The sequence below is a fragment of the Amblyomma mixtum genome, chromosome 3 (assembly GCF_055824585.1).
Source record: "Amblyomma mixtum isolate Tamu chromosome 3, ASM5582458v1, whole genome shotgun sequence".
NCBI classification, from domain to species: domain Eukaryota; kingdom Metazoa; phylum Arthropoda; class Arachnida; order Ixodida; family Ixodidae; genus Amblyomma; species Amblyomma mixtum.
The window spans coordinates 257,022,384-257,166,562 of NC_143014.1; the positions used below are offsets into that span (position 1 = coordinate 257,022,384).

General features: G+C 45.0%; 2 protein-coding genes across 2 annotated transcripts; both read right to left on the reverse strand.

The window, feature by feature from the left end:
- Positions 1-2,613: 2,613 nt before the first annotated feature.
- On the reverse strand, positions 2,614-62,760 carry LOC149354488 (histone-lysine N-methyltransferase SMYD3-like). The gene is made up of 12 exons (XM_089583342.1): positions 62,263-62,760; positions 62,102-62,165; positions 58,751-58,861; positions 58,070-58,139; positions 52,443-52,570; positions 50,527-50,594; positions 49,348-49,456; positions 35,029-35,133; positions 23,324-23,402; positions 19,583-19,769; positions 14,805-14,913; positions 2,614-2,807 (listed from the first exon to the last, which is right to left on the reverse strand). Exons 1-12 carry the CDS (start codon positions 62,364-62,366, stop codon positions 2,673-2,675), a joined length of 1,269 nt encoding a protein of 422 aa, XP_089439468.1. The 5' UTR covers positions 62,367-62,760; the 3' UTR covers positions 2,614-2,672.
- A 25,548-nt stretch (positions 62,761-88,308) lies between these two features.
- Positions 88,309-137,845, reverse strand: LOC149354489 (uncharacterized). Its single transcript, XM_089583341.1, has 12 exons — positions 137,787-137,845; positions 131,206-131,332; positions 126,865-127,146; positions 124,332-124,394; positions 115,117-115,293; positions 106,938-107,084; positions 106,803-106,864; positions 105,381-105,536; positions 100,097-100,241; positions 98,592-98,697; positions 91,239-91,372; positions 88,309-88,501 (listed from the first exon to the last, which is right to left on the reverse strand). The coding sequence occupies exons 2-12, from the start codon at positions 131,319-131,321 to the stop codon at positions 88,411-88,413; spliced, it is 1,479 nt and encodes a 492-aa protein (XP_089439467.1). The 5' UTR covers positions 131,322-131,332; positions 137,787-137,845; the 3' UTR covers positions 88,309-88,410.
- Between the last annotated feature and the right edge of the window lie 6,334 nt (positions 137,846-144,179).

Genomic DNA, 144,179 nt, shown 5'->3' on the forward strand with positions numbered 1-144,179 from the left:
TGCCCCTTTATAACGATAGCTGTATGATGGATTTTCTCCATGGTAGGTGGTGTAAAATCCTGAAGCAACCGTGACCTCAGAGGAAAATACCCACAAGTGCACTTTACAGTTTTTCAGCTCATGAAAGTGCTGTCAAGCAGTATTTTTGTAAGCTGTGATTCCTGCACTGAAAAAAGAGATGAATCTGAACTGCCAGCATCTTGTGACGGAGCACTCATATTATGCGCTGTGAAAAGGTCACATCTTCCAAAGCAATTCTGGCCCCTTGAGGTTCTGTGGGCGAAAGCAATTTTCTTCGACAAACCCGAACTTTTTGCTGTGCTTTTACATTGCAGTCACTTGTTTGTTGTACAGCACAGTATCCTACACACCCGAATTCGACATACTGGCCTTTGACAACCCATGTACCGTATATTGCCGCGTATAAGATGACTTTTTTTTTTTAATTGTCTTTCCAAAGTTGGGGTGTCGACGTATAATCAGAGTCAACACATATGCGGAGTCTTAAAGTCGGCCTATATGCGGGGTCAAAAGTAATTTCGACCAAGTTGCAGATAATATCACGCCCCGTGCGCTCGTAATACCATAATAGTTGTCAGACATGGTGCAAAAGTAGATCTGCTTAAAAAAACTTGAATTTAAATGAGATAAGCACCAAAGGTTTGTTTTAATAAGATAGAAAATAAAAAATAAGATAGAAAGCCGGTCAGGCTGTCAATGTTTGATACAAATAGGACAGCTACAAATCCAATCCAATCCAAAACTAGACCACACGTGACCAGTCACATGAGCCGAGAAGCATTTTCGCGTGTTGTTGTGCGCCTTTCGCCATTTCTGCACATCGCACCGCCTACGTGACAGCTAAAAGCGGTCTATGTGGTTTGTGTCACTCCCGGACGGACGCTTTGCAAGATGCCACGGCAACCTCAGCAATAGTACAGCGCGGCTTTCAAGCGGCAAGTCATCCTCTATGCCGAGCCGAAACACAACGTCGCAGCGGGGCGGAAGTTCGACGTCTCAGATAAGTGCATGAGAGGCTGGAGAAAACAAAGAAGTAAGCTTTTTGAGTGCGCTGCTATACGCCATTCCTTTCGTGGGCCGAAGTCCAGACAGTACCCTGCCGTTGAGGAGGTGCTTCGAGATTGGGTTCACGACCAGAGAAGCAAGAGGCTGAGTGTTTGCTACAATGACATTGAAACAAAGACACGTGCTGTCGCGGAGGTGATGTGCATCCCACATACAGAGTTTAAAGTGTCTAAGAAGTGGGTGACGAATTTCATGAAGAGGAACGGCCTAAGCCTAAGATTATGAATGACTATGCTAACGGTTGCCCGAAGCCTACGAAGAAAAACGGAGTGCTTTCTGCACTACGTGAATGATCTGAGGGCAACACATTCATTCCTGCTTGGTCAAATAGGCAACGGTGACCAGACTCCAGTCTGGTTTGATATGCCTAGCAACAGGACCGTGTCTGCAAAAGGGGAGTGCCAGGTCCGCCTGCTGATAACGGGCAACACGCACAACCGTTTCACGGTCGTGTTATGCTGTACGGCAGATGGGCACAAGTTACCGCCATTCCTTCTGTTCAAGAGGAAAACGATCCCAACGAAGGAAAAGTTCCTGCTAAAAGTCATCGTGAGGATGAATGAGAAGGGATTTTTTAATGATGAAATGGTCCTTGAATGGTTTCGTCTCATGTGGTACAGGCATCCGGGGGTACTGCTGAAGCCCCGCAGCATGCTCATCCTCAACTCTTTCCTCGGCCACATAACCTCCCATGTGAAAAAAGTGGTAACGGACGCGACCTGGTCATCATTCCGGGCGGTGGGGAAGCCATTCAAATACCGCATCGGTGCATTCTACGAGTGGCTCCAGCAAGAAAACCCAGACACCAAGAGGGTGGATGAAGCAAGCTTCTTTGGGCGAAGTGGCGCAATGGGTCAACGATGCCTGGTATGGACTACCAACAGACATGGTCTCTGCGGCGTTTTCCACGTGCGGCATCTCGGCACTGCTTCCGATGACCAGAGGCAGCAGTGGCTTATAAGATAATGATCGCGACTGTGTCCTCACAAGCGACGACGAGTGAGAGATGTGTGTTGAATGAATAAATGTTTGTTTATGACTTGGCCTTCTGAAAAACTTTTTGGGTGAGCTGGGACTGCAGGGTGCTGCAGCATCGACCTAAATTCGGAGTCTCAACTTTTTTTGGCCAAAGTGGGTCGCGAGTTGGGGGGTCGACTTATAATCAGCAATATATGGTAACTAGATTCCCTACTTCCCCCACGAATGCCCGGCAGTGGCCGGAAGTGCTACGCATGGAATTTCCATGCCAATTATCTCATGCTGTACTATGTTCTCATTTAGCTCATCTCTTTCTGGGTTCACACTGTGGCTACACAGAAAGTTAATAAGAGAGGTTGTCTGGCACTCTCACTTCCACTGGCACTTGTGAGCGTGGCAGGCTGTGGGTAGGCCATATACAAGAGTTCGACCAACAGCTTCACAGCCACATACTCAACTGCTGAATGAGTTTACTTGCCATGCCCAAGGAATAGTTTGAGAATTGATCAAATAATGGCACTCAACAGCACACTTGCATATTTGTTTTTTTTTATTTAACTTCTTAGGCAAATTATGTATTAAAGCTCTTCTGGAATTCAGAGTGCTTGTCACTGCGCTTTAACAGTGACACCTTCGCCTCTTCCCGGATTTTCCATTCCAGACTTGCACTGATCATATGCTTCTGTCAAGTGCATGTAGAGTCGATGGGAATGTCCGTGGCTGATGGCCAGTACATGTTCAGCCTGCAAACAAACCAAAATCACACTCAGCAATAGTAATGCCCCCGAAAATCTAATGCAGCAGAAGCCATATTTTTTTCTTTTACTTTAACCCAGACTAAGAAGTATATTCATGTTCATAAATACACTTCCAGGAAAACTCGCATGCAAGATAGCATATTTGCCACTGCAGTGATTTGGTGATGACAAAGGAAAAGGTAGCACAGTCTTCTCGAGTGGCATCTTTCTGTCAACAAAAAGGCCACTCCTACCACGAGTTTCAGCATGTCACCGCTGCCGCAGAGAATTTCGATAATAGTAGTTCGTAGCAGATGCCAAACGGCAAGTATGGTTGGAAACGCAGATCTCGAAGTAGCGATTTGTAGGACGCCCCACAATGGTATATTCGTAATTATCAAGCCTAAGTACTGTCGACTAGCATATAGCGCCGTCTACTCAATATTATCACCAGCTTAAGGCAGTTGCTTGGCTGAGTATGTTTTTCCATGCACATAAGGACACTTCGTACAACTCTCGTAACTGTATTAAGAAACCGCAAACACAAAACTATGTAATAAAGGCAAAACACTGTCATGTGGGTAGCACTGCTTCTTTGGAGGGCTATTTGTTACAGCAGAGGCCACAGCTGGAAGTGGCTCAGTCCAGTACAGTTCTCAAAAGAAAACATTCGACAGAAGTCTGTCTGGTTGGGAAATTTAATGTTAGGAGAAGGTAAGTGACGCCAACCAAGTAAAATACAGGAAAAACACGACGTTTCGGGACCGGCTCGGCCCCTTCTTCACGGTGTGACTACGGGCGAGCGCAGCTTGGCTTTTTGCCATTCCGTTCTCCGCAAAAAGGAGCTGGACCGGTTCTTCGCGCGCCGCCAACTAGAACACAGGATGCCTGAGCTCTTCCCGCGGGTGGACGCCTTTGCCATGGAAGCGGCCTCCACTGCAGCCAACAAACATCGTGAGTGTCAAAACAAGAAGTTGTTTGCCCTACAGCAGCGGCAGAAGAAACAGCCTGACCCCCATAACTCTGGCTTTGTAAAGAACCTCTCCTCCCGTCGCTTAACACCGCCCGAATCCTCTGTTCTCGCAAAAGGACATGGATTCAACATATCATCTGGTCCCGCCCTCCCAAAACTAGTCGCGGCTGTTGAAGATGCGATCCAGCACCTGGAGCCGCACGTCAGGGAAGAGGTCCGCCTGAAAGCGATTGGTGTCATCGCCAAGGTACCCCCCAAATTTCCGAGCAATCTGTCTCAACTGGAACGAAAAGCCCTACGCGGTCTCAGGGACGACACCGACATCGTCATACTCCCGGCAGACAAGGGCAACTCTACAGTGGTGATGGACCGACGCGACTACGAGGAGAAGGCGTCAGCCCTTTTGAGCAGTGGGGCGTATGAGAAGGTTCGCAAGGATCCGACTTCAAACACTCAGGCAACACTCAACAAAACCCTGGCAGAGATGTTCAAGCGGCATCCTGATTTCAAATGGCTTTACCTCCGCCTCATCTCCAGAAACGGCTCAGCTCCAGGTTTTTACGGGCTACCTAAAACTCACAAACCTGGCGTCCCCCTTCGGCCAATTGTAGACTTCACCCTGTCTCCTCTGCGACGTCTCTCTGACTACCTGCACAAGGTACTGGCGCCGCTCGCCGGCAGAACACCCACGCATGTACAGAATTCGCGGCATTTCGTCCAACTTGTCTCGAACCTTACCGTGGAGGAAGACGAAAGCCTAGTCTCATTTGACGTGGTGTCGCTATTTACCTGCGTACCGGTTCCCCTTGCTGTGTCCGTCGCTCGCCGCGCACTCGAAAACGACCAAACGCTGCACGAGAGAACTCCACTCAACGTCGATGAGGTATGTCGCCTTCTCGACCTCTGTCTGCGCAGTACCTTTTTCACCTACAACGGAGAATTTTTCAAGCAAACAACCGGAACTGCTATGGGGGCATCAATTTCAGTCACAGTGGCTAACCTAACCATGGAGGACGTCGAAAGCCGGGCCCTCTCCTCCTTTAATCCCAAGCCAAAGTTATTCCTCCGTTATGTAGACGACTGCTTTTGTGTGGTGAAAACCTCAGAGATAGAAAACCTCCAGAGTCATCTAAATTCAGTTGAACCGGCCATACAATTTACTGTTGAACATGAACAGCAGGGCAGCCTGCCTTTTCTGGATGTCCTACTTACAAGGCACGACAAAGGCCTGCAGTCCTCGGTGCACAGGAAGCCAACCCACACAGGACGGTACCTACATTTCGATTCGAACCATCCCATCCCGCACAAAGCATCTGTCGTGACGTCATTACTGAAGAGAGCCGACTCCATATGTTCCTCAAGTGAAGATAAAAGGAAGGAGAAGAACCGAGTCATTTCTGACCTCCAAAAGAACGGCTACCCAAGCTCATTCATCCGGCGCATTATCAGGAAGCAAGAAAGGCAAAACAAAATCCGGTCTATTATTTCCTCAGACGCATGCCAGAAGCGGAAACGTGTTTGCATCCCCTACGTGAGAGGCGTGAGCGAGACGCTCGGTCGCATTCTCGGAAAAGAAGGGGTGCTGACAACGCACAAACCGACCAGCACTATCGGTCGCCTTCTCCCCCGCCCAAAAAACCGGCAGCCCAGAGAAAAGGCCCAGGGCGTCGTGTACAAAATTCCGTGTTCCGTCTGCCCGGCGTCGTACATAGGGGAAACGAAGAACTTCGCGGAAAGGATGAACCAACACAAAGCGGACGTCCGTCACATGAATCGTCAACGCAGCGCCGTGGCCGAACACTGTGAAGGGTGTGACCACCCAATTGACTTCGACAGCACCATTGTATTGGAAACGGAAGCTAACCCACGCAGGAGGCTTCTACTCGAGTCGTGGCACATACAGCAAACACGAGAGAATGTTAATCGTTCCCTGGGGACTCTCCCCTCATCCTACGTCCATGGGCTGCGGCCATTGACCCGCAGGTCCTCCACACAGGGGCTTAAAAAGCCAAGCTGCGCTCGCCCGTAGTCACACCGTGAAGAAGGGGCCGAGCCGGTCCCGAAACGTCGTGTTTTTCCTGTATTTTACTTGGTTGGCGTCACTTACCTTCTCCTAACAGTACAGTTCTCTCCACAAGGCCAGTAGTGTTCGGATGTTATGCTGCACTCACGATATAATGACCACCAAAGCCTTTGACGAAGCTCTTAAGTTCTTCAAAACAAACTGTGATCCGTTGTCGGTCACGATGGTCCCCGGTATGTCAAAACGGGAGAACAGGTGTGAGCCGCCGTGGTCTTCTACACAACGCAGACTTCCGGCATTTTTGAATGTGCATGAACAGCAACGAGTAACACTTTGTTTTTCAAGAGTCCAGCGAAGTCGAAGTGAACTCTCTGCAAGGACAAAGTAGGCCATGACCAGGAATGAAGTGGAGCTCGCGCTGGTTTGTTGCACTGCTGCTGACACTCCTGACATCTCTTTACGCTTTGCTCTACATCTGGATCAATTGCCTGCCACCAGACGTAGCTCCTCATGAGTTCTTTGATTCTCAAGATACCAGGGTGACCCTGATGCAGTTCCTTAAGCAAGAAGTCCTGGTGTTTCGGAGGCATGACTACTCTCATGCCATACATCAAACACCCTTGATGGACTGCGAGCTCCAAATGCTTGTTGAAGAAAGGTCTCAAATCCTTCCCAGCAACAGCCAGATGTGCGAAGGCCAGCCAGCACTTGTGAATTCCAGTACCTTGCTCAGTAAAAGGTCATGCCTTGTTTCATAAGCTCTTGGCCTGTGATGGGAGGCGTTTCAAAATGAAGAAAATGGAAAGTCTCCCTTCTTCTACCAATTCCTGTTCACTGCTGTTGAGCAGCGACCGCAGTTGACAATCTGCTTCTGTGTTGTCACCAGATTCCTTTAACTCAAGGGTGTAATCTTAGGCTGACAACGCAACCGCCCACCACTGCATAAGTGCAGCTGCCAGCATAGGAATGCCCATTTTTGGGCTGAAAATCGCTTACAGTGGTTTATGGTCAATAACGAGAGAAGAATGTTCCCGTAGACGTAGAAATTAAACTTCTTTTTACGCCGAATACGAGGGCAAGGGCTTTTTTCTTGATATGAAAGTAATTCTCCTCGGCACTTGATAATGTGCACAGCTGGTCGAACTGATCATTTATTCTGTTCAGAATAACCATGCCTATGCGGTATTGGGGTGTGTTGCAGGCAAGTTCAAGGGGTTGCTTCAGATTGTAAAGGGCGAGAACTGAAGGGGAGGACAAGCCACAGTTGCTTTTATCTCCTTGAAAGCAAGCTGGCAGGACTCATCCCACGTCCACTCTGTTGTTTGCTTTAGCAGCTTGTAGAATGGGTGTGCCAAAGTCGACAGATGCTGAACAAGCTTGCTGTAATAGCTGACCATTCCAAGGAAAGACTGCACTTGCTGCTTGTGTTTTGGAGCAGGTGCACTCATCTATGCCGATACCTTTACAGTGAAAGCTCGTTAATTTGACACTGACGGGACCGCGAAAAATTGTCGAATTACCTGAATGTCGAATTATCGAATGAACAACAAAATACAATGTTTGCCGCAACAGGATGTACCTTTATTTGGCAAAGAAATCTGTTATCATCGTCTGCTTTTTCGAGCGAATTTGAGCGACTACGATAGCTCTAACAGCTACCACGTGCTCCACGACACACGCATCATCAGAGATTTGTTCACAGAAGTCCTCCCGCACGGACAAGGCTTCTGCGGCTTCTTTCACTGTGCACTTAGGCATTTGGGGCAACTGCTCACAATCGTCACCTTCCAACGAATCGTCGTTGGCAGCGCCTGTCACTTCTTCATTATTTTCATCCTCGATGAGCTGCCAGGACACAAAGGCGAGGCGTGCAGGCACTGCGCGCTACCCAGTTGAAAGCAGCGCAGTAAACATGCTGGCAAAGCGCGCAATTGCTAAATAAGACTCCGCCTTACGGTTAAATAACCGCGATCGTGGCAGCAAGAACACGTGGAAACGACGACACACGCCAAAATGAGACTTGCTGTCAATAGGGTTAAGTGGACGACACCAACACGATGGCTGCAACACAACAAAGCACAAAGACACCAGCCACTTCGGCCGCCGCTAACCTCACTTCCCTCGCCCTCTCTCACGCTGCTGATGACGATGACCATACGGATGGTCTATCAGCCGTACAGTAGCACTGCTTGTGGCAGTGTTTTTTCTTTTTGCTCTCAGCGCACCGGCTTGGCGGGCTGTGGAGTGAAGTCGAATTAACCGGCGCACGGCAAAATTTGTTCGAATTAACGAGAATTTCGCCCCATAGACTCTTATGTATAATTGTAGGGACCTCGCGTGCGCGTCGAATTATCAGATTTTCTGAATTAACGGGGGTCGAATTAACGAGCTTTTACTGTACAGGGGACGTGCAAACCCCATTGCTGTTGATGACATGGCCCAGATAACGGAGCTCTCGTTTAAAAAATGAGCACTTTTCACACCGGATGCGCACACCTCGTTCTAGCAACCTTGATAAGACAGCTTCCAAATTGAGTAAGTGTTCTTCCTTGGTCTTGCCTGTGACCAGAATGTCATCAAGATAGCAACCAGCTCTTTCCAACCCTTTCCAAGTATTGTCCATGATTCTTTAAAATATGCTCGGGGCAGATGAAATGCCAGAAGGCAGATGGTTCATGCTGTACAAGCCCTTGTGTGTGTTTAACGTCAGTAGCTTCCAGGAGCATAATGACCTGCTGGTAGGCCCTATTAAGGTCAATTGGGAAAATCCCTCGCCCCCCCCACAAGCACTACTAGAAGGTTACCTATCCAAGGTAGTAGGTGGCGGTCTACTTCCAGACAGGGATTGCTGGTGGTTTTATAATTGCCATACAGCCAGAGGCTTCCACCCCTCTTTACCACTGGTACTAAGGGCGTCGAGTAGTCACTTGTACCAACAGGTGTTATGATGCCAAGCTTCCAGCCAAATATATTGCAATCATTCTCTGCCGAAAAGTGCTCGTTCTAAGTGTCCCCGGCATACAGGAGAAGCTCCGTGGTCTGATCATTCTGGTTCACAACAACTCTCACCAGACCGTTAGATTTCACCAGCGCTCCAGTATACGTGTGCAATTTTAATGAAGTTGCCTGTAGTTGCTTACATTCTTAAATTCGGGCCACGAGATGACAGAGCTGCGCTAGTGTCAAGCTCCATTGTCAGCAGGATGCCGTTGATGTTCAGAGCCGCTGTAACTGGGGCTATGTTGACTGCTTGAAGTGGGACAGACTACTTGTTTTGTTTTGGATGGATGCCAGCCTCTTCACTCGTCTCCAAGGTTTTACCTCCCTAGCTTTCTTTCCTTTGCGGAACACACGCTGAATGTGCCCTTTGTGGTTACAATTGTAGCATGTATCGCCAGTATGAGGGCACACTTCACTAGAACGATTGGGTGAGCCGCATCAGAAGCAGACTGTTTTTCGACTCAAACCTTGTTCACATCTGGCGCCGCGGGTGCGCTGTTATGCATGAATGCCACACTTTTCACTGCAGTTTCCATGGCTAGAGCTCTATCTACGGCCTCCTGGAAGGTTAGCCTTTAGTTCTCCATGAACAATAGACGCTGACTGTCTTCTCAGAGCAGGCTGCGGACAAAACATTCCTGACGTACTTCATCCAGGAAGCTTCCAAATTTGCAACTCTGCATCAGGCTTTGAGGTTCAATGACAAATTCGGCACTGCAAAATTTCATCACGCTCTTCAATGACGGACGGCTGCAGCGTCAGGCAATCACCCAGGAGTTTCAGAAGACAGCCAAACTCTAGCAAGGACAGTGCATCCAGTGCTGCCAACAACCTGATGGCATGTAGGTATTTGCACTGATGAGACTAAGAAAAGCAAGAACCTTCTTTTCAGTGGGAACATCGTTCACCAAAACGTAAGCCTTCAGTCTTTCCTCATACGAGCACCAGTTGCTCGTGGTCTTGTTGAAAGCTTCAAACTGACCAATACAACTCATGACTCACTTCAAGTTTCTGCTGCCATAATGCTGATTTCAGGAATTCCACCGCTGGGTAATCTTCAAGGCAGGAATCTCTCTACAATGAAGCCAGTTTCCTCATGCTGAAAATTCTATACGATGCTCCCACACTCGTCACCAATATGTCATGTTTGGCATCCAGGAATTGGGCAGAGTAGATGAAACATCGAACAATGTTTATTCTTGCTATTTGGCAGGCTGCAAATAGGTTACACTACTGAGCACGATGGGTCCATACAAGTGGTCTTTTAAAGCCAGCACAGGCTATCAGATGAGCAACAGCCAAACGATGCGCATGTGCGTACAGTATGCGATAAACGTGTACGTTGTTTCAGGTGCACACAACACCTCTTCATGACAATTTTTTTTTGCCTGCCCCATAAACTTAGCAGTGGCCAGGTTCACCTACATCAACTAATCATCTCTCCTAGCTTCACAAATGTGCTAGAGTTTCAAGAAGGCACTGAGAGTTCACACACTGCAGACTATCCTGGACATGAGATATGGTTGAAAGTCTTAGTGCGAGCAACGTGACTTTTTTTCTTTTATATTACCAACAAAAATTGGTGTCTTAAAGGGATCGTGAAATGTTTTCTGAAAATTTTGAACGACGTGTGTATTTGCAATTCTGACCCTTCATTCTATAGTATACTTTGGTTCGTTTAATCATCTGGGTTGCCTGAATAGCGAAAAAAACTAAATTTCGGTTTCCCAGCGCGCGTCCCCCTCAACTCACAGCAAACATCATCTTAAGAAGCCAATAAGAGGCTTCTGTCGTCAACACAACACGGCGGCTTAGTGAGGCCTGTTGAGCCATAGTTGACCGAGGTCAGAGCACTATATTGACTCAAATGTGGTGTCAAAATGATCGTCGCCTGCTCAGAATGGAATCTCCTAGCTGTTAAGTTGACACATGTGCAAAAACTTGGCCAGCACCCCGCACCAGTCGTCACTTGTGAACTGCCGCCTACTGCAAGCAGGGACACACGGAGCAGCAAGAATCTTCGCGCCACTAGACTCAAGCCCAGCCTACAGCCGGTGTAACACTTTGCCACAAGAGAGGGGGGATGAGGGGCTCGTTATAAATATGAGAGAAGCCAACAGCGACGCGAGAGAAGCCAACACGAGAGATTTTTTTTACAATTTATTTATTTTGTGCTGTTGTTCGATTAAGAATATTACTGAATATGTTACCGCTTAAAGCTAATTGATTAGAAAAGCAGAAGAAAAAACAATCACATGCCGCCGGTGGGATCCAAACCCACGACCTCCGAATTACGCGTTCGGTGCTCTACCACTGAGCTACGGCGACGGCTGTCAATTCTTCTGCTTTCGGGGGTATTTATGTTTACAAATAACCTAACCTTTAGAGTGTTCGCCAGCGCCACCCACGCTCTTAAGCGGCGGACGTAGCACGTCCTGAGATACCGCTGATGTGACGTAGAACGTCATCGAACGGCGATGTGGAAGCTCTGTGAGAACCCTCTTATGCTTCCTATGGCGTCAAGGCTGCCAGAACCGAGGCCCTCTCTAAGCAATTAAGCAAACAAGAGAGGGGGATGAGGGGCTCGTTATAAATATGAGAGAAGCCAACAGCCACAGAGACCAAGGGACACGAGGGATTTTTTTTAAATTTATTTATTTTGTGCTGTTGTTCGATTAAGAATATTACTGAATATGTTACCACTTAAAGCTAATTGATTAGAAAAGCAGAAGAAAAAACAACCACATGCCGCCGGTGGGATCTGAACCCACGACCCACGACCTCCGGTAGTGGAGCTAGCAGCGCGTGAGCCAGACCGCGACGGCCGGGCAGCAGCAGCTGAGCAGCGGTTGTGGCAAGAAATTTGATCGTATTACAGTTGCTACTTCTACCAGCAACATCGGTATTGTTCAACGATCCTCAAAAATGGTCTATTTTCTATACTTCTTGCTCCCAGAGTTTGTTATTCACGTGAAGAACAATCTTTAGCTCATTTTTATCACGCCAGCGGACGGGATCCAGGCTGGACAGCCAGCCTGTACACTTGATGTATTTCATATTCACACCAGAAAAGAGAAACAAGCCGTGCTATCAGAAAGGCTGCCTGCTATATTCGAGCAATGACAGCATGCCCGGGCGATGAACTACGAGGCCCTGGTCATCGCTAAGCCTACCTGGTTTCGCATCGATACCGCAGCTGAGGGAGCTCTGGAACCGGTCAGTGCTGTAAAAGGTACTACTCTCATCACCCCTTTAACTGTGAACCTGTCCCATAATAAAATAAAATTAAAATATTCTCGATTTCCGCAACGTCTTCAGCAGCAGAGCTAGCAGACGCCAGGCGAGCCGCGACCAGGCAGCAAATAAAGGGGCTATGGGATGAAATTTGCTTGTATCGCAGTATTCAATACTTCCAGCAACTCGGCATTGGCCAACGATCCTCAAATAGGATTCATTTTTGGCATTAACCTATCCCAGGGCTTGTTATGAACGTGAACAAATAATACTAGCGTTTTTCTGACGCTGGCGGCCGGCATGCTGACAGGCCGGCCGCACCCCTATGTCATTATGACGCTGGGCACTCAGCACACTCGTATTCTGCCCCTTGTCAGTGTGACGCGCCGCATGTGGCCTGTCATTGACATCGGTTGGGCACAGACGGCGAGCTGCAGTCGGTCATTGTTACGCCATTCGCAACGGCACGTCGCGCACCCGGCAAGTAGCAGTCATGTCGAAAGCCCGCGACAGCTTTGCCTGCGGAAGCCCCAACCGTGAACCTCCCGAACCCGGTCGTGGACTCGAGTCTTCATCTCCATCGCAAGGGGTGGCTTGACTTGCAGCCCCCTACGCAAATTATGCCTAATCCTCTTTCACGCTTGGGGAAGGCATTTTTTCTGCAGCGAAGAACAGAAGCGCGGAGCCGATGCACCACAATAGCTGCCTCGTTCGTATCGAGTTCATGTAAACAAAGTCGTCGAGATGGGCTGACCTTGCTCAGCTCGATTCTCTGACTCAAACCGTCGTTGTCAAGAAACACCACCTAAACAAGTTCACGTAAGCAAGGCTACATTGAGCCGCTGATACTGGAGCCACAGAGGATAGAGAAGCAGAACAGTAACCGAAACCGGTCCCTTGTCAGTGATCAATCTAAGACCACATGCTGGAGCTTAACGTAGTACGATTACGTGTGCAAATAATTGGAAAACTTTGTTTTACTTTCTGATTCTTTTATAAAGCTATTAATTTAGGGTAAATAAAAGTTAAAGATATCTCTACATTTCTAAAGATCTTAAAATGACGTAGTTGAGTAGTGCGTGTGCTGGCGGACGGCACCTCATGGTCGTTTCATGAGCGCAAAAAGGCAGCGATTTAGAAATGGCTTTACTAAATGCAGACTCAATATTGAGCCGAAATATCTCGGAATCCGCATGTCTAATGTTTGTGGAAGCAGTAAAAATTAAAACTGGGCAGCTTCATTTTCTTTTCACAACCCCTTTAATGCTCTGCGTATATGTGTTCCCATCCATTTATTTGTTTTATGAGTTTGTCATCTCTGCTGTTTTACAATTATAAATGATGGCGAAAGAGGCGGTAGTGGAAGAGATGCAAGAGATGCACTGGTGGATAAGATGCAAGAGCAGTACATTGGATTCCTTTCTTTAGAAATAAAGCATACCTACAACATGAGGGCTAGCTTTGCTTATCAGCCTTAAGCCTTGGTTGGGTAGGACACTGATGATATTTTATACCACATAACAAGAGGGAAAAGAAACGACAGGAAGTGGACACACAAGTGCTTGTATGGCAATTTTCTGTTTATTCTCTGTCCTCGTTTTTTGCATTGCAGTGTATTTGTATTGTAACCCTGCATCAATCAGCAGTTTCCTACTATGATGCCTTAGGATTTCATTTGGACTGTCAACAGATGTTAAATTTGTAGGCTTCTGCATTTTATGAGTTTATTTAGAAGCAAAATCAATTTTCTTCATTGAGTGCATCTCTCCATAGCAAGAAAAAAGAAAGGAACTTTTCAAAGCTTTTATCTATATTACTCAGGAATTCTGGGTTTTCTGGGTCTGTATATTCACTGAGTTTTTGGCTTCCAGCATGCCTCATTTGAACATAAATAAGGATACAGAGTAGAAATGGGAATATATTTATCAGACAGTCAATATCTACTGCAGAGTTCACAACTATATAGATTAGTACTTCAACAATGTAGCCATCGTGGTGGCTCAGCGGTTATGGTGCATGGCTGCTGTTCGGAAAGACACGGGTTCAATTCTGGCCGCAGCGGTCTCATTTTTATGGAGGTGAAATGCTAGTGGTCCATGTACTATGCAATGACAGTGCACATTATAGCGCCTCAGGTGGTCTAAATTATCCGAAGCCCTCCGCTACGGCATCCCTCATAGCCCAAGTCACTTTGGGACATTAAACCCCATAAACCAAACAATTTTCATAATTTATGCCGATTCTTCAGTGTTATGGCTAGTTATTGTAGCAGTCGCCACAAATGACACAGCGAAACATTGGAACGAGTCCCTCACTGTTTGAACTAGATATGTGAGTGCAGAGTACATTCAGCATGCAATGTGAAAGGAACAGCTAGCTTTCTATCCTAGCTAAAGAAAAAAGCTAATCACGTTTATGCACACTGAAATCCTAAAACTGGGAGTATTCCCATCTCTACCAATAAGAGGTTTTCAAATTTTATTGAATGTACCATACTATATTAAAAAATTTGAGGTGCGCATTCGTTGCACAAAGTAATATATTTAAAATGGCTTTTTCCAACCAACATAGATGGCATGCTCATTATGAGAGTGTGTCTGCTACGCAAGTAAATACAGTATCGAAAAATGTAGAACCATATCAATTTATCACTAGAACACACTCGGCTGAACATGTGCCAAAAGTGAAATCAAGCTCAAACAACATGCAGGCAACATTTCCCACAATGAAAAGCTGCAGGATTTATTCTATGTGGAGCCTTTGGGCAGCTCACCTTCGTAAAGTACTCCATGGCCTTCTCAAGCTGGGCTGTGGCATGATACAGCTGGCCAATGCTATACAACAGCCCACCATAGAGAGGATTGTACTGTCCATAACACTCCCTGCAAAACAAAATACAGTGGTATAAGCTGTTTGGAGGCACTACTAAAAGATATTATTATCTGCACTCTTCTCAGAATTCACACCCATTACACAAACTTTCAAAAATTCCTATGAATTAACCATACCAGCCGGCCAAGTGGCTTCACTGGAATCACATCATTCTCAGCAGCAGAGATTACTAAAGTGCCTCAATGAATTGATTAGTAACCAGCAAACTGAGAGGCCCTTCAGTTCCTACTGGTGTGCTCAAGTCAAGATACTGACCTGTAGCACGCCAGTAGGAATGCAATGAATGTTGGATAAGGCCTTCTGCCGCATTTTCTCAACTCTGCAGCTTTTTCGCATGGTTCAGAGGAAGAAAATAAGAAAACAATTTTTTAGAGATATAACAGCGACATTTTGAGAGAGTGGTAAACATTTTTTTTTAATTTTTGCCCACCCCTAAGTAATACCTCTAACGGGGTCTTTAAGGTAATAAAATGAAATAAAATGAAATTGCTAATATGCTCAAGACATTTCATGTAAATACACCAAGAAATAGAAAAATTTTCACTGAAAGCCACGTCTCTTCTTAAGATGGTTGAGCACCAACAGCACCAGCTGTTGCCTGTTCATGCGAAATGCACTCTCTTTACACACAGTTCAAGTTTTGAGTTCCAACTCACCTAAAACTGAATAAATCACACCAACCAGAGAAATCACATTTTTGAAAATCTAATTACGATTTTATCCAGCACGCTTATGAATTTAAATAACGAGCCTTAGTTTATTAGCCGACGAGTTAGTGTGACAGTGGAATAACAACTTCCTCTATTGTGATTAAAGTAAGCGTAATGAAGCTGCTCATGTACCCGTTAGGGTTTACTTGAAAGCATTATAACGTATGACTTCATATTCCTTCCACAAAGCCTATCATCACTGCCACATACTACTATCATAAACTTTTTTTCACTACTCAAATGCAATGTCTTGTTACTATTCCTTAATACTGTACATCCTGATCAGTTGAAACAGCCACTTTCTTGCATGTGCAACACTGTGTGGTCAACTCCACGTTATCGAGCACTTCGTAAATCACGCACGTCACAAAGCTGGGACCCGCACTGAGGACCCATAAAATAAGGAAAAAAATACAATAATAATAATAGTAATATATGGCCATTCCACACCAAACATCCAAGACGTTGCGCTCGACCATCTCCGATTTGTTAAAAAAAAATTCATGGGAACTTAGCACAACGTGCATAATATAAGCTTAAAATATTTTTGCGAAAAAATTTATTTGCGAGTTGAGCTTGGTTTAAATGTTTCGAAAAGGCGTGAAACCAGGCACTGCTCAATAACTGATAAAAGACCAGAATATTTAGAAAACACTCCACAACAGAACTCTCCCAGCCAACATCATTAGCGTACATGTTCCTGGTCTGACGGGCAAAACATGCGCCATACCGAGGGGGCTCTCACCGGGACAAGAAAGGCTGCGGGGCGTCTCGAATGGGGGAGCCAGGGCAGCGGGGGAGCACTCGACACCAGCAAAAGTAATTCAGAACTGAAAATGGGCGATTTTGCTCATCGGGCCACACCTTTTTGACATCACACTGTTTACACCAGGGAGAGGTGTATTCTTTTAATGACATTTGAACAGATTCTATCTTTTGATATAATTAATATTATGTATTTCGGACAGTTTCAATATTTATTTTAAAATTTTAATAAAACACAAAAATGCTATTTTGACATCTTTTTAAATATCAACTTCCTCTCAGAAATTAAGAAATGGCCATCTTGCTTCCCAGCTGTCTTTACCTATAAACAGTGTTACAGCCGATGGATCTGTATGCGTAGAAGCAAAATAAAATACTGAGGTTGCAGAAAAGTGCGTTTTGAACTATAAACACCAATTTATTTCACTCTGCAGTGGTCCAAGTAAAGATACAAAAGCTGGCAAGTTTAGTAGAACAGTTTATTGCCTTTCATTTCTGAAGGTTCAATTCAGCTGATTTTTGTTTAAGGCGAGAAAAAATTTTGAACACCGTAATTATTTTATTACGCCGTAAGTTGTGCCATCTCTTTGCACACTTTTCTGCAGCTTCAGTATTTTATTTTACTTCTATATATTCAGTTTCATCAGCTTTAACATTTTTTTATAGGTAATAGACACGCAGGAAAGCAAGGTGGGCATTTCTTAATTTCCAAGAGGAAGTTATTTTTTTTTAATGTAAAAATAGTATAATTTTTACTTTTGATTTAAATTTTGAAATATTTATACTGTCCAGAAATACATTATCTGAACCATATTGCAAGAAAGGTCTGTGTAAATGTTATTAAAAAATTTGTGGAGTGTTCTCTACAAACTTAGATTTTTCATCGATTACTGAGCGATGCCTTGTTTCACACCTTTTCGAAAAGAAACTGAGCTCACCTGAGGAAAAAATTCTTTTCGGCCTATATTACGCACGTTGCGATAAGTTTCCATCAACTTTTGAACAAATCGTAGGCGTTTGAGTGCAATGTCTAGGATGTTTGGCATGGAATGACCCAATAATAATAATACCGTATTTACTCGCATAATAGGCGCATAATAGGCGTCTGCTAGCAATCGTGTGAATACAGTATTGATCACAGTGCGATTTTGGTGTGCGCCTATTATGCACGGAAATAAAAAAACTTTTTTTCGCGACCAAACTGGGGGTGTGCGTATTATGCGAATGCGTTTATTATGCGAGTAAATACGGTAACAATAATAATAATAATAATTTATTCACAGCTCTCTATACAAGTGCAGTAACAAAAACCAGGTTTACCTATGCCACCAGAGAGAATAATAATAATAATAATGCAGTAGAGCCCCTGGATAGTAAAGCATCTCGGACCAGCAAAAAATCTTGTTGGTTATGGCATGGCTCTGAGGACGCTCTCTGGTAATTAAGTGGCTGCTTACTAAACACAGTGCTGGTTTACAAAAAAAAAGAACACTCACAAATACCTTCCGTCCTACTCTTATTGTCCCTTTATGTGATAATTATTTCTTTTCAGTTGTCACATCTCATGTTACGTTTTCGATTTCCTTTACTTCTGGTCGAAGTACTGCATTGGCACACATAACCAAGGCTATAAATATAACACACGAGTTTGATTTCATGTGAAAACCAAAGTTTTGCATGAACACAGCATCATTTTTCCGTAGCCTCAGCATCGTTTAAGAGGCAATCGTTAAGAAACATATACGACACAGTCGAAGCGTGGCAGTACCATTTGCATAGTGCTGCCGCGACTCCATTTGTTTGCGCTGCCATGCTGCCCTGCGCTTCACGCTGCTGAGCTGCGAATGTTCACCCCATTTCTACCCTTCCGTACTGTACTTTTACTGTCTTTCCTTTCTCAGTGAATCGCACTGCTTTCTTTCTGTGTTCATAGCTAGCTTTACTTTTCTTTCCATGCGCGTCACGCACTTCACCTCACGGCCCCAAGGACTTCCAGAAGTTGACTTCTCCTCACAACTTCCGAGCTTGGTCTATATCGCACAGCATGGCTTTATCGTCTTTGGTATCCATTTGCCTCCGAATGTTGGCCTTGTGAGTGCCATGTTGTCATAATTGCACAGGAAGTACGTCACCACGGCTAGACGCTCTTTACTATAGCCGTTTCTTCGAAAAAAAATCTTTACTATAACTGAAAAAAAAAATGTACAGTCTTCTACAGAAGGCGAAATGGGACCACAGTTTCTCTTTCAGAGTTTTTGTCACATCTGAATTTACTATAGCAGGTTTCTACTGTAATATTCAACACTACACAAAACAACCACCAATTGAAATCTGGCTACTCATATCGTCTCTACCATTCAGCAACACTATGAATCAAGCACACACAATGAGACAGTTGCTCAAGGTGCTGTCACCAACGCACTTTGATATAAAATTCTAATACCAGTGCCACACGAATGAATTTAATGGCATTAAGTGCTTACTGCTTTAGGTTTTAATACCGTTCGTGCAATGCCACACACTCAAATTTAATGGCACTAGCCTTACTGAGTTCGCCCCAACTCAATTGCCTGAGCATTACTTACTCTCGACCCTATTCTACACACAGAAAGGCATGCAACTTTTTCAGTAACTTCCTATCCAGTAGCAAATGGTTTATTCATAACTTTCAGTCACATAAGGCTTTAATAGGCAATTATGTAGATCCCATCAATAGAATCAACAAAAAAAATTACATTCTGGGGGATTATAGGGTGCATAGGTCTGGAAACACGTGGCTTTTTGAATTCGGTGAACTCTTCAGCATGATTATGAAACATGGTTATATTTCACTTAGTGCAAGTGTAGAAAAAATGAAGTAGCCAATAACAAATCTCTGCAGGCTTTACACTTAAAATAGCTTTAGGCCCCAAACTTCATAGAGTGACAGAATAATGAAGAAGCCAAATTGTTGTGCGCCCTGACCTAGCAGCCCAGAATTGAACAGTTCAATATGCACTCGTATGTGCCGCTCACACACTGCATTGTCCATTCCAAGATGGTTGTGTGAGACATGTGACCTTTCTTTCCTTGATTCAGCGCCCCATGAACTTGTGGCATTGATAGTACATGCTGCACGCTAAATGCATCATCCAACAAGTTACACAGAGTTATAAAAGTGCCACATGGCCTTTTGTGCACATGCCTCCAAATGGGCTCTCGTTCAAGGTAAGGGGTCAGTGCAGCCTTGTAGTCCTCGAGGCCAACACAGCACTTGGAGAGTAGCTCCATGGCACTGATACGTGCGTAGTCTCTCTCTGGCAACTTCTCCTTGGCCAGGAAGTCTTCTGTCCACTGGCGCAGCTGCTGGAGGGTTTCCTTTCGCTGCAACACTGCAACAGGGCAGACGCACAGCAACACTGACCCCCTGTCTCAATTTAGTTTTGTGCCTCTTGAAAAGCAATGAAATCAGTGATTTTACTCACTATTACACTACCAATAGTTTTTCAGTTATTAAAAGCACAATCACATAGACGGCACCCATTACAGACCTAAACTCTTTTTCCTCTTTTACTTTATTTCCATTGCAGTGGCCATAATCATTGTGTGTTACTGGCTAGCACATAGTGGCTTCAATGCAGTTCTTCACAGATATCTGTGTGTTGTTGGCTTGGCTGAGCAGCATGCATCAAAACAAAAAACGGTGGCGGGAGGGGGGAATATAGAAAACCCAACATGAAACCATGAGTACATAATAAATTGGCAGAACTGCCTATTCTTGGTCTCCTTGATTTGCTGCACTTTCTGCACTAGTTCACAAAAATGAGCCAGTTCTTGTGTCGTGAGTGTAGCCTGACACTAGTGTTGTCGATGCAGTGGCCAAATTGAGTACAAAAGTGAAGAAACATTAGTCTCCTACGGTTGGTTGTTTGTGTTTGTCACATGGTTTGACATACAGGCAGGGTTGTGCTAGTTGTAGTATTCATCGCTGCATATTTGTCAAAAGTGGCACATCTCGTGGAGCGGCCATGAAATTTATTAATTCCAAAAGGGATGAAGGCTTTGACACTGCCATTTCAGTTGTGTTGTGCAAAGTGGGGTGGATTGACCGTCACGGAGTCAACGATTACTTTGAGGAGGCAACAAATGAAATACTTGGACTTTGAATTCAAGAGGTTATCAATTCAGACTCTCACTCAAAACGACCTTTGACAGTTTATATGAGTGTTTCAGGTCGTCGCCGTTCTTTCTGAAAAGAGTTGCCTGATAACTTGGGCTTGTTTGAACTCCAACTCGCGTTCACTGTTGGCAGACGGTGTCGATGAAGTTGACCATCACAGACTGGCTGGCAGGCTAAGATGTGGGCTAACAGGCGACGTCAAAACCAGTCGCTACTGTAAGCGGAGTTAAGCCCATTGTGCTCTAAGCGGTGCAGACTGGGCACTATTACTTTTCATTCCTTTTTTTACTCGCCCACCCTAATTTTTGTAAGTGGAGGTGCGGATGCCGCAGCGAGTCATCACAAACATTGTGATCACCCACATAATTAAAAACATCTCACCTTCCACCTTTTATACAAATGCTCCATCATGCAGCAAGTAATAAAAATTACTGCCTCTCCCGTTATCGGGAGTTGGTGTAAGCATGAAATGGTTATGGGTATAGCACATCATACCGCCACCTTCAACCGCATTTCTTCTTCCAACAGGGCAGTGCGATCAGCGTCTCTCGCAGGTTTTTCTTCTTGTTGCGTTGAAGCGATCGCCTGCAACTGTGTGGCAGTCCAGGTCCATGGCCGCCTTGTCACTTTCGTGAACAGCCGCATAATCATGGCACTGTCGGCCGGGGCGAGCAGTCTTCTGCTGTGGTGTATAACTCGCAAAGCAATCACTTTACGCAATACGCTTCCTGCCTCTCCTTTAATCAGGCTCCATTGCTCGGCTTAAGTAGCTGTGACAGCGACGACACTGAAATGCAGAACAATGCAGAAGCGTACGCGGCCAGAACGCGACGCAGGCCTGACAAGAATGTAGGAGAAGCAGTGCTCCCTAAGCATGTATATACCTCCGCCTGCCAAAGGGGAAAATGCCATGAGCTGACGCTGCAGCACAGTGACAGACTTGATTTCGAATGCCCGAACGTCCTTCGAACTACTGCTGCCTTGACTGCCGGCATCGGGCAGTCTTCGTGCGTGAGTGTGCGGGACCTTGGCGCCATCCTTAGGGACAGCGCGGAAGCCGTTGTTCTAGAGTTTGTACGCTGGTCCTGTACAAGGGCTTAGAGAGCGGAGAACTCGTCTCATTGATCTCGTTTGGTGTCTGGATGATGCCGTTTTGGATACTGGATGACGGGAAATGAGTGACCGGATGACTGGACATTGGTGCCCAGATGTTCTCTGTGTTTCGGCTCGACGTCACCTCAAGGTCGCCGACAACGGAAGGTAAAAGCATTTCATGCTTAATATTTGCACAAAAAGAGAAATGATGTAAAGCAATGTGCAAGACTGAACAGAAACATCAGAACCCATATGTAATATGCCTGCCAGCCAGTTGCTTATATGCATGTACAGACACATGCACACACACACGTGCAATGTCATTTCAGCTGTTTGCTGAAGGCACGGAGCAGAAACCGCATCTAGCACGGGTATGCTGGTGTCTCAGTGCCGGTCACTAAAGCAAGCATGGATGCAGAGCTATCTGCTATGGAGCATGCCAAGCACCTTGCACTACTTGCATGAGAAGATAACCCACCAGGAGGCTAATGCAGAACTGCAGAACTGATGAATCTAGTGCCGAAGTACAGGTGGCACTAGCTGCACTAACAAATCAAGGGCAAGAGTGCTGCAAAGCCTGAACTGGTGCAGAGAGTGCAGCCAAATGGAGGAGACCTTCTGCATGCACAGCTACTGAGCTCCATCCATGATCTCACACTCATCATTTCACTCCTTTCTGTTGTGCCCAATGTGGCATAATATGTTCCAGAAGCCATCTTTCAGCTCAGGCACTGCAAGTGCCACACTAAAAGGAGAAAATTTAGGAAAACCAACGTTTTCTTAGGCAGAAGTTCAATCATTCGCATCATTATGCAAAAAACACAACACAGTGATAATTTTGGCAGCACAATAGCACAATGTTTAGGCTCCAAGTTACCTAACACCAGCCTTCCCATACTGGTGCCTGCACTATAATGTCATGCAGTGAAGATGACAGACAGTTAGGCTGGTAGAAAAGGTAGATTGTTGGCACCAGAATTACCAGGACTGTCAGCCATGCTCTATTTAAAAATGACTTGAAATTTTCTAGCTAGTCCACTTGCAGTGCCGTGAAGAAACCCAAACACTGCAGAATCATTAAGTGTGACCGCTATCTTTTGGAAACAATCCAGTCACATCCGTAGAATACATGCAATACAGCTCGTCCTGAATGGCAAACAAAAGATTTTGAACCACGTGTGGGTGGGTGATATTACGCTCTTTCATATGTAAATGTAATAAGACACTGTTCCACCATTGCTATTTGTGCTAATGGTCAGAGGTAATGAATGATAACAAAGAATCCAAGAGAACCATAGGTTTATTCTTCTGATGGTTACTGCAACCCTTTAGATGTGCCACATTTACTAACCACCTGCACTGCACACAAACACAGCTGTGCTAATGTTGTTCAGTGATTTAGCTGAATTTGGAAAAAAAAGGGAGGGGGGATGGGGGGGGGGGCACTTAACAGAGTTTGCTATATGTAAATGTAGAGACCTGAGCACTCAAGTTCGAACACTTAACAAGCTACTACTGCAGTGCATGCACAAAACCACTAAAAACCTGTCTTCGGATTTCCGTTTTTCTTTTCTTTTTTGTTGAGAAATGTACTGCAATGTCATGAGGATAAACCTGGTAGCATTACATAATAAATGAAAGAAGTCAAAAGGTATAATAGTCAGCCCTCACCATTTCTTTCGAGCTCCTTCATCTTTTCCTTCACAGTGGCGGTAAGTCTAGAAGACATCTCCGTTACACACTCAGGTACCTGGGTAGTGATCAGACATTTCACAACTTAAGGCCCACAGTACATCTTAAATTTTGGTGCCATGTGCACATACAGTGCAATGATTGCTTTTAGTCAAACATGGTACAGAAAAACGAGAGAATACAGACTGCCGTCATGCAGAGGATAATCCTATCCTGTGGACACGGCCTGGAGTTTTTTGGGTTCCAGGCTTCCAGGATTGCATGAAACTTGTTCATGCAATGAGCCTGTCATAACATGTGGGATTCAATCATTGCATCAAAGCTGTGCTAATGACCACCACATAGACATTGCATTGGAAATAAAATAGAACCTCACTGCTTGTCCCCAGTTCATATGTTCAAAATCATAAGAAATAAAAACTAGAGGGGATGTTTAAGCTCCGCCTTAAGAGTATGATGCGGTAGTGTTAATGGGTTAATGCCCATGTATGGGGAATTGGCCAATCTGTACATTACATTCACAGATTGCTGGGAGTCCTCATACCACTCCTGGTGCAGTGGTGCAGCGTTTAAGCGATGCGGCACTGCCCCCGCAGGTGGCTGTTTCAAACAAAGTCATCAGTGGGGCTTGTCAGACCCCAGATGAGCAACACCTCTTGACCAATCATTAATGTAAACTGTCCACCTGCCCCGGTGGACAGTTTACTCACAACCTGGTGGGCAGGTTGTGATGAGATCACAAGGTCACATGGCCTAGGTTGCTTGTCCGAGGATTTTTCTCTCATGCTGTCGCCGCTGCCAATGACACCGCCCTAAAATGTCAAGTAGGGTTACTGTTTTTCTTCTAGTTGTAATGCAGAACAGCGCCTCAAGAAACAGCATTTTCTGGTGTGCTGTTCTTTATAATGGACAATTAATTAACCCAAACTTTAGTATTAATGGTTCTTTTGGTTAATACATTCCCATATAACATATCCCGAAAAGTATGTTGCCAAATGCTGACTGTGTGATACCTTTAGCGACCAACAATAGCTGTGTTAACATATAAGCAGGCCAAGCCTGGGTGCATGTGACATGAACAGAAACGCAACGGCTGTAGGCTGCCACGGCGGCTGCTTTGTAGTGCATCAGTGCACTGGGCAATGCCAGTGCAATGGGGTGATGCAACCTCAAATAGTGACGGTGCACTAATGTACAAACGGGCCAAGCCTAAGGACACGCAAGATGAAAAGAAGCCCTGCGGCAGTCAGCTGCCAGGGCGGCTTCTCTGTGGTACATAAGGGCAATGGGTCAAAGCATCCGAAAATGAAGATGAGACTGAAGATGTTCAGGCTACTTTTGGCCTCGCCATCATTGGATTGGTTATTTATGAAGTTTCTTTCAGTGTGGATAGAAGTACACAAGCATCAAAAAAGCTCTTCAGATCTTGTGCCAACAAGCACTAACCAGCCTTTATAGGAGGTGAAAGTGGCAATAAGTGCCTTTGTACTGAATTCTTGAGTCTACTGAAAATCTTGGATCACAAGTTTCCCAAGGTAATACAAGAGAACCTCGATTAAATGACTTTGAGGAGACCGCGTGAAACTATCGTATAATCCAGGTGTTGTATAGCCTAAAACCTCGCACAACTGACGCATTTGTGTAATAAATGCGTCCGCTACTGTGACTAAAGTTCTTTTTCCGCACGTTATAAAAGCGCTTGTTTTCATTCTGCGAGAATTAGCTCTGAGACCACACACAGCCGCCGGCTTTCTTCTAGAACCGCTGTCACTCCGCAGCAGCAGGCAGCTATGTCTGTACTAGAAATTTGCTTCACAAAAGAAAAAATTGGTGTGGTTTAGCTCTGGTTAAACCTGGTTGGTTGCAAAAGCAATACAATGTTATGCTTGGTCACATCCGCTTGGCTTCATTCCGTTTAGCTTGCCTAATCTCAGCTTCTGAACTCGATACAGCTCGTTTAGCTGCTTCGGCTTCTCGTCGTTTCCGCAGTCATTCTTCTCGTTGTTCTCCCATCTCTTGGGCACGTTGTAATCTTTCTTGCATTCTTCCTAGCTCTCTTGGCTGTCGCCTTAGAGTTAAACTGTTCAGAAGCAGTAGAGCAACTAGATTCAGAGATACCCTCTTCGTCGGTGCCTTCCATGGCGAGACTCCTCGAAGAGCGCGGCACGACCGGCTGCTCCTGGCTGAGGTGGAGAGAGCAAGCTGACATCACGCGTCGCCATGGCAATGGAGAGGCTGACGTCACACCATCTGTTAGGCGCGGCGGCGGCTCCTCGAGGAGCAGGGGGGGGGGTCCACGGACCATGTGATGAGCGGTTAGATCTGGCGTAGTATTGCTTACGCAACAAAAAAATTAGTTGTGGTTCAACTACTGCTTAACCTGGTTAAAAAGCGAAAGCTATGGCGTATCCGGCAGCTATAAGCGGCTTGGCGTCTGTAACGCCAAGTGTGTTCCGGACACTGCAGAGGCAGCGCACCCACCCTGTCACCCTGGCAGTTAATGGTTGATCGCGAGAGTTTGCTCACCCAATGAACGATGCAGCCTATTGCAGCAGTACTGAGTGTCTACCACAATGTTGTCAGTGCTAATGCATGCAGCCCACGTCTCTCTCTCACCACCCCACGTACCTATAAGCGATTCAGGCATCCACCGACCAAGAGAACCAGTTATGCGCACTTCCTTTCCTAAAAATCAACGGAGTGTAAAATGCTGTAAACGCCGACGGCCTATGGCTTCAGCGCCGCGTTTCTGGCACAACGTTGTCCATGCCAACACATGCAGCGCACATCTGTCACTACTGCCACGTAGCTTAAAGCACAACTGAGGTGCCCACTGCATCAAGAGGGCAGTTATGCACCCTTCCTTTGCTTTCCAAGCTCCCGCTCCATTGGTTTCGTAGCTTAAACTGTGACTAAGGTGTCCACTGTCCCAGGGGCCAGTTATGCGCCTTTCTTTGGCTTTCGAAGCTCGACGTCATTTGAAGGTAAAAACTAGGCAGCCAGCAATCAAAGCACGAGGTCCTGTAGTGAAGCTTTCACTTCAATAAAACACGATTATCGCCTGCAACGTGAATGTGCCGCTCGCTCGGCGTCGCTAGGCCTAACGTGCCCGCACTGAAAGCGCTTTGAAACTAGATGCCAATGGTCGCAGAAATGTCTACATGTGTTACCACCTGTGCAATAAGTTCATGCTGGTATGAACGCACAATTCATTTCCCTAACGCTTTCGTCAGCGAAGCACTCGGAAAAACTGGCCAGGTGAGCAGTCTCGCACCGACGACCGCGGGTCACCCACACGGAGTTCGAGTCCAAGCCGTCAGCAGGACCGGGATTACAGACCGTCGCGCGCTCGCTCGCATCGTTGCGCATACGTTTCTGTCTCGATTCCGATCTGGAACCAACTTTGCTGACGTCACGTCTGCCAATAAATTGCTCCGCCAGAGTATCTCAATCTGGACTGTTCCCACCAGCCGTCGTACAAAGCGGGGCGTGCATATTTTTTCGTTATATAATCAGGTTTTTAATACATTATCCCTACTAGAGTTTTGCCGGGCCCACGCCAATTCGTTGAAAAATGTGGGTCGTTGCATGAATTGGGGACGCATAATTGTGTTTCTACTTTCCTCAGCATATCTTGGAAAACCTAACAAAAAAATTCTACTGTATTCTTAACTTCTTCAAATGGACAAATGTTCAAGAACTTTCAGCAAGTCATGCATGTAGCAAAGTAATTCATGCTAGTAAACTTGAGAGTTAGTTTGGGTTCCAAGGTCAGACGTGTAGTGTAAAGAGGCACGTCTTTTTTCAGTTTCCTTCATATGATGACCAGACTGTGCCAATACTAAACACAGTTCTGAACTACTTTCTGTTTTTGCGTACCCGATACCGAAGGGTACAACAGCAGCAAGTAAATTCCAGTGAATGATTTAGGGGGGCTCCTCAGGCCTTCCGACAACTCAAATGCACCTACAAAGAAGTTCAGAATATAAAAGGAATATAAGGACAAAGAACAAAGTTAGCAACAGAAGTACATTGCCGCTTTTGCAACAAGAGATTTTTGAAGAAAAAAGGGTCGTAGTAAGTCAGACAGAAATGTAAACATGAAAGGTAGTTCCCACTTCCTCTGACTTTACATCGAATGTTCACACAGGTCTAGTGCACTCTCAAATATTGGGTCAACCAGTGAAGTATTTCCTATCCAATTTGATCTGAATATTTGGTACTCGAAATATTGAGATATTCATATCAAGACAATCATGGCTCTGTGATGCTAGCTTCGTGTGGATTAGATTCAACCTCTGGACACTTCCTAGATGTGCGTGCCCTCGTCTATGCCAGAGCCAGTCTGCACGTGCACACAACAGCAGACGCGAGCAGACGCAAGAACAGCGCCCAGAACTGTACCTGGCAGGTGGCAGCCCCTGCACTACCCGTGACGCACACGGGCCAGAACTGGCACAGCAGCTCATGTGACTTCTAGGGGACAAGTCTGAGCTGAGTGCAGCTGTCGCAGCCGCTCTTCTCTGCGCGAAATTCGCTAATCAAGCGCGATGGCATGAGCATGAAACGAAGCCAGCACGAGACACATGGTGATGGGTGCCTCTTTCCGAAGTCTGACGCGGGGTGGCACTGGGCGCACGACACATATGCCACACAGGTGCCCACGAATCACCATTAAAAGCAACCGCCGCGCAACAAGGCAACTGCCAAGACCAACAGTCACAGATCTCACAAATAGGTCCACACCTCACAATTAGGTTGGCGCCACATGTAGGTCTCATCCCCCTAATTTCCTATGCATATTTTTACAACAGGTCGACATATCGTCAATGAGTGCAGCAAAGCTTCAATGCAGTCCGTCTTTCTTTCATGTAATGGCCTTGTGTGTTAGAAAAATACATGACTTTGAAAATGCCTACTGTGTGCCGTTCAGACTTTTTTGAGTGCTAGAAGTACTCAAAATATTCAGTTCAAAATTATTCAAAAAAAATATTATTCGCTTCGAATTCACTTCTAACGAAAAGCCACTATTTGCACAAGCCTACTCTACACACTAATCTCGGCACAGCATGCACACGAAAGCAGAGTAGCTGAAGCTAGTAAATTTGAAATACCAAAACAAAGCGCGCTAAGCTTGCCGATGTAACTTATACTTCATGAATTCTATAAGAGATATTTAACAGAGCAAAGAATAACAAAATCAGTTGGCAGACTGCTTCACGATACTACCAATGTGACAGCATCAGAAGCTGCAAGTATGGTTCAGGCCTAGGTATTGAAATCTTGAAACTAGACCGTTAAACAAACAGCCCTATGGTGCATACTTCTGCAAAGACACCTATGAATACAAAAGGAGGCAGAAAACTGGGGTATCTGTTCTAGGTTTCCTTAGCAGCTGAGAAATGTGACCATGATACAGCAGCAGCTCTAATGCTAGTGCCTGACCCCAACCCAGTCGAAGACTGAGCACTACCAAAGAGGATGTCAGCAGGGCCAATTCAAGATGTGACAAGAAGTAGAGAACTGGAAGCTCCATAGACCCCTGCACCACGTCTCGTTTACCAGTGCAAAAGCCCCTTGCATGCAAATGTCCAAGTGTTGCTTTCTCCAAGTACTGACTGAAGCTAGCATCTAACTCTGGGAGGCTGCACGCAGTGTACATGTACATGACCAGTAACAATGAATGAGCTCATGCATAATGGCTAACGCAGTAAGTGCCAGAGTAGTAAGTGCTAGCATAAACATCAGTAATAAACCTATGCACAGAACTGCTTGCTACATAATCGAAAACAACCTCTTTGTTAACACTTTCAGGTGCTAGTACTTGCCATTTCTCCAGAATTTTTTTTTTTCATCTAAATAGTTCATGCAGACCTCAAGGTCTGAAATCCAAAATGTCAATGCTTATTTTTTTAAAGGCATGTACAACATTTCATCCAAAGTGTTACAATAGCTGGAAATAGAAACACCAAGTATCAGGGTCTGATTTGTCAAATGAGTACTTGAGGGGATCATATTTTTTTCAAAAGGTGCACATGACACTAGAAACACAGAAATAAATTAGTATATTATGAGTGACAAAACCTGTCTACATAAGTATGTCGATGGACATGCTACCAAGCTCACTGTGTTCAGAAATATTATGCACTGCTCCCCCTGGCAAACATGAAAAAGCACACCAGTTGCAATAAGAAGAGCACTAAATTCATATCAAACAAAGAAATCACTGTTAGCTGTATCACACTCCCAGAAAAACTTGCAAATTCGCAGTGTAAGCAGTCGTTTGCGTAGCACCTGAAAGGGTTAAAGGCTGCAAGCTTCCTTCAGTCTGTGACCTCAAAAATGCAATTCACAGCCCCCAGCCTATGTCTGAGCATGTATTTTCTTGCTTCTATGTCAGCAGTGAGGAGAAGCAGATGTACTTAGAATCTAGAAGGTTATGCAAAACAATGGTAGAAGGGTTTTTGTTTTGTTTTTTCAAGAACAATTACTGTTACGCTAAATATATTTACGATTCCCGGCCACGTCAGTCGAATTTCAATGGAGGCGAAATTCCAGAGGCCCGTGTACTGGGCGATGCCCGTGCACTTTAAAGAACCCCAGGTGGGCGAAATTTCCGGAGCCCTTCACCATGGTGTTCCTGATAGCCTGAGTTGCTTTGGGACATTAAACCCCCATAAACCATAACCCATCTAAATATATTTAGAACTCCCCTATGTACTAGGCTTCTTTTAGTCACAAGTTAACAATGAAAACACTGCCCAATACTGTTACCTTTTAAAAACCATACATAAACAGCACTCTGAGACCACTCCTCTGAACAGCACCTTAAAAACAAATTCCCACTCCAGTTCCAATTCATTTAGATCACAAGCAAAAGAAGAAAAAAATGATAAAAAAGCAATCAGACACAGAAAGTGTTTGTTTCACTTACTTCTTCCTGGAACAAGGCATTATTCAATTGTGAATAGGAAATGAATGAAAGAAAAAAAAAAATGTTATACTGTGGCAAACATGAAGTCTTGGTTTGAATAATTGACACAGATAGCTACAGACAGTAGCAGACAGATCTAAAGAACATAAAACTACAGGGAAGGAAAACGGGTTGTGCTAATCAGCTCAATAACCTAAACCTAATAAGCTGCAACCCTGCTGCTTGCGGAGATGACCATGAACACGCACAAGATACCAGAGAGGCATGTATTTCCCGCCACACTACCCGACCAGCAAAAGCTCGTTAATTCGACACTGACGGGACCGCGAAAAATGGTCGAATTATCCTAATGTCGAATTATCGAATGAACAACAAAATACAATGTTTGCCGCAACAGGACGTACCTTTATTTGGCAAAGAAATCTGTTATCACCGTCTGCTTTTTCGAGCGAATTTGAGCGACTACGATAGCTCTAACAGCTGCCAGGTGCTCCGCGGCACACGCACCGTCAGGGATTTGTTCACAGAAGTCCTCCCGCATGGACAAGGCTTCTGCGGCTTCTTTCACCGTGCACTTCGGCATTTGGGACAACTGCTCACAATCGTCACCTTCCGACGAATCGTCGTTGTCAGCGCCTGTCGCTTCAATAGACCTCTCCTCGAGTGTGACATCAAAAAGGTGTGCCCCGATGGGCAAAATCATCGACTTTCGGTTCTGAACCGGTTTTTCTGGTGCTGAGCGCTCCCCCACCACCTTTGTTACCCGATTCGAAACGCCTCGCAGCCTTTCTTCTCCTGGTGTGAGCCTCCTCGGTACGGTACGGCGCATGTTTTGCCCATCGGACCAGAAACACATGCTCTGATGATGTAGGCAGGGAGAGGTCTATTACTTCATCCTCAGTCAGCTGACAGGACACAAAGGCGAGGCACGCAGGCACTGCGCGGTACCCACTCAAAAGCAGCGCGGGGAGAAGGTGAAGCGAGCGCGGCTTCCGCCGCTTATCTGTTTTTGCAGCCAGCATCCCCTTTGGTGGACTGGACGCGTGGTTGTTGCTGGGACCGGGTCTTATCTTTTCTCTTTATCTTTTCTCTTTATCTTTTCTCTTTATCTTTTCTCTTTATCTTTTCTCTTTATCTTTTCTCTTTATCTTTTCTCTTTATCTTTTCTCTCAGTGGTGGAACTGGCAACTGGCTTCTTGTAGCAGCTTTTGTAGCAGAAGAAATCGCAGTTTGTAGCAGCAATTTTAAGTTTTGTAGCAGGAAAAATGGCATTTTGTAGCAGAATTCGAGCTTTTGTAGCACAAAAAAAAAAAGCTTCGTACCAAAATTTCATGCCAAAAAACGTTATTTTAAATAAAGAAGCTTTGTTGTATTTCTGGAACAGGCATTTGCTCAGACGTTTTTAGCAACCACAGCCATGCAAGAGCAAGCTTCAATCCCAAATGCAGCTTAAAGTGCTTGGTTCCTTAAATATAGCCGAAAATAAACAAAACAGGAGGTTCTCCTAAAAACACTGCCGTTTTTATTCAGAAGAGCGACATAACGAGATGCTCAACAGAACTATAAAAAATGATACCGTTCATAAAACAAACTTTCAGGTACTATTTCTTCCCTTTTCTTGATCACTCCAGCTTAGACAGTGCCGCTGCGAGCTTTTCCTGTCCATTCTTCAGAAGGGCTTGTCCACTCTCAACGACTGCAAAATGTTTAGACTTGACACCTTTTGTGAAAAGCAGCTCAGCATTGGTGATCATATTCCTGGCCAGTCTGATCTCTCCTTGTACCTTCTCTTCATTCTGACCTCTCTTCTGGGTGTCTTTGTCCTGTACATCACAGTCTTGTTTCGCTTGTTTTGCACGGGTCTCTTCTCCTGCATCCGCCTCCAACCGTTGCAGCTGACGCTTCCGCGACCCTTTCACCGCTCTGATTAATCCTTGTGTCACAGGAATGGCAGCTGGATTTTCTGCCCGATATAAGTTAGTCATAAGTTTTGTTGCCTTTCAGCTTTGACAAAGACATCGAAGACGTGAAGTGTCCATTCACACAGGCAGTGCGCTGACAGTGGTCCCTTTGTTCACCTTCGGTTGTGTTCCATAGAGTTTCTTACTATTACCTAGAGGGAAAGCTGGCAAGCCGTCTATGGGAGTTTGCATGGAGACCCCACGTGACCACCTCAGCCACCATGGGCGCTCAAAGCATCATGGGGCGGTGAGCTACTTGTTGCGGAACTGTAACTTTTGGCCAAAAAATAAAAAAATAAAGCTGTTTGATAGCTACAAACGTCCTAACATTCAATATCTTGTCTAATGATTGCAACAAACGAGCAGAAAAGCATTTAAGTGCAAAGTTTGCCCAAAATATGAGATGACTAGCTTTCCTATTGGCCAAGTGATGAACACTAAAAAAACTAATATTTCATAATTAACAGGCGCACTTTTAAAAGTAAATATGTTTTCAAAAAAAATGTTGTTGTTTAGATACTTTAAGAGGTTTTTTAATGGCATTTCGGAAGAGTAAAACCTTTTATTGGCGTCGTGTGTCGTCGCGTCTTCACTACTATGGCTTTTGCACACTGCGTTCGCGCGAAAGTCGTCTGCGCACACACGAACTACGTTTTGGGAATGAAATGCCTTAGTACTGCCACTCTGTGTTCCCGAAAAACTACGACTGTGCCGCAACAAGTAGCTCACCGCCCCATGATGCTTTGAGCGTCCATGTTGGCTGAAGTGCAGCGCCGCCAGCTTTCCCTCTAGGTAGTAGTAAGAAACTCTATGGTTGTGTTCGGTTGCAAAGCAGCGATGGCGATGTGGCTGCCGGCAGATGCGTTGCCGGAAGTGTTGCCGGCAGACATCAGTTTTGGTTTCACGGAAATGAGTTTCGGTTTCGTTCTCGGCAGAGTTATTGGAGTTATTCAGAGATATTTCGGCGCAGGCGTGGCGCAAAAGTAGGCAAAAAACCGATTTTGTAGCAGCATGTAGCAGGATTTCCCATTTGGCGCAGTTTGGCGCAATTGGCACAGCAGTTCCACCACTGTTTCTCTTTATCTTTTCTCTTCATCTTTTCTCTTCATCTTTTCTCTTCATCTTTTCTCTTCATCTTTTCTCTTCATCTTTTCTCTTCATCTTTTCTCTTCATCTTTTCTCTTCATCTTTTCTCTTCATCTTTTCTCTTCATCTTTTCTCTTCATCTTTTCTCTTCATCTTTTCTCTTCATCTTTTCTCTTCATCTTTTCTCTTTATCTTTTAACTCTCCTCTGTCTGCGCGCGGCAGCGGTGGTGGCTCGGCTGAGCCAGTAGGCAGGACGGTGCAATTTCCTTTCACCCTTCTCTCAGTCGCAACAAAACAGCAACAACAAGCAGCGCAGTAAACAAGCTGACAAAGCGCGCATTTACCAAAAAAGGCGCCGCCTTATGGTTAAATAACCGCGATCGTAGCAGCAAGAACACGTGGAAACGACGACACACGCCAAAACGAGACTTGCTGTCGATACTCGATAGGGTTGAGCGGACGACACCAACACGACTGCTGAGACACAACAAAGCACCAAAAAAAGACGCCAGTCGCTTCGGCCGCCGCTAACCTCGCTTCCCTCGCCCTCGCTGCTGACGACGATGACCATACGGATGGCCTATCAACCGTACAGTAGCGCCGCTCGTGGCAGTGTTTTTTCTTTTTGCTCTCGGCACACCAGCTTGGCAGCCTGCGGAATGAAGTCGAATTAACCGACGCACGGCAAAATTCGTTCGAATTAACGAGGGTTCCGCCCCATAGACTCCTATGTATAATTGTAGGGACCTCGCGTGCGCGTCGAATTATCCGATTTTCCGAATTAACGGGGGTCGAATTAACGAGCTTTCACTACCAGTACTGTCAAATGATGGAGTCATGTGCTTGACAAAGTGCATACATTCCTGGGTAGTCAAAAAAAAATCATGCATGTTTTCAAGGTCAATGTATTGTCTGCTTAAGCTTCATTTATGATTCAAACATTTCAGTGGTGGAAACAATTATTTCGCACAAGAATCACTTTCCACTTGTCAATAAAGCAGCCTTGCACATAGCTTTGTATAATTTCTTGGGAGTGATCTCTTTACACATATTTTGACTGCATCATGCTTATTAGTGACAATGAATGTACTGCACCTTTTTGCAATCACCACCTACTTCCTCACATGAAATGTCGACTACATAGTATTTGTGAAGCAGAAAGTTACATTTAGTGACCAGCTCGCCTGTCAGATCACAACAAACCATCTCTTTCATACATTGGCCAAAGTGGGCATCTAAAACATGGCCCAACAGCTTCCTTCAGGTCAGATTTACAGAATGGTATATGGTAGTACTACCACATTTCAGAGTAGTAAGAAACAAGTGCTCTTGATAAGAAAGCAAAAAGACAAACGCACGCTGCTGCACTGGCTGCATGCTTCACACATAGCAGGACTGGCCGCAGTCGCTGAGGCCTTTCTAATGAACCATGTTAGTGCACCACTCCATGTAGTAGCTACTAGCAACGAAGCAGGCACACAAACAGTCAAAAGAAAGTGATTTCTCAGGAACAGAAAGCACAGAGGAGGAGCTGGAGGGCCAAAGGCTACCCATGGACTTGCACTCAGAGCATAAGAGGACAAGCAAGAGAGAAAGGAGGAGCTTCAATTCCATGTGGCACATCATGATTACTTTGAGAATTAAGGGCACATGAGCTAAAATACTGACCTTGAGAACGCAATGCAGTGAGTAGAGAACATACCTTGTCGCAGCACCTCTCACAAGAGCAGCGAAAGTAGTACCGGCTTGATAACTCCTGCATCCTCACTTCCTTTGGAGCCAGCACATCAATGTAGCTTATTCTGACCTGCAATAAAAATAACTGGTATTAAAATCATTATTACAATCGCACTGCAAATGGCTGGAGAGAGCAAACGTGTTTCAATTCATTAAACCAAATGAAAAAGAAAGAAAGGCGAAGATATTTAGTAAATACACTGCAAACCCTCATACCAAATATTTTAATAATAACACACACAAAATACAAAATATTAGTGAGTGAACATGCATCATACAAAATTAAAAGTCCTTCAAAAGTGAGCACACATAAAACACAAAAAAAAATTATGGATGATTTAGCGTGGTTCAACAAATGCGAATTAGGCATGCTAGCACTTCAGTTTTCACTTCTGTTTCAGTTTTGGTGCAAGTACTGGTTTGCAAAGTTCTCTATTTTACATTCATAGATTACTGGGAGTCCTCACAACACTCCTGGTGCAGTGATGCAGTGGTTAAACGAAGCGCCATTGCCATGCAGTGGTTGCCACCGTTGGTGCTTGCAAGGTTTTGTCTTCCCGAATAACCTCTCGCAACCAATCATAAATTAATTGCGGCCTGCCACGGTAGGCAGTTTGCTCACAATCTGGTGGGCAGGTTGTGCTGACATCACAGGGTCATGTGAGCTAAGTAGCCCACCTTGCACCTAGGGGGCAACCTAGGTTGCTCAAGGTCAAGCAGGCTGCAGACAAACACCACCGAAATCATTGAGTGCAGACTTAAGCGCTAATCCACTTTCCACAGCTGGCCATAAAGCCTGCCTGCAGGCTGCCCACAACCTGATGGGCAGGTTGCCACCTGCCACAGGCTTCAGACCAAGGAGGTTATAATAAAAACAACTTCTGGAGTGGAGGCCCCCTATGCATGCATGCAGAAACAGGTGAAGCCAGCCATACCGACTGGCGGCCATCTTGCCAGGGGCAGAAAGAGGCCGTGGTGAAATGGGCGCCAGCAGAGAACGACTAATTTTGCGAATTTTTTTTCGCTTCATCCGCAAGATTAAGTGGGAAACATCTTATGGTAGGAATGTTGCTTCTAAGGGCACTAAATTCACTTGTATAATCTCCCCGATTTCCGCGCAAATTTGCCTGAAAGGCTCTGGTAGCCAATTTCTTCAGACAGTGTTGCTGCCTTGGAAAGCTGATAATTTTCTCAATAAATCGCGTAAAGCGTGCCGTTTCAGCTAATCATGCAATTAAACATTAGCAGTGATAGGAAGAAAAATTTACTGACAAATGTACTCTTTACGGGAAGGACGATAAAATTAGCGTTTACAGTTTTGTAATGAATGGTAGGGTTCTCGAATATAAAAACATGCGGAAAGAAACGAGAGACGCTGCAATGGTCCAGCAGACTGTCATTGCCGCCTGAATTAAGATCTGCCGCACATAGCCCAGATCACCAGTAATAATGGCACCATATGGCCTTACAGTTTAATTTATGAATACCACTAGAACTGCTTCATGGTGCCATAAAGCTGTGTATGCAGTATGTGTTTCAATTTAAGTGCAAAGGTTGTTTAAACATGAACAAGAAAACCGTGCTTTACTTTCATTTAATCAGGGTTTATTCATTTTATTAAAGGGTTCCACGGCAAATTAAGATAGAAAGGCAAACATGAAAACAGCACTTACGGAAACAAAAAGTGACACCTAAAGAGCACTCTCAAGGACAGCAATGCTGGCCATCTAAATCTGGCGTATGTATACTGCATTGAGTAACGCATATATACACCAAAGTCCTGATTCTTAAAGACAAAGTCTGTACAAGAGAGTGCGCACCTTTTCTTTGCAGTTTCCTCGGTTCATCTCCTTAGCAATGCGATGAATTCGGATCTTCAAATGGAGTTGTGCAATTTTCTTGGATAAGTTGTAAATATGGTTGTCTAATGGGTCGCAGTCCAACAGGTGAGGTTAAAGTTGTGCAAATGAAGCCCTCTCAATAATTGTTCTCAGAATCTCCACTACAAGGTGTTCGCATTGTGCATGCAGCAGCCTCAAGTCTTTGTACTGAACTTGCAGCACTCCGAGTCCCTTTTCAGCAGCCTCGTAGATCTGCAAGACATCTTAAGGAAGGTAATAGCAGTTCAAAAAAAAAAAACGGGGACACAAGAGAGACACAACCAACAGGACTGGCGTTGAACTAACGACTGAAATCTTATTGAAAACGGCAGAGCTTTAAATACAAACAGGCCATCACGATTCCAAGTTGCACATGCCTTCTCGTGATTATCGGGTGTGTGATATCCATTGGAGTGGTTTTGATGCTGGCATTATGTAATCTTATGGCGAGTCATTATTTTCTTGTAATTGTGATGGCCTGTTTGTATTTAAAGCTCTGCCGTTTTCAATAAGATTTCAGTCGTTAGTTCAACGCCAGTCCTGTTGGTTGTGTCTCTCTTGTGTCCGCGTTTTTTTTTTTTGCGCTGCTATTACCTTCCTTAAGATGAACCACCGACTAGCCCATACAAAAATTTTGATCGACTCCAAGACATCCTTGGATGTTGCTATAAGCCCACCACGGCTCTTTGCACGAATGAGGCTGGTCAGCTCACTAGAATGCAGTGCTGCCACACAATCTTCACATTGTGTTCTAGTAGCAACTTTTGCAGCTACAATTCCTGCAATATGGGGAACAACAGAGATAAAGTGCACTAGCACAACCGCAACAAAACACCACGGTGCCACTAAGCTACACGGCGGACGCTACACGTTCTTGCTGTTTTCTGCCCCTGGCAACATGGCGCAACGTCAGTGAGTGCCGGCTTCACTTTTCGAGTGCCCCCTCCACTCCAGAAGTTTTAGTATAACCTCCTTGCTTCAGACAGACAACAGCGAAATCAACAAGTGCGGGCTTAAGTGTGCGGGCTTAAGTGTGCGGGCTTAAGTGTGCGGGCTTAAGTGTTCGGGCTTAAGTGTTCGGGCTTAAGTGTTCGGGCTTAAGTGTTCGGGCTTAAGTGTTCGGGCTTAAGTGTTCGGGCTTAAGTGTTCGGGCTTAAGTGTTCGGGCTTAAAGGGGTCGTGAAATGTTTTCCGAAAATTTTGAACGACGTGTGTATTTGGAATTCTGACCCTTCATTCTATAGTATACCTTGGTTCATTTCATCGTCTGGGTTGATTGAATAGCGAAAAAAAACTAAATTTCGGTTTCCCAGCGCACGCCCCCCTCAACTCACCGCAAACGTCATTTTAAGAAGCCAATCAGAGGCTTCTGTCGTCAACACAACATGGCAGCTTAGCGAGGCCTGTTTAGCCATAGTTGACCGAGGTTACAACACGCATATTGACTCGAATGTGGCACCGTCATCTGCTCAGAATGGTGTCTGCTAGCTGTCAAGCTGACACATGTGCGAAAACTTGGCCGGCGCGCCACACCAGTCGCCACTTGCGAACTGCCGCCTATAGCAAGCAGGGACACGGAGCGGCAAGCATCTTTGCGCCGCTAGACTCATGCCCGGCCCACATCCGGTGTAACACTTTGCCACCGCACACCAGCGCCTGCACGCTGCTTGGCTACTGAAGTTCGCACCAGAAAAGAGAAAATAGCGATGTTATCAGAAAGACTGCGGGCTGTACTTGGGCGGCGACAAAGCATGCCTGCCCACGTAGCGCGCTTTCGGCAACGGCGCTGGACGCGGGTGCGCCGGGCGACGAACTGCACTGCTCTCTGGCTGCCCTGGTCGTCGCTAGGCCTGTTTCACACATCGAAGCCACGGTGGACAGCGCTTCGGAAGTAGCCTGGGTTATAATAAAATGCCTGCTTTTGGCATCGCTTTACTGTCAACAGCATCGTCTCACAACAAAAATATGGTCATTATTGCGGTGTGCTCGGCAGCGGAGCTATATAGCGGATGCCAGGCACGCAAGCCGGACCGCAACGGCCGGGCAGCGGCAGCTGAGCGGCGGCTGTGGCAAGAAATTTGCTCGTATTACAGTTGCTGCTTCTACCAGCAACTCAGCATTATTCAACGATCCTCAAAAATGATCTATTTTCAACACTTCTTGCTCCCACAGTTTATTATTTACGTGAATAAAAATCTTTTGCTCATTTTTATGATGACAGCGGACGGGATCCAAGCTTGCCGGCCGGCCTGCAGAATCACTGTATTTCACATTCGCACCAGAAAAGACAAAACAGCCATGCTATCAGAAAGGCTGCCTGTTATATTCGAGCAGTGGCAGCATGCCAACCTTTCGGCAACGACGCTGCCTGCAGACGCGCCGGGCGATGAACTGCGAGGCCTGCCGGCGGCCCTGGTCGTCGCTAAGCCTACCTGGTTTTGCATCGATACTATCGATACCGCAGCTGAGGGAGCTTCGGAACTGGTCAGTGCTGTAAAAGGTCACCCCTTTAACTGTGAACCTGTCCCATAATAAAATAAAGACATGCTCGATTTCCGCGACGCCAGCGGAGCTAGGAAATGCCAGCTATGCGAGCGGCGACCAGGCAGTGAATAAAGCGGTCATGGGATGAAATTTGCTTGTATCACCGAATTAAATACTGCCAGCAACTCGGCATCAGCCAACGATCCTCAAAAATGATTCATTTTTGGCATTCATCTATTCCAGTGCTTGTTATGAGCGTGAACAAAAATACTAGCGTGTTTTTCTGACGCCGGCGGCCGGCATCCAGGCTGGCCCCGAGAAACGCGCCCCCACGTCATTATGACGCTGGCGCTCTGCGCACTCGCATTCTGCCCCTTGTCAGTGCGACGCAACCGCGTGCGGCCTGTCATTGACATCGGTTGGGCGCAGGCGGCGAGCTGCTGTCAGTCGTTTATGCCGCTCGCAATGGCACGTCGCGCGCCCGGCAAGTAGCAGTCATGCCGAGAGCCCGCGACACCTCTGCCTGCGGGAGCCCCGACCGTGAACCTCCGAACCCGGTCGTGGACTCGAGTCTTCAACTCTATCGCAAGGGGTGGGTTGACTCGCAGCCCCATCTGCAAATTATGCCTAACACGCTTCTGGAATATATTTTTCTGCAGCAAAGAACAGAAGCGCGGAGCCGATGCGCGCCGCAATTGCTGACTCGTTCGTATCGAGTTCATGTAAACAGAGTTGTCGAGATGGGCTGACTTTGCTCAGCTCGATTCTCTGAGTCAAACCACCGCTGTCAAGGAACACCACCTAGATAGGTTCACGTAAGCAAGGCTATGTCAAGCCGCTGATACTGAAGCCAAGGAGGATGGAGAAGCAGAACCGAAACCGAAACTGGTCCCAGGTCAGTGATTGATGTATGACCACGCGCTGCAGTTTAACAGAGTGCAATTACGCGTGCAAATAATTGAAAAACTTTGTTTCACTTTCTGAATTTCTCATAAAGCTATTATTTTAGGGCAAACGAAAGTTGAAGATATCTCCACGTTTCTGAAAATCTTAAAATGACGTAGTCGAGTAGTGCATGTGCCAGCCGACGGCGGAGCATGGTCGTTTCATGAGCATAAAAAGGCAGCGATTTCGAACGGGCTTTATTAAATGCAGAATCAATATTGAGTCGAAATATTTTGGAATCAGCATGTCTAATGTTTATGGAAGCAGCAAAAATTAAAAACCAGGCAGCTTCATTTTCTTTCCACAACCCCTTAAAGTGTGCGGGCTTAAGTGTGCGAGCTTAAGTGTGCGGGCTTTAGTGTGCGGGCTTAAAGGGGCTGCAAAACATTGCTTGAAGGGATGCTGGCTATACTTCAGGTGGATTCTTTGTCACACAGATGCTGACTCAAAAACAATTGCAGGAATCGATGCATAGAACGGGAGCTATTCAATGAAGAAATTTCAAAATACAAGCAAACAAAATGCTGCCGTCAACTCGATTTCGGCGGAGCTTCCCATTCCCATTTCACTTTCCCAATGACGACATCGGGAGGGGACCAATCGCAACAGCCTATCTGAGCACGTTGCGGAGGTTTGCACATCATGGTTGCCAGTTCGCTGTAACTCATTCTTGCCAAGGCTGGCAGATTCATTTCTATGGTTACAACCATGTGGTCGCCCAGCTGGCACAGCGATGCTTCATTGTCACGTCGATGGCGCAGAAGGGAACATTGATCAATGGCCTTCCCTGACTTATCGAAACTCGAGTGCGAGATACTTTCAGCATAGCACGTGCCGCTACTGCCATCGCGTACCATGCCCTGCCACTGCACGCTGATGACTGGAACGTGGTGCCATCTAGTGGCCACGCCCAGGGATACTCCTCAAGCTGCCGATGCGCACTGGTAAATGTGAAATGAATGTCTTTTTTTCTTTCTGTGCTTCCTTGGAACCGATACGAACGCTTGTAGAATACAATGCCTCGATCAGGTCAATTTTGCCAAGCCATTCTCAGATGCCTAGAGAGTAGCCTTAAATGCTGTTTCCTATTTTATAGATGTGTACAGAGAGATGCAAAGTCCTGTGTTGCAGAACAATAGCCAGAGCCTCTGGTGGCATTTTTTTTTGCTCCTTTTGAAGTGCTTTAAATTAAGGCAAACGAGCTGGTTTTGTTGATCTAATACAAAACCCAAAAACATGGCAGAACGATATTCATTTAACACAGTTTGCAGTATATTTACCGTTTGTCCAATCATCAAGCTAATGCCCGATGATGTCACATCCACTGCTGAAAGCCGCCACTGTGTGGTGATACCATCAGTGCTATGAATTTGTTTTTGCGAGCTAATTAAAATATTAAAAACCGGATTTTACGCAGTATGACCAATGCTAATAGCATTGCTGTAACTCATCTATACAATCAACAGGAAAAACAATGCATTGAGATATTGTTTCGCGGCCCCTTTAAGTGTGTGGGCTTAAGTGCTAACGCACTTAAAACCTTGGGGGCCTTTTTAATCGCATTCTTAAAGCACAAAATGCGATGGCATTTAGGTTGCCAGCTCGTGTTCCTTATTTATCTGTCTGGGTTGTAAAAAATTCTCCTGCGCAAACTACTAGCCTCTTTGGGTTTGAGCACAGGCCATAGGGTAGCTTATGATAGCCTACGTTTTTGAATAAATAATTTAAACATCGGAACTTGCCTGAATTGTCTCGAATCAGCGAAAAACTGCAGTTGTCTGCGCGGAGAATTTTCGTCTTGGTGAGCGAAGCAGCATATTTGACAGTCTGCACGATCTGGGGTATTGCGAGACCTACCCCAGCTCCGAGCAGGGATACTGAATGCCTCGCAGTTCACCAGATGGCGCAGCCTCTCAAATCGGCTATCCCACTCGCCTTGATGAAACTTCTGTGCGCAGACTTCAGTTTTTCACTGATTCCAGGCAGTCCAGGCAAGTTCCGATGTTAAATTATTTATCAAAAAACGCAGACTATCATAAGCTGCCCTGTGGCCTGTGCTCAAGCCCAAAGAGGCTAGTAGTTTGCACAGAAGAATTTTTTACAACCGGGACAGACGGAACACCCTGTACAATGAAAGTCTAATGTTCGAGAGTTTCCCACCAAAACTCCAGTTGAAATGGTTCCACTTCCCTTACGTAGCATGCATAAGTCATCACCTAGAATGTTCCAGTACCTTTCATTAGATTACCACATGAGATTTGCTAATCTGACCCACTAATCAACCTTTATCCACCCACTAATCTGTTAGTCAACCTTAATCCATTTTTTTGGGGTGGGCCCACTTCCAAAATTTGAGGTCCTTTGGAATATTTGGGGTGGGCCAACATCCAAATTTTGGGGGTCCTCTGATTTTCAAATCTGGCGGTGCCTTACAACTGGTCCACAAGTGGTCACACAGTGTCGATGATGTAACAACCCTCTCAATCACATTCATAGATCGTGAGCAGTCCTTGCACCACTACTGGCTCAGTGGTGCAGTGGTTAAGCGCTACGCCACTGCCCCGGAGGGAGGCTGTTTCAAACATAGCCACCAATGGGGCTTGTGAGAACCAGGTTACTCTTCCTGAGGTCACGTAAGGTTCATGTGCAGCGCCACGGTGGGCAGGTGGCAACAGCATTGAATTTGGCAGCGATGAGCAGCTTGCTCACTATCCGATGGGCAGGCTGCCACCTGCCACGGTGGGCAGGCTGTGATGATGTCACAAGGTCACGTAACCAAGGTGGCCAGTGGGCCACCTGCTTTTCTCGACACGCCGACGACACCAAAGTTGCCGCTGAACGAGACCCTTAAAGCTATCGCGTTAAAATCTGTGCACATATCAGCACTGCAGTGAATGTCGTCACAAGGTGGACATTCACATGCACCTTACAGTGCCAGCAACAGCTCGGAGCCTTCAGTGCATAAGGAAGGGCAAGATGAGAAGGAAAGCTTTGAATGTGCTGAGCAGCAATTTTTTTTGTGCTATCAAACTTTGATATAATAAACCCAGATATTACGAACTATTGGCCATATCAAACTCTTCCTAAATATTTTTTAACAAACACAACCAATTTTTACTTTATATATTGAATGCGGCTGGCTATAAAACGGATAAGCGATGCCTGCTGAGATGGCAGGCGGAAGGCTTCGCCGCACTACACAGGTGACTGATGGTGGTACGGCAAGTATTCGTGGCACTTTTATCACGTACCGATGTTCCTTTATCGCAGTCGCCAACAGCGCCACGGAAGATAGAGCGGCATGGAGGGTGCATAGTCACGCTATCAGTTCGCATTTACGCCTCTCTTGCCCATCGAAAGTCCCTCGAAAGCAGCGGCATCGAGGTTGTAGGGCTGTAGCCTTGCAGTAACCATCATGCACTCGTGCCTGCTGACACAAGGGTGGTGAAAACAGCGATAGCTTTCGTTGTCGCATACCGTTTTGTATGTGACACGGCCATATGCACGGAAGCCACACTAGCTGGCGCTTGGCCTGCCATTGCTGGCAGTGTGCTGCACGGGGAAGCCAACCTGGGGCTAGGTTTTTAACAAAAGTCATCCCGTTTCTTTAGTAAAGATCGCCTTAATTAGCAAAGTGGACAAGTTCCAAATCCGAATTGGGGCCATGGATTGCAGAATTAGCAATGAGGGGAATTGGGCCTGAGTTGCCGCTCATTCACTGGCTAAACTGCACTGTTCCTGCTTGCGTTTTTTTGCAAAATCTTTAATGCAATAGAGCTATGGGCCCTGTGTCGCAGAAAAGCTGGCGTCGTCGTCAGCTGTGGCCAAAAAATCTCCAAAGCGGCAAACTAGGGGGGACAAGGGGGGGAGACCTTGTGACTTCATCATAACTTGTCCTCCGAACTGTGTGAAAACTGCCAATCGTGGCAGGTGGCAATTAAATTAATGACTGGTCACGAGAGGTTACTCGGGAAGAGCAACCTGGGTCTCACAAGCCTAACTAGTAAGGACACCTTCCATCAACGGGCAGTGGCACATCGCTTAACCACTGCACCATTGTGCCAGGAGCACTATGAAGACTCCCAGGCATCTATGAATGACCAGAGAATGACCATTTCCGTATATATGGGCATCATCCATTAACACCTTAAGTGCCCCCCACTAGTTTTTAGATTAAGCATTTTGACTATATCGAACTACATTACGATTTTTTACCTTAACGAGGTTCAAATGTAAATCCAAACATAACAGACCAGAGCAACTCCGTGACTGCAGTGAGTATGAAAAACAGTGCTACTGCAGAAAAAAACTGTATGCAAAAAATATCAAATGATAAATGGCACAGAGTCAAAAATCATGCATGGGCATCTTTTAGTCAGGAAAGTTTCATGCCAATGTGTGCCTCATACATGACAAATGAGCAAAGGTGCATCTGCATTGAGTGGTCTGAAGAACTTATGAAGTTCAACACACGCCACTCTGGACATGTTTCTGAGATTGTCACAGGTGATGACACCTGAATTTAGCACTCTGACCCGGAAAATATCATTCAGTCAACATTGTGAATTTTTCACTATGAAAATTCGCCAAAGAGTGCAGCAGTCCCCACAGTATTCGCAAGAAAATGGTAGTGACTTTCGTTGGCAAAAGAGAACACGCCAAAACTGCAACTGTGGTGGAATAAAAGACTATTTCTGCTCAGTGGTGCACAACAATTTGCTGACCAATAGCTATCAAAATGCTGCAAGAACTGCAGACAAGAGCACGAAGATGGGGGTATCACCTTGCACCCTGACCACGTGTCTGCGAACAATGCCAGCATCATTTATAAAGGCTAAATTTCTAGCTTATCCACTTTGTACACCTTATCTGGCCGAGTTATTATTTCCTGTTTCCTAGATTCAACTGCAAGTTAAATATGAGGCTCCCAAGCTCTGAAAAAAATAACTGGAAAGAGTGCAAAAGAGTGTTTCCAAAAATATTTTGCAAGAATGCAAAAGTGCACAGAATGTCATTGCAAGTACCGTGAAGATGTGATGATTGAAAAGAGTGTATGCTCCTTAACCCTTTCACTGCCCCTTGCGAGATAACTCGGGCAACTACACCTGCGCACCCCCTGCTAATCCCGAGTAAGCTCTTTTTGGCTTTTTAACTCACTCCCTGCCGCTCCCGATAATATTCATGTAAAAAAAAACTATGCGAGATTTCAGCTTGAAGATTTCATTCAGTACAACTAATATCTATAAGATTATCCCGAATAAAAATGGCCTGCAGGGCATCCAAGTGCATTACTAGCATAAAATTTCCAGGAAACTAACATGAAAAAAAAACCAGCAGGGAGTGTGCAGTGGCGAGTAAAAAAAAACCCGGCAGTGAAAGGGTTGATTTTTGTGTCCATCAAAACTTTCATAGTACAGTCAAGCCCACTTGAAACAATATTCAACTGTCCCGGAAATACCATTGTTATAACCAATAATTGTTATAACAGGGTTGTGCTAAAAAAAAGAATAGATGACAAACTTCATAGCATTTATCGACAGTAAATAACCGGAGGGGTTTGATTGTTCTAATGCCTGTAAAAGCTCGTTAATTCGAACTTCAGGGGACCGGAAAAACGTTTACCATTCACCGATGACCAAAGCACTGCCATCACTGCACCGGCAGGAGCTTCGTGCACCTCCACGTCCCAGGAATCAAGCGGGCCTTCCAGAAGTGATTCTTATGGGAAAGTCAAGAAGCATGCAGAACCAAGGGTGCGGTGACAGCTGACAAGAGAAAAACTGCGCTGACTGCACGCACGCGCACTGCACCGACTGATTGGGAGTACGCATGGCGCGCGTAGCCAATGCAGCAATGCAGCAGCTCGCCTGACGTGATGGCTCCTGCCCCAGGTACGCGTGAAATTTGTGAAGCTGGGAGTGTGGGGAAGTTAGCGAAGAACAGCGGAAGATGGGACAACGTACGCGCTGCCGGTGTCAGCCGTAGCTCAGAGGGTGAAAACAAAGAAACGCGTCTGTGCATTTTTTTCTGTGAGCGGCGCACCCCTCAGAAATATAAATAATCGACAGCTCCGCCAAGGCTCCCTACCATGCTCCCTACTTTCTTCTCTGCATGGGTCTTTTGCTCAAAGGAATGCATCCGTCATTTCTCCTGCCTGTGTGTTTGCAACCCGCATGCATCCTCGGCACGCCCGGTGGCACTGTTTCTGAGTGCGTGGTCACGGGTTCTTCTGCTTTCGTGGCATCGCTGCGACATCTCAGTCCGTTGGTCGGCCCCACACGCAAGCATGGCCCCACACGTTGTAAGCATGGTTTTGCTGGTTTGGTTGTAGCATTTCCTTGTTTTTTTTTATAATGGTTGACACTCAATTACCAGATTTAATTGTTATAGCCAATAACGTGCTCTGACAGCATTGTTATAAGCAGTTTATTTTACCATAGAACACATAGTAAAGCTGATGCTGCCACGACTGACCATTGTTATATCCAATATATTGTTATAACCAGTATTGTTATAAGTGGGCCCGACTGTACCTCTTACCTAAAGACTGAGTAAGAACCACAGTACAAAAGCCAGCATTAAAGAAATTAAAATGTGTTTTTAAATTTTTAACAGTGGAGGTCAAACAATAAAAGCCTTGTCAAAAACTGGAAGTGACGCACATCAGCCAACATAACATAACATCTGCTCTGATGCTTTGACACCTTCTGGTAAACTGCTTCGAAATGTTTCTGCAAATTTTTCCTAAACCTCATTGATATAATATCTCATCCATTAAGGTAATATCAATGGCATTAAACACTTCTGTTGTGTCCAAAAATTCATGTAATACAGTTATTGTCACAGGCTGCATACGTCATTCCCAAACTTAAACTTCATTTTTGATATGAAAGATTATAATCACAAAAGCTAACAATAGCATCTACAAAATAATTTTGTGCCACTAGTCTAAAAACCAGCAGCTAAAACCAGCAGCTACTTCTGATGAAGTGAATTCTTCGCTGGTCGTTAATGGCTCACTGGTTTCGCATGCAACACTATTTTGACCGGAAGTACCCCAAAATAAGAAAAGAGTGTGACAAGTTTTGCTGATATATATGAGAACGCAAAACATCACTCGTTTTGCATGTTGCTGTCATGTGCAGCAAGCGCAAGCCAGGCACACAAAACTGTCAGGGTCATTCGTGCTCTTTTCAAATAGACCACCATTAGCATGAAGGATGATAATAAAGTGGTCTTTCTGACAAGTAGCACAGTGACACCGTCCACTGATAAATAATTGTAACAAAGGTCCGTGTGTTTGACAGGAAAAGTGGATATGTTTTGTTTGTCTTTCCAACTAGCTGAGAGATTCATCATATTCACTGGAAGGATGGTGTCATTACAGCGCCACTACTGCCATTTCAAGGGCGTCAATGGCGAAGAAAATCAGGGATTTCATTCGCGATTTTCTTATCAATGCAGACACCCTTTTGTGTAGATACGCTGGTACAGCTCCTGAACGGTGACCTGTAAGCCTAGAGTAGCTTCTTTTTCCTGCTTGATTTTCCTTGTACTGACCCTTTAATGCTTCTAGAGATGACAGACAACAATGCTACTGCAGATTACAGTGAAGAATGACACACATATACTCAAGCATGCTCACCGGGTACAACTAGAGCCCTTAATTGGGTTTTTATCCGATTCTTGCACCCCAAACACATTTCTTAAAAATTTGGTGAAACCCGATTTCTCCCCAAAAATGCCCCTTCTAAAAAACACACAAGGACAAGGCAATGAGTTGCTTATTACGATATATGTATCATAGAGAATGTATGCTTTTCTGAACAAAGCTGAAGACACTGTATGATTGGTTAGTTGGTTTATGGGGTTTAACGTCCCAAAGCGACTAAGGCTATGAGAGACGGCGTAGTGGAGGGCTCCGGAAATTTCGACCACCTGGGGTTCTTTAACGTGCACTGACATTGCACAGTACACGGGCCTCTAGAATTTCTCCTCCAAAGAAATTCAACCGCCACGGCCGGGATCGAACCCGCGTCTTTTGGGTCAGCAGCCAAGCACCATAACCATTGAGCCACCGCGGCGGCTAAGAAGACACTGTATGAAAAGCAGCAGATATCCCACGCTTACTTCAGAGGAATGTTTGTTAAACTGATGATCTCAAACCTCAATTAAAGCTTGTTATTCATGACATTATTTCAGCTTAAATTGAGGGTATGTTCGAAAAGTAACTTTTAGGAATGAGAGGCCAAAACACGGGTACTGACCAGGCATCATGTATCACACAGCAGGGCAGTGTACGAACTTGTATCATCCTGAAATTCGTTCCAACAGAGATCGCACCTTTGAGATTCTACTGTAGTGCAATTCGTAAGGCTTTGTACACAGGCAGTTGGTGCCGATAACTAGCTGCGCTAGTTAGCTGCCTCAGAATATGGATAAAAGCTGCATTTAAAGCAGCCAGTTCAGTAGCAGCAGCACGTTTCTTGTGGCTGAGCTTCACCAATTTTGTGGTCGGCATGGAAGGAATCCATAGGTCTGTGTGGAAGGATGCACTAGATGTGATACAGCGATTAGTGTAAACTTGGTAGCAGGTACTGTAGTGTCTTGAAATATGTTTAAGGGGCAAAACAAATTGCATGTGGCCCAAAGCCCTGACTTTTCTAAATAGCCAGCATTTGCACGATCACCCAGCACTTTCCTAGTATAATTTGTCTTCTTGTTTGCTATACCCTTAATACAAATGCCCAGCAAAAGAAATTGCATCTGAGTGGGGAACCAAATTACAGAACTACTGGGGCCAGGTGCAATACCTTTCAATTACTGTTGGAACAGGAGCTGAAAGGACGCGTGCGCTGCTGCTCCATGGTTGCAGCATTTCAGACCATGTTCTCTTGCACAGTGCATGCTTGATACTGAGGTCTCACATGTGCCCTTACCTCTACCTAAGTAAAAAAAAAAGCAGATGCAACTTACACCATCAACACTGTCACAGCTAATATCTTCTGCAGCTCTCAAAAGCAGTTTTTGGCCTCCATAAACTGCATGTGCATTTGGGACACAGGAGTGGTCAAAGATTGACGCACTGCAAAAAAGAGAAAATAAGTAAAACAAAAAGAAGGCTTCAGGAGTCAGCAGTTTCCTGACACAAGCCTTAAAAAAAAAGCCATAAAATGGGTAGTTACAGAGATACAGTAATTAGTTATGATGACAAACCACATTACACAGAAAATTTCTGCTGCCAGTTCACTCAACAATTCAGCTTCCTAACTGTCACTGAGCTAAAAAGCAATCAGCTGTGTTTACATGGCACTTTTCACAAAACGTAGTTCCACTTTTTGATCATGCCACATGCAGCCTATCTATGAATAAAAAAATATGCTTGTTTTACGGTATCTTAAAAATCATTCTTTTCCCTTTTATTTTGTTTAACTGTAATCTCTGAAAGCTTTGTACTCTACACATGCCAACAACAGCCAAGACAATACAGTGGAGGCGTGCTTGGCTTCACCATTTGGTTGTAGTTTTCCTGGTGTTGCTTCACATGTTTGCATGTTTATGTGCATTTGATTAGAGAGTTATAAATTAGAGCCTCTACTAGCCAAGACATATTTTATGCAATTTTAGAATATATGGCAGCTAGAGCTGTCACTGACTCGACCAATTCGGCAAGTCTGTCGAGTGCCAGCTTGTCAGTTAACCCATTCAACTAGTATTCCAGTCGCAGTTACATTCGACTGCCACTTAGTTCAACTACTGGTCAACTGAACTGCATAGAAGAATGCCTGTGTAACAGGCATTTTCAAACTGCGTGTAGCTCTAGTGCATGACAGCTAGAATGCAAGCATTTTTGAACACATGAGCACAGTTTAACCAATCCATGTCACTATGATTGCTTTCTGAATTTTTACTCTCAATTCCAAACCCCTGAAGTCATTAGTCAATAGCAGCTGCTGTGCTTTAATTTTATCAGAATATGTACTTACATCCACAGGAATTACTTTGGCTAAGCCTAGGAACCTTGGTAAGTGAGAAACTTAGCTTGTTTCATGAATCACAGCCATGCTATCATTTGTGTTTGCTTATAAATTAAATCCCCAGAAAACTAAAGGAAAGCATATACTGTTGCAACATTATATGCAAAGGAAAACTTACCCAAGATACAGTCCAGTTGCAATAACATTATGCTTCTCATTACAGATGGCATGGCTATTGATAGCCATCTGAAATGAATAATTTAAACAAGAATCATAACTTTTTAGTCACATTACGAGACTTAAAAATGGCTGATAAAGGACGCTCCTCAAGACTCGATTGCAGCTATCAGCCTTCCCTGCAGTGAATTTTATTTTTATATCTACTCTCGATGACGAGATAGTCTGTGAATTTTTCTAGAGCTCCTAGACTTCTTTCAGTATCTGTGTTGCCATTAGGCACAGAAGAGGCTTCACAACATAATCCAGCCCGATGATGACAAAGAGAAAAGTAACTGGGACCCCTTCATTGTCACTATTGTTTTCAGATGCTTCGTGCCACCACATTTATGCACTGAGCAGAAGATACTGTGGAAGCTTATTGCCACTGCTCTTCTACTCTTCATGTTGTGTGCCCCCACGCTCGGCCTGCCTGCATGTTCATGCACTTCCTTTTAAAATTTTTGATGCTTCACCCCATTGTAAATGTGCACTGCGAAGAAGCTGCCCTTGTGACTGACTGCCACTGCATTTGCCAGCTCATATATTAGTGCACCTCACCTTCTGTTGGTCGCTGAAAGTACCGTGTGATCAGAAATTGACAAAACTGTAAATGCACTTGCTGGAAAAATGTATAATCTGGGAATGTATTAACCAGAGAGAGAAACCGTGCTTCTCTGTGTAACACCTTATTGCTCAGTTTTGAGCATAACCACCAGGAAATTGTTAAAACTGGGAACATACAACAAGGTTCTACTGTAATTGCTTAATAGCTGGCTATGTCTATCACTAAAATCTGGTATCAGTACCAATGAAGATGCCCTCATATGCATATAAACTTCTGTCGCTGCAAAAAAAAAGTTTCATCTGAGGCACAACATTAATTGTTTTCGCCCTTCATACATGCATAAAAAGAAACTAAATAAGGCAGCCATGCTAGACCTGTCCTGCGAACCTGTGAAAGAAACTGTGAAAAAAGTTAACATAAAAATCAGAGCCTATAAGCAACAAAAAACCCCCCCAAAAATTGTAATCACTAGATACGCATGCCAATCGTGGTAGAAGCACTACTCTCGGCTGATGGAGTAGCTGAGACACACAGATTACACATTATAAGTGCTTCCAAAATGTTTTTCCAATAATCAGCCAAGAGGGCTTCTTTATGGAACTCTTCACTGCAGTCATATTTTATAATTAAGAACAGGGCTGGTTACTAAACTCTTGTGGGCTTTCTGATTGTAGTATGATCAGTACTTACGAGAATGACAAGTATTCCACACTAGTGGTATAAACAATGTGGCAGCTCATGTATCAATGTTGTTATCTTTATTTACTAGTGAAGTAAATGTCTTGGTTTTTTGGCATGCAATATTACATGCAACTGTGCCAACTACACTATGCTACACCATGCTTTACAACAGAGGACTAATGGTAAGGAAAACTGCTGCACTTACAACTAGTACTAATATGAAACAGCACAGCATTCTTATCGCCATCTCAAGCCCATCTTATCGTCACCCCAGTGCTACCAAGGATAGCATGGGGATAATTTTCACGTAAAATGGCCACAGTTCAAGACAGCATTACTACTTAATCAAAACTGTAGTAATATAAGCAGTAATATATGCAGTGTCAGTTCAAGACAGCATTACCACTTAATCAAAACTTTAGAAATATATGCAGTCAGCAAACATCCTCTCCACAGGACATACAGACAAACAGATCCCAGAAACCTTTGCCCCAGAAATGCACATAGGCTGTCAACAATCAAGAGGTCCCATTCTCATTGACATTAATTTAGGTACCATTAACCAATAGCATGTTCTCTCATTATGTGCCTCATTCATATGCTAACTGCCTTTGCGCCTGAATTTTCACCTTGCCATAAATCTCGAAGCCCACTTCAAGCTCTGGTATGTCCTTCTCATCCAGGAGCGCCTTTGCTGCCTTCCACAGTGCCTGAAATTCCTTCAAGCGACGCTGGTCCGTCTTGATGAAGTCCACATCTAACAGAAAGGAAAAGAACAGCTACACTGTTTAGCACAAACCATGTTACAAAAGATTCACACATCCAGCCCTGCCAGATCTTGACAAGCACCAGGACAGCACTTGCAGTAATCAGTGCAAAAGCCGATAGTCAGCATTTTAGGTAGCCATCATCTCACTTGGTGCCTTATCATTAATAGATGCAGTAACCAACGGCCACCTAAAAGGTGCACTAAAGAGGATTTTGAGTTTGTCTCTTTATTCCAGGAACTCAATCTGCACGCTGTGAGTGTTCCTAGAAGTTTCAATTATTATCCTGTGTGGCTGATTTCCCTAATAAATTGAATTAAAAGTCCCGGCTCCCGCCTTTCTTTAAAAACTCACCACGGTGAGTAGGAGGAGTCAACCAACATGGTTGCCATGATGAAAAGCACACGTGATGTGCCTTTCAGCCAATCGTGTGGTGGCTTGCCACTATGCTGTTGGAAGAGTAATACGCGGAGTGATCTTTGAAAATGTGCGGGTTGCTAGTTGGACTATGTTCAGCCGAAGCAGATGGTCAGGTGCATCACCCCTGCGGCAACAGACGGGGGGAAAACATAGTTTGCTTGCTTCAGGCTTGCTATTTCGATAATATGTTCGATGAACCACAAATATGTAGCAGTTTTATCAAGCCATTATTTACATCGTGTCCAAAAAGAGTAATAAAAATTACTTTCGTTGTCTTCACAGACTATAGTATTTTCACTGACTATCGCAGAGTGACGAGGTCAAATCTCACGAAAGCACAGTCTACCCATATTTTTATTTCCATGGGGTTAATTTGCAGCTATGTTGTCTGCGACTGAAACTATTTATTGACAGAAACCCAAGAAACAAAATAAAATTGATAACGAAGTTTTACAGAACGCTCTTCAGTGCACCTTTAAGGAGGGTTGCAAGGCTGAGGAGTCAACTCTTGAACTGCTGTATCAATGCTCATAAAAATTTCGGGGATGGTTTAGCTTCTTATCATTAGAATACATCCTAAATTTCATTACCTTAGCACAAACAAGCAAAAAAAATGCATAGCTGTCATATAGAGCAATTATTGTGTCATCTTAGGAAGACTGTCATTTCAAAAATAATGGAGATATAATTGTTTGTGATCAGATATTTTCTAGGTGGTTCATAGTGCATGATAAGGCCTGCCACATGTTCTTTATATCATGTCTGTAAAACTCTCATCACTTTAAAAAAGAAGGTAATTTTTTCTTGTGCCATATGTTAGACGTCTAACAATTTTTTGTGCTAAAAAAACTTACAGACCTAAAAAACGCATCATCTTGTTTCTCACAAAAATTTTAGTCGAGAAGGCTTTTGGCAATGCAGTTCAGAAATGAGTTTTCCTCATGGTTTTGTTTTCCCAAAAAGTGCTAACTGAAAAACATAAGTTGAAAAATTTCAGAACATACATACTACCTTATATACTCGCGTAATGAACCCACTTGCATAATGAGCCCCCCCCCCCCCCCCTACTTTTCACCTCGAAAGATGAGATTTTTTTTTGCGTAAAAGCTGCGTGCCGATCTTCAGGGCCATATGGAGCATCTTCGCGTTATCTCGGCACGATTGGCCGGCACTGCTGATGATAACAAAGTCGACAGATCGCGACGGGCCGCCGCGGTGGCACAGTGGTTATGGTGCTCGGCTGCTGACCCGAAAGACGCGGGTTCGATCCCAGCCGCGGCAGTTGAATTTCTTTGGAGGAGAAATTCTAGAGGCCCGCGTACTGTGCGATGTCAGTGCACGTTAAAGAACCCCAGGTGGTCGAAATTTCCGGAGCCCTCCACTACGGCGTCTCTCATAGCCTTAGTCACTTTGGGACGTTAAACCAACCAACCAGATCGCAACGTGATGCAGCCAGCTTCTTTTAATGCGAGATACGCCGGCGAGGAGGCTCAGTGAGCCCTTCACTACGGCTCTTCTACCCTTCGCTCACAGCGCAGCTCGGGTGACCTCTCAGTGAGAGTGGCAATTGCCGCATCTTTTCTTTCCCATAACCGCATGATTATTATTGTCTAATGCGAGAAAAACGCCGGAGACACGAGCACAGGAGACACGGAAACGAAACTTGGCGACCACGCGCTTCTGCCGAGGATTTGGTTGTTAGCGCCATCTATCAAACACAAAACAAAACCTTGCTCATAGCGCCGTTTGTGCGCAGCGGCAGCAAAACGAAGTAAAGACAACACATATGGACGTCAGCCACCCGCCATATTGCTGGAGATGTGTATGAGTGGTCTGTTTGCTTTGACATGTGCATTGTGGTGATGGGTCGTTACGCCAGCTACACGGCGGGTTTCAAGATAAAAGTCGTGGAGCATGCCTTGGAGTACGGCAACCGCGTTGCCGGGCGACTCTTTAATGTCAACCCGGTGCGTGTTTGCTACTGGCGTAAACAAGAGAACGAACTGAGGGCTACCGGAAAAGATCGGCGTGCATTTCGAGGGCCCAAACAAGGCAAGTTCCCTCACGTGGAGGAAGAAGTGCTGAACTACGTGAAGAGGCTGCGCAATGAAGGATGTGCTGTATCTCACGAGCTCATTCAGAACCACGCACGGGCCACTGCAAGGAGTCACGGCATTCCTATTCTCAAATTTAAAGCCAGCAGTGGTTGGAAAACTCGTTTTATGCGTCAGAACGGGCTATGTCTGAGAAAGTGTACGACGCTATGTCAGCGGCTGCCGGTGGGCTATGAGAACAAAGTGTGCGAGTTTCATCGCTTTGTGATTTGTATCCGGGAGGAGAAGTAGTTCCTGCTTTCTCAGTTTGGGAATGCCGACCAAACAGCGATAAACTTTGGTATGGCGCGGAACTGCACTGTGGGCCTGAAAGGTGCAAGAAGCGTGCACGTGAGGACAATGGGCGCCAAGAAACAGCGTTGCACCGTAATGCTCGCTGTAATGGCGGATGGCAGGAAACTGCTGCCGTTCGTTATTTTTAAGAGGAAAACTCTTCCTAAAGACACCTTTCTGGCTGGGATTCACATTCGTGCCCAAGAGAAAGGGTGGATGTCGGCACAACTGATGGTCAACTGACTCAAGACAGTCTGGAGACGGCGACCAGCAGCCCTTCTTCTGCCGTTGCTCCTTGTCTTAGATTGTTTTCGAGGCCATATAGACAATGACGTCCGGCACCAAATGAGCGAGCTGCGAACAGACATCACCGTAATTCCGGGTGGCCTAACCTCAGTGCTGCAGCCACTTGACGTCTCTGTCTACAAACCATTTAAGGACAACGTGCGGCGGCTGTATGATGAGTAGATGGCAGCGGGCAACCACGACCTGACACTGACTGGTAAGATATGAAGGCCAACCATCGACATGCTTTGCCGATGGATTTTGGAAGCGTGGAATTTAATTTTCCCCGAGGTGATCGTCCGCTTCTTCAAGAAAACTGGGATCTCGAACTGCTTGGACAGCACAGAAGATGACATGTTGTGGGACAATGACGATGACGACGACAAAGTTGCGAGCGACGCAAGTGAAAGCCTCGATTCGGAGAGCGAGGCCAAGTGCCAATGCAAGACCAAGCCAAGCAGTGTGTGAAATAAATTTTTTGTTCACATCGCATCCATGGTTTTTCTATAAGGTAAGGCTGCGATTGCATTTTTTATCCATGTTGTGATATGAAATTCAATCGCCTGAAAATTTTCGGAAAAAAATTTTCCCGCATAATGAACCTCCCCCCCGAACTTGAAGTCAATTTTTCGGGAAAAAAAAGTGGGTTCATTACGCGAGTATATGCGGTATTTAATTTTATGGCCAAAAATAATTTAGCAAAGTACCCTGTTGCATAGGTTTGGCCCTTCTCTTCGAACATGATGCTTCTCTATGGCAAATGCCCCACCACGGTGGCTCAGTGGTTACGGCGCTCGGCTGGTGTCCCGAAAGACGCGGGTTCGATCCCAGCCGCGGCAGCCGAACTTTGATGCATGTGAAATTCTAGAGGCTCGTGCACTGTGCGATGTCAGTGCACGTTAAAGATCCCCAGGTGGTCGAAATCTCCAGAGCCCTTCACTACGGCATCCTTCATAGCCTGGGTTGCTTTGGGACGTTAAACCCCCATAAACCACAAACCATCTCTGTGGCAAATGCTTCAAGTTTTCTGTTTTTTTTTTCAGTTTTAGAGCTGTCCAGCACTCTTGTTTGTGCTCATGAAATGCTTTCCTTGGTTGCTTGGGTGGTTGGAAAGATAAAACAACCACTGTTCAACACAGCCAAAACGAGGTCTTTCTTAGTGAGACTCCAAGTGGCACGAAAACAGTGTTGGATGGTCATGTGCTGTGTTTGTCAATCCAAGCTTCTGTTTCGGTTCACCAGCCAATCCCTGGTTGTCATGGCCAAAAATATGCCTTTCATTTTTTAGTTTTTCTTTAGTGGTCTGGTGTACTATATCAATAAGTCTCCCATGACTACAAAGCACGCAAAAAAAAAAACTTTATAATGTAGGCATTCACTCCATGTTCGCTTTATGACCAGTTCGGTCTGTGTGTTGAAAAAAAGCGTTCATAGAAGCTTTCGATGACGAACATGCACCACTGTTCTCGTGAAAAGAATATATTTTCTTTTTTCCTACAATTCTGATAACAACCAACCTTGAAGAGAAGTTTCGTTATTAAATCAGGAATCGATAACAACACAAAGCCAAAAACACGTTTTTTTTGCGTGCAAATAGTGACTCTAGCCTCGCACCCCTACACTGAGAATCACCAGACATTTTGACTAATTACTGCAAAATTTACACTAAGCCTTGGTGTACAGAAGTGAGCCTCCCCAATCATCTCTGGTAGCCCACAATGACACCCACTACTGTCACTTATAATGGTTTCAGTCCCAAAGAGGTAAATCAGAACAAAGAGTGCAGCGTAGCCAGAAGCTCAGATAAGGCTACCATGCCCTTAAGTCAGCGTGACAACATAGTTCAGTCTTTACCCTCCATTGCGTTTATAGACAATCACACAAACACGATGCTACATTCTTTGTTAAGACAAAGTGTCCCACTCACAGGGCTTGTTACATGTACCAAAGCACTAAAGTCACTCTTCTCATTTCTCATTTATTTTACCCTCAGGGCTTTCGCATTAGAGGGGGTGGGACAGTGAAGAAAACAATACAACCCTTGAGGCATCAGAGCTCTGCAGGGGTGAGGGCGACAAGGGAGGTGAGGTGGAGGTCTCCCTACAGAAGCTTGCATCTTCAGGGCTACCATAAGTCCTTTGCTAGAAGGCTCAACAACAAACCTTATTTAATGGACACTTTTGACAAGCGTGATAGCAGTGCTATGTGAAGTAGGGATCTGCATGGGCTGACAAAAATCGGAAACTAAGCCTTAAGTTTACATGGAGTGCAAATGATTAGACCACTGCCACAGAACCATCACTTTTTCTGTATACTGTCCATCATTTTTTTTATCTTTAAAAAAAATAAGAACAGGTAACGTGCACCCCACAAAGTAAGAATTGTATTCCTACTCACGTGACTTAAGGTCCGCAAAACATCTTTTCCTTCCAAACACCGTTTCGGCCTTGAACCATGCATCTTTGTTCTGAAATTAAGAACTTAAAATGGTTTAAAGCTATCTTAGCATAGCTTGAACCATGATGCATACTAGGGTAAAGGTAAGGGCTAGTTGGTGATCCAAGACAAAGAATTGCAGTGCAACACCAGAAAAAAGACAACAAACATACAGATCACCAAAAGTTAGCTTGACAATGCAAAAAAGATCACCTGTTTAAAGTCATTGGAAAATGAGCTTCCTGACAAGCACTGAACTGCAATCATCACTCCTAATCAGCAACAACTGAATTACTCAATGCATGCATATGACTTTCTCCATTTGCATTGCATAAAAGTACTGTAAGTAACCATGCACATTCTTCTGAGCTGCCTACGCTTAGCACAAGATGAAAATTACACCTTGTATGCATTTTGCGAGATGTCTCTTCAGAACGTAGTCAATGAAAATCACGTCAACATAGTAGTTTGCCTATGCTACAAACAAGAGCTGCTTTTTACACAGTTCTGTGCTATGCACTGAGGTGGATCTTTTGTACACAAACATCTGGACAGATTACCACAGGCTAACACTATGAACTATCCTTCACCAACCTAACATTTCACAGAAATTTTCAATGTAAAGAATGAGTCATTACTAACCCTGAGCTTCACCAGCAGCTTGCAGAAATAGCGTACTAATGTTTCTGGAACATTCGGGGCTACTTTTTGCAATACGGCACACTCCAACTTGTGATCTAGCCAGTCTTGTACCTGAGTCAATAGACACAAAAAAAGCTAAATGAATGTGGAGTGCATGCATACATGCAGAATGCCTGAAGCACACATTAAAATTCTGCGGAGTCTTAGCAAACACAAGGAGCACTATTTTTGATACAAAAAAAAGGACACAAGTTCTGCTGTCACTACTAGAATAAATATACTGGAAAAAAAGGAATGAATGAGAGAAAAAAGAAATGCATGCTGGACAAATAAGAATCCCGCATCAATGATGCATGCTGTGCAGCACATCAGTCTATTGGCACTGCATAAGCACGCACAGAACTAGGAAGAAAAAAGAAAAAGAAAACACAGAGAGTGACTAAAACATGCTAGCTTGTATGTGGTTATGTCCCACATACAAAATAACACCATGTAACATACAGAGTAAAGCAGTGTCCATATTATTTGTTAGCTAAAAAGTAAAAAGAAAAAGTGATAATGGCTTACAGAAAAAAACAAGCATACTGAACTAAATTCCTGCCCCTATGAACTGCAATGGTAACGTTTCTGATGCGACTGATACAGGTCATGGACATCTGACTGACTCACTGTAAATTAGGAAGCATTAGTGCACAACCAATTGCAAGAAAACTTCATCACATTGATGCCACTGACGACTAGATGACTGTATCAGTTACAAATAGACGTGCAAATGGAAAAAAGTTATAGTTGAATTCAATATGAATATTCAGAAAAAGCTTTTTTGAATGCTGAATGATCCTTTCAAAGACTAAAGGACAAATGGCAGACAGCAGTAGAAGAGAGAAAAACTCCATTTGTATCCTACAAAAGATATGATGTTTATAGGTAAAACTATTAACAGGAACAAAAGTGACAAGAAATCATGAGCAGCAACTACATAGCTATGTTATCAGCTAACGGTTCGAGATCACACATGTGGGGGTGAGAGCTGGACTCGCTTGCTCTCATGTGTGGGCATGAAAACAGGCAACTGATGGCACACATCCAACCTACGTGCCTTGACTGCCTTTCACGTGTCCTGTAGACATTCATCTCTGATAGCAAATGAAAGCACACTCAGCTGGGTAGTATTTACATGAGCAACACGTTGAAGGTTACCACAAGACAACAATAACGCAATGAAAGGGCTACAGACTGCTGGACACACAAAAAATTTAAACAATCAGACATCAATCTAACAGGAGAAAAAACTATTATCATCACTGAAAAGGGGGACCAGAAGTAATGCTACAAAACTACACATCATAGTGACACAAACATGGCGAGCACAAGAAAGAAATAACTATAGTGAAGTAATGGCAGATAAACTACCATGGTGCAACCATATGCAATTAGTAATTAAACTCTTGCTATGTGTAGCACGTTGTTGTATTCAACATTACTATTATTATCACACGCTATCTTTAAATCTGCTATGTATACTCTTCACCACTCTTGGTTTTCAGTTTTGATCTTAATTCTTTTCACTTCCCGAAAATTTCATGTTTCTATGCATGCTCACTACAGGACGAATACAATGATATCCTAAATTTTAAACTATTATTATGTGCTGATGTCTGTACTTTCATGCAAGCTGTACATAGGCGCCACAATTGCTTTGTCTCATTTGGCTGCTCTATTATTAGCAAGCCAGCATCAAGACCAACAGGTTGTTCCTGGGTACCAACAACACTGATTAATTGACCAATTGCTTGGTCGATTGAGTGATTGATTCCACTTTGTTATTATTATTGAAAATGATGAAAACATTATCATGGTTAGTTTTAAGCGACTGAAGCAACCATATCATCACTAGCACTATACAAATCATGCTGTTTTCTTTTTCCTCATTTTCCTTTCAAAACTGCCAAAAGTGCAAAATACTTTTTAGGGCAATATTTTTCTTTGTTTCCTGAGATTAGATAAAAGAATTTCTGACTCTATATGTACTATCATAAACAAATAAAATGTGCTATTCAGGGAGTGTATCAGCTAGTATAAGGTGATTTCTGATGACATGCTGTTTTTTCACTCAACAATGGTTTCAGCAGAAGGTGTAACAGTGTGGGACACTCGCGAGTTTTTTTTAATGTCTCCCAAAGCATGTATGCTCCACCACAAGCAGATTTATCAAAGGCCATGCACTATCACGATCATGTTTCATTACTCACAATGCACACTGCATGTATTGCCCTACAAGTACAGTAGTTTTAAAAATAAGGGGCTTAAAAAGCACAGCTCTGGCAAAAAAAGATTGAAATCAAAGCCTTTTCAAATTCTTTCAATTCTGCATAACATGAATGGTGGAAATAAATCACAAAGCTCACTTGTAAGAAGAAATACATGTCACACCAAAGTAACTTCTTTTTCTTGTTTCCACAGGTTTTCCAGAAGCTTTCTTTTTATTATGAGAGCATCATAACATTAAAAAAAACATCAATTTATTTGATCCAATCACTTAATATTCTACATGTGTACGCTGTCACTTTCAATGGCTTCAGTCAGCACATCTGTTCCCAGTCAATTGTATCTGATACCAGTGCACATTTCACAGATAAGGCTGCCCCAACAAGCCTTTTCAGTGATGTACACCATTCAGCTTAGTAACCCAAATCAGCACAGTGGATGCCAGCAGCAAGAGCATTTACTCCAAAGCCATGAGCGAGTTACAGCAAAACAGAGCTCTAACAGGGTGCAATACTACACATTTTTTCTTTTTAATAGCACTAGGAACAGAAATTCAAAATATTTTTTTTTCGTATGGCACCACTAAAGCCGTGTATTCTGAGAAGAATTTACCAGCTTTAAAATTTCCAGAAGCACTTACACCCGCGACTATTTTCAAACGGGGGTGAACGTAATGCCACTTTATGCAAGCCATCAGCGTTTGCACGAGGTATGAGGTACGATAACTGAGCATTCCTGCCAGAAAAGGCGGCGACTGACGCTGAAATCATCACAACTAGACGAAAATTAAGTCTCTACTTATGCACGTGACTTATCACCCTTGATATTGAGGTGATAATGATCGGGTTTACTGTTACTTGACGATTTCGTCTTCCCTAAAACGCGCTCGCGACGCTGCGGCCAAAGGCTAGAGCGAGAGCAGTGTGTGCCTTGCTCTGAGCGGAAAGGATGATTACTGAAGCGCTCTTGTTCCCGCTTCGCGCCCGTTCATCCGCGCTTCTGGATTCGCTGATCAATCAAGCAAGAAAAACCAAGCCTGTGAGTGCAGCCAACTTCGCCGCGATCGGATCCGTGTGTTCTCACCTGACACTGCTTGTTGCAATAGTAGACGCCCATGCACGCTGTGCATCGCTTTAGGTTGCCGCATCTTGAAAAAAAAAGGGGGGGGGGGAAGAGAGAAGGGGGTACAACACAATGCAATGTGACAAATGTGCGCACTGTCAAAAAATTAGCTGGCGCCTTACTCTGCAAGGCAGTAGTCGCAAATCCGGCCGTGGGCTTCTTTTTCGACGCTATATACAAACGGTTGCGAATCCAGAATCTGGTCGCCTGCTTTAAACACTAGCATTTTCTGCTGCTGAAGGTACTCCTTTTTCAGTTTGTGAACAATGAGACAATGACACGCACGTCACGCCTTGAACAATGACGCGCATGAAGAGAATAGACCCCTCCTTTGCCGAATCTTCACCACCAACACGCGAGATGGCGCCACCGGTGCGATCGCTGACAGAGCGGCTTAATTTCCTTCGTCGTCGCCGCAGACGATGTGAATATCCGACTTATTCTGTTCGAATCAGGTAAGTACCCCAAGCAAACGTGGTATAAAACAATTCTACCGACCAAATGCCACTTCTCTGCGAAATTTCAGCTCGAACAATGCGCCCGTTTAGCTGGGAGAAGCATTCTACCGCGCGCGTTTATTTGCGCAACACGCGATAGATAGGTCTGTCGTCGCTGGTAGTCACTGGAAAAAATTTCCCAGCGGGAAGAAGCGCTAATGATAGGGCAAGTATGTCTACAAAGTGCTGCAAGGCGAAAGCTTTTCCTGGCGCACTGTTTGTTTTCTATGTATTCTTTTTTAATTTTCATATTTTTTTTTTCATTTTATATTTTTGTCACTTTTCTTATTTTTAGTTTTTTATTCATATTTTCATTGCATTTTTGTTTTGTTTCTTTTCTTATTTTTATCGTTTTTATTTTTTTTCCTATCCTTTTCTCATTTTATTTTTATTTTAGTTTCTTGTCTTATCTTTACTGTTTTTCATTTCTCATATTTCGTTTGTTTTTATTTTTGTTTCTGTTATATTTATTGTTTTCATTTCTTAGTTTTTCATATTTTATTTTTTATTTTGTTCCTTTCCTTATTTTGCTTTTATTTTTTATTTCTCATTTTGTTTTTATTTTTTATTCTTGTTCCTTTTCTTATTTTTATTGTTTTCATTTTCTTTTTATTTTTATTCCTTTTATTTTATTTATGAAACCCATGCATTCACTAGATGCGCCTTTAGTCACGCTCAAACCTTAAGCTTTCATGGTGGAGTGGTAGCGTCTCCGCTTCAAATGCCAAAGGCCCAGGTTCGATTCCCATCCTCGACGGGCAAATCTGTCGACACGGCTGCTAACAACAGTATGAGGCACTAAAGACAACAAGCTGACCGTGATGTAAGCGGTGTCAAAACACGCCCTTACCGAGCCATCTGCCTCGGCCAAGCGGCGGCAATACCGAAACTGCCGAAAATGCTCAGAAATGTTTGCTAATGTCTTTAAAATTAGCATAAGTTTATACGCTTATTAATTTAATGGTGCTGTTGTGTCATGATTAATTTACAGTATTTTTCTCCTCGGCAGTCATTGCCTTCTCGCCGTGATTGACTGTGGCACTGGAAAGCGTCTTGCTGGAAAGTACCGCAGGAGCTAGCCGGAGCCAGCTGAGCTCGCTGCGAAACAAACACCAGTGTTCCCATGTACTGCTGCTCTAGCACCTGCATCCTTCTCGGCTCTCATCGGGGCTGCTTTACAGCCCTTGGTTCACGCGCATCTATAAGGATGTGCAGTTATTGGTGCCAGGAAATGCGATAAGTGTGCAAGCGACATTTTTGCTAGCAACGCTCAATAGACCTTTCCACAAATTCCGCCGCGCCACCAAGCGGCCGCGCAAAGCACTCTGGGAAAACGGAGCGCCGCGGCGCCCGCGGCGCCGCGCTCGCGTTTTTTCGTTCGTCTCTCCGACTGCGCCTGATCACCGGAAAGCCTTCCTCTGCCATCTCGTCGCCATCGCTGTTTCTAATACCTGTGCTACATGGGAACGTTCGAATGACATCTGAGTCGAATGGCAGTCGAGACTTGGAATGGCATTCGGAATCGACGGACGCGCGCGGTGCTACACGACACTTTCCAAGCGCATTCGAAACCCTCAGCTCGTTTTCAGTGTACAACGATGACGACGGTCACACTAGTCCGACAACGACACTATCACGGTCAACAGCAGCATGTGATTATAGTGAAATATCTAGTTTACTATAATATAATTGCAGTGGGACACGTTTTTCGGGCCAACGACACCGACGAATCCGATCGGCGGACGGTCAGCTTTGTCGGCGGCTGAGCGAAAGCACGGTGATGAGGCGGCGGTGCAAATATGTTCGCGCTTCTAAATGAGCGAAACGAACGGCCATATTTCACATGTGCACACCTGAACAGTCACCAGCGATAAGCGCTGGTCGACGACGACTCCCTTCCCTTCCGCGACGACTAGGCCTAGCGAGTTCGTAGGATATGATCTGTGATTGAGGCGGTTGTGATGAGCGAATCACTAGCTTTAGCGAATGAAAATGGTCACCGAGTGTAGTTTTGGCAATAGTGACCTGAAATTAATTATTGCTTACATCGCTGGGCACGCATATGATGAACGTGAAACGCCGGTGTGACCCAGACTGCCGAGCCGTGCTTTACGGCCAGCAGCAGTCGTTGCCGTCGCTAGCTTGTGGATAACAAGTTAGGCCGTTTCAATTAAAGCGAACGGTCGCCAAACATACTTCTGGATAAAGTAGTTTAAAATAAAGTACTGGTCACGTCGGAGGAAGCCGGGACAAAAAACGAGAAGCGCCGTCCTGCGCGATGTCAACAGCCCGCGGTTAAGTGTTTCTTAGGCGTGCGATCGCATCATCGCTTCCCACACATTATCGCACTGCGTAAAAAAAGCACGGCTACAGCCGGTAGAAAAGAAAACAGGCTGATTAATAGAACTAAAGCGCCGATTGCGTTTTTTGTCATGAAAACGAGTACTAACTATTCGTACGCAGCGATGTAAACAACAGTATGTGTGCAGTTGTACTCATCGGCGCACTCCTGGGGAAATTTCATGCTAACGCGGGAAATGTTCACTGCTGTAATATATAATCTTCAAGCACTCCCTTAGACAGAACACGAGCTATTTGCTAAACATGACACACTTGCTTGACACAGTAAGCGTGACACAGTCGGATGTTGCGTTCCGTGGCCACGGATAACCAGCCGAGCACCAGCAGACGCAAAGACCGGCGTTCTCCCAATACATGTATACACAGAGCCCTCGCCGCTTATGTGCCCATGGTGGTGGTGAATAACTTTATTCATTAAAGCCCCCCCAAAAAAACGAAAATTATGCAGCGGCATTGTGGGCGGCCTTCAGGCTGCCGGTTGTGGCGTTCTGGCCGTACCTAGTCGCGACGCCCTCTGCCCCGGTCACCAGCCGAAGTTGGAGGTTCGCATGTGCCCATTGCTCTGCGTAATCACAGCAGGCGTCCGTTCCGCATACACTCGGTGTGGAAAGATCGTGGAGAGACGATCCATGTATCCCTTGCGCCCGCTAATGTTGAAATGCGTACCATATATTTTGTGGTGTTTCGAAGGCTTCCACAGGGTAAATCGCCCTTGCGAACGTTGCCGATTTATCCTGCGCACCCATTCTAGCTTCAGCTTCTTGTCCTTGGGGAATACGTGGTATGAAATGTTGATGTCCTTTCTCGTGTTGTTACTACAGCCGGGCACGCAGCACCTTTGACCGACACCGCGATTCTAATCTGCAGACATGTTGAATCTCTAAAAAAATCCCCACATAATTGCAGAAAGACTAAGAGATAACCACCACAGCAGTGCGCTGCAACATTTACAGCGCGCACGAGAAGACGCACAACGCCTGAGCACGGCGGCACAACACAGCAACACGCTTGACAGCAGACGACGCGGGCGGCGACCGCTCCTTTCTCCCATCATGCTTTGCGCGGATCCGCTAGGGGATGGCGCGGCGCTGCAATTTGTGGAAAGGTCTATTATGTCCACTTTCCTTAGTCACTTCGAAGACTTCTACATCAGCGGCCCATATTGGGAATACTGGGAATTCATAGTGCATTCTTCATTCACTGCACTCATGTCTCACATGTTTGAGCATCACTTGGTAAGCGCATTTTATGCGATGAGCCAAGGGATGACGACACTGCTACTACGTGTTCGCTATCCTTTGCGCTAACACCTTGTGCCTGTCATGTCCCGGTGTTTCGACTCAAACCCGGTTTCATCTCCTTTCACTGTAGGTGACAATATGCACCGCTGTCCTTTTGTCCGTTGCTGTCGCACTAGGAATAATTCTTTTTTATAGAAAGATAAAGAGCAAAGGTGCGCACCTCTAAGTAATACTCAGTGCACTGCTCTCAGTGGTGCTTTAGTATGTCACTTCTGAACTTTGTTTGTGTGTTTTCTTTTTTTTTACCGTACAGTGGACGTTGTGCATGCACAAATGCTTGGCTCTTCAAGACCTCGCTTTCGCAAAAGGTACAAGGTGCTATTTTACGGGCGTAAAATGTTGAGAAAGGTAATCTTGAAATTTTGCCTAAACACTTTTCCTTGCTGAAATTTGAGGCATATCTGTGAAGATGGGGAGCTTAGTGTGTGTTTTTGTGCTTCTCACATGAACTCCTGACAACTCAAGCCACCAGTGGCAGGACACGGCTTAAGTGGTGCTTCAGTTTGCTAAGAGGTAAAAAAATGGCATAGTCTGAATTGCATGCTTAATGTAGACGTTACAGTTGGTCTCAAGTGTGTTCCATATTTCAAAATGTAGTATGTGAACAGAGGAAACATGTGAAAACTAAAGTACTGCTCTTATTTGTTGTCCTTTATCATGAGATTTTATGTTCATGAAAAATCAAAGCCAGCAGTATAGTGTGGAAAGCAATATTCACTTGATTCTTGTTATCCTCCTGTCGCAATTCCAAATTTTTCAAGACCTTTGAATGTTTGTCCTGGTGTCTGACACATGTTCAAGAATTTGCTTGGGATTTGAAGCAGCTCAGAAATAAGAGGGAAACTTGTATTAGGCATATTTCTGCACTTGCCACAGTATAGGTCTGTGCACAAGATTTCTCTTCGTTTCCTTCCACGTAATTACAGGCATTTGCATAACTCTGGATACTATGAGAGAGAGTGCTGTCTAGCAGCTAAGTGCCTGCTATTGAGACCTGGGCTGAGTGCATTCACACCCTTTTGAGGTCACAGTTTGGCTGTTTTGCTATCTTGCACACTTCTGAACAGATACTGCAGGTGTGCTTTTGTATTCCAAGATTTCATGGCAGGCTCATGGTGGGTGTTCAGAGGCTGCAAATTATGGGCAAAGCACAACAGGAGCTACATGTAGGAAATGTCTACAATTTATAGTTTTGACTGACATTGAACCGGGCATGACACCTCTGCAAAGGCAGTTCTGACCCACATTGGAAAAATGTGTACTCTGTCATCCGTCGTGGTCTTGCCAAAAGCGTGGTGTATTGGTTGCTAAGGCATCATCTGCAGCTACTTTATCCTAAAGCACTCTGGGTTGAAGTGAGTGAACTGGCTTTCTTGCGAGCACATACCTCACTTATCTCAATAGCAACTGCTGCACCTTTAGCTTGTGCAGCTTGGCATTTTGGAACACTTTTTCATAGTTTTGTAATTTACGCATTTAACTGCATATTCCTGAATGAATTCATATTAGTTTTACACTGGCTGAAGTAAATTTACATATTATGGCAAATGCCTTATGTTTATTTTCGTGAAAATGTACTTAAGGACTGCGTTGTTGTTTTCTTTGTTTAGATGAGCTATGGTCCAAGACGTGACAGGCAAGAGTAGCTAGAAGTCTTTCAGGCCTCCTTTCCAAATCAAGAAAACGGTGTTGGTGCAGTTCAGCTGGGTTTGGTTATAGCCAGGATGGCCAATGGCAGATCTCTTCAGACTTTACGTATGGCAACTGCTAATATCGAATTTGTCCTTTTTGCAAATGTTGCCACATAATTCTGGCTTTCTGCACAAGTGTCAAGCCCATATTTTTTTTTGTAATATTGGGCACTGTGTCACTATGACAGACATATATAATCATCATTTTTGCAGCCAAAGCCACTGGTTTGTTAATGCTCATATTTTACAGAAGTGGTGGTTTAGAGTGACACCTATCTAGTGTCATTTTCTGCTGTGGTTTTGTGTTTTCAAGCTGAAGTAGAAGTGTGCCGGTGTCAGCTGTGAGGGCCTGCTAAACTGCATTGTAGTCGTCACTCAAGTGGTGGTAGAGCACTGTCATTATCTCTCAAGAGAGAGAAATTTCTCTCTCCCCTTTCGTATGCCAGTTTGTGCATGTGTTCTGTCAACTGGTTGCAGTTGTACAAATCTCAGGCAGTTTTTGTGTCTGCCTATGCCTTGCTGCAAACAGTGGCATGCTTAAAACTCTAGAAAAATCAAGCAAAGGCTAATAAACTGTATTGCTCTCTGCACTGTAAAAGCTTTCTGTGAGAATGTTTGGTGCATATGAGAATCTGCTGGCCAGTTTTGAAATGTATTTGCACCTGTCTTCATCAGTGGCCGGTACGGGCACCTTTTCATCTTGTTAAAAGTCCACAATGTGGTCATTGGTTTTCACAACCTAGCATAGCTGACATGGTATCAGTGACATTCAGGTCTCCCCACTTATTTTGGTAACGACTGCTTGCAGGCTGCTGCACTTAAAAAGAGATCAGCCAACCACATTGCAGGTTAAGGAACCATCTCAGGCATTCCTTGAAGATTATACAGAACAAATGGAGAAGTGCCTGCCTCCAGATGTTATCTATATCTTGCGAAGCATACGGTGAGTGCCAAAATTTCTCATATAATTATGGTCAGCTGGTCTATTATGGTCTATTTTACCTATAAATAATTAAGGAAAGCTTGTAAATACTTGTGCAAAAACCTATAGCTCCTAGTCCTTTTGCATAAAGGAATTCTTCCTTGCAGCTATGTTTCAAGTCTTGTTCAGTAGCTAAAAGAGAGTTTTCATATAAAATGAATAATTCGGGAAAGAGCCAAGTACTCTGCTGTGTATGAAGTCGTCAAATGCTACCATGACACTTTTTGAGTCAGCTGTATAATGCACGTGTTACTGCAATAGAGGTACCACTTACGTGAGCACATTTATTGCACTTTGACAAGGAAGTTGTATATATGGATAAATGAAAGTAGCTGCAGTATACCTTTTCTGAAATTTTAGTTTTACATAGCTCAGGACACTCGTTTTTTACTTTCACTTTGTAGCTTATTGCGTTCTTGCTGTTTTTTTATTATTATTTTATGTTGCCATTTCCTCTGCCCATACCTTGCGGTTCCTAAGTTTTGAAGAACAAAATTCCCTATATAATGCATTGCAGCTTTTTAAGTACAGTGCTGGTTTGTCAAAAATATTTTAGGGCCCTCTTAAATTACCATTATTTTAGTCACACCCAAATAAAAGGCAGTTTGTCTGAAAAAAATTGCACACAAGTTGCACCAGTGTATAAGACACCTGTTCATTCGCTTATCATTATAAAAATGTACTGAGAATCCCTTCATGTAAGAGTGCGTCGAAAATATACTCTCATGGGAGTTGTCGTGTGCAGATGATTCTTGAGTTCTGGCCAGTATGCAGTCTTCCCATGGTCTGCCTTTTCTGTTGTCTTCATCGATCGGATTGCTGTTGCGGCTTTGCGCCAGTCCCAGATAATTTTTTCATCTCAAACCGTCTCCCTGCTGCCTGATCCCCGTCCTCCAGTGCATATACTCAACGGCGCACGATTTGAATTTTGCATTGTAGCCCCTTCACCTCGCATGCACCATCATGCTGAGCAAGAATGACATGTGCGAAGACAAACCGAAATCGAAAGTTTCGAGAACGCAGCTGGACCGACTGGATTGGATGCGGTCATGGCGTGTGCTTTGTGTCGCTGCCGCATCCAGTTTGGCTTTGGCAAGATTATGTGGTTTTCCCCACGAGATAACATTTTAAAGTAAAATCAATTCTTTTCTCTTTTACACAGGGATTTTATTTTTAAAGATAGTTATCGAAGACTGTAAAAATGACGTGGTGGCGCGTCATTTTTCACCGGATATAAGTTGCATCGTTATATAAGATGAATCAACGAAAATATTTTTTAAAATGCGACTTATACACTGGAAAATATGGTAACTGTATGTAATTGGGCAAACAGAAACACAGATAGTAATCTGTGTAGGGTAGAGTGAGTGTGTGCACAACAGCAACAGTCTGTCTTGCTTTGCTTCTGGACATTCCGGATGTTCTAAGAGCAGGTGCCAGGGGAAGAGTTGAAGGGGAAATACTGTATTTACTCGTGTAATGAACTCATTTGCTTATTGAACCCAACCCCCAGTTTTGTTGTTGAGAATTCACTTTTTTTTCTTTTTAACGCATTTGCTTCTCTTAACACATTTCTAAATTTTACGCTGTCCTCAGCACAGACCTCAGCAGAGCGCTGATACATTCACGGCATGTTTATCGTTTGAGGAGACCTCCTGGGGGGGTGGCACGCTTGGCCAACTTGGTAGAGCACCAAGACGCTATGTGCCCTTCACAGTAGCACCGGCAACAGTTACACACTAAGTGCACTACTGTGTGCCAGTGTATGCCTAGGAAGCTGACAAATGCTCAAGCATTGGCAAGGAGTGTAACAGTTGAAACCACAACACTGTAAAACATCTACAGTGAAATGCTACGGAGGAAGCAGGACCTTCATACGACCCCCCAGTGGTCTGGTGAGCTCGAAATAAGGAGCGAAAATACCTAACCCCCTCTCGCACCGCAGCTGGTGCTTAAACATTCGCATTACGCACTCGTAACCGTTCTGCGAGTTTTTTGGCCTCACATAAAAACGTGCACCTTACCTTCAAGGCCAGTGTTCAGCGTGTTCGCTTCATTTCACCGCTATTGGCTGGCACTGTTAACTATCACAAAATCATCAAATTGTGACATGATGCAGCAAACACGGTTCAGAGCGAAAACACGAACGCAGATGACTGTGTGATTTTGTGGATAATGAATGGACTCTCAAAGATATTGCTTGAAACATTTTTCCCTGTGTAATGAACCCTGCTCCCAAATTGATACCAACTTTTCTGAAAAAAAAGTGTGTTCATTACGTGAGCAAATATGGTATACTATGTGATGCCCTTCTCCCTGCAGGATTCATGCAGCCTCAATCGCTTGCACCTTAACATATAAAGAGCAGACCAGTTGTGTGGTGCTAGCAAGAGTTTTTATCACACGTAATTTCCTCTGTGCTGTGTTATCGATATGAAAGCAGCTAGGACTGCTCTCAGCTGCTTTTGGCACAGTAAACCTGCTGCTGCTCACCAAGTGGATAATGGTGCTCCCCACTTCTGCTTGAGCACTTGTACACTCTTACAAGAACAGTTCAAGCATGAATCCTGGTGCTTCTGATCAGCCATTGGAGGTTGCATGAATAGGCTGCCAAAACACATGCTGGTAAAAGAATCATAGGTTTGTTACATGCAATTCGGCATGCGTTTCTACCAGTGGTTGAAGTTACTTGGCTCATTTGGGTGTTGCTATCTTCACTCTTCACAGGGTGTTTGGCTCCTTTGAGAAGCCCCTGTTTATGGAGTTGTGGAAGCACATTGAAACACTGTTTGTGCCACGGGGAACTGTGCTATTTTCACTGGGCGACAGCGATGACAGCATCTATGCGGTGAAGTCAGGCCGTATCCACGTTCACATTGTTGAGCCCGTGAACTGTTCTGTTTATCATATTCAAGCAGCAACAGTCACAGCACACTGCTACATTTCTTAGGTCACGAGCCTGGCTCTCATCCTTCAGCTGATTCCTGCTTAATGCTCCGAGTTTGGTTTGGTTGAGTAAATTATTTTGTCACATTTTTATCATGCATGAAGCAAGCTCTGTCAACTCTTAGGCTGTAGGCAAAATGGCACAAACCTTTAGAGGCCTAATTTCTGTGAGACACATGTACTGTAATTTTCACTTTGCCTCATGTATCGTCATTAGGTTTAATGTGCCATTGTTGCATGTGAATCCTGTGATGTCAGATGTGTGTGCATGTGTGTGTGTTCAATACCGAGTTTTATGTGTGAGAAAGCAAGGTAATTGCTGACAGTCTTATTCAACTAAATGGTGAAACGGAACTGAAAAAAGGAAAGAAATAGAAAAACATTGAGTGTTAAATTTTTTTTTACAGTCTAAGCAGGTCAATTATGTACTAAATATATTCTTGACTGTTCTTTGTTTCTAGTGCAGTCTAAAGGCAGGCCTTTTAATGCTTATGGGGGTGCTTTTTTCCGCCTAGGATGTAGTACTAGTAGTTTTGAAAGCAGATCTGTTTCTTCACTTTTGGCAGTCAACAAAATTTAACAAATGCAATCATGCTTGAATTGTATTAAGCTGAAAAAGATTGTGGATTAGTCGCATATACAGGGTGTTCCATGCAACTGAGCGAGGGCTTGAAAAAAAGTGTTACACTGCAGATAGATGAAACAAAATGTTGTTTGCCTTTGTGTGGCTTAACTTAGAGTATTTTTTTTATTCTTCCTGATCAGTTAACTTTGCCGCCGCGGTGGCTCAGTGGTTATGACGCTCTGCTGCTGACCCGGAAGACGTGGGTTCAATCCTGGCCGTAGCGCTCGAATTTCAATGAAGGCAAAATTCTAGAGGCCCGTGTACTGTGCGATGTTAGTGCACGTTAAAGAGCCCCAGGTGGCCGAAATTTCCAGAGCCCTTCACTATGGTGTCCCTCATAGCCTGAGTCACTTCGGGACGTTAAACCCATAAACCATAATCCAACCAGACAGATATTTGATAGCTCTTCATGAATGACTTAATGAATCAATGACTTCCTGAAAGCAGTTTAGACAATAGCCAAAGAAACTGCGGATCATCACACACATTTTTCTTTATTTGCATAAACTCCCTAGCCAAGAGCTGTGCGACCCAGCGAGCACAATTTTTTCTGTACCACAATCATTTGAATAGTGTTAGTTCGGATACCTGTGTGTTCCATGATCTGTCTCATGGTGATGCATTTGTCATTTTGAATGAGTTCATCAATAACTGATGCATTTCTGTCTGCTGTGATGTTTTATGGTCTACCTGAATGTGGCAGGAGCTGGATACTGCAGTCACTACGCCGAAACATCTCAAGCCATGAAAACACATTAAAAAATTTTACACAGGCAATCCAAACTGAACCCCATTTTTTAGACAAAAAAGGCTCTTAAATACATCGCCCAAATGGGATTCTCCCCCCAAACCACCTGCTCCAAGAATGACCCATAAGCCTGCCCCTGCTTGGCCCATGCCCATATTCATAACTAATGCCAATTAGTTGGGGTGTATAGCTCCCTTCGTGCCAGATGTGATTTTTATTTTAGGAAGGGGCGGGAAACCAAATTTAGAAATCAGCATTTTATTTTTGTCACATCATATGATTATTTTTTACATAGCGATTACAAAATGGTATTGTGAACTTGGACATTTCCCTTTTACAGACATCAACACTTTTTTAGCATCAAAATTTGCCCCGTGTTTAGAGACTAGTACGTTGTTTATGTTTCCCTTACGGTACTGAGTTTGCGTAGATTTGGGCTCAGCCCGACAAAAAAAAGAGATCACTTCTGCAGCCAAATTGTTCTTGCTTTAAATTTGCCAGCACGGTGTATTGGGCAAGTTGGGCCTAGTCCATCTTGAAGGCCAGCCCGAAACAAAGGACCAATGAAAGAGAAGCTGACACGGCGCTGCCTAACAAAGTGAAGGTTTAATGGAAAACTCAGGAAATAAATAAGGTGAAAACGCGCGAAACCTAAACCGAAACAAAAAACAGAAAAACATCAAGGATTACACTGCAGAGGACAGACACTTATCAAGGACCACTGTCTTCTCTGCAAAGCAGCAGACAGTTTTGCCACATGCGTGTCGGAGTTCTTAGCGATGCAATATGCTTTGAAAATTTCTGCCTATCTGGTTACTACTCTTCCATGCTACTGACGTATTATGCAAGTCTGGCAGGCAAAGATGATCTTCATGTTCTTTGCATTCATAGCAGTGCAGTGCGAGGTTAGAAGAAGGGCAATTTTTTCTTGTGAAGAGAATTTTTGTGCCCTTTCATTCTGACATTTCTGCACCTAGCCATTCGACCATAGTATATCTTTCCGCATGACAAAGGAACCCTACACACCCCCCCTTTTCTGCAACTAATGAACTTGTCTGCATGCGACACAGTGCACCTTTGAACGTCCTCTCTGGAAGAGGCCAGTCCCAGCTTCTTATTCACTGCAGCACACTCTCTCCCAACTTTATGATTGGCGGAGAACTCCACCTGCACACTGTATCACGCTGCAATCTATTTTAGATGATGAGAGACACTGTGCAGATACCCAGATGGACGTGACCTTCTGTGTCTCTTCCTGGTGCCCCTGAGGAGAATGTGCAGCCTTTTCAAGAGCAGATGCTGTCTAAGCCACAGGCTGTGTGGCTGTGTTCACAGCAATGAGGTCAGGGATAAAGGAGAGAGTGAAAGAGGAAACTGAAAATTGTTTTTTTTGAGAAAAGGAATAGAGTATCTATCTCACATCTGGGTGCACACCTGAACTCCCCCATAAGAGAAGGGATAAAGGAGGGAGGGAAGGAATAAATGAAGAAAGAAAAATTGGAAAATTGGCTTTTGAGGAAAGGATCGTAAGGGAAGGGAGGAAGGTGGGAGTGAAAGAAGAAAGAGGTGCCATCTGGTGCCAGCAGGGGTGGCTGTATTGTGTTATGCAGATGACAGCTGTTGTATTAATTGTGACACAGGGGGGGAGTCAGGTGTCTGTCTGTGGGTGGTACAGAAATAAACACAACACTTGTAGGTACTGATGACCGAGTGGTCATTGATTTGGGGGGGGGGGTAGTATTATAGACAACATAGATATAAATGATAAGTATAATCATGGTTAACTTAGTGGAACCAAACTCAAACAGCATTGCTGTGTCATGTCTTACAGAGGGAGTAATCTGCCTTAGTTTCTTCTTCAGCTTTCCCAAGAGTCTTTCCGCCTACTGAGCAACGTTCTTCTCTTAAATTTGGCGCTACAGGTGTACTGAAGGGACTATAAGAACTGCAAAATATCATATGAGCACAGAATTTTTGGCTCTGGGACTCAGCTGAAGTGCCTTAGAACACAGATGTTTCAGGAGCTTTCTTTGGTCTGCTCTATCCTTTCGAAGGACAACAAGGATGAGGGAATTAAGTGTTCCCATGCAGTTTTGTGCTCTACCACTGGTCACCCACCATACACAACCCTTAAACATGAATATGTGTAAATGCGTCCCTACTCTCCGATGAGGGGATTGTACTTTAACTTCATCAGACACAAGACTAACTTGAGCTCCCTAGAAATTGGAAAAAAAATTAAATTGTAAACTATGTGACTTAAGGCGGGGGTACCACGGCGGCCATCTTGGACAAGACGTTAGTTCAACCACCAGGGCGGCTCCACTTGTCCGTGGAAGCGAAAAAGCGCTCCTCCGAGACGGTCTGGTCCTCCTCTCTGCGCTACCTTGACCTCCTCTCCCTCGCGTTGTGGCAGAAGAAGGCGGTTAGTCACGGAGGGGGGATAAACGCCACAACAATGACGACCGCGCTCGAACGTGTTTGGCACACCCGTACTGCTTCTTTCGCCCCTACGCACCCCTTGGCGGCCCTGCCATGGTGCCTGGCAATTCTTTTTTAGGAGGCACTATTTCGAATGTGGAAAGTCTCCATATCTTTGACATTTACAGAAATTATATTTTGTTTCCCTTTTTTCCAGAGATGTACACATTGTTTGATAGTTATTCTTTTCTCACGACCCTGAACAATAATTTGATGACTAGCAGCGGCAGCCACGGCAAGCAATATTACAAAATAAAGCTTCGTAGGTTCCACTGGAATCCATAACAAAGGGCCACAAGACATCTATGGGCTATGGCCTTCGTAAAACAATATGGATGATGTCGAAATGGATGCAGCAGAATAGTAGATGACCTCTTGGCTTCAAAGGGCGGTTTCCATGTGTGTTGTCACAGCCTTTTCTGCTGTCAAAGGCGCGTGGTGCGTAGCTTGTGTGCTATTGATTACCGTTCGCCATGCAGACGTTTATTTCGCAATTCCAGGAAAAACACCTGCAGTGAAACATCAACCCGAGATTTCGATGCATGGCGAGTGTTTTGTTTACTCACACACTGCCAGTGCTATGTAGAATTCTAAGAGAAAGCTGATATGGTAACAGTAAATAAGAGAAAATGGGCAGAATAAGGCATATCAGAATGGTACAAACATATTGCGTTCAAGTACTAATGTCGGGTCAGTAGCTGCGGAGAGGAAAAGAAAGCAATATCACAGTGTGTTAGCCCCCTTCATCTCCCACCCGTTCCCGATAATAGCTTGGGAGAGGTAGTCTGTGACGTTGAGATACGTTGCAAGTAATGCTGATTTTCTTTTTTTCCGTCCGCGCATCCATGCATGATAACAGAAATCCCGAAAGCGCTTACGGCCGCAGCCGGCAACATTCTTTTCGTTCACTTTTTATTGTCAAATAAACTGCTACCACCACCAAGGTTCGAAAAACGAAAAGGAAACACTGGCTGTGAAACTTCGACTGGAGACTGCGGGACATAGCTGGAAAGATCTAATAAGTACTCATTACAATCGCGTCGAGTTTCTCCCTACTGTGGCCTTAGCATAGCATTTCCATCCATTCATTGGAACTGCATTTTGTAGCCACACGAGGCAACGTTCCTGCTTTTGTGATATCGTTAGTGATCAGCACGAAATTGTGATATTCCAACAGTTCCAATTCCCTGCTGTCTTGTGAACACGGATGTGAGGGTGCGGCAGCATCTGTCTAGAAAATAAGCGATCGAATGTGGATATTGCACTACCCCCCCCCCCTCCCATCTTCTTGTACTGGCACTGTTTGTGCAGTAAATTTGTATAGTAAAAGGCTCATTTTTTCTCCATTCCGGGGAATGCGGGAAGTCAAAACTATACGCACCGTGGTAGTCCTCTAGCTGATGTCCGCAAAATCAGTGGACTTTTGCTTTCACGTCACTTTTCAACTGAAATCGCTTCTGCTGCTCTGTTTCGTTTGCTCTGTTTCGTGTTTGCTCTAGCATAAGAAAACATTTTGTGCTCACCCTGAGGTCTGGGGCGAATCGATCCTTGCACAATTAGTGAATTTCGGCGATAGGTAGCGGAAATTTGCAGATCTGGCCTCCCAGTGGTCTGCATTGTCCAGGAGCCGATGCGAAATATATGGCGGCGTTTCAAGACAGTGCTTCTCAACCGATGAGCCATAGCGCGAGGCAGGGGTGCAAGATCGTGTCTTCGCCCTAGGATAATCATCTCTGGCCGCCTCCTGTCTCGCTACTCACAGCGTTCCCTGTGCTCCTTCTAACACGGAGCGCCCGGTAGCTCTCTCGCTGAAAAAAAAAAAAAATCTTTTAGAATAGCTGTGGAAACTGCGCAACGGCACCGGTTGTCAGAGCGTCAGCCAACACAGGGCATTCGTCCCGTGGATACATAAGCCCGACAGAAGTCGAGTTCAGTCCGCATTTTGAGGGAATGCGAAAAAAAAATCGAGGAAGAGAGTAGAGGAGTCTCGGTTTTCCTTCTCAAAAGTTGCTCTTTCGAATACTGAGCTCGACCTGCACCCTGACCGCATTTCTTTTGATCGTGATAGTACGTTCAAAAAAGCGCTTGAGTAAGAGGCCTCAAGGGTCCAACTGCAAATTTTGCAGTAACACTTATTTCGTCGGTCGTGTTCAAAAAACTGCGCGAAAAAATACCCAGGAAGCGAGAAATAAATACGCCAACTGGCAGTACGGTTTTCTTTTTTTACTTTTTCGCGAAGTGTTGCAGTCACCTGATGCGCTAACCCCTGCACCTTGGCAGCGACACGCGGTACGCCGGAGTCTCTAATGTCAAGTGCCCGGCACAATCTTGGCCCGGCACAACAGCATACTCGATATCCGTAGCAACAACTATTTTTCTGAAGAAACATGTCTGTTCCAAAAGAAACAACAGTGGAACGAAGGCATAAGTCTAAACAGATCATATCAACATTTTGAAAAAATATCATCTACCAACCACGCGCACGGATGTCGAACCTGCTTCTTCAGCCACACCTGACTGTATAGTTGTTATAAAGGTTATTCACGTGACAAAAGCGTGATAAGCCACTTGCCCAGAAAATTTGATAATGGCATCCACTCCAGAGGCACACGAGGGGCATAGTTTGTCAGTACCCTCCAGATAATGCGTTCTGAAGAAATGCACTGTTAGGGCACCCCTGTTGGCACCCTCATTTTTTGTACGATGTGCACGATACAGCATGATTGATTCGAGTGGAGAACACCCGTTTCCAAAGCTCTGCCTTGTTAGCCCTGCGTGACAAACGCCCTTGCAGTGTATGTCCCGTACTACATAAACCTCGTGTGTCAAAAACCCCGGGTCAGAAAGCTTGCGACAAAAGCCTCGTACCAAAACGCATTTGCCCAGCAGTGAGTTTGGCGAACACACTACCACGGCCGCTCAATGGAGGCTTCCATTGAGCGGCCGTGACACTACACTTGGTCCGGCAAGGCGAGTGTGTAGTCTCAATAGCCGTGCTCCACTGTACCGTGCTCCGCGTCAACCCCCCGCAGTTGTTGACGAAGCAAGCGTCGTTCCTTGAAAGAAACGCGCAACACAACGCTTCACCACGACGGTGAGAGCAAGGGTTGGGTGCTGCGCTAAAGATTTTTATTACAAACCCCACTGCGCCCAGGGCGGGTGCGCCCTGACAACTTGTACCCACTCCCCTCAGCAGAGGCACACAGGTCTGTCTCCTCTTTCTAGCCTGGCCTTGGCTGCAGAAGAACCTTGGATTGGAACGGCCGCATGTCAATCGCCTTTGCAAAACATCAGCTTCGCAGAACTGTGAAACCCCCTCCCTATTGTAAGCAGCGTGACGTCAAAAAGTTGTGGCCCGGTTGGCAGAACTGACAACTTTTGGTTCTGAGCAGGTGTTGTTGGTCCCGAGGGCTCCTTCGCCGCCTTTCTACCCCGATTCGAGACGCCTCGCCTGCCCTCACAGGATAGAAGAGGGGAAACGCTTGCGCTGAATGACTTAGGGCGGGTTGCAGGAGCGCGCTCCAGGCGCCAGTGAATCCGGCCGGTGCCTCATAATAGACCTCTCCCTGATGTAAACAGTGTGACGTCAAAAAGGTGTGTCCCGATGGGCAAAATCGTCGACTTTCGGTTCTGAATCGGTTTTTCAGGTGCCGAGCATTCCCCCACCAGCTTTGTTCCCTGATTCGAAACGCCTGGCAGCCTTTCTTCTCCCAGTGTGAGCCTTCTCGGTACGGCGCATGTTTTGCCCATCGGACCAGAAACACGTGTGTTGATGACGTGTGTCTTGAAGGAAGTCAGTTTTCTTTGCACGTGTTGGCCTGCCTGCAAATCTGTATGCGCAGTCGCGTTTTTTTTTCTTTTTCAGGTGAGAAAAATGCAGAGCCTAAGATGTGTATCCCAGAAAATAGTGAAAACATTTTTTTTTTTGCCAACTTGAAGGAGCGAAAATTGCTAATTGATCACGTGCACTCAGTGGAGCAGATTGTCAATGAAACGCTGTTACCTCAATGGGGAAGTGTGTGTCCTAAGTGAATCAACTTGAAATTCGAGGCCAATACAATGGGGTTTTGTTACGTTTTGCGCTAATAATAATAAACACAATCTTTATGCGAGCATAAAATAAAGTGCCTCTAAACAGATATGCGAAGCTGAAGAGATTACCACGCATGCGGAAACACTTTATTTGCAGAGCCATAGCTATATGTGCTCATTCATGTGCAAGCAAACATTTTGACTTAGAAGTTACATTCAGCCAGAGCAATGCCTACTCCCGTAATATCTTAGAATTTCATGAAATATTGAGGAAAATAGATGTGTGTAAATGATGGCAGATTTTTTTCACGTTTCATGACCATGCACACAAAAGCAACCGCTGTGGCAAATGCTATTTCAAGGCCGGAATGCGAAGACAATGCAAGCATGCTGCTGCTGTATGCTGCAAACAATGGCAAGAGATGCTGGCATTGTTTTTTGCTGCATTGTGCGCATGCATATCACCAGCTACGCTCCCATATACCTTTCAAGAATGTTATCCGTGCATTCTTTTTTCTTGCACTGTGTGATTGACATATAATTTTGGGGGCATGCTTTGCATTCACTACAATGCTAGTGAAATCTCACTGTCCACACATGCACTTCGCCAGTGGTAGAGGCAAAAGCAGAAGGCTTCATTCACTTCCATTGATGTGCATTTTCAAAAGACAAACGCATGTTCCTTATAAAAACAGGACCATTTTATTGCAACATCTGCTAAGCACATTCAGATGCCTTGCACAACTCCCCCACACATCATGGTGGCTGCCTGCAAGCAAACAAGTCCATACCAATGTCATATGTGAGTCTATTTCCAGGAAGTGACAGGAAACGTCAGTGCTCAAAAGTGGGTATTAGCTTGTTCTTTACTGCTCAACCATTGCAGTTACTTTCCATTGACTTAGTGTTTCAGTAACACACAAAGACATATGCTTACCTCCTGTCATACAAAAATGCGAGGGCAGTAATGCAAAAGGAAAGAAAATATGTGCCTAAACATAGCAAGTGGACTGAAAAGTCCTTACATACATCTAAGTAATTTGCTGCCACTGTAACAATGAGAGCAGATATGTGAGGATAAAAGCCTGCTGAGCACGGTCGAAACATATTCTGATTACGCCATACAGGGTGATACAGAGCTGCTGGAACAATGATACACTGCTTGTTTTGATGTCACCAGCAGTTCACGAAGAAAAAGCTTACCAGCAGAAGGCTGTATCCATTACACACAAGCAGAAAAATGTGAGCTGTGAGGTTGAATATCCCTTGAAAGTGTATATTGATACTGTGCTTCCAAGGAAAGTGAACGCCACAGGCGGGCTAGTAGCAAAAGAAAAGACGCAGCTATAGAACAGAAGAAAGGAAAGTAATGGGCAGGCATAAGAAGTACAACATGTCCAACTAAGCTATACTTGGGAAAAAGAAACAACTCAACAGTGCCGTTGCAACGCACATATAAAAGCCCCACATTTTTGAAAATATAAAGCGGAAAAAAATGAAAACACACTGTTTCATGTTTCATATAGCAGCGATCTCAACGGTTATATTTGAAAGTCAATTAGAAACATATTTAGAGTGCATTTATCCACAAATGTGCTTCAGCGCCTTTTCAGCTAAGGAAAACACCCAACTCAAGGAGGGCTGTGTAGCTTTCAAGCATTTGTATGAAACAAGTGATAAGTTTATAGCAAAAATACCCTCTATAATGATTTTACCTAACATATACTCACCTACGAAGCCATAACAGGAGGGCGTAAAGAAAAACTATATTGTTGCAAAAGAGCAAACGACTAGGCGAGGTCTGATGGTCTGCAGCGGCAAGTCTTCAGGGAGTGCAGACATGTTGCATGCCATTTTGAAAATACAGTACCAGCATTTTTTCCAGCGCTAGATGTGGTGCGTATAAAAATTAGGCTCCCTGTCAAATTAGGCTCCCCGTGCTGCCAAATGCCACTCGCATAGAAAGGCGTCCATCACCCCACAACGTAAACTGCCGCTTCCACGCACTGCGAGCTCCTAACGAGCTCAGGAGGAATGCAAAACGCAAACGCGAAATGTTTTGCGCAATACAGAATCAGCAGGTGATTTTATCGCCCTGTATAAGCTGTAGTATATTTTTTAGAAATGCCAACAGTTTATAGACTTACTTCAGAGCGGAGTGAAGAAAAAAATTCCATCTGCCACATCTGGGATCCAACCCGCGACGTGCGCATGCTCAGGACGAGAGTCGTCATATAGGTACATAAAATATCCCTCAATGCCCTCTGTGACTTTTAAAACTCATCGCCTATTTCTAAACACAAGCCCCTCAACTCTCCAATTTAGAGCCACTTCTACAGGACCCCAGCTAAGGAACAAAGAATTATGCAGCAGATTTCTGCTCTCGCCTTACGAAATGTCACAGTGCCGTGACACTCGTAATCTTGCACACGCGTTCATGAAAAACCGCACTCGATAACACACACTACGAAGTAGCTCACGCACGCGACACAGGTACAGTTGGGACTTCAATGCACATACTAATAACAAAATTGCGGTCCGAATGACTCACCTGCGTTTGGCCCTGACATCAGCCATGCGCGTACGAAGCTTTGTCATCGTCGACCTTTTGCGCTGAAGGTATCGCCGCCGATTCCCCATTTGACACTTTTACACACAAAAAAGCTGGCAAGGTAACGTGATAAAAAACGGCGCTGCACATAAATACAAAAGCACAGTAAAAAAAACACCAACAAGCAAAACAGCACGATACGCCGATGACAGCCTGCTGAGCAGCCGAAGAAACGACCGCCTTGCTTCAAAATGTTTGACAGCGCCACTGTCGTTGACCGGCGGAACTCCATTGTTGAGTCAAAACACCCGCGAGATTCAAATGCATCAGCGCCGTCGACCAACAAAGCGGGCGAGTGCGAGCTAACATGAGTCGTTTATCATACCCAAATTTACATCACTGGTAGTATTAAGACCAGCGACTTCAGTTCCTGTCAAAAAAGCCTGGAATATAGCAGCGATCTTTCTCGCTGGATGTATTTTGCGGAGGTTACAGCGCACAAAAAATGGCGCAATTGAATTGCGTAGTACTACCGTTCTGTTTGTCATAGCGAAATGCCGACTTGAGAGGATTTGGAATATTTCATAAATATTTCGTGTGCCGAATTTGTTCCCTATACGACGTTTACTTGCTTCTACAACTCAGATAAAAAAAGCGCAGTTTCTAGGTTACGACCAACTTTGAACAATGAAAACTAAAAAATCATGACATGTAGCTCAATGAAATTTTCAAGAATTAACAACATGGGTACTATCTACAATCCTGCTAAATATGTTTGTGATTTATGAATTGGACTAGGAGTTATTAATGCGTCATTCTTTTAAATTTCACACTTATTTATGGCACCAGTTCTAAATAACTACCCAATATAACTCAATAACTTGCCTGTGAGGTTCTCGAGTCACACTTCATCTAAAAGCTGCAGAAGCAGTTTTCTTTTCGGAGCAGTAGTTTTCGTAACCAGCAAAGCAAACGCAGGCAAGTCGAGCAAAAATATCGTTTTATGCCCCTCGCTCTTTTGCTCACTGCTATTACACTAACGTGAATAGCTTTTAGCGACACATACCATCGCAAAGAAGATACAATTATCTTTACAATGCGCTCAATATCATTTTTCTAGCGCAAACGGATGAGCCACACCGCTCACACAAACATGACGAAAAACGGCTGCTGACTGCCGCTAGCGTGGTACCGCCGCCTTAAAGGGACACTGAGGAGAAATTGAAGTTGGCTTGTATCGACAGAATACCAGCTCCTGATTACAAAAACGCCACTCATACTGACAACAAAGCTCTTGTAACGTAGAAAAGAGCAAGAACCAAAATACAGGTATCGCCGCCACAGCCCAAACTCGCAAGTACAAGCGTGATGAGATCATAGAACAAAACAGTGTTGCTAGAACGAATGGTTCTAGCAACACCAGAAACCGAGAAACCATGCATCACTGAGGCGCAGCCAATGCATGCGCAAATCTCCTTGACGTCGCCAGATGGCGCCACGTGCCCGGCTGTTACGCCCGCTCCTGAAGCATCGGGACAAATCAGCGCCTGTTTTCCGGCGGTAGGCGGGCTCCCGGTATTCCGCTAGGGGTAACAAGGTACACGGTATGCTAAAGGTGTCTATTTGCGAGAACTTCGTTGACGACTTCGAGAACGAGATCCATCGTAACGCTGGCAAAACGCCAGTGCAAACGTAATCGAAGCGACTGTAGCGACGGCCGCAATAGCCGGTAGATGCCTTCAACGTGCGGTCGGCGGTAGCTTTCTTTTCGGCTGCTGCTAGGCCGCACTGCTGGCAGCCAGAAATCACGGAGTCTGCGTTACGTCATGTGCACGTCATGTTTCACGTCTCTTAGTCCTCTGTCGTCATAGACGAATCCCAAGTTTGAATCAGAGCGGCGGGAAAAACTTTTTCAACTTCGAATCCAAATTTCTTAGAAATAAATGCACCTTTCGCTGCCGGCCAAGTGGCAACAAAGCCATGACATGCCGAACTATCGGATTTTACTATAAAACAAATATTAATAGTGCTCTCCTCAGTGTCCCTTTAACATCCCTCAGTGACACGTTAGCTATTAGGAACACCATAGCGGTGGACACCAGATTAATTTTGACCAGTTGGGGTTCTTTAGGGTGCACGTGCAATGAACAGAAACTGAGGATTTCTGAATTTCTCCTTAACTCAAGTCCTACCAACCTAGCCAGGTGCCGCAGTAGGCCACTGACCCAGTGGTTAAAATTGGAAGAGCTGATAGAACAGCAGCAGGAAAAACAATTTTGTGAAAAGGACTCAAGAAAGAAAAAAACTTGCAAAGACAAAGCTAGGAAAATGTGGTACATAGCTTTTCCTTGCTAATACCCTACAAGAATCTGCTCGAGCATTTCGAAAAACAGAACCCAAACCTTTCTGCACCTAGTTTACACATATTACATCAGCACATACATCCTCATATGTGCAACCAAGATATGCAATGCACCATTTCCAACTGCAGTTCTCACTTTTTCTAAGTAGAAATAATGATCAACATAGACGTAAAAGGATAGGATTTTCACATAGTTCACCTGAATAGACGTGCAAAGGCATGTGTTAGGCCTGATTGGCTCATGGTCTTGCTTTGCTGGGTCGTCGGCAAGTCTGGCAAGGATAGTTGACTTGGTGGTAAGCTCTGATCGAGACTAAGGTGATCCAATCTATTCGCGCCTGAAGGCTGATGAAGACGACAATGTGCAATGCAGAGTGCAAGAGTGTGTTGCAGTTTAACATGAGGCGTGATCGGCTGTGGCAATAGCATAGTACTCTAGAACACTTGCCAGTGAAGCTGATCTGTTCGTGCCGCTGCAGGTTCGAATTCCAGTCGCAGCAATATTTATTTTGTTATTTATTTCACACCCAACAAACTTAATGTGGTGTCGCTGTTGCTAGGCAACAGCTCAAGACCAAAAGATCGGTTGACAAGATTCATGGTCGGGGGTTGGTGAGCACATGAGGACGTGCAAAGGATAAGTCAGAGGCTGCCTTCGTTTGAAAACAAAAGTTGGATAGAGAGGATTTTATTCCAGGCTGCACTGCTGCTGGAGAGCTTAATTACAGAAACATGCACAGATATGCACTTCCCTTTATGTGACAGTAACCAATGAAAGCCAGACAAACGGTCTGGCTCCAGAGCACTTCAGATCTTTCATATTTCAAGGTGTCACGGAATCTTCATAACCACCCAAAAAAAAAAACAATTTTGAGGGGCGGGCACAGGGAACTTTCTTTCCTTTCAAGAGCTTGAAGCATCACAGCGGTATCGAGCATAGTGCGGCATCGAAGCCCTGTATGTAGTTAAAAATTGCACTCCATGAAATTGCTATGCATGCCAAATCTGAGATCCTGCATGATAATTCTTTCACCCCTGTGGAACATTCCACAGTGGAGAGCTGTTAGTCGAGACAGCCTGATGATGACTGTGCCCTTCTCATTCGAATCAGACGGGCACAGCTGGTGTGTTGCCTAGCCAGAGTACACAAACACATGCACACAGCACACACAACTAGTCACTTCCGACACAGAATGCATGCATACGCATGAACACACACATACAACTGGAACAGCAATGACAGCAGCACATCGCAAGCTTGCTGGCCATTTCAGTGACTGCTGCCTCATGATGTTCTCAACCAGTGTTTTTAGAGGTGCTCCTAATATCGCCTGTACTCAGCACCCACCACCCAGCAAGGTGCTTCTCGTTGGTCTCCACTGGGGCTCAGATATTACATTTGCTGCTGTGATCGCGACCCAGTACCTCTGGCTGGGCGGGAAATGGAGAGCCAAACACCTGTAGAATTTGTCATCCGTGGTGGACTAGAAAGGCCTTGGCAGCAGAGAGCCAGGTGTTCTGCAGTTTTGTCTGCTTGCCCACACATTGAGCATAGCGTGCTCTCCACTGTTTGATGAAATCGGCGCCACAGAAGGTAAGGGCAGCCTGTCAGTAGCCTTGTGAAGGTCGTAATGGATTTTCAGCAAACATCTCCACTCCCAGACATCGGAAATATAAACTCTGGGTGAAGGTCTTATTCTCCAAGGTTAATTTTTAATCCGCTGTGTTCATTCCAGCCAAACAGACCACAGACTTCTTGGAAATGAGCCATGGGTTCAGACGAGTAACCACATTCTGGCCGTTGTTTAGCAGAAATTGCAAAATCCACAGGCAGTACTAGATCGTCCGCGAATGCTTTCCAGGCAGTCAGCAGTCATCATCCATGCCAGCTGAGGCAGAAACCATGTGCGACCTAAGCAGCTCTCGCTTCATGCTCGCCATATAGAATATACGAGTGGCGACAACAGACACCCTTGGTGCCGAACTTTCATCACTGCGATGGGGCCGATCGAGGACCCGAAGTGCGCGACGACCGTGTTTTCCTCACCTCACAGAGACATGGAATGTCGGCCAGCAGAAGCTCCGGAGGCTCCAGGTCAGAGTCAGGCAGGGAGGTAAAAACATGGGTAAAAGCAAGGCATGGGGTACACTGTCGTGTACGCTTGCTCGACAATGAGTATAACCGTATGGGCAAACTAAATGGCTTCGAGCCGACGGTCTGGACGAAACTCGTTCATGTGTGCGAACTCTGCTTCACTCCATGGCCACCACCTCACCTGAACCCATGCGCTTTAAATACATTTCAACTAAATACAAGAACAAAACCTAACAGTTGTATTATTACAGGTGAGTATTTAAGCTGTAACTGAATGTTACAAAAGTTTGTCGATTGTACGCGCCCTTTTGTTTAAATATGTTGTCATGTGGTTATGACAGACTTCCATGCGTGTCACGAGTGATCTAGCCCCCCCCCCCCCCCCCACCTCGTTGTTGTGACAGGCGCGGCCTATCGAGAATCGGGCTCAGTGTTAAGGCGCTCGTCTACCGAGCTGGCGTACCCGGGTTCAAACGCGATCGACGACGGCGGCTGCATCTCGATGGAGGCAAAACGCGAAAGGTGCGCGTGTGCAGTGCGATGTCAGTGCACGTTAAACATTCCCAACTGGTCGAAATTATCCCGGCGACCTCCAGTACAGCACCTCTTTCCCTCTTCTTTCACTTCCACCTTGTGCCCTTCCCTTTATATGGCACGGTTCAGATGTCTGCCAAGATATGCGAGACAGATACTGTGCCATTCCCTTTCCTCAAGAACAAATTGTGTTTACCAATTTGCCCCTGGACGGTCTGGACATTACATACTGACCATTATACTACTCTTTCATTCAACAAAGTTTTTACTCACTCCACCAATTTCTCTCTCTGTGATGCTGATCTCATCTCGCAAGTTTGGAATTGCTGCATGTGGCGATAGTTCGAGGCGGTAGGCTACGCAATGGCTTCAGGCAGCAATCTGGGGCAGTTTCCTCGAAGCTGCTGACGCCCGCTTCGTCAATATCCAGGGATCTAAATAGCGTGTAAACTGTGTGCTGCCAGTAGCCATGCTTAGCAGTGCAGAGGTGTTTTCTTTCTGAAGGTCATTTCAACCAATGCAAGATCAACTGTTACGGACACTGAACAAAACTGGGAGGAGCAAATAGATCTTGTTTCAAATTGTTCTCTTGTGACCGGTTCTCGTTTTTTTTTTGTGTGTGTTAACGCATGCGTGTCGAGTGTAGGTTTTAAATATTGTATTTAGTAATTCCTGATTTGGCGTGTTATTACAATTCACACAATCTTATACCTTTACAATAACCCCTTTGTCACCTTTTCAACGCCAGCAATGCACCTTTCATAGCTAATTTTTTTGTGAAGTGATTTTCGTACCCTTCTTTCTACTCTGCACATTTGTCAACAGTTCTCAAAAAATTTGACAGCAGGGTATTAACATGCCTGACGAAGCATTAACTTGCAGTGACAGGTGATACCACACAGAGCATGCAAACACAAAATAAGGGTCCATGCTTTCATTGTAGCAAAAACGCTACCAGGAACTTGCTGAAAAGCCCAGACACGTACAAAACATTTAATTACATTTTAACAATTTCACAATCAATTGCCTAAGACAAAGAATTCGATATAATAAAAATATGAACATCAGCAGATTCCAAGTGTCCCTGGAACCCCCAGCCCCCTGCAGTGGACATCCAGCACAGTAAGGCTGGCCGCTACCTGCGCCTGGCAGGCACTGCGTAAAAAAAAAAAACATTGATGCGGCTTATCGACCTCCTCTAGCTCAAATATATCTCTTCAAAACAACAAACTGGAGTTCAACGATACATACGGCTGTTTCATATTGAGCGACGTGATGGAGAAAGTTGCCACCCTCTTTAGCATGCTTAATACCTCATCGGCGGCCAACAGCACCCTGCAAAACAACGTCTCGAGCGTGTGCGTGAAGCCTGAGGTTCATTTGGCCTTCAACTGACCGTGATGATCTAACACCTCCACACCGCCGCACCTGAGACATACCTCGTGGTCTCACGATACTAGAGGGCTAGGAAAAAAATTCAGATGGCACTTTGTTTACCTAAAGTGCGGTGAGGCGAAAGTGTTAAGCACGGTGTTGCTCCTTGTGTCAATGATGTGTAGTTAAGATGTCAAGCTTCGCGTCTAAGAGTGGAACGCAACAGCGCCTTGCAACACTGCCAGCAAGTCCACAGAACGCCATCGCCCATGGGCGTCCGGAAGGGGGGGCAAGGGGGGGCGGTTGCCCCCCCTTGGAATTACGGATATTATTTATGCCCTACCAGAAAACAACTACAAACCTACCGCCTCCCTCATCCCCAGACATCGGGTGCACCCCCCTGGAAAAAGTTCTGCGGACGCCCTTGCCATCGCCCGGACGGCTCTACACCTTGCTCGTCCGTAAATTGGTTTTTGAGGAGAGGAAATTTATCTGTCTCACATATCTCGGTGGACACTTGAACCTCACCATAATGGGAAGGGAGGAAGATGGGAGTGATTGAAGAGACCGTATTTACTAACACCGCTTTGTTCATTCCAAAGCGTCGAGCTGGCATGGCGGAATGGTAGCGTGCTCGTCACGTAGTCCGGAGACCGGGGTTCGATTCCCCAACTCGACCAATTTTCTATTCGGTTTTATTTATTTATTTATTTATCGTGTCCTCTTGTCATGACGTCACGCGGTCACGTGGTAGCGCGCCGCAGCTCCGCCGGAGTGAAGGATGAACCTCCATCGATGGCAGAAAAGTGCAAGCAGTATTTCTTTCGCAATGAAACTTGGACAACGCCTAACCTACTATTAACAGTGCAATACGATAGCATTACAGATCCCTCTCGTGTAAGTGCCCCTGTTTATGATCATAGAGTCATAGATTGCGGGGAGTCCTCGTACCACTACTGGTGCAGGGGTTGAGCGATGCGTCGCTGCACCGGCAGATGGCTGTTTCAGCACAGCCACCGCTGGGGCTTGCAAGACACACAGTGCTGTTCCCGAGCTTGTGTCATGCTGATTTTTGTACAGGCAGTGTTTCGTGAGGCTGTCTATCTCTCCACGAATGAGCTGATGCACAGTGCTGTGGTGGGAAGGTGGAAATCGCATTGAATTTATTAGAATTTCAATGCTGCCTGACATGGCGTGCAGGCTGCCACCTTTCTTTCGTGACGCGGACGAAAGCCAGCTGTTCTCGTGAATGGGACGTCTAATGCTAGCAAATTGAAAGCATTCCCGATGCATCAACATGCCGGTCACCCCCGGTGTAATCCACTCTGCGCCTTATGTACGGGCATTTTGGGGCTACACCTTCAGTCACTGCATTCTGGTTTGTCTGACGGGCTCGATGAGCATGTGTTCCTTCACTATATGTTCTCGCTATCTTCCTCCTCTTACTATCCGACCACAATCTTACTGCATTGATAAAAATCTGCATTTCTGATGTCAAGATACCTAATCTCACTGCAATGTAGATGGTGCCCTTATCGGTGATGACTGCATTTATCATTCTTCTACGCACTCAATGTTCTTCATTCTACTCATAGTCGCTAAATATTGTTCGCTGTTCTCAAGAACAAAGAACACAGAGAACACATAATCTAAGAACTTAAGTAACACCCTGGCCGTTTCCTATCTCCTAATAGCAGAATTTACGGTACCATATCAAAAAAACCATCTTTTTGGGGTCTTTTCAGGTGACCTTTATCTAATTCTCCTACCATCGTCCTCACAGTCACCTTGCCCCGCCTTGAATTTATTTTCTACAGTTACTGGCAGTATACTCTGAATGTATTTATGATTAACACATTGTAACATACGAGTAGGAACACAGACATCGAAGTAAGTGTAACAATTCAACTGCGCTTCAACGTCACAACAGTCAAATGTCGCTTTAAATCCTGCGCTACGGACCATTCGAGATCTCTTAACATAGGTGCCCCATGCACATATCGTACCAAGAACAGAAATAACTCCTACAGCATTGTTCCGTGTGTGGCCGGCATAAGCGGCAAAAGTGTCGGTGCCTGGCAGCGATTAAAAATGCTCCCTGGCTTTCTTCTTGACATTTTTTGCTTACAATGTGGGCACATGGGAATAAAGATCTCCAGTTGGTTGAAATTATTCTGGAGCCCTCCACTACAGCACCTGTTTCTTCTCTCACTCCCTCCTTTATCCCTTCCCTTACGGCACGGTTCAGGTGTGTACCGAGATGTGTGACAGATACTGCTCCATTTTCGTTCTGAAAAAAAAAAAAACACTTTTCAAGACCAGCTGTAGGACAAGCTTCAGAGTCATGTTGGTTAACTCTTCAGATATTGGAAATGACTGATCATGTAGCCTTGTTTTCTATGCTTCTCGTTGTATAATGCGCTAGGCTCCTTAATGGCACACTACCAAATATTGCCGGAATAGCAGTGGCCTGAGCCTTGGTGCTACAGAACCCCAGCCTGAACGTATGCCGTCTTACCGCTCATCTCCTCGCCTAGGTCGATGCGGCAGAAGAGGAAGACGAGCGAAGGCCGCATTCCGGCGATGGGAGCCATCTTCCACAGTACGGTACATGCTGGGAAGCACCCACGCCGCAAGGAGAGACACCGACGCCTGCGAATGAGGAAACACAAGTTTGAACAAAGAGCCGTGCACAAATGGCGCTCCTTCGCAGCAGTCGCTGCCGTTGATATGTTGTAGGCCTGTTCGCCATTAGTGCGACCGCAATTAGTACCACACAACAGCTTCTATGCATAAACGCAAGTATCACAGTTTAGACATCTTTCCCTTCCCTTCATACCGAGCTGCATCACCTAGAGATATATGTTGAGAAATCTCAGGCATCCATTTAATACAAACCTTTGATTCGTTTCAGAGAAGCGCTGTGAAAACAAACTCACCGGCATCTCTAACACGCTTTCGCATCATGTTTGCGCAAAGATGTAGCATTTCTCCCACCAGTCTACATGCATGCATGAACACTCAGTTTCTTATGCACACTAATCCCGAAATATATGAGAGAAGTTAACACATGTAAGGTGCCAGTTTCACCCAATATGCTTGCTCTCCACCAAGCCGGGTGCTTAAGAGCAATTCTTTGCTTGAAAAATAGTTTCCAGATCACTGCTGCAGTTTCTTTTTTAATATAGTCACGTCCAAACGTTGCGGTGAGGTGCAGCGAATTTTCTTGGAGGGGAGCATTCATTGTTCTGACCCCATAATTGGCGCTTTGGTTTAATCTGAGGCCGCCAGATAAAGGCACCTGCAGGCATCCTAGCACAGATACCCAATGGACTCACACCGAAGCGTCGGGTGCGTCAAGGGCATATTTCCGTTGCATTTCATAAAAAGATCCTCAGCACATTTGTTAGCTTTCGTACACAGCATGACTGGTCCATTAGCACAATGCAAATTTTTGTCATTTTTTGGCAAAACTACCTGTTTGCAAGGGGCTTAACTTACACAAAACGCGAGTTGTAGACTGGAAAATACAGTACTTGAATATTCTGTGTAGCCTACAAAACACCTTTCAATACACTGCACCCTAACAGTGGGCATCCTCCAGGGGGCAAGTTTACATTCTCAATTTTACCGGTGCAAAATTGTGGAACATATTAATCACTAGGGGTGTGCGAATATTCGATAATTTCGAATATTCGATCGAATAGCATGGTATTCGATATTTCGAAGTATTCGCCTCGCGCGAATAGTGCTTCTGGGGCGCTTGCCCGCTTGCTTTATGTGGTTTCAGTTCCGAGTATTGCCACATAGATGGCTTTTTTTTATCGCGCTTTCAACGCTCGGGGGTCAGTCAATACACGAATCACAACCAGGTCGGGGTGCGAACCCAGCTACAAACGAAATAAAGGTGAGGGCGACGCGCTTTTGCGGAAGATCCTGCGTTCTGGCCGTCTCCGAGCCTCCGCACTAAGGCTGCCATAAGCCGCGTCGCTGCCACCGTGTCGAGGCAGACGCAAAGAAGGAAGAGCACAGCCATCAGTCGTCTAAGCTTCAAAACAAGAAACCTCAGTTTACTGTTGTTGTTGTTGCGACTGAGCGAAGGATGAAAAGGAAAGTGTACAGGCCTGCCGACTGGCTCTAGCCGAGCCACCACCGCTGCCACGTGCAGATAGAGGAGAGTTCAAAGATAAGAGGAAAGAAAGAAAAACGAAAAAAGACGCGCGTCACACAAAGCAACAACCGCGTCCGCCGCGGCGGAAGCTGGCTGGAAGATCAGATATGCACCGAAGCCGCGCCCGCTCCACCGCCTCTCGATTTTTTTTCCCGTTAGAGTTGCGGAAAAGATTACCAGATAGGACAGATGCGAAGATAAACACGCAGCCCTACCGCGCTGTCGCTTCACCCTGTTGACGAATCATGCGTACGGAACATGAGCGACCGTTATCGGCAGCTTTCAAGCAAGCCATCATATTACCGGCGGAGGCGCGTAAAGTTCAGCGGCAGCGCGGGGACTCGATGTCGCCGAAGTGTATACTTACTACGTCAATGGGAAGGGCGCCTTTAGCGTGTGATAATGCTAAGCTTATTGTGCACCCGTGGAGGATTACTGCCGTTAACGCTCGGCATCTACGACTGGCGTCTTTTCTTGCTATTCTGACTGCTTGCGCGTTGATGGGAACGGAACGCCGCCGTAATCAGGGCATTGAGCCATCTTCGGTGGTGTGCCGAACTCCGTCGCGGCAACTCGGGCACTCCCATACGTTGGAGGCTGAGAGCATTCTTGATGGAAGCGCGATGCTGAGTGCTGCTCTGAAGTACTACCGGGGACAATTTTGCCAGGACGCGCGAGCGGTGCGAATGACGTTTCGCTTGCGGCGCGAGTTTTGTACAGCCGTTTCCATTCTTGCTCGAGGGAATGCAAGTCTGGGAATGTAAAAGTTGTTCTTCCAGTATAAATTGCCAGTAAAAATTGTTCTTCACTCTAGGTGTTAAAATTTTGAAGTGTGGTTTTAAATAAAGCCTCAGTGCAGTGTGTAATGGCATCGTGTGTTGGGAAAATAAATGGTTTTGGAAATGCCTACTGTCACCCAGCCTCTTTTTAGTGCCAGAAGTACTATTCGAACTATTCGCTTCGAAATTATTCGAAGAAAATTGCTATGCGCTTCGAATCAAAAAAACACTATTTGCACACCCCTATTAATAACTTCTATCCTTACCATTTACCAGAAAGTGTCTTTCTGAACCAGCTGAACCAAAACCGTAAGTCACTGTGTTGTGTCTATTGTTAATATGAGCATAAAGTACCCCATTAGGGCTCGAATGCACCTCTTGAGGGTAGCACAATGAGTATGCTCATAAAATTGTAGCTGTTCTCAACGTTTTAGTTTATATTTTTCTTTTCTAAAATGGCATGTTTAACAAGATTCCACACTAGAAACTGAAGCACAAAATGCCGGCCTCATTTTCTCTCAGTTAATGCGTCATGCTACTGTATTTCTGAAGTTAAAAGCCATTTCTCTTCCCTTCAGGCTATACAAGAACTTCAGGCTATACAAAGAAAGATAACAACCACATGCGAGAGCAGCTAAGCAATAAAACATACATTGAATTAAAAAAGTTAAACCAGAACATGTGGCAGTACGAACACTCAAACTCCTATGGGGATCAGTTTTTCATTGCAAGAGAGCTGCGTTCCGAGACCAAAAACTTTGACACCAGCGCTGTATTAAAGATGCAATAAAGAGAAATTTGAGTTCATCTTTTTTTCACGGGAGCTCGATCTACACGCTTCAAGCATTCTCAGAAACATCGAATTAATATCCTGTGTTGCCGATTTCAATATTAGATCGGATTAAATGCCCCAGCTCTCGCCATTTGTTTTTTAACCTCACTGCAGAGAGTAGCAGGGGTCAACCAACATGGTTGCCAAGGCGAAAAGCATGTTCAGAATGCCAAAATATGCAAGTTGAAGGCTGCACTATGTTCAGCCGGAGCCGACGAGATGAGGACAAAACACAGTCCACTTGTTTCGGGCTTCTTATTTCAGCGATATGTTCTGTTAACTACAAATATGTGGCCATTTTACCACCTACTGCTTACATCACAGACAAAAATAGTAATACAAATTACTTTGGAAGCTTTCATCGATTACATTATTTCCTGTAGCCATTGCAGAGTAATAAGGGTGTCTTCTCAAAAGTCTATGCATATATTTATTTCCATGGCCTCAATTTGTGGCTGTGTTGTCTACAACGAGCTATTTATTCACAGAACTGCGAAAACCAATCTTAAAAAATTGTTGGCAGTTTAGCACAGCTAACCACGAAATACTGTGTGGTTAGGATTGAAAGTGCATTTCCTCTCGTGACTTGCGCACAGATGGAAGCTGATGAAGGCAACGACGTGCCCTGCACAGCACGAGAGTGCAGCAGTTCAACACGAAGCTGTGGTGAAAGCTTATTGCTTTCGTGCACTGGCCAGCGAACTAAAAAGTTCTATGTAATGAACTGCCCCAATTGGTTTTGAGGGTCGCGAGACCATTAACACCATGTGACCACCACTGGACCAATCATACGGCACTGCAAAACCAAAATATGAGCACAGTCTTTGTTCATTTGTTTTGCTTGTTTCTTAGGGTTTAATGTACCGAAACGACTCAGGCTACGAGGGAACTCGCAGAGGAAGGCTCAGGAATTTCGACCACCTGGGTTGTTTAACGTGCGTTGACATCGCACAGTACATGGGCCTCCAGAATTTCGCTTCCACCAAAACGCAACCGCCGTGGCTGGGATCGAACTCTAGTGTCTTTCGGGTCAGCAACCAAGCACCATAACTATTGAGACACTGCAGCGGCTTCAACAGTCTTTGTGGCCAGTGGTGTCTCCTATACTAACACTAAATAGAAGCTCGACAGCTGAAACTGTTGAAAAAAGGACATTGGAAAGGCTATCTCACTAGGAATGGCATCAGGATATTTGTCGTGCGCTGAGTTGGAGAGAAAAAACTCGAAAACCCCTGGAAACCTCACACCTAGCCTGGCCAATAGCGGCGCGAGACACAGCGGCGGGGTGAGAGAGAGTTTGTACTGTGGACACTATGTGGGCGCATGCGCACCTGCTTTGCCACAAAGTGACGAACAGATGCGGCGTGCCCTGTATTTGAAGGACATTTACCAAAATTGGTCTGCCCGCACTGTAGTTCTAGCTTCAAAGAAGAGTGAACAAAATGAAAACACCTCAAGAGCTGCACTCACATTTCACATTTCAAAATACCGTAATTGTCGGTGAATTGTTTGGAGTAAACGGCACCAAGTACAATAGGAACATGAAAATATCTCTTTGATACACACTGCATTTCTAAAGGACACAGCGTTGAGCTGCTAAACTATATTTTGTGGTGTTTGAGAAGTGACACGCATTGCACATCACTTATCGTAGCACTACTTCTATCAGGCTTTCACTGAACTCCTTTGAATCATGGCTCATGACAATGCCTCCTCTAGTATGCTCATGAAGAAGTAAGCGTCAGCAGCATGGACACTGTTGGCAACTTTTTTTGCAGAAACCATTGTTTTGCAGAAACAAACCTCACTCACAAAATAGACACATTGAAAAGCCTTCAGCTATTGGCGAGACTCACGAGCTACTTCCACGCGATACAGTGCAGTCCACTTATAACGATAACACATATAACGATATATCGGTTTCAACGATAAGTTGACTTAAGAGTATCAACTTATGCATTGAGGCTATGGAAAAAAAAAAAAACATATACAACGATATGTCCGTGACCGAATATCGGATACAACGATCAGAATTTTTTCTTCTGGACATCGTTTTCCATGCTGAGCGTGACACTCGCGGTGCAAAGTTCCCTTGAACGATGCCGAGATCGGGCGAAAACTTCGGATACGCGAGTTCGCCGTGCCTGCCGCCATTTTTTCCATGCGCGCCGATTGCGAAAGCCACGGAGAGCGAGCCGTGGCCTCCGTGATCGTGGCCCGCACCGCCGCCGGAGGAGATCGCGGCGGCCACAAGCGAGCATCGCGAGTTGGCGTAAGCGCCGCAAGATGGCGCGAGTTGCTCCGCGCGTCGGCCGCATCGCCTAGGCTACGGAAGACGATGGGAAAGAGAGAGGGAAAAAAAAATTACCGACGATTACGTTACTTCCTAATGCGAAATTTGAGCGCAGCAAATAAGCTGTTTCACCTTTTCGATAGATTGAGGCAAAGAAATCGAGCAACACATGTATGCGCTATCACAGAATTTTTTTTTTATTTTTCACACGTATTCGCAATTTCAGCTCGGGCGGTGCACATATACAGATCCGCCGCCACCGATCTGGCTCTCTGATTGCCACCGCACAGGGGTTGCATTGGAGGAGGAGTGAAGAAAGGAATTAAGTTCGAGCCGGCGCTTTGACAACCGGAGACTCGCAGGAAGAGGGGGGAGGGGGGCGGCGTGTACACCCAGCGGCAAACGATGGGGGCAGAAGCGCGCGCAGCAAGCGGACAACACGATAAAGGGAGGAGGGAAGAGATAGCAGCGACTGACTGATGCCGCTGACGCCGATAGCGCTGGGGGGATGAAAGGGGGGCGGAGCTGGTTACGAGGCCGACGCCAAGGCCGACGCGAAACCCAGGAACGGACGCCAAAGAGCTGCGCTCTAAAAAACGAAGCGGGGGCGCCCTTCGCCCCTTCGCGCGCCTGTAAGAGAGGAGAACAAGCGCAGTGCCTGCAGCCGATGAGAAAGAGAGAGGGGAAAAAAAAAGAGAAGCGGGGGCGCCCTTCGCCCCTTCGCGCGCCTGTAAGAGAGGAGAACAAGTGCAGTGCCTGCAGCCGATGAGAGAGAGAGAGAGAGGGGAAAAAAAAAGAGAAGCGGGGCGCCCCTCGCGCGCCTGTACCAGAGCAGAACAAGCGCAGTGCCTGCAGCCGTTGGATGCCGGCGTGATCGCCTATTTCAAAGCATTGTATCGGCGACACGTGCTGGAATGGCTAATTTTAGCAACCGATCGTGTTTCTGGCACGTCAGAGCAGGCCGCGGACTTGAAGATCAAACAGCTTCAAGAAGACGGGCTTTGTGTGCCAGGACGAAAACCCCCCCTGACGTGGAAACTGATACGGTGGAAGCTGCGGACATTACTGAGCTCTGGGAGCACGCCGCAAATGTCGACGAAATGAATGGTACGTCCATGGAGGAGTTCCTAAGTGCAGATAGTGCTGCTACGTTCTGCGAGGAGGTCACCGAGAATGTGTTGTCACGGCAGAGTGCGGCGGCAGCAGCGACAGCGACGACGAAATTGACACTGGCCCACCTTCGACACCGATGACTACGCAAAGTGCGCTGTGCAAGATAGAATCACTGATCGACTTTATGCACGAGAAAGGGTTGCCGCCAGTGTACGCGCAGCAGCTGGATGCTATGCACACTGCAGTAGTGAAACTGCAACTGCCACGCAAGCAAGTGCCCATATCAAATTACTTTAGCGCACCTAACGCTTGAGGCACTTGTTAAACGTGACGAATAAACGCGTTGTTTCACAAATCGTACGTTCTGCAATTACTGTTCTTCAGCGCAAGTGTAAAAACTTGAGTCAGGAGCTACAGAGGTAAGTTTGGCAGCCATTTTTATGGCAGTCCAGATATAGCGATGATCGGTTATAACGATCGTTTTTTCCGGATTTTTCGATATCGTTATAAGTGGACTGCACTGTAGTTGAAATTTTCTGCAAATCCAGAACCCGAGAGACGAACTGAGTGACAGTGGTTTGCCAGCTGCCAGCCCACTGCTCAAAGGCTTCACGCAACAGCACGTTGCTGCGAATCATCGCCTCTTGCTGTCAGTGCGTAACAATCTGCTTTAAAAAGCTTGCCTCACTCTGGAGCGAGATGTTCTGACGGATAACTCTGTTGTGGCCATCATGGGCTTTCTCCAGGGAGCTGGCCTTGTACTCCAGGAACTTGTTCTGTGCCTGCAGTCTATAAAAAAAGTAGGAGGAACTCGTTTAAGGAAGGGAAAGCAAGCGTTGCGACCCCCTCCCCCACCTCTACGTCCAGAAGCAAGACAAAGTATGAAAGCTAAACTCATTCATTGCATTTTTCTTCAGACTACACCTCGCCTAACCAGGAGCCTCCGAAGTCGATGCTAATGCAACCTAATGCTAATGCTAATGGCATTTCACATTACTTTTTATTGGGGCCTTCGAAATGGCTTCATGTTAATGAACCTAGAAGTCGACATCCTTGCCGTTTCATGATAAAGTTCACCTAAAAAAGTTGCGCACGGCGGTCCCTGTATTGAAGTATTAACCGTGTTACAACCGCATTATTGGTAGTGATATTTTTTCGGCGAAAAAAGCTTGAACATGAACCTGAGTAATTTCTGAACTCGCAAAAAAAATGCGAAAAATTCGCATATAAGACGAACCCTTGTACAGGACACACCAGCAAGATTTTTGAAAAAGCCGCGTCTTATACACCAGAAAATACGGTACTTTAGTTGCTTTAAATGCAAAATGCTCTAAGTAAGTGGACACAAACTGTATAATGAATGCATTGTATGCATCATTTGCAGTGTCTGTTTCAAGAATTGGCAAGGAGTTTTGTGCCATTATTTTTTCTCTCCACACCCAAAAACATCGAAGTCGATGCACACATTTTACATGCAAAAACGGCCGCTTATGGCAACACCAGTATGCCATTTTTACAGCAAAAGCTGTAATAGCTTTCCCTCAAAACCAACAAAGCCTAAACCATCAATTCATTTTCAGAAGAGGAAAGGCACATAACTGCCTTAATTTGTAGGTGGAAACCACTGCCACCTCACAGCGTGACTGATGTACACCGACCCAGTTATGCGCCTTTCTTTCCTTATGCAGGGTTTAGGCAGCGAATAAGACAGCAGTGAGAACTAGACTATTTGCTTCATGCAAACGGGCCCTGGAGTCCGTGAGGTGTGCAAGCGTAAGAAGGCAGAGTACGCACGTAAGCGCACTGATGCCAAAACAGGCCTGTGAGATGCCCAGATGGATAGTCGCCGGTAAAATGTCAAAATTGGCCTGCCACTCCAGACCTCTCGGGCACTACAATGCCAATCAGCTTTCGCTGACTAATGTGCTAAGCCAGCAAACTTAGATATAATAATTTTTCAGTCTTTTCCAGCTTATAAGACCTCTATTTTTGGTGACAGCTGTCACTTCGTACTGAGAATGGGGCACCCCATCGATAGAGGCCAACTTATATTTGTCCTCAGTGTCCCTTTAACATCGAGAGCCTTCAAACAGGTAACATGTCACCAAACACCCGCTGACCAAAGCTGCTGTTCACTACTATAACAGTAGCAGCTTCTACAGCAATGGGCACGAGAACAAAAATTTACTTCACAAAAGTGGCTTCGGCGATACCACTGCGTAGACCGTGTCTCCAACAGTTATGCGGCCGCGTGTGACATAATAGGTGCTGATCCAAATAAGAGCTGTGATGTGTATTTTTTGAGCCCATCCTCTGACTTGTCCAGTTGGTACCTGCAAGGCACAAAGGAAGCGAAATGTAGTAGAGCCACAAATAATGAATACTTTACTCCATTAGAACTCGTAAAGCATTAAGAAAAGCATTTACAAGAAAAATAGTACTAAGTAAAAGTAATATTAAATGGAGCTTCATGCACTGAAGCTGCATTCAAGCTATCAGGCACCCCGTATTAGAGAGTTCTCGATTAGTTTCAATCACGTGGGGTTAAATATGCGCTGAAATTTAGTAAACAGCTGTTTTTGACTTCACAGAAACACCACTGCTGCAGCTGGGAATTTCATGTTCATAAAAATTAATAGTGGACATTTCAGCAAGTTAGTTTTTTTCATTTCATTTAATTTATTCTTATTATTTTTTTCTATAGCCCCTACATGGGGCTGCAGTATTTTCAAATAAATAAATAAATAAGCATACTGAAGACAAGTACAGCAGAAGGGCGGAGAAGTGCCAGTGTGTGTTTCGTCCGTTCTGTTGTCCTGGTCATCTGCGCACTGACTTAAAAGTAAAAAATAAAAATGAATCTATAAGCTCAAAGTGGAAGAATTCCACAGGCACTAAGTTACCATGGTAGGTTAGCTACGCAAAGAATGGTAGGCTTACTTCCGCAAGGTGACCAAGGGTTCCTTGTCAGTCCTGATGGCTGCCTTTAACTGCACACAATTAGTTGGCGAGTTTACATGCTAATGTACAAGCTGTAAGCTCTTTTCCAGGCTGTGGTACAAAAGAAAGGGAGCTGCTGATAACAGAAGGGCAGATGGACAGAGCTGCCTTTACACAAGAATGGCAACTGTATTCCCACAAGTCAAACGTTTTAGTAACATGGAAAATAGCGTCCATACAAAGGATTTGTAAGGTTGTCATGTGTGCGTGCAGTCATCTGTTACGTGTCTTGCTCTCATTTTCTTGAAATGACATCTGAGCCACACTGCTGCGATGCCATGCATCTCCAGAGAGAATGTTTGTTCATCGTTTCGCTATAGGGCCCAGATGCTTTGGCGGACCAGCACCGACTGAATGTATACCTTAGACTGTGAGAACACGCCCTCTGAGAGCCTAGCAGAGTTGCTCTAGGAATTGGTTCTTGGAGGTACAGTGGGTGACGACTATGAACAACAGGCAAAAGGGCAGTTGCGGCCGGAGCTCGAGAGCTGATGCATCATCTCCAGCGCACTCACTTAGGACGACTGATCGACTATCTCAAATCTAACGTGCAGCCCAGTTAAAGTTTTCTGTTCTTTGTTGCCGCAATCCTTCTCAACTGTATTGCACCCTTTTCAGTAAATAAGCGATTCATTAAATTAGTTCATTTTCTCAATATAATCCAGTGTACTTGAGTAATTAGCATAATTAGCAAAGTGAGGAGATGGGTCCTACCAATTAAAAGAAAGAATAAACAACCATCACCCTTACCGCTAAAGAAAAGAAAAAATTTTTTCACTCAAATCAACCTTATTTTTATGGAAAAAAGACTCCATGCTACAAAATGTGCTGAACAGTTAAACAGCATTTTTGCAACGTGAGAATCTTTCCAATTTTGATGACTCATTCAGCAGAAGCTAAAGCACTTCCATGGCGCATGATAGCCTTAGTTGCTTATGCGCCATTAAACACAACACAACAACAATAAAGCACTTCCAGAGCAAGCTCTTATGCACAATTTATGAAGAGAAAGAATACAGGTATAATGTTTAGTTTTCTTGAGAAGTTAACCTAATCATCAATTTACAATGTGAATCAAATTGTACACAATTTGACTTCAATTTAAAAGATGTAAAGTACAGATGACTTGCATTTATTTAATATCAGCTAGGTCATCTCTATACTAACAAACTAACATACTAATAAACCACCCGGAAAGCCTAGCGTCTATTTGTTTCCTACCAGAGATCAGTGATCACAAGGTAATCCATGCCACATTTTCGTTTGCTCCAACACCACGGCTCCAACACCACGTGTCACTCACAAAAAAACTATCGCCCTGTACGATAAAGGGAACTATGAGGCCATAAATAATGAACTAACTGCCTTCCTTCCATCCTTTCAAGCATCATTTCATAACAGATCTCCTGAAGACAACTGGACTATATTTAAAACTAAGGTACATGAACTAACAAAAAAATCCATTCCGAAAACCACTTTTCATGAAAATCGCCACAAACCATGGTTCACAAGGTCCATAAAATGAATAGAAAATAAGAAAAAAAGACTTTTCCGCACAGCCAAACTTGGACCGAGCACTTCAGCATGGAATAAATACTACGCAGCCGAAAAAGATTATCTAGCAGCTATCCGCGACGCAAAGCACTCTTTTTTCCAAAATGATTTGCCTAACATCCTACGTCACAGCCCAGAAAAATTTTGGAAAATAATAAACCCCCAACAGCCCCGTAAAGTTATCCTCACTAACGAATGTGATGAAATAACCGCAGATGCTGGCAGTGCAGACATGTTTAATCACGCATTTTCATCTGTATTTACCAAGGATACCGGCCTACTTTCTGCGTCTACCCTTCCCAGAAACATAACGAATAACATGCCGGCCACAACGTTCTCAGTTGATGGTGTCGCTTCCCAAATTCAAAATATTAAACTTTCATCATCAGCCGGCATCGACGAAATCAACTCGAAAGTGTTAAAGAATACCAAACATACCTCTGCAAAATTTTTGTGCCTCATATTTTCACAGTCATTGTCTACAGGTATTTTGCCTCACCACTGGAAGGTGGGAAAGGTCGTTCCCATCTACAAATCAGGTAATAAAAATTCCCCTTTGAATTATCGTCTGATCTCACTAACCAGCGTGCCGTGCAAGATCATGGAACATGTCATATACTCGAAAATCATGAACTTCTTAGATACTAGCAACTTCTTTCACTCTTCACAAATGGATTTAGGAAAGGATTTTCATGTGAAACACAGCTGGCACTTTTTCTACATGACCTGCATGCAAATCTTGACTGTAACATCCAGACTGACGCTGTATTTTTAGATTACGCTAAAGCATTTGATAAAGTATCCCACCGACGCTTGCTGCTAAAACTTTCCCTCTTAAATTTACACCCACATGTCTGAAGATGGTTAGAACAGTTTCTTACTAATTGTACTCAATCTGTGCTCATAAACAGCCAGTCGTCTAGCCCCTACCCGTAACCTCGGGCGTCCCACAAGGGTCCGTACTTGGTCCTCTTCTTTTCTTAATATACATTAACGATTTACCCTTGCATGTGTCTTCCTCAATCCGCTTATTTGCTGACGACTGCGTTATTTATCGTACAGTAACTGACATCTCAGGCAAAAACACTCTTCAGACTGACCTTAACAGTGTACAAGAATGGTGCGACCAGTGGTTAATGACTCTCAACCCTAACAAATGTAAGCTCATGTCATTCACCCGAAGTATTAGACCTTTTCATTCTGCTTACACAATAGACAACCTACCAATAGAATCTGTGCAAACATTTAAGTACCTAGGGGTCACACTATCAACTAACCTATCCTGGAATGCGCATATTGTGAACATCATTTCATCGGCCAACAAAAAACTAGGTTTCCTCAAACGCCACATACGCCATACACCAAAAGACTTAAAATTACTAGCATACCCGTCACTGATAAGACCTAAACTTGAATACGCATCAGCCATCTGGGATGCCCATCAAAATTATCTGAAGGCTAACCTTGAACAAGTTCAAAATCGCGCTGTTAGATTCATTCATTCCGCATACTCATACGACATCAGTGTATCGTCTTTAAAAGCTGAAATTAACTTGTCACTTCTTTCCCATCGCCGGCGCATTGCTAGTCTCTGCCTTTTTCATAAATTCTTCAACAGTTCATTGCATGAAGCACCCTACATCGTACGCCGCATGCACATATCCCAGCGCACTGGTCATCCGCTTCAGGTTGTTCGTCCACGCTCCCGTACCACTGCATTTTCGGCCTCGTTTTTTGCCCGAACAGCATCCGACTGGAACGGCCTTTCCCACCAAGTCGCATCCATTACCTGTCCATCAAGATTCCACCAAGAGTTAACGCAGCTGATGTTAGATTAAACCAAACCTCATGTTATATCTGTAGCCCCACCCCTTATGTAATACCCCTGAATAGGGGTCTTTAAGGAAATAAACTGAACTGAATGTGAGTGTATTCCAAAGTACTTATTGGGGCCAACCTTTTTTTTCTGTGCAAAGCTGCAAACTCACAACTTTTTTTATCAAAGTAGAGAGGCCTCTACAGGCAGACCGTACGCTCTCTCCTAACCACATCATCTGGCCCCCATCAAAGACAACTAAGGAGACAAAGCAACAGAAGTCAGGTTGGGAACACTCTGGAGGACTGAAGGAGAAATACCAAGGAGGGAAGGATGGCACGTAACATATTTAGGGCCCTTCGTTTATGGGTTTTGTATTTTCCGGAAATAGGGAGGTAGAAATTGGGCGACATTTTTCGAGCTCAACTTCGGATGAAAACTGGGCTAGTGAGGAAAAATCTCAATAGTTTGGGTTTTTTACGGTCATTTTTTGCAGCACACTAAAGTTTTGCTATAATTGTTTTTCGGCTGGACATAAAACGCACCCTTTTTGTGTATTTTATAAACAACAGGAAAATCGCATGTTGTACCAAAGAACTGTTTGCGAATAAAGATTATTTTTCCTAATGTCTACAAATACCTCGTCGCATACATTGCCAGTCTCTTATGAACCACTCGCACATCTGAGCAAGACTGCGCCTGCCTTTATTAGTACAGCGAGAAAAACCTTCAGCACCTTAGCGAGAATATTAAATGTGCAAAGTCCTTGGATTAAGGTGTCGTTGACAGTGACTGCAATAGACATCTTGTCGCTAGCCACATATTTTCCTCTCGCATTTAAATCGCCCTTTTAGAACTTATCCTCAAATTCATCAGCCTCATGAAAGAAAACGTTTACAAATGTTTAAGATGCCTAGTTGACCAAAGAAACTTGTTTGAAATAAGCACTGCATATCCACAAATTTTTTTGCGGCATCTTCAGTTTTGCGAACTGCAAAAACCATAGTCATCTAGGAGGCTCATTTTATGGGAGAAATTTTTATGAACTACATTTGGGGTGCAAGAATCGGGCAAAACCAGGTTTGACCCGTGAACAGCTTACCAGCAGCTGGATTCACAAACAGTGGCGGGTCCAATAGCAGGTGCAGGCTCAATCTTGCACAATGCTGCACCATTTCTGTGCGAGAGCAGTGGTGATGAGAATAGCAGAGCCCAAGAAGTGCAACAGACCACTGCTGATGTGGAAGTTGTGCTTCAGCTGGAACAATGGTTCTTTACGTATGAAGGCAATGGTGGCCAAGCTTTGAAGACGGCATTAGTGTTGCAAATGTATTTTTACAGTGCCAGTCTCCCTGTGTGGGTACAAGCTTTCATCCCCAAAAAAATTACAATACCGTATATATACTCGTGTAAGGGCCGCACTTTTTTTCCGCGGTTCTCACAGGGTGTGGCCCTTACATGGAACCGGCGTATTTCCGCTAAACATTTCTGCTACAGTGCAGCCCCGATTACACGTCCGTTTTTTATGTGCCGATACCCATTTTATGACGAATTAGAGCAGGCACGACGAATCTTTCGAATACACAATGTATTAAAAGTGTGGATTGTGCACGCGCAATCTGCTCAATTACCACCGGCAGTAAGACAGGTTGCTAGCACTTGCTTGATCACTGTATTTCTTTACTGGCAAATTTCACGTGATCCTAAGATCCACCTAAGGTGCGGCGCTTATGGCGGCTTGGAGCAGCGTATTACCGCCCAAAAACGCGCCACTCGCGTTTTCTTGCACGGTAAGGCATACCATCCTGGCTTTTGAACAGCATAACGTTTTGTCAATCCTTTCTGGTGCGAACGCCGAGCGAGCTAGCAACGATGACGGACCGCATGTGCAGGGTTGCCAAGAACGGCACGCGGGACGATGCGTTCGTGGTTGTAGCGTTTTTTATGCGGCCAAAATTATGCGCACGTTTTTGGCTTATTTTTTTTTTCGAATTGCCAGCGGCCAAGTTGGGGGTGCGGCCCTTACACGAGTATATACGGTAAATACATGTATAATCCGCTTCAAATTTTGAGCACCCACTGCAATTGAAGGCTAGATATTCAAAAAAATTTTGCCTGCTATATTTAGGTAGTAGCAATAGTAGTTGGTTGTACACGCCAAATTAAATTTAGCAAGTTTTGCTTCACATTAAAATTTGTTACCTTTTTTTTTTCAAACAAACTGAATGAAAAATGTCAGTCGTGCCTGGACTGTTTTCTGTGACTTAACCACTAGGAATCCTATTAAATATCAGCCACATTTTGCACTTTAGGAGCAGAAATCATACTGTGAATGCAGAGAGCGTTTCAGATTCTCAGAGCATAAATTGGTTTTACTAAGATGTGTTAGATTGACTGAGGTACACTTCTTGCAGCATAAGTTCAGTACACACTGCTGAATTAATGGAAGTATTGCTCCTATGAAATGGTGACCCAGCAATCCCCACACACACACTGGCAGAAGTAGGAAGAATGGACATAAAACCTTGTTGTGCGATGTGAAAAGGCCATCTCTGCATCAGCAATCCTCCTGCGCTCCCAGTGGTCCTAAACATAGCAGAGCTGTTCAATCTCCTTACAGTCATGTCAAGGACTCAGCAAGCCATGTGTACTCATTCACCTCTGCATAAGCTTCACACTCATCAATAACGAGGGCTGGTCAAAAATTGCGCCGGCCGATGTTGCTGCCTGGAGGAAGCCTTGGCAGGAGCTCTTCAAGAGATGCCTTTGAGAGGACGTGGAATGCTGACTCGTCGTGGCAGGCAACCTGAAATACATTCCATAGAAACTACATGATGTGTGCACAAGGTTCTTGCATAAAAGAGTTCCATTTCATTTTCAGCTTTATTATGACAGGGATAGGAAGAAGGAATGAACACTAAGGAACTACATAAGGGATTTTAAACAACAGCTTGGCTTTTCTGCCCATTTTCTCACATGAAAGCAGTTTTTACAGCATTACATTAAATTAGGAAGACGCATGCCAAACTGTTGCTACGAAAAGATAGTGGCTTCACCTTTGCCCAAGAACATGCTTGAAACTATTTGTCATTTTGGATGCCAATACGACTATGCATACAAAAACACAAAACCTGGAGAAGTGTGAATACAATAGAGGGCCTACAAATGTGTCTTGGTAAAAATTTTGCAGCAGCAGTATGGTTGTATCATCCAATAAATGCACTTCTGCAGAAATTTTATTCTCTTCAGTAATAGCACAGTTACAGGTCACACAATCAAGCAATTTCTCCATGCTTTTTGCAGTCCCATTCTTTCCAAGACATTTCTCGGACATGTCAAGCAACTAGCCTATGCCAGATATTTTCACCTTCTCCTCCTCTTGACGAACAAAATGAAGCTGCCTCGAAGGCCTGTGCCATATGCCCATGTTGTGCCAGGGGCATGTTCCCACTCAGTGGGTCATGCTACACCAGGGGTTCTCAAAGAAGGTGCCCCAGAACCATAGGGCTCCTTGGAGTGCTTTTTAGGTTCCTCAAGCATCTAAATCCTTGCATGCCTCAACTGCCGAATTTCTTTTGCCCACTTTATTTCCGGGCTAATCAGGCAGGAATTATTTATTGCAGATTACTACACTTACACAGGCAGTCATTAAATTTGGGCATTTTTTTTTTAAGGGCCATGTGCGTGCATGCTCTCTTTTGCATGCATGTCGGGCAGGAAGACAGCGAAGCCAAGAAGGCTCTCGTTGCTCTTCAGCACCTTTTGAATGCCACTGGGGTACCACAAGGGACAAGAGGAGCCCTGTGCTATAGTAAAACAATTACTACAACAGCAGAGCTAAGCTGCATGGTAGAGTGTGAGCAGTGGAGCTGAAATGGCGCTGTACTAGCACCTACTGCAGCGACGGTGCACCAGCAAACATGCAATAAAGCCATATGGTACAGAAAGGAGCAAGCAAAGTGAAAGAATGATACAGCACATTGCTAAACACAGATGAAGACAGACTAGAGTGCAAGGCTAAAAGGCCTGTTTCTTCACACTGGAAAACAAATGGCCCGGTAAAAAGCAGACCAGATGCCAAAAAAAAGCACATTGCCCATCAATCGGGATGATGGACCAGTAAAATGCTTGGGTATGTAGCAAATGAATCTGTCACGTCACCAGCAGAAGACATGGACAAAAATTACAGCCTTATGTCTATGTCAAGAGGGTGCTTGAGTAGGCTTTGAATTTTGATTCTTTACCACAAATCGCTGCACAAATGGCCCTAATATTTTGCAACAATGCTAACCACCAAATCTGTAAACTGAACTTAAGAACTTGAAATGCCCCAACCTAGTGATGGATTCTTTAGCCAGCGTAACAGACCTTGCAGTCGTTAAAATTTGGCTGCTTAACAAGGGAGTTCATTGCTAGTGACACAGGATGCCCAGCAGTGTTATACCATGCTTATAGAGTAATATCTTTTGGAGCCCACGTTTTTGCACTCTGAAACTTCCCAGAGCGACTGCTGTGAGGAACAATGGCTAAAATTTTTTAGTACGAGCTGTGAACTCGCTTGTTCAATTAAGTAGCCAAATTTTAATGTCTACAAGGTCTGTTGCACTGGTTACAGAACCCGTCGCTAGGATGGGGCATAAGAAATGAGCAGGTTCAGTGTGCAGATCAGATGGTTATCACAGTTTCAAAATATTAGGGCATTTGTACTGTGATTGGTGGTAAAAAATCAAAATCACAGGACACTCACGCACCCTTTTGAGATAGACAAAGGGCAATTTTTGTTCATGTCTTCTGCTGGTGACATGCCAGATGCCCCTGCTACATAAGAGATTCCAAAGCATTTTACAGTAAAACCTCATTAATACGTACCCGCTTACCAAGTAGTTGCGGTTAAAATGTAGTTGTGTGAATTCCCCGGCGTAGCCACCATTGAAACCAATGTATTGGCTGACCGCTTAAAACATAGTAGCCCATGAACTGCCTACCGCTTAATGCGTACTTGCCGTCGCGATTTGGCTGGCGCCATGCTATTACGCAAAACGTTTTCCGCCTTTCCGAAGAGCATTGTCAACGTGCAAACCGCTGGCGATTCAACACTGCAGCCATTTCGGCCATGTCCCGACGAGCGCGACGATGTCCATGTCAATGGGGAGCCCGAGAAGCGTCGGCCGCTTCTGCGTTCTTGTGCGCGAATGCATCGTCGCCAGCCCTATCGCAGTAACCATCACCGTCACCCCCCACTCTACCCATGTCATGTGATCTCGCTACACCTCGAGGAAACCTCGCAGCGCGCGTGACGTGTTGTGGATGTGTTGCAGTTAGGCAAAGCGCGTCTTTGTTCCGTGTGCACGCGAACGGTGGGCACCATGCCGAAGCCTACGCGACCGAAGTATCGCGTGCTAACAGTTAAGGAGAAGTTGGACATTATTCGTTCAATTGAAAATGGAACTACGAAAAGTGCACAAGCGCGTGCGTGGGACTTGCCGTTAACAACGGTCTGCGGCATTTGGAATGCTCGGGAGAAGTTGAAAAGCGGGGCCCTGTCGAATATGAAGAGGTGCCGCTTAAGGGAATCAGCTTTTCCGGAAGTGGAAGAAGCTTTAGTGCTGTGGTTGAAAAAAGCAAGGTCAGAAAACCTGCCTGTCACCGGACCTCTCCTCGCCGAAAAAGCGGAAGTGTTTGCGGCCCAGCTCAACTGCAAAGACTTTTCGTGCAGTAACGGTTGGTTGGCCCGTTTTAAAGCACGCTACAGCTGGTGTGCGGAGAGGCAGCACACGCGGACAAAGAGGGTGCCGAAGAATGGCAGAATGGGTTACTTCAACAAGAGCTGACCAGCTACGCCGCAGAAGACGTTTTCAACTTGGACGAGTCGGCACTTTTTTACCGACTTCTGCCCAACAGGACGCTGGCGTTCAAGGGGGAACACTGCACCGGTGGCAAGCTTTCGAAAGAAAGAGTATCAGTTGCTTTTGCGGTCAATATGACCGGGAGCCAGAAGCTGCCACTCCTCGTCATTGGAAGATACGCCAATCCAAGGTGCTTCAAAGGCGGTCGATTGCCCTCGGGGGTTATTTACAGGAGCAACCAGAAAGCCTGGATGACTGCCAAGCTTTTTGAAGAGTACATCCGGCTTTTGGATCGGCGTTTCATGGCAGAAAAAAGAAAAATCCTGCTCGTGCTTGACAACGCGTCCTGCCATTCGGAGTTAACAAACTTGGGCGCAATCAAGCTCTTCTTCTTGCCACCCAACACCACGGCACTTGCGCAGCCTCTCGACCAAGGCATCATTCGTTCGGCCAAGCACCACTACAGGAAGAACCTCCTACGCAGAATGCTCCTGGCGATGGAAAGCGGGAAGACGTACTTAATTGATCTGCTAGGTGCGGTGCACCTCCTAGCGTTCTCGTGGCAGCAGGTTGATCCTGTAACAATACAGAACTGCTTCGCGCGCGCAAAATTCATAGTAAGCGCAAGCGATTCCGAAGTCTGCGATCCCGCCGATGACTGCGACACCCTACTAACAGAGGTGTTGGAACGACAGGGTGGTGCGGAGGCTGTGAACTTCGAAATGTTCTGTGAGGTCGACAGCGACGTTGCAACCACTCCAGGCTGGTCGGACAGCGAGATTGTCGCCGCAGTTGCACCATCCCAAGGCGGTGAGGAAGACGCTGAGAATGAGGACAGCGGCGACGAATTGCCAACCGAAGATTTTAGCCCCACTGTAGCGGAAGCTTCGCAAGCATTGGCGGTAATGAGGGCGTTCGCCGAGAAGAGGGGCCTCATGGAAAAGCTTGCCCCCAGTCTCTCCAATTTTGAGACTGCTGTTGTCGCCGCACGGCCGCCACGGCAGCAACTGAAGATGACCGATTTCTGGTCGGCGGCACAAGAATAAAGTGCACGTACGTACGTGTATTTGTTGGATATTTACTGTGCCTGAATTTCTTCTCTTTTGGGGCGTGAATAATGGCAAATTTTTATTAGTTGGTTAAGGTGTACTACCGGATAGTGCGTACTATTCCCGCGTTCCCGCGAACTACGTATTAACGGGGTTTTACTGTACTCATCCCAACTCCTGGGTGATGTGCTAATCCAATTAATGACACCATGAACTATTCTGCCAGTAGCTGGATCACTAGCAATGAAGTACAAATGCACCGTAGTGCATTTTGTTGAGACCAAGCAGACTGGAATTCTTTTATCACTGCCACGTTATGAAAAGAAAGGCATTCATATGGAAAAATGCATTATACCACAGCTGAACGGTTTATCGCTTGGTCAAGCGTTTTCTGGTCAAGAATGATCCGCACAAGCCGGATGTCCTCTTTCTGGACGTACTCCCTTAGCCATTGTGATGCTTCCACAGACACCTCCACTGCTATGTAGCTGTACGTCCCCATTCTGCATGCAAGACGTGAACAGCATTACGAGAGAACAAACAACCAAAGAAAGTCTGCAACTTGAGTCTCATGCAAACAGAAACGTCTAAAAGAATGGAAGACAATGCAGGGATGATGCCTAATGCAAGACCTTTAACCACACGTACACTATGTGAGTGCTCTGCCCCTCCCCGAAAAAATATTCAAAATGAGAATTTTAGACAGCTTTTGCAACTGTTGCTCTCATCTTGTAAGTGACATACAGCCTGGCACACATCTGTTCTATTGAAGCCAAGCAGTGAACTAAACGGACCGCACACTTTTCAGGAGCATCAAACATGCCATCTGCTGAGCCTGTTGGTGACTGCCTTTTCAGCAACCTGCTCACACCTGCAAGACATTATGCGCACCTGGCCACCACTGTGGGCTGCACACAGAAATGCTTTTCACATCTGCTTACTTGTGATCCAAGGAAACTAATGTTTGATCCTGAGTGGGCACAAAGTGCTCTGCCATATTTTTTCATCAGCCAAGATCTAGACGGCTACCCTGCAGCAGCTCAGTTTGAAGTGCTCCTTTCAAGCATGCAATTTCTGCATGGGAAATGCCCAACTGCATTCGATATCTCTGAAACCTGTGGCTCAGCCTGCAACTTCCATGGTTGCTTCCCAGAGGGGATCCAACCACACATGTATGAGTCATCACGGCTGTTCTTGTCAGCATGAGGTGCCAATGAACTAAGTGGTACGCAGTGCTGATACTGCATCTACAATGGTGGAGCAATTTGGTGTTTGCATAACGTTCTGCTTCCAATTTCAGCACTCGTCCTAAGGAACTGCTGAAACAGATCAAAGCGCCTTTGGAGACAAATTCAGGACTGGGGCCTGCCAGTTGTTATACAAGCCTTCCCCTGGCCTCGTGTTCGGTGTCTCAAGAATGAAATGCTTGGGAACATGGGTGTGTGACCCCATCTTGAGCTCATCAAAAACATATTAGCCATGGGCACTGTGTGGCCAAGTTTCCCTTGTGCCATTAAAATAAAAACATTATGATCACCACTTCTTTTCTTAGGTTTAGTGATTATAGCACTAGAGAAAAAAAGGTATTAAATTTTGATCAATTGCACATTTCACTAAGTGGCACAAGACTGGAACCGTTCAATATTATAAATACTGGGGTGTTTATTTTGATGCTGATATGCATCCAAAAACTCAAATTACACAAATGTGCACCAAACTCGCGTGAGGATGTTATGTCTTATTTAAAGCACGTGAATTTTTTTATTTTGAGATTTTATGCATGCTTTATTTTTCATTCATACACAGTCACATTAACTATTGCAGAGGGTTGGGGTGGTACATATTCGACTTACCTTGAGCCCCTTATGAGGCAACAGAAGCGAGCATTACAGATTTTAACTTACTGAACTCGTACACAGCCCACCACTTTCTTATTCTCGCTAGTTCACATTCTACAGATTGAAGCCTTATACAATTCCAAGATTTCCAAAATAATTCCCACGATTATACAAACCAATTAACTAGTTTCGTTAAACACGTTTACATTACCACAAAGAAACAGTAGGGCGCAACAAGTCAGAATTTTAACTTGCCTGTATGCCAGGACTTATATGGCAAAAGCTTATTAGAATTTATGGGCGCGCTGATATGGGACCAATTACCTAAATATGTCAAGCAATCTACCAAGCTTAGTGCTGCTGTAAAGAGGTTTACATATAACTACTAGACGCTTCTCATCTCCCCCAAGGCATAGTTTGTTGCTTTTCTGGTACACTCCCATGCACTGCCATGTACGTATTTTACTAAGTACTATTCATGTGCGTATTTGTTCCTTCAAATGATGCTCTATACTCTTAGTTGTGTACTGTACTATAAAAAGTGTTAACTCTGTTAAGTATTTTGATCAGTTATATTGTTGTACATGCCACATAGTGGATTTATTTTTATTGGAACTGCAACTAGCCTTTGGATATGGGTACAAGAAGTGGTTTTTCATCTGCAACAGTTCATGGCTTCTATAAATAAATAACATAAAAAATGTCAAAAGACGTAACTGGTGTGCATTTTAGCAATGTTTCATTCAGGGCTAGTAACCTCGTAGTTCACAGTAGGATATATTTAGCTCAACATAAAGGACTACTCAAGAGAGTAGATGGGAGGTATGCCAACTCATTCATTCGTCCTCTTCAGTGTGCTGTGCTAAAAATCCTGCCCTGAAATGGTGTGCATCGTGGCAGGCCTTCCACTAGTTAAGCGCCTGAAATTGCGGAACAGGTGAAAAATGATCAACGGAATGAGGAAGGCCAGCTAATTGTCACGAAACCAGATAATGACCTTAGCAGCCGAATATCCAGTGTTTTTAAAATTTTGACAAGGAACGATGCAACTGGACAAACGATTGAAGCCGTGGAAATTGATTGATCAGCAGCTTGTCTACAAGAGCACATCTTGCCATCTTGTAATAGCACATTCATCACATCTTGAGCGGTATTTTTCAATGAAACAGGATCACCCAGGATTGCTAACCTTCTACATTAAAGAGATGCTTGCCATCTAAGCACAACTTCTGGCTACCACAAAAGAAGAAATGTCATTTAATAACTAGTACATTCAAAAGGTTTCAGGCAATCAACAGATAAAAAAGGACAAAGCAACACATCAGCTAATGGCCACCCAAAAAGAGAATTCATCAGCACACTTTGAGATGAGAAAGGAATGTTCAGTTATGCATCAATGTACCAGGCTGAGAACTTATTTAGGAAATAAAAAAAAGGCTGGATACTTCCCAAGCAGACCTTGAATTTGAGCTCCAACAACTGATGCAATACGATCAGCATTAAGAGTAAGAAAGAATAAGCAACTTTAACGCGTGATGGCTAACTTGTTCATTAAAACAATTTGTGCATTTGTAATGACGGTCACATTAGCCAATAACAGAGAGGCACTCGCAATCTTCGAGCTAAATAGATGGGGTGTTTATAACGAACACTGTTATTAGATTTCTGCAAATGAACTTTTGTTGTATCAGAAAGCCAAAGGATGCAACTGAATGCATATTTATGATAATCATTCTGTCTGTCTATTTGTTTGGTCGAGATACAGCAAGGCTGCACATTCAGTAATCCGCACACCAGTATGCATTTTCGTCTCCTCAAGGCTTGGATTAAAAAACTGCCTTTATGGTCCTCTTATTTAGAGTAACAACAGCATAAGCAGCCTACATGAAAACATTAAAGCCTTCCTGAGTTTCACTTTCATATTCAATGTGGCATGGGTCCGTATTAGCATGGAACAGATCATACCTATGTGCTCACAGCTGCTACCAGCCATGTGGAGTCCTGAGTAGAAACCATTCCAAACAGCCCACCAGTGGCCATGCTTCTTGTCCTTTCATTCACCACTAATTGATGGCAACACACAAGGAATATCTAAAATAACCTACCTCACATTGAAAGAAGGCTTGCTCCTCTCATCAGGGTCAGAGGCATCAATAACAAGTGGTGGGTACCCGTTGGCCAAGAGTGTCAGCTTGCCGTCATCAAAGGTCGTTTGGATCAGATCAAGACTGGGCTCCTCACGCATGGAGACAAAGCAGTCTCCTTTTACTATCAACAAAAACCTGTAAAATAAACCAAGACACTATCAGTGAGGCACAAAATGGGAAAAGAAAAGGAAAGTGAGAAGTAACGCAAACCAGTGCAACAAAGAAAGCAGCATCACAATGCAAACAAAAATCAAATGGAAAGCTTATTTTTACAGCATGCCATGAGTTCTACACAAAATATGAAAGAAGGTGGCTCCAGGTAAAACTACGCCTTCTACAAAAGTTTGATTTGTCAGCGTTAATGAATATTTCTCAAGTCGAAATGTTCCCATGAACATACACAAAAAGTTTTGCAGTGCAGGTCCAACAGTTCCTTCTCCATGCCTCCAGAAGCATGAAACAACTTAAGACATATGTTACATGTCCGTGATGGAAAATATATTTCAATCTATGAAGCACAAGAAACTTGGAAGTCATCTGACCAATGGGAGCAGGAAGCAGGTTTAGAGCAACAAACTTGGAAGCAGTGACGGCCCTAAGGGGGGGGGGGGGGGGGGGGGGGGGGGGGGGCGGAGGGGGCGGTCGCCCCCCCAAAAGCCTTTGCACATCTTTCCGAACGTCCGTTTTCGGGCTGTCATAGGGCGAGATGTGCTTTTTGACTTCGAACTGGAAAGCTTTTTTTTTTTTTTCTGTGATGCGTCCAGTAGTCCCCTACCTTGTACGTTCATCGTGTTAGCGGCTGTCTTATTTCACACAGTTCTACGTTCTACAGGTTGGTAGTTATACGAGTACAATTCGTAGTGACTGTCGAGGTATCGTGGTCCTGCCGTGCCCCCACCGTTGACTTGACTTGGCGCCGGCGCGGCGAGGACGGCAGTGGCGGTGCCATTCATCTGCATTTGGGGTGGCCAGCAACCTTGTTGGGGCTGCAGAAAGCTAGCCATTCATGTTATCCCACCATGGGACACAGCGACGCCAGCGAGGGGATCATCTCTTCTGTTGGCTTGACAAGGAGCGTCGACCGGGCGCCTTGTCGGAGGCGACCGAGGGTGTAACAAAGCCCCTTCCCCGAACTGAATGGTGAAGGCCGCTAAAACCGCTCGTGAAATGCCAGGGCAGGTGCTTTGACCTTCCTGAACATGCCGTGGCATCATATCTCAGCCGACGACCTGTTTTCCCCTGGTATCAAAATTCCGTCGTCAGCTAGAAACACAAAATCGCCATCGCCACCAGCGGAGATGACCCTCGCCACTGGGAGATCTGGGAGAAGGTTAGAGTGACACCTCCGGCAGTGGGTGGCTCCTCTAGCGACCGTGTGTGCCCCACTGATTGGACTGCGTCAAATGAACTGCATTTCCCCAGATAGGGAACTGAGGATCACGGACGCTACTTAAGGCGGGGAATTCATCCACAAGCAGCTCTAATCTCATCTGACTACTTGTTCCTCCCTCACCGCGTGTAGAAAGTTTCATAAACTCCTTTCGTCATCACACGCGCCGCTCCTGATCATTGAGCGACACCTTAGGCGACGGCCGGCAAGGGTATCGAAAGAACCTGAGCCTCACTCATGGTAAGTAATATTTTTCCTGTTTTCAAATTTATTTATTTATTTGCAGTACCCTCAGGGTACAAATACATTATAGATAGGAAAGAAGACATTGGAAAAAGAACAGAAATCGTAAAGGCACATAGTACAGAAGTACAATTTGATAGAAAGGTTGGGAAACGTACCAAGCTACATGAAGTATAAAACGCTGTATGAAGTCGTTGATGGTAAGAAAACGCAAAACCGGAAGATCATTGGTGAAAAAAATAAATTAATAAGACTGTTGGGAAATAGGGCTAAGTACAGCGTAGAACAAAGTGAATAGCAATAACATCATTTAAGAATAGCATACCGAGTTATTTAAGGTATTTTTTAAAGAGTGCAGGGTCGTTACAGTGAACTTGTGATGCAGGTAAATTATTCCATTCATATAAAGTTTTGGAAGAAATGAATGGGTGAAAATAACATTTTTGCACGGCTTTTTGATTTGTGTGACACTGGTAGTGCAGTTATAGTTGGCTAATATAATATGGACAAATCAATTTTGTACTGCTTCTAGTGCTTGAGTTAATGCTGCGTGATGTGGGCCCTATACTGACGAAGCACATTCTAAGTGTGGTGAAACAAAAGTTATGTAGAGTTGCATTTTTAGGGATGATGGTGCCAGAAAAAGTTACACTTCAGGTATCCCATACTTGTATTGGCTTTGGATGTTATGGATTCTGTGTGGTTTCTAAAACATTGTTAGTTATCGAACATCAAGGTAACAATATGATTGTAGGGATTCTAAAGGTAAATTATTTAGTAGGTACATAGGACATGAAGTGCTAGAGTGGGAACTACGCATTGATTTACATTTTTAATGTTAAGCTTCATTTGCCATGTACGGCACGAGTTAACATTATTCAGGTCACTTTGAAGGAGACCAGTTTTGGTGTTGTTAGGACCAGCGGATATTTTGCGGTATATTACGGAATTATCTGCAAACAAGCATGACTGTGAATAAATTGCATTGGGTAAGTAGTTTATGTATATTAGAAACAAGAGAGGGCTGAGGACTGATCCTTGAGGCACCCCAGATTTGACAGATGCAAGGAGGATGTCAGTGCCGTTAGCAGTGACAGATTGTACGCGGTTAGAAAGAAAGGCACGAATTCAGTCTAATACAGGTGAGTCAATGTTATCCCAACGAAGCTTATGCAGTAGAAAAGAGCGGTTAACCTTGTTAAATGAAATCGAGAAGGACGCAGTCAATTATGCAACCAGAATCCAGAAGCATGCACATGTTATGGGCAAATGAAAAAAGTTGTGCATCACAGAAGAATGGTATAATATTATAACAGAACAGAGAATAAGAATAATGAAATAGAAGAATGGAAAAATTATTAGTTTACGATAAGCAACCATATATGACATATCCAAATGGGGAATGGGATTTCAAGAAATTTCATATTGCATATTTTCAGGAGGAAGAGTCATGCGGCAAAAAAACAAAGCGATCAAGAATCGACTCCTTCTTCATGCCATCAAAGAAAGTCAATTACTGAACACAAATTTATCGCTCGAGGTGTCCACCTCTGCTCCTTTTCCAACGACTCCCAAAAGTACAGCAAGCAATGTTCTTCTCCTAAAAAGCGTAGCCCTACCACAGCTTGTCCCTCAAGCTATCGAAACAGTCCGATGTTCTCAAGGAGATGAACTACCTGCCAGAGAAAGTAAGCGGTCAAGAATTGAATCCTTTTTCATACCCTTGAAGAGAGGGGAGCCGACCTCGAGTGCAACTTCGTCGTTCCTTCCTCTGAGTTTTCTTCGAAGCTTTTCAAAGGCCCTGCAGCCAAGCCTTTACCTACACGCGCTGCAACCCGACCGCCATTCGCCATTCAAGAATTCGGATCGGACTGCCTTCAAGACAACGCCTCCGTTCCGTCCGGCTCGCCGAGCGGAATCAAGAGAGTAAGTGAGGCGACCATTCACACGACTGCGTTTGATGTTGGGCACTTCGCTGGAAAAGGCAGACCAGACCACTTTATGCTTTGCCAATTACTGGAAAACCATTGGCAACCACCTAAGGACTACGTTTACCCATCAACACAGCATAAAAAGGGAGGAAAAATCGAAAATTGGTTTGTCAGGAAAGAACACCTGGCAAAATATCCTTGGCTCGTAGTCTCGGACGTAAAGAGGGGACTGTTTTGCAAATACTGTCCGTTTGTTGTGGTTGGGAGTGCCGGAGGTTATCAGCACAACGTGCCTCTGAACAACCTCGTTACAAAACCCCTCTCGTCTTTCGCCAGCTTCTTGGAAAAGATGGCGCTTTAGAGCTGCATAACAGCAACAGGTACCATCGTGGCGCTGTGGAAGCGGGAAAGGCGTTCCTCCAGTGCTATCACACTCCATCAAAAGATCTGGCCAATCAGCTGGAGACCCAGAGACTGCAGAAAATCACCGAGAATTGTGATCGTATAGGCCCTATTATTGACTGCATCATCTTCCCTGGCAGACAGAACATTCCACTGCGTGGACACAGCGATTTTGGCGCGCTTGAATTGTATGAACACAATGAGGTATCCCAAAGCCGTATTGACCAAGAAAATTTTCGTGAGCTGCTGCGCTTTTTAGTTCAATCAGGAAACAAAACGCTGCAGAACCACCTAAAAACAGCGTCGTTGAGAGCTGCGTACATCAGTAGTCGTGTTCAAAATAAATTAATCACATGCTGTGGAGAGGAAATTTTGGCGCAGATTTGACATAATTTAACTGAAGCGGAATACTACGGTATTATTTCCGACGAGACGACTGACATCTCCCATCTGTCTCAGATGAGTCTGGTTTTTCGCTATGTGCAGAGGTCGCAAGATGGAACTCACGTAATAAGAGAAGACTTCGCAAAATTTTTGGATTGTCACGCCTCACCTCCCGAGGTGGAGTCCCAAAGCGAAAATGAAGGCACTGTTTATGAGCTGTCGTTGACGGGAGAGGTCCTAGGAAAAATCGTAAAGAGAGAGATATAGTCGATGGGTTTGCTTCCAGCTAAGTGCGTTGGCATCAGAACGGATGGATGCAGCCTTATGATATCACAAACTTGCGGAGCAATTCAAGAGGTTAAACCAGAAGCCGTGAATGCTGTGCGCTGTCCTTGTTTCAATCGTGCATTGAACCTTTCTCATTCGAAATCATTGTCTGTTCAGAGCGTGCGAAATTTTATGGAAATCATAGCATCAACCGCGTCTTTCTTCACCTCGTCATCAAAACGAAATGCCGTCCTTCGACGCGTGCTCAAAGGCAAACTTCAAGGTCTTTGCGAAACACGTTGGGTTGAGCGTCACAGCGCAGTGCTGGAATTCATGCCTTCCTTGGAAGATATTATTGCGGCGCTGGACATCGTAGCCAACTGGAAAAGCCAGGCATCATCTGCGGCTAAGGCAAGCACTCCGATATCAGCACTTCGAAATAGCAACTTCCTGGTTGTCTTGTTTACTATGGGCCACGTCTTTTCCCTCACGCAACCTCTGAGCAGGCTTTTTCAGAAAGAGACCCTAGATGTAAACACTGCAGTCGACCTCTTACATGACACTCTTGCGCAGCTGAAAGTGATAAGACAGGAATCTGAAGTCGAGTTCAGCCGCATATTTGGAGAAGTGCAAGCTCTTGCAGACAAAATTGGCGTTGAACTATCTGCTCCTCGGATGCGCAATCAGAACCCAGGGGTGGAAGATCCTGAAACCTACCTCCAAAGAGACTTCATTCCGATCCTTGAATCAATCATTGAAGACCTGTCATCGCGTTTCCCCAAGGAAACCCTTTCTGTGTACGACCTGAACATTTGCTTGCCCCGTCTTCTCGTGGCAGAAGGCGCCGAAAGCAACGACGCAAGAGTCAAAAGGCTTGCAGTCCGGTATTATCGCATTCTACAACCCAGTAACGAAGCTGCGGCAGCAAGAACGCTTGCGTCTGAGCTACTCCTCTGGAAGTCAAAATGGGCCCGGCAGACGAGTGGCACCCACTGCCATCTACCGCCCTTGAGGCCCTTGATGCTTGCGATGAAGTGTACCCAAATTTACAAACTCTGCTGCAGGTTCTGGCTTCGCTACCAGTCAGCGTCACTTCAGTGGAGCGCATGTTTTCAACACTCCGTCGTCCGAAGACGTGGCTTCGGGCAAATATGACCGAGGAGCGTCTGACCGGGCTTGCTTTGCTGAACGTCCACAGGGATGTTCGTGCTGACACATCTCGTGTCATAAACCGCTTTGCTAAAAAAGGAAACTGCAGGACTGACTTTCTGTTATGAAATGAGCTTTTTGTGGAATGAACTTGTACATGTTAAATTATTCCAGGCAAGTGCTACAGTAAGAAAAGACGGCTATGTCACTTACTTTTCTCTTACAGCTACTTTTGCGCTTCATGACTGGCACTATCATTCAAGTTGTAATATTGTGAGATAAATATATATGAGTTATATATTAATATCGCTCACGTAACTGTTAAAATTCAAACCATGAGTTGTAGTATAACATGTATATCGCTCACCATTTATTTCTCAACAGCAAATCTCACAAAAATTTTTGTACAAATAAAATTTTGAAAGAAATCGTTCTTTCTATTTTCTATTATTTTTCGGTATATGGGTGTCCGTCCGTCCGCCCCCCCCCCCCCCCCCTAGAACCAATCTCTGGGACCGCCACTGCTTGGAAGGCTGCTGAGTGCGTCTATTACTATTCAATTCTTGAGAATATACATGTGGGAAAAAAATTACTACTATCTAACTTCGCATGGAACTTGAGCTGGTGTATTTAAAAAAAGTAAGAGAAGTACTGGGCACATTAAAAGTTTCCATGCCACAGGGTCTGCTTTTGGGACGTGTAATACAGGGCAATTATGTCACCCCTAAAACTCTGAACCTCTGCAGGGGCTAGAAAAATTATCATTCTCACCTCTGAGAGCTTGATAGCTCTATAGATGTCTTAAGTCTCAGATTATACTGCTGAAACAGACCCTGTGGCCTGGGAACTTTTGATCCACCGAGTACATTACAATGTACATAAGGTCTCATGAGGATATGAACAAAAAAATGTCATGATACAACATTGAAATTAATCCTAACAAAGCACACATCACCTACTAGCCTTTTCATGTAAAATTTGAATTGGCTAACTGCAAGACTTACGCTGAATAAAACAATTATCTCTAGTTTGTCTCCACCTCTAACAAAAATAATCAAATTTCAAATGCCAGAGAGAGTGAAGTTATTAGATTGACAAAATAATTGAAGAAACAATACCTGGGTTGTAATAATTATATGAAACCAACAGCAGGCTTCACTGAAATATTACTATTATTATTACATCCTCATCATTTAACTCTACTTCTTTTGGAAAGTCCCAATCAGCCATGATAAAAAAAAGTGCCACACACCATTCAGACAAGCTTGCATAAAATAGGAGGCAGAACAAGCCTGTCTTTAGAAGCACCCATAAACGTATGCAAAGAAGGAAAGAGTTAAAAGGTAGGATTAGTTTTACTGTACGCCCAATAAAGTGTGAGTGCAGGGCAGCCAACAGGCCATTTTTTTAAGCATGAAATGCTTTTAGCTCCCATTGTTGGCAGTGTGGTGACGTCACGCCGAGACCGAGAGCCAACATCCGGGCATTGAATACCACTCATCCGGGCACTGAAACGAGAGCATCCGGGCACCGTACGAGATTTAACGAGACTCTCTAAGAGAGAGGTCCGCTTAGAGCAAGAGGGGAGCTCCAGGGCGAGAAGGGTTTGGGAAGAAAAACTGCTTCCGCGCCGTCCCCAAGGATGGCGCTGCGGTCCCACGCTCACGCATGTAAAAGACCAGCCGCTGGGCCTTCCGCTCAGGACGTTCCCCCTTCGGCAGGCAGATGTATACACGCTCGCGGAGTATTCGAACGCGCTGCATATACATTCTTGTCAAGCCTGCGTCTCGTTGTGTCCGCGTGCGCTTCTGCATCGTCCTGCATTTCGATGCCGCCACCGTCACAGCTGCTTAAGCCAAGCAATGGACCCTGATGAAAGGAGAGGTAGGAAGCGTCTTGCGGAAAGCGATCGCATTGTGAGTGATACGCCACAGCATAAGACGGCTCACCCGTGCAGACAACACCATGATTATGCGGCCGCTCCCGAAAGCGACAAGGCCGCCACGGTTCGCGGCTGCCTACCTAAGCCCGCACTACTGCAGGCGATCACTTCGACGCAACAAGAAGAGTGTGGTGTGGTGTTGAACACTAGACCCATTTCAAGATTTTGACTAGTACCATCTACAACCAATGTGTTATGCCCATAAACATTTCATGTCTGTACAATATAGCTTTGGAAAGAGAAGCAGCTTGAAATAAGTAGCCCCCAAGAGATGTGCAATCCCAAAGGGAGCCATGGCCGACTGAGATGGTAAACCTTCCAAGTGGTGAGCATGACAAGATGCAATCTACACAGTCAAAGCAAAAGTTTTATGATGCAGTGACAATGGGAGACTGCTATGCCTTGGGCTACAGATGACATGGACAAAAAGCCGGATGGGAACAAAGGAATGATGACCATAAAACAATGAAATGACAAGCACTTGACTATCTTCACTGTACATAGCAGATGCCCTGGTAATCACAGCTATCAGGCCTCAAACACAGGGACACTAGCTTGTATATCTCAGCTGCATTTCCATGACCCAAGAAAAAAACTGAGACAGAGAAAACTACAGAATCAAAGAAGAAAATACCATAAGTCAAACTCCACTTCAGGTTCTCACAAATTGTAAGTGAGCAGATGGCAAGGGCACCAATGCTTTACTACTTTCAAAGGAGACTTAAAGTGGGAGCATTTGAAAATGTGTGCCTCTGTCATTCCTTTGCTTGCATGCATTGAAAAAAAAAAACATTAATTTGGAATTCTTCTGCATTGCTCTGTACTGAAAATTAATCATCCTAGCGAAACCACAGGGCCCGAAACTGAAGTATTGTTATGTATACTGCGTATGTGACAAAGTTACATTCCCTCCTCTCTGCTAAGCTGGGGCTTTGCTGAACGTTTCTCAATATTTTATATCTTTTCTGGCTTCAAAAAAATATTTCACTTCACACTGCACAAAATTCAAAAGTGATGTTGAAGTGACAGTTCATTTTTTGTGAAAACAAATGAAGCATAAGGAAAGGTCAGCCGAAAAATTGTCAAATGCTACTGCAAGTCATGGAAATCATTCATTCAGACCAAACAATTTTAATTTTTCTACAAAGCAGACTTCAGATCTGTGTAAGCAGTTGGTATTTATCAGTGCCCAATCAATAATAAATCACTCCTGCTTCAGTCTCAGCCACACATGCAACATGAGTTCAGCTACATCAGAACTGTACTTGGTGATACACAGTTTGCAAATGAAGGAATGAGAGCTGATCTGGGTTGATGTGGAGCTATCAACATTACATTCAAAAGCTTAATTCCCAAAATCTCAATTACCTAATGGTCTAGCCATGCTGTGTAAGGTGCAGGAAGTGTAGAGATGGAACAATCCATTGTTTGCATATCACTGAGACAACAGGCAAGTGCTACCTACCAGGCATTGAAGCTCAGACAAGGTTGTTGCAGGAATACATCAGTCTTTGGGGGGGACATTCTCCTGAGAGATGAAAGTATGACTCACTAAGAAATTATTTTGCTGCTCTTTATGATATCCTCTCTTGAGACTAGCCACCACATTTTAAATAACTATACCAGACCCGTTGCCCCTCTCTGGAACTACAGCAGTATCATGCCCCACACTTCTCAGCCCACCTGAATACATCCATCATATGCTAGCATGTGAACACAGGAGTCTCAATTATGACGTTATAACACTGATGCTGCTGAAGCTCTGCAAAATGCCCAGAATCCTGCATATTATTCTTAACACAGCAAGCTGTGCAATTTCTTCTCAATAACACACATCACTGACTAGCTTTGTTAAGGTACTTGTTAGTCTTACCATTAATTTAGTCTGCATGGCCAGTTCCACATACCTAGAGTTGCTATTTTACCTCAATTTCAGCTTCTCTTGGTTCATGTAAGCTTAAGTGTAGCAATCCAGAAAACTTGCAAGGCCACTGCAGTAGCTCATATTCAAGTTTGCAATAGTTACTCTTAATAAACATCAGCAAACCAAATATTTATCAGATTTAAGCTTACTGGTTTAGCGCATTACTCGATGAAAGCTGATTGGCATGAGCAGCCAAGAGGTCTGGAGCGGCAGGCCCACTTTGACGTCTCACAGGCCTGATTTGGCATCTATATACTTGTGTGCATACATGGCCTTCTGCTCGCGGTCTTCGGTTCAGTCGTATTACCGGCACACTTCACGGATCCTAGGGTGTGCTTGCGCGAAGCAGTCTAGTTCCCAGTGTTGTCTTATTAGCAGTCTAAACCCTCCATAGGTTCTGAGGTAAGCAAAGGCGCATAAGTGGCTCACTGGGATGCCTGGATGGCACTGAGAGGTGACAGTGGCGTCCACCGAAGGATTGATACCGGTGTGGGTCTTTTCTTTAAACTCCGATTTAAACTCCGTTAGCTCTGAGGAAAGAAAAGACACACAGCCGTCTCCCTGGGTCAGTGGACCCCTAAATCGCACTTTGAGGTACGTGGTGGTGGGGTCCACCTACACGTTATGCGTAACAAGCTTCACGGCTGCCGCTGCATACCTTAAATTGCTTCTACTAGGTGACTTGCACAAAGCTATTACAGCTTTTGTTGTAAAACAACAAAAAGATGACCCATTTCTTAGGCATGTAAAATACATCAGACAACAGTAAAACAATTGCGAGGACAGTCACTGACATGTAATATAAATTTGTTTTCAAAAGTTTTTTTTGTAAATTAAGCTATTTGCTATTTTCTTTATTTTGACTGCCTTTATGAAGCTTCAAGCCAGTGGTGCACTAATTACCATTCATGAAGTACCTATCAAGAAGTAACAAAATACCAGTCATGAAACTTTGCCTTTTGAGCTTTCTTACACTCACAGCACCACCATAAAGAACTAAGATAAATAATCATGAAAGCCACTCACAATATAATGGCAGCTGCGAAATGACAAACTTGAACAAATCTCTGCTTTTTCATTAAAAGGCTCTCTTTCTCTGTGCCATATAGCAGCATGTGGTTGCAGATTCCAATAACAGAAATGGTTTGGTTTATGATTTTTACGGGGTTTAACGTTCCAAAGTGACTCAGTCTATGAGGGACGCCATAGTGAAGGGCGCTGGAAATTTTGACCACCTGTGGTTCTTTAATGTGCACTGACATCACACAGCACACGGGCCTCCAGAATATCGCCCCATTGAAATTTGACCGCCATGGCCGGGATCAAACTCGCGTCTTTCGGGTCAGCAGCCGAGCGCCATAATACATTTGAGTTCATGCAATTTTCGCACTGATGGATAAACTTAATGAAATGATACTTCTGATAAATGAATTATGTTTCAATCTATTTGGTCACGTGCTACAGTGAACAAAAATCTCCTTAAAAGGACTCCTCAGTATCCATAAAAGAAACACACGTCATAGACCACCTTGTCATAATTTAAGTAAGTGTGCTTCGGAGGATGAATCTTCTGTTTGAATGCCAGCTGTTCCCTGTAAAGGGCAAAAGCAGCTTCAGGCTTCGTTTCAATGGCCTATTTTTAATCAACCACTTTCGAGTAGCAGTCCTGGACCTTTTCTCTGATTTTTCAGTTTCATCTTGCTATTTAGGTGATGTGTGATGAGGTTAGGCATGTACCACACATTACCGTGCACCACGCTTGTGACAGGTTCCACGCACAGGCAAGCACGGCTGCTCATCCATCCACATGAGGCTGGAGTCCATCGTGACAAGGGCAGTCATGGAGGGTGTGAGGGGGGAATATGGCATTCACAGTGCTGGAATATCTGGGCGCAGTAAGCAATCGTAGGGTGTGGTGGTGTGCAGTAGGGGATTGGTGGCAGTGGGGTGTGGTGTGCATGGATGACAACACCGATGAGAACACCATGATTCTATCAAATGTTCCCAAATGTGAGGCACTGAAAAGCGTTAGAGTGGCAAACAAGCAAGCAAGAATTGCAGGTGATATTCGAACCTGTCCTTGAGTTCCTTGTACACTGGGCCCGCTGGAGTGCAGTCCACATAGGGCACCTCGATTCCAGCGACTGACTTGATGGGGTAGATGAAAATGTTGGCCAAGCTTCCCACAGGCACAAAGCTATTCCTATTTGCAGCCTCGTGCTTCAGCAAAAGGTAAGCTGTGGCTGCAGTAGCTCCGCCCACTCTTGCAGCTGTCAGGGCAATGGCACCTATCTGGGGGGATCTCAAGACTGAAGATGCCATTGCACGCTGTGTGGTCAGAATACACGGGCCCCTCCTGAAAAAGAGAACAAAAATAGTCTTCAAAATTTTGACAACAGCACGCAGCCTCAGTTAAGCACTGAAATTTTGCTGAGGGATTTGGTGGCTAACAACCAGAGATAAATTCTCATTCTAGGGCAAGAAAAACAACAGATACACATGCCTTATGGTGATGGCATGATGTCATAGCTGGTGTTGTATAACAAAGATGACTTGAAAAGGCTGCCTCAATAAAGCTCCACACATACTTCTCCATGCTGAGAAATGCAGCCATTATAGCATGCAATGAATACTTGCAACGTGCACCTGCAGTGATTGGCAACCTCACTGAGTGCCTGAGAATGCCTTACAGCACATCCCTGTGCAACTAGAAGGTGTCTCATCACCCGTGTATGCAGTAAATATAAAAACACATCTTTTTAAGCAAGGAAAAGGCATTACAAAGTTGACAACACAGCACTGCCAACAGTACCAGAGGTAGCGATGAATGCTAGTCTGGTTGTCTCGGGAACAGCAGTCCTATCACCCATTCCATTTAATTATAACAACAAAATAAAGCGAAAAGAGGCATGCAGCAGTGAAAAGCTGAATGTAGAGGCCAATTTACTCAAGACTGATCCCTCATTTTCTCAGGTCACTAAAACTACAAACACACAGAGTAGCGCTACTGAAAAATGAAAACTGGCACCCCCGAAACAGGAACGTCTCAATAAAGTTAGTACAAGCATGAGTGCTGTGTCGCAATCCAGTCATCAAGTAATGATACCAGCAGAAGCAGCACACACACCCCCTGATATTTGAAGCATTTCAGGTGATCATGACTGGTATGAATGATGGAGCCAAAATAAAATTTTTTCCCAACAACATGTGTCCTTTAAACTTTTGTGGCCTGGTCCAATGTGGCACATACACATTCCAAACGATTTTATGCCTGACATCTTTCAGTTGCCGCCCACCTTATCAACCCATATCAGTATAAATGATACAAAAGAATGCTGAAGGAAAAGTAACAGCTGCATGCAAAGTAACTGACATGCCTATTTGCTCATATTTCCAGGCAAGACATCCATGTGTCAATCAATTTCCTGACAGACAATATGGTATAGACCTCATGCTTTATCAGGACGATTTGTTCACCTTTGTGCCCAGAATTATTGCCCATGTGGTTTAAGTGCCTCACAATAACTCTTCATTATAAAGTATCACAAGTGAAACACAACATCACAACAACAAATACATAATTTTAAGCTGACAGCTGTCTTCTTCAAAAGAAAAATGCAACACTTTCAGCTTTCATTTCTCCAAAATATCTCTCAATAATCTACTTCAATAATCACCTTTCCCACTATGGCTATCAGTGCTTCATGGGAAAAGCTGAAAAGCTTTATCATGGCACATATATGTATTAGGGAAGAAACAACAAGTATCTTTACAAGGCAGTAAACAGCTTTGCATAATAGTTTGCATACACTTTGTTTGGTGTACTAAACAGTGACAACATTGTTCATGTTTTTAGATACGATGAGGATTTTCTTATACTCATGAAGAAATGGAGTGATTTTTTGTATGACGATGCCACTGCGGATATTTCAAATCTCATTAAGGCTAACACCTCAGGTTTAACCTTTACCCATAAGCTCCCAGTCGATAACATTCTCCAGTTCCTGGACCTTAAGCTCACCTTCTCTCATGACCACGTGTGTTGGTGTTTCTGCTCCCGCAACCTAGCGATTCCGCACACTCTGAAACCATTAAAATTGCTAAACAGATTCCTGAGAAGCCTTTAAAAAAGTCCTGTACACATGCCATGCAAACCAGCTTCGACATGCAGATTTCAAGGTTGAAAAAGGCTGCTTTTCCTGAAGTGATTGTCCTGGCAGGAGTTCAAATGTTGGCAAAGAAGTTAAAATCCACTCAGAATGTAGACACTGGTGTAGCCACCAAAAACAGCAGGCCAGTCGTAATTCCCTATGTCCACAGGACTGCACACAATCTCAAGAAAGTAGGAAACAAGCAAGGCGCCCCACTGGTTTTCTGGGCACCTAGAAAGCTGGGTCACCTTTGCACCAGCATTAGAGGGCCCACCACCGAAAAGAAGCAACGTGGCTGCGGTGTTAAGCACAATAACCCCTACATAGCCTGCCAAGTTGGCGTTGTTTATCTGATTCCCCTCGCATATGTGGTAAAGTCTACATAGGGCAGACAGGCCGCTGTATCAGCATTCGCACTCGTGAACACGAGCGGTCTATTGAAAACAAGGAGCAGCGTCACCCAGCGATGCATTGCCTTGATCACAAATGCATGGCTCTGCTCAAGCAAGTTAAGATTCTGCGCAAGAGCAAAAATGAGAAAGCATGGGAACTTCTAGCACTGTTTTTCATAAAACAGAAAGGACAAGAAGTGATGCATCAATCAGACTCTACAAAGAGAGCACACTTCCTTGAAAGCATCATGACGTAAGACATATTATTTTAACACTATGTGCGATTGTTGGTTTATTTGGTTGGTTTATTGGGGTTTAATGTCCCAAAGCGACTGAGGCTATGAGAGACGCCATAGTGAAGGGCTCCGGAAATTTCGACCACCTGGGGTTCTTTAACGTGCACTGACATCGCACAGCACACGGGCCTCTAGAATTCCGCCTTCATCGAAATTCAGCCGCCGCGGCCGGGATCGAACCCGCGTCTTTCGGGTCAGCAGCCGAGCGCCGTAACCACTGAGCCACCGCGGCGGGGTCCTCTGTCCGATTGTGATACCCGTGTGCGCCTGCGCCGACATGCATATATATATTTAAATGTCTGCTCTTTGAGTAAATCAGTAGCTAGTTTGCGCTTGCCCCGTCTTCTTTCAAGTGATTGTCTCTTTTGCACCACCCATCTTTACCCTACTATGAACCAACTTGAACAAAAGCTTATCTTGCTGTTCAGCTCGTTTGTCAGTCGACTTGCTGATGTCCCTGTAATGCTTCGCTGAAAAACAGCCACCCAAACGGATCCCGCACAGAGTAGCTCGCCAACACTTGCTGACGCCTCAAAATGCAACGCCAAGGTCACGTTCGTTATCGCCTGAGTGCAGCAGCCAAATTTTCTAACAATAAGATGGTCAGGAAAGGTTTCAAATAACCGCGCCAGCCAAATGCCGTCGAAGAGCCAGTAGGTGCCTGCACTCCTGTGATAGCGCAGACGCCGCAGGCGGTCCGTGGTGAATTAGTGGCCTGCAGACGTCCCCTCTTCGCTGCACGATAGCAATCAACGATTACGTAAGCACACAGTCGTTGATCCGAAGGTGAAGGCACTTACGCGCAGACGACGGAGGGACGAAGGGCGCAAGCTGTGTTGACGCGCTACTAGTGCTACTTCACACACACACACACACAGCGCGCAAACCGTGGGCCTTGCGTGCTCTCTGTTGACGCCCGACACAAACACAGACGTCAACCTCATCAAGGCAGCATCAGGTGGCACTTGCTTCGTCAATAACAGGTTTAAAGATAAAAATGGCCATGTAAATATATAACAGAAGGTTATCTCTTCCAGTGGACTGCACCCATGCTGTCATCCTGCAATGGTGATGATGTACCTAGCGTAAGCATAATTGCCTGAAAAATATTCTTACCCTTGGTACCACAAGATGTTTGTACCAGAGGCAGTTAATATAGTCACACGTTAAGGAATAAAAATTGTGGGGTCTGCAGCAAGCTTACGACAGGCACTTACGAAAAAGCATGCTTCCTTGAGGGGATCTTGAATTAACACCTACGCCGATTGAAATCAGACAAAGCCAAAAGTTGAAAGCCCTCCTTACATATCCTTTTTGCGGCTTTTTGTACGGCTTATCTAAAATAAAAAAATTAAGTCGCTCCGCCACTGCAAGCATTCCGAAATGATGGCTACAATACTTACTAACCTGTAGTGGTAATAATATACAATACTTTAAACTCAAATGAAGCTATTATGCCCAAGCTCTCCAATTATGAAGCTAGCGCTATAAATGTGAATAAATGAGTTTTGTTTTCACTCCTACTGCACAAATAGTAAGCGTAAAGAAATCCAAAACATAAGAAAACTCAACGCACCTGCTGTCCCGTGGTATACGGAAGAAATTAGTCCCTGGCTTCTTGTGCGTTCTGCCGTTGTTCTGGCACCACGACCCAGAGCAGTAGCTACCGTAAGAAGGGCCGCCGGATGGCATGGCAGCGTGTTCTGAAGGATGTTAATGCATGCATGTATTATTCTGAATAATCAAAACAATATAGCAAGTCATAACTACGCTAAAACTGATTTCAATATAACAGCAAATCGCGCCACAATACAATATCGCTGCCACACAAATACACGCAGTACACTTTGAGTCTAAATAGGAGTTGAACGCAGGCGCCGTTAACATATACCCGAAACATACAAATACGAGCCCTTTCAGGATTTGAAATACGCGCCACGCCGCGCCTGCGCAAGGATACGGGAGTACGGCATGCAATGCGTAATGCGCATCACCACAAGAAAAACAATATATCCGCATTTGGCACAGTACTAAGGACCAAGGTTTCAAGACTGCTCAGCAATTTGGCCTGAAACTGCACCGCGCAATGAGTCTATGCTGTATTCATTCGGGCTCTGGGCTGCCATGCCTCCCAGATACCACTCCCTTACTTTTGTAAACAAACCGGCAATTTCCTCACTGGCGTCCCAGAACCCTCCTCGCAGCGCCGCCTCTCCTCCTCCGCTCTTTTCTCCCTTCTCCTCTTTTTCTCTTTCACGGTTGTTGCGCTCTTCGGTCTATTCCTCCGGCGAGTCTGCCTCCGCGCACCGCCGCCGCGAATCTGCGCGTCTTCTGAACCGCGGCCTGGTCAGCGCGCCTCTCAATGTGCTGACGCATGAACACGTAGGTGGTGGTGGAAACGTTTATTGCCAATGATGTAAATCGTAGGGGGCGCCTGGTTTGCCGCAAAAGTTTGCATGATTACGAGCATTGGTCTGGGTATCGGGCATGCAGCAGTATTGGGTATTGAGCAGTCCGGGTTTGTAGTTGTCGCCAATGTGCAGCCTGCGCTATGGTGAGGGACGGAGCGGGGGGTGCGTATTCCCTTCTTTTGTCTCGGTAATACGAGAGAATATCACGGAAGGAGACCAGGTAGTGCATTCCCTGCTTACGACAGTATGAGGCATTAAAGGCTTTCGCCTTAATAAAGCGATTCTGCTCGTATTGTCTTTCACAGCTATTCTGCTCCTGGCGAGCTTCTAGGGCGGCCGGCTCGCGATTTTCGCGTTGCCCTTCGAGCCATTTGTGTGGCCGGCACGTTCCTCGCGCAAAGAAGGCGACTGCGCACGTACTTAAAATGGCGTTAAAGGGCGATTCACACGACGGTCCGTTCGCCCGCGGCCCGCGCACTACCTGGTCTCCTTCCGTGATATTCTCTCGTATTACCGAGACAAAAGAAGGGAATACGCACCCCCCGCTCCGTCCCTCACCATAGCGCAGGCTGCACATTGGCGACAACTACAAACCCGGACTGCTCAATACCCAACCCAGTAAACCATGAATATGCAGAGGATATCCACAAATGGTCCTAACGTCCAATGTCCATGTATCAATATCCTCTGCATGTTGAGGGGACTATTGGGTTCAGATATTAGTTAGTGGATGTTCAAAGGATATTCATGCATGGACTTTGTTTAAGCACATTGGAAGTTTTGGAAATGTGCTAACAACTTGCTAGAACCAGATTTTTTTAAGGCATACATATATGTGAACACGGTGAAATTATGTTGCCAATAGATTTTAATTATTCCTGCTTTCGCAGTCTTAAATTTTCAGAAATTAATTATTTCAAGCAGTCGGCTATTACGCGCTTTCATTTAATTTTATGCGTGCAAATGCATGTACAGTTGAGAAATTCCTCAAGTTATGACCGACAGCCACAAACGCCACGATTTCAAAATCAGAACCATAAGTAGAACTTTCTTGACAATAAGCAGCCTAACGGCCATCGGCATCGTCAATAACAACGCCGCTAGCGCCACCACCAGCGTGGCCGCGCCGGCCGCGATGTTTTCGTGATTCCTTTCAGCGTTTCTTCACGTTTTTATTTTTGTTTGAAGTGTTCTCATTTTCTTCGTTGTGGCGGCAAGCTTGTTCCGCATGTTGAGCCCTCATTGCTGGAAGTACTGAGGGATTACGTGGAGTGCAGCAATAATGGTGAGTTTTTATGACACTGTTCTGGCAAACAAAGTGTTAGTGTTAGTTTGAGGCATTGTATGATATTCATGCTGGCGATTTAATCAGCCGGTTTATCAGGTCGCGGAGTGCAGAGGTTGCTTTAAAATGCGCGCTGTTTGGTTGTTGTGGCTCGATTTGTCCCCGGAGCGCAGACATGTTACAGTAGTGGCGAGGGAATGGCTGTGCTCTGTGCCACTTCTGCCTCTAAATAGCAAACTGCACGCGTGGGACTTCAGTTCTGAGTTGTAAGTGGAACAAAGTTGGTGGCAGTTAGCTGGGCCTTCTAACAATTGTTGGAGTAGCCTGCACTTTGATGGCACACATTCCACTGCACATTTCGGCCGCCTGACATGCTATGACCCCTACTACAAAGGTGAACAGTTTCCAGTCTCCGGCGGCGCAATAAGAGCTCTTGCATATCTTATGCTGGGGTGAAATTTGCTAACAGCTCCCCATTCGCTTTTCTCTGCAAAACTAAGTGGGCTGCTTTGTTCTTAGTCACGCCCGTGTGTTTCAGTTTGCCTTTTTTGGACATGGCATTTTTTTTTCCATTTTGTACTTTTAACCTTTTGTGTGAACTTGGCCTGTTTTCACTTATTTTAATTTCCTTTCATTTCGGTTTTTGCACATTTCTCGGTATTTGGTTCTTGAATACTTTTTTTCTTTGAGCTTGTGTTTTTATCACTTTTTCTGAAGTTTTCTATTTTATTGCTGTGTGTACAATGAAGGTTATGCTTAGAAAATTCCTGCTACTGTTTGCGTGCCCAGGCAAGGGTTTACATCTTATGTATAAAATGAGAGTTGCTGGTTGTAAGCCTCATATAATGCAGCTGAGCATGACCATTCTTCTGTCCTGCTCCTCTTCAGGTATTTTGGAGAACATGTTCAGAGAACCGAGTCTCATGCATCTTGTCACTCACTAGCTGCATTCTTCACCATGAAGACAAACAAACAGCTGGTATGAAACTGCAAATAGCTTTCACCAAATATTTTCTAGTTCTTCATTAAAGACAGGCTAATCACCAACTACTGCCATATCTTTCCTCCTCACATCACATAAAAATTTCGAGCAATCACGTTTCACTGGCCTCATTGACTCACTTGAGTTAAACCTGTTTTCCCACTCGTCCCAACTTTGATTTTGCAAATGCTTTCATGAAACACAATCTCAAGTGTTCAATAATGATTAACTCACATTTGTAGCTTCTGGGTTTGGGAAGAGCTTTGTTTTTAGATGTCTTGAAGGCATTTCTCAATGTTAAGCTCAAGGTTTCTACAATAAAGTAAAGCACCTCAACACTGACTATTTGGTTTTCCACAGGATCACAGACTTCCTTTCTAACTACACAACATGCAACTGCTAATGCAACCAACCCTCATGGTGCTCCCATCCTTTCAGGCATGCATCAGGGATGTGCCTTAGCATGCTTATTCTTTCTGACCTGTATTAGCAGTTCATTTAGTGTTGCTTCTACTTCTATTATTTTTTGCTGCACATTATGTCATCTACTGCAAAATAGCTGATGGTTCTGACATTGCATCCCTTCGGACTGAATTCGATTACACTGTGTACTGCTTCTTTGCTTGTCGAGCTTCACTTTTTGTTACAAATTTATGAGTATTTCTTGTAACCAGTCACCCTGTCCCTATATTTAAAATAGTCGCCTTGACTTCTTTCTAGTGCATAAGTTCTTTGGCATGCATACTACAACCTTTAACGAAAATTCACGGAAGTCTAACTAATATTTACTACCTAACGTCAAAATCTAGTTGCTTGCTGGTGCATTTATAACACAATTTTTCCAATGAAACTGAAAAACTGAAATTGTATCCTTGTCCCATGTGGGCCATGGCTGGTCTGTTTGTAAATGCCCTCAAGAATGCGCACACTTGCTCAATGCATTTCATTCTGCTTGCTTAGCATACTGCAAACACTAAAGACATGAAGAAAACCAAACATCCTTCCTCCTCACTCTTTGCCATAAGGGGTGTTCTGTGTTTTTGATAAGACCACAACTGGCTCTGATCGTACTTTGTAGCACCTGCTACCTCCATATCTGCATGCATCAGCCACCCTCACGAAGTCAGCACACCTCACCAAAGATGGTGATATATGCATGCTCATTCCTGCTGAAAACATACTGTTATTGGCACCACTGTCACGCTGCAGTATTTTCGGATACAAGTAAAGAAAGAGGCGGCAATAGGGGAGTAATTACTCATTGGCATCCACCCGAGCGCAGCCATACGGCTACAAAGGAAAGCTTTCCTTTGTAGCCGTATGGCTGCGCTCGGGTAGATGCCAATGAGTAATTACTCCCCTTATTACAAATCTTCTCCTTCTTGGGGGATTCCCCTAAACATTTGACCGACCGACCACCACCAAAGAGGCGGCAGTTGCCCCTCAAAAGGGGCCCTCTAGCCAATGGCGTGGATTGATTTTCAGACACAGTGGTTAATCCTTTTTCACCTACGATGCTGGCGCAAGGGGATTACACCCATGCCATGCGAATCTGTTGACGCCAGTGGATAGCCGGCCTGCTTTGAGAAGCATTTCCTGTTTCATTCTTGAGTTTTATCCGACTGCAGTCGCCAACCGACATTAATCACTATTGCTCTGCACATGCTAACTTCTTTTCAACTCATTACAAAAGTATAGTCACAAATATGTACTTGAAATTCTTGGTTGTTGCCCTTGTGTTTCAGTTTGCTGCGGCTTAGGCTTCTTCTTTGATGTCAAGCATTCAGCCCATTGCATTACATCTTAGAACTCTGGAATCTGTGTCCGAATATAGTCTGCTTTGGTATCTCAAGACGCCCTTTATTTCAGCTTCCCCATACTTTAACAGTTTTTGCGTTTGTGGCTAATGGTCTGTTTTCTTTCCACTTGTGCCCTACCTGTTTTGTCAGTAGTGCCACTTTCTTCTGTGATTCTTCTAGCTGACTTAGAGGGTAAATTAGAAAACTTGTGCTACTGTTAGACATTACAGCTGCTTAAATCTTACCTCTGGTTGGGCTAGTAAAGGTTATTGTGGATGCACATTTGTGTGTTTGGCATCTATCGCATGCTTTCTGTCCACATTTCCTGTTGTGTCATGACTACTGCTCATCAAAATGCACCGTTATATTCACAGGCCTCCAAGGACCCGGAGTAAAAGAATGGATGCAACAGATGCTGATTATTATGGCTACTGGGCAATAAAATATGGCTGAGCGCAAAACAAGTGATTGTATTCCTTGATGTTCTTCCATACTTGAAGCCTGTGCCTGTGCATATTCCTTGCCCATGTACTGCCGCAGGTGGAATATTCTGAAGAAACGAGAACTGCGGCTGTTGATTATACTTGTTTATTTTATGCGCTGTGCAGCTTGCAAGAACAGAACAGAATGAGTATGATGAAAGATCACAAAATCTTATAGAGTGCAAACTAACGACTTGATTACACATGAATGTTCCATCTCGTCGAACTGGAAATGACATTTAAGGAACCTGCATTCCAGAAAAATGACACTTCTTTGTGACATGTTTATGTAATCGCATTGATCAGAGACAAAAATGTAATTTTCTCGCAATGCATCTGTTATGTGATATGTCATTCCCAGATCATGTACAAAATATTTCCTGTGTAATGAGCGATTGTTGGTTTTTGCTCTATCTCTCTGTCATATCTTGCATCATAGATAATTTTTTGTAAGCTATACAATGCACAAAATAAATGGCACAGCATCCAGCCCGCAACCTGAAAATAGATTAGCTGAATATCTAGTGAACATCCTCTGAACGTCTAGGAATCGTCACATGTGGGCATGATATGAGTATTATATGGACGTCCACTATGGACAAAGTGAAGATTGTATGGACATTGTGTGAACATAATATGAGCATTTGTGAATATCATATGGACATCTGATATCTTATGGAGGATATTATATGAATATTCAATAAATATAACTTGGTTTACTGGGAATACTGCTGCATGCCCGATACCCAGACCAATTCTCGTAATCATGCAAACTTTTGCGGCAAACCAGGCGCCCCCTACGATTTACATCATTGGCAATAAACGTTTCCACCACCACCTACGTGTTCATGCGTCAGCACATTGAGAGGCGCGCTGACCAGGCCGCGGTTCAGAAGACGCGCAGATTCGCGGCGGCGGTGCGCGGAGGCAGACTCGCCGGAGGAATAGACCGAAGAGCGCAACAGCCGTGAAAGAAAAAAAGAGGAGAAGGGAGAAAAGAGCGGAGGAGGAGAGGCGGCGCTGCGAGGAGGGTTCTGGGACGCCAGTGAGGAAATTGCCAACAAACCACCCACACGACCAACGCGCGTCTTACGCCGTATGTTAACAGCTCACTGCGATGTAAAAACGCAACAGTTGCTTGTGCTGACTCTTTATGTCAGTGTTTTCAAGCATAATTTCTTTAAGAAATGTGTCTCACCTGCTGTCCAACACGAGAAAAGTCGCTTCTGCAGCAGAGCAACACCGACATAGCCGTCTTCCACAATCACGTGCAAATGACAGTGCAGACAACGGTCGAAAACAAAAAACTTTGTTACGTTTTTCATTAAATTGCATCTTCACATATATGTTAAAACAGTGGCGTTGAAGCAAAACAATTATTTAGCATCAAGAAAGTTGTTTTCTTTAATATAAGAGCATTTATTTTCGCGTTTGCGTCCTCTGACGTTCCGTGAGAATACGCCTGCGTAGTCGTGACGTACTTCCTGAGGCCAGTTTCTGCCTAGTGTCCTCTTTTATTTTTTCTTTCTCTATGCGCGAACTATTAAAGCGACAAGACGCCCTCCTTCTCCTCTCCTCCTCTCCCGCGCGCCGGGCGAACGACTTTTGTTTTCTTTGTGATTTCATGTGATTGCGGTGGCGACCCCTAGCCCGCTCCGAAGGAACTAACGCCCCTTTTCAATGGGTTGCGCTAGATTCCCGTGCTTGCCGAGTTCTTCTCTTATGTCTCTGCATTAGCCTTGCGTTCCGCTGTATAAATACATCGGTGACTTAGGAAAAACATTTGCATGCTTCACTGGATCGTCTAAAGGCAAAAATGAGCACGCATAGATGGATTGTTTTGGTAGAGCCGCTCGCGCACCATGTCCGGGTGCGCCGGGCTGGCAGAGTTTCGTGAGACGTACCCGCCGTCTGCTATCCCAGTGTTGCCATACTATAGTGTTGCCAGACTTGCGCGACTTCTAGTGTTGCCAGGCTATAAGGTTGCCAGATTGTGAACTAAAACCCAGTGTGGCCAGACTATTTGTCCCCTCTCCCTTTTACATTCTCCTCCGCCTACAGCTACGCTGTCGCGCCGCAACCGCCCAGCTCGTTAGAGCAGCCTTGCCCGGAGTGGCCGCCGCCTGTTCGCCAAGCGAAAGAGCACGTCCGCGGCGGTTGTGGAATTGTTTTTTTAGTGACTTGTCGAGCAGACGGGTACGACAGACGAAATCTGCCGATGCGTGGCCCCAGTGAGAGTATTAAGAGGAGAGAAACGCGTGATCGTGATTTTGTTGAAATAAGCGTGCTGTGCTCAAATTCACTTGTCGAGCAGACAGGTACGACAGACGAAATCTGCCGATGCGTGGCCCCAGTGAGCGTATTAAGACGAGAGAAACGCGTGATTTTGTTGAAATAAGCGTGCTGTGCTCAAATTCACTTGTCGAGCAGACGGGTACGACAGACGAAATCTGCCGATGCGTGGCCCCAGTGAGCGTATTAAGACGAGAGAAACGCGTGATTTTGTTGAAATAAGCGTGCTGTGCTCAAATTCACTTGTCGAGCAGACGGGTACGACAGACGAAATCTGCCGATGCGTGGCCCCAGTGAGCGTATTAAGACGAGAGAAACGCGTGATTTTGTTGAAATAAGCGTGCTGTGCTCAAATTCACTTGTCGAGCAGACGGGTACGACAGACGAAATCTGCCGATGCGTGGCCCCAGTGAGCGTATTAAGACGAGAGAAACGCGTGATTTTGTTGAAATAAGCGTGCTGTGCTCAAATTCACTTGTCGAGCAGACGGGTACGACAGACGAAATCTGCCGATGCGTGGCCCCAGTGAGCGTATTAAGACGAGAGAAACGCGTGATTTTGTTGAAATAAGCGTGCTGTGCTCAAATTCACTTGTCGAGCAGACGGGTACGACAGACGAAATCTGCCGATGCGTGGCCCCAGTGAGCGTATTAAGACGAGAGAAACGCGTGATTTTGTTGAAATAAGCGTGCTGTGCTCAAATTCACTTGTCGAGCAGACGGGTACGACAGACGAAATCTGCCGATGCGTGGCCCCAGTGAGCGTATTAAGACGAGAGAAACGCGTGATTTTGTTGAAATAAGCGTGCTGTGCTCAAATTCACTTGTCGAGCAGACGGGTACGACAGACGAAATCTGCCGATGCGTGGCCCCAGTGAGCGTATTAAGACGAGAGAAACGCGTGATTTTGTTGAAATAAGCGTGCTGTGCTCAAATTCACTTGTCGAGCAGACGGGTACGACAGACGAAATCTGCCGATGCGTGGCCCCAGTGAGCGTATTAAGACGAGAGAAACGCGTGATTTTGTTGAAATAAGCGTGCTGTGCTCAAATTCACTTGTCGAGCAGACGGGTACGACAGACGAAATCTGCCGATGCGTGGCCCCAGTGAGCGTATTAAGACGAGAGAAACGCGTGATTTTGTTGAAATAAGCGTGCTGTGCTCAAATTCACTTGTCGAGCAGACGGGTACGACAGACGAAATCTGCCGATGCGTGGCCCCAGTGAGCGTATTAAGACGAGAGAAACGCGTGATTTTGTTGAAATAAGCGTGCTGTGCTCAAATTCACTTGTCGAGCAGACGGGTACGACAGACGAAATCTGCCGATGCGTGGCCCCAGTGAGCGTATTAAGACGAGAGAAACGCGTGATTTTGTTGAAATAAGCGTGCTGTGCTCAAATTCACTTGTCGAGCAGACGGGTACGACAGACGAAATCTGCCGATGCGTGGCCCCAGTGAGCGTATTAAGACGAGAGAAACGCGTGATTTTGTTGAAATAAGCGTGCTGTGCTCAAATTCACTTGTCGAGCAGACGGGTACGACAGACGAAATCTGCCGATGCGTGGCCCCAGTGAGCGTATTAAGACGAGAGAAACGCGTGATTTTGTTGAAATAAGCGTGCTGTGCTCAAATTCACTTGTCGAGCAGACGGGTACGACAGACGAAATCTGCCGATGCGTGGCCCCAGTGAGCGTATTAAGACGAGAGAAACGCGTGATTTTGTTGAAATAAGCGTGCTGTGCTCAAATTCACTTGTCGAGCAGACGGGTACGACAGACGAAATCTGCCGATGCGTGGCCCCAGTGAGCGTATTAAGACGAGAGAAACGCGTGATTTTGTTGAAATAAGCGTGCTGTGCTCAAATTCACTTGTCGAGCAGACGGGTACGACAGACGAAATCTGCCGATGCGTGGCCCCAGTGAGCGTATTAAGACGAGAGAAACGCGTGATTTTGTTGAAATAAGCGTGCTGTGCTCAAATTCACTTGTCGAGCAGACGGGTACGACAGACGAAATCTGCCGATGCGTGGCCCCAGTGAGCGTATTAAGACGAGAGAAACGCGTGATTTTGTTGAAATAAGCGTGCTGTGCTCAAATTCACTTGTCGAGCAGACGGGTACGACAGACGAAATCTGCCGATGCGTGGCCCCAGTGAGCGTATTAAGACGAGAGAAACGCGTGATCGTGATTTTGTTGAAGTAAGCGTGCTGTGCTCAAATTCACTTGTCGAGCAGACGGGTACGACAGACGAAATCTGCCGATGCGTGGCCCCAGTGAGCGTATTAAGACGAGAGAAACGCGTGATTTTGTTGAAATAAGCGTGCTGTGCTCAAATTCACTTGTCGAGCAGACGGGTACGACAGACGAAATCTGCCGATGCGTGGCCCCAGTGAGCGTATTAAGACGAGAGAAACGCGTGATTTTGTTGAAATAAGCGTGCTGTGCTCAAATTCACTTGTCGAGCAGACGGGTACGACAGACGAAATCTGCCGATGCGTGGCCCCAGTGAGCGTATTAAGACGAGAGAAACGCGTGATTTTGTTGAAATAAGCGTGCTGTGCTCAAATTCACTTGTCGAGCAGACGGGTACGACAGACGAAATCTGCCGATGCGTGGCCCCAGTGAGCGTATTAAGACGAGAGAAACGCGTGATTTTGTTGAAATAAGCGTGCTGTGCTCAAATTCACTTGTCGAGCAGACGGGTACGACAGACGAAATCTGCCGATGCGTGGCCCCAGTGAGCGTATTAAGACGAGAGAAACGCGTGATTTTGTTGAAATAAGCGTGCTGTGCTCAAATTCACTTGTCGAGCAGACGGGTACGACAGACGAAATCTGCCGATGCGTGGCCCCAGTGAGCGTATTAAGACGAGAGAAACGCGTGATTTTGTTGAAATAAGCGTGCTGTGCTCAAATTCACTTGTCGAGCAGACGGGTACGACAGACGAAATCTGCCGATGCGTGGCCCCAGTGAGCGTATTAAGACGAGAGAAACGCGTGATTTTGTTGAAATAAGCGTGCTGTGCTCAAATTCACTTGTCGAGCAGACGGGTACACCAGACGAAATCTGCCGATGCGTGGCCCCAGTGAGCGTATTAAGACGAGAGAAACGCGTGATTTTGTTGAAATAAGCGTGCTATGCTATGCTAAGGGATGATCCCCACGCTGACGTCGCTGCGTCTCATGGTGGGATAGGTGGTAGCGGTTTATTTTAAAGAAAAAATAAAAAAAAGGCGAACGAAAGGAATGTTGCCGGCCGCGTCAATTGCCATCTGTAGCACGCGAGCTGCAGCCGGCGGAGGTGAAAGGGAAAATATAGCGAGGAGAAGTATAGCGGGGAGCGATGGCAAGAATGGACAGGGAAGAGCTTTGTATGCTATTTATAAAATTCAAAAAGTAATCAAGTTCGCGCCGCTCGCGCGCAAATGTCCGGGCTCTGTCCGAAAGCAAGAGCGCGCGAGCGGCCACTGTGCACAATCATTTACAGAAAACGACAAATTGTACGTAGCGTCCTGTCTCGAACTAATCGCGCGCGTGGCACACTGCCTTCGTCCACTCGTCCGGCGACACGTTGCCGGTTGGGGCAGCAACTCCAAACTTCTTGAGAAGCAAAACTATTTTCTTGAAGACGGAAACAAAAATAAAGGCAACAGGAGAAAAAGGCGGTTAAAAAAAAGGCGGTTTGAAAAAGGTCTGTAGAAAAGCGGCCGAGATTGGGACTCGGCGCGCTCCTTTTCTTTGTTTGCAGCTGGTTTTAATACCTTCGATAATTGGGCGGAGCTTTATTAAATCTGCTCTCGCTCAATTTCAATCAATACTGCTGCAGTGGCACTGTAGGCACAAGTGGGCGGCGCCCAGTGCTCGCCAGAGCCCGACTCTAGTGGCGCCAGTAATGTCCGCTGCTTAGCTAGACAGTGCGGGTTTTCAGAAGTCGCCGACCTTACTGACCCCCACCCACTTGAGAGCTAATCTCTTTTTAATAGGAAACGGTCGTCGGCCCCTTGGTCCCCGTTTCCCGCGGCCTTGGAGAGCGTCCGAAGCGCGCGACGCGCTGTCACCATTCCTAACCCCTCTAGACTTCCGATGGACACGGTAGTTACCGTCGAGAGGGGGAAGGAACCTACTGGCGCCGTAGGCGTCTAGCTTACAGGTACCAACGACGCGTGCTCAGATTCACGCAACATTGACACTTTTAATTGGGGTAGGCAGTGTTGAACTGAATAACTGATAACAACGAAATTGTAGGCTGTGCTTGGTGAGCTTCGAAAAAAGTGCGAAATTCGGGCGTCGTCAGAAGCAGCCTTGCAGAAATAATTACTTCATGTGCGTGCATCCAATTATTGCCCAGGCACTTCGTAGTGGCTGGATATTTTTTTCTTCTGGCAGTTAAGAATGCTCTGGAGCTCGTGCTGCGTTGAAAGCCGCATTCAGAGCAGTAATTGTAGGAACGAAAACATCTTCGACCGAAATCCGTCTTTATGGGTTTTTGAGATAGTTGAGAGGAAACTGACGCCAACCAATATTTTCATTTTTTTGCCCACCGTTTCGGGACCAACTTGGTCCCTTCTTCAGGGGTGGGTGCTGCCTTCGCTCTGCCTTTGTTAGCCCGTGGCGCAGTGCACTAACGCACGAGGAGGGAAGCGTTCCTGGAGTCCTATTCATCGCCGCCTTTGTGAACCGGATGTGTCATGACTCCACATGTCGCCTCTTGAACGGTTTTTTTTTTTCGCAGATTTAAAAGGTTTATTAAAACGAAATATAAATGAGCTGTAAGTTTCATAAAAAAGTTAGTACAGTAGGAGGTCCCAAAGTGGAAACTGTGTGGGGGACCTCCCATCAGGAATACATAAGAAAAGTGCACAAGTTTGGCAGGGGAGCTGGAACAAAAGTATACAGTTAAGTTAAAACCGATTGGTGTAATTTGCGCCAATGAATAAGTCAGACAATAGTTAGCGGGCGTAATTTAACAAAAAAGGCATAAAACAGCAAAGCATAAGAGCAAGAGAAAGAACACAAAAAGACATCGGATAGCAATGGGCATTGAATAAATGCAGATATAAAACATAGGCGGAGGAAAAACCAAGAGGTTCCAGATGAGTAACAAATGACCGTTTGCTGTCAGAGTGGGGAACAGAAAATGAGATTAAGGCAACCTTAAGCATGGAATGAGGCTTAATGGGTTGATGAGAGATGTTTTTTTAGTAAAGTGTAGAAAGCGGGCTGCGAACGTGCGGATTTGATTGCTAGTGGTAATGAATTCCAGGTTTTGATGGCGGAGAAAAAAGCAGTTTGTTTTCCATAA

What these genes read in the sequence shown, in the direction of transcription:
- LOC149354488 (XM_089583342.1), bottom strand. Translation starts at nt 62,366, where the DNA reads ATGCTAGTGTTTAAAGCAGGCGACCAGATTCTGGATTCGCAACCGTTT. An exon ending in ATTGCAACAAGCAGTGTCAG is followed by an intron (nt 58,862 to 62,101) that starts GTGAGAACACAC and finishes CTATTGACTCAG; the next exon opens with GTACAAGACTGGCTAGATCA. An exon ending in AGCTGCTGGTGAAGCTCAGG is followed by an intron (nt 58,140 to 58,750) that starts GTTAGTAATGAC and finishes TCTTAATTTCAG; the next exon opens with AACAAAGATGCATGGTTCAA.
- LOC149354489 (XM_089583341.1), bottom strand. Translation starts at nt 131,321, where the DNA reads ATGCCATCCGGCGGCCCTTCTTACGGTAGCTACTGCTCTGGGTCGTGG. An exon ending in TGTCTGAGCTTCAATGCCTG is followed by an intron (nt 115,294 to 124,331) that starts GTAGGTAGCACT and finishes TTTATTTTACAG; the next exon opens with GTTTTTGTTGATAGTAAAAG. An exon ending in GTTTGTGAATCCAGCTGCTG is followed by an intron (nt 100,242 to 105,380) that starts GTAAGCTGTTCA and finishes TGTGCCTTGCAG; the next exon opens with GTACCAACTGGACAAGTCAG.